Consider the following 130530-nt stretch of genomic DNA (forward strand, 5'->3'; position numbering starts at 1 on the left):
AGAGGTACCTATATATCACCCTATTTATTTTTCTTTTCCAGGGCATGTAAATATTTGGCCTTCTTTTTTTCTATAAAAGGCATCCATCTTTTTTAAAAATCTGACTTATAGCTGGTTTCGGTAGGTAGGTCTTTACACAAAAGAATGGCCGTCTCCGGATATTACAGGGGGATTATCATCTATATAAAACAACTATAATTAAGCTGTTCATTTAAACCCCCAGGGGCCATGGTACCTAACCGTAAAAAATCCATCTTGCTTCTTTCTGCTGTAGGATTTTGTCCATGTTACCCCCTCTAATATTGGTCTTTATACAATCAATTCCCATGAAGGAGATTGCTTTAGGATCTCCTCCATGTACCGAGTTCACATGCTTCGCAATTGGCGTCTTTTTTATTTAATATGTCATTTAAGTGCTCCCCTATACGTCGTCTCATTTCCCGAATAGTTTTTACTACACATTCTTTTTTGCAGATACATGTTGCCTTATATATTACAAATTTAGTTCTGCAATTAATAAAATTTCTAATCTCAAAAGATTCTCCAGTGATGTTACTCACAAAAGCCTTTGTATTTTTCACATTTGGGCATGCTACACAGCCACTACATTTGTAGCAGCCCTTAGGTCTTATTGGTAGCCATGACTTGTCTTTTTTTGGGGGCACACGGAACGTGACCTGTGGTGTAGTGCCCACAGTTCTCTTCAGATCCTCATCCATTGTTAGAATACCCCAATACTGTTCTATAATCTTTCTAGCTTCCAAGGCACCGTTATCAAATGTGGCTATAAATCTTGCGCAATCTATATTTTCTTTCTCCAAGATTTATGGGGTAAGGTCTCTCTCCTTTGTTTCAAAGCAAATTGGTACGCCCTTCTAAGAACCCAGTCAGGATACCCCCTCCTTTTAAATCTTTCTCTCAAATCTTTTGCCTCCTGTATAAATTCCTCATCAGTGGAACAGTTCCTTCTAAGCCTTATATATTGGCTTTCGATAAATGGTGGTATGCACCCCCCCTCTTTTTTGTTGATCCGTACATCTAAAAAGGGCAGGCTCGTCTGGTGTATCTCATGTGTGAATCTCAGTCCTATCTCATTTTTATTCAAAGCTTCCACAAATTTTTCAAAGTCCCTTTTGGGTCCCTTCTAGAATATTAGTATATCATCGATATACCTTGTCCACAATTCGATACACTGTGTGAAACGCTGATTTTCCTCTGTAAATAACACGGTTTCCTCCCACCAGCCCAGCCCTTCTATTAAAAGTAGAAAGGGACCTTTATGAAAATGAAAACTATTACCTAAGAAAAACAAGGGGTAATATTCCAATAACAAAAGGTTGTTAATTAGTGATAATGATAAGACAAACCAAGCCCCACCCCGGAAGTGACATGGGAAGCCCAAAAATGGAGGGAAAAGGAGTATATTTAAATAGAGAAGACAGATGTGGAGACTCTCCTTTTCTCTTTGCAAATCTGCATTTTTGAAGGTGGTAACAGTACTCTGTACCACAAAAAAATGGACACTCACATAGCACTTTATAGCACTTAGTCACTTTTTTGTAGCGCTCCCCAAGATACGAGTTACACTCCCCTGATGAATCCTTTTTGAGGAGGAAGAAACACGTCGGGAGGTATTTTGTGGGGTAATAGATACACTTGGGTACTGCCCTTGTCACGGCGGGAGCATTCACCAGGGGCACGATAGGGTAGATTTATCCTTAATATTTGGAGATTAATGAACTGGAAGAAAAAAAACCCAGGAGGATGCCCATGGACAAGAGAATGGGTGAGAACATTTTGACACGTAGGAGTTTGGTGACCTTAAGAGATGGACACAATAGGAGGGAAAGGATCACATGGGCATTTTTTAAGCGATGAATGGGAAGCCACCGCGATATTAAAAGTAGAAAGGGACCTTTATGAAAATGAAAACTATTACCTAAGAAAAACAAGGGGTAATATTCTATAACAAAAAGGTTGTTAATTAGTGATGATGATGAAACAAACCAAGCCCCACCCCGGAAGTGACATGGGAAGCCCAAAAATGGAGGGAAAAGGAGTATATTTAAATAGAGAAGACAGGTATTTTGTGGGGTAATAGATACACTTGGGTACTGCCCTTGTCAGGGCGGGAGCAATCACCAGGGGCACGACAGGGTAGATTTATCATTAATATTTGGAGATTACAGAACTGGAAGAAAAAAAATCCTGGAGGATGCCCATGGACAAGAGAATGGGTGAGATCTACACATATTATTTATAGTTTTTTATCACTATGTCTAAGTTTTATATGGACCAGATGGGATTGACATTATATATTTCTGGTTCCTTCCAATGGGATGTATAAGAGGGTTGCACAGTGTCTTGTTTTAGTGTACTGTGTCCTTAATAAGGTTAGAAGTATTTTGTGCTGACTCCCTCTAGTGTATAGGGACCTTGCCTATGATGCAATAGGGGTTTATGAGCCGTTTAAATTGGACATTGGAGGTACAAAAAATGAATTATTTTAAGGATTAATAAAGGTTATATTTTAAAAGTTTTTCCTCTTGGCTGATATATATCCAGAGGTCTGCAGCAGAACTGGTTCTCATAACCATGAACCACAGGTGGCCTCACGAGACAAAACTGTTATTCATCCCTTCAAAGGTTCAAAGGGTACGGGCCCGGGAGCCGATCGCCGTGATATCCACAGAAGGTAAAGGCCCGGGTACCGAGTCCCCCCCCTATTCCACCTGGGCGAGTCAATAGCCTGACGCTGCAAGATCCTCCTCCACGCTTCACGGTGGGAACCAGGCATGTAGAGTCCATCCGTTCACCTTTTCTGCGTCGCATAAAGACACGGTGGTTGGAACCAAAGATCTCAAATTTGGACTAATCAGACCACAAGTGATTTCCACTGGTCTAATGTCCATTCCTTGTGTTCTTTAGCCCAAACAAGTCTCTTCTGCTTGTTGCCTGTCCTTAGCAGTGGTTTCCTAGCAGCTATTTTACCATGAAGGCCTGCTGCACAAAGTCTCCTCTTAACAGTTGTTGTAGAGATGTGTCTGCTGCTAGAACTCTGTGTGGCATTGACCTGGTCTCTAATCTGAGCTGCTGTTAACCTGCGATTTCTGAGGCTGGTGACTCGGATAAACTTATCCTAAGAAGCAGTGGTGACTCTTGGTCTTCCTTTCCTGGGGTGGTCCTCATGTGAGCCAGTTTCTTTGTAGAGCTTGATGGTTTTTGCAACTGCACTTGGGGACACTTTCAAAGTTTTCCCAATTTTTCGCACTGACTGACCTTCATTTCTTAAAGTAATGATGGCCACTCGTTTTTCTTTACTTAGAATTTGTATTATGGCAAGAAAAAAACAGCTAACAGTCAGTTCAGTAGGACTATCAGCTGTGTATCCACCAGACTTCTGCACAACACAACTGATGGTCCCAACCCCATTTATAAGGTAAGAAATCCCACTTATTAAACCTGACAGGGCACACCTGTGAAGTGAAAACCATTTCCGGTGACTACCTCTTGAAGCACACACGGCTCCACTCCGTACACCTCGTACACACGCACCACCGCTCCGCACGCCTCGTACACGCGCGGCTCCGCTCCGTACGCCTCCTACACGCGCGGCTCCGCTCCGTACGCCTCGTACACGCGCGGCTCCGCTCCGTACGCCTCGTACACACGCGGCTCCGCTCCGCACACCTCGTACACACGCGGCTCCGCTCTGCACACCTCGTACACGCGTGGCTCCACTCCGTACACCTCGTACACACGCGGCTCCGCTCCGTACACCTCGTACACACGCGGCTCCGCTCCGTACACCTCGTACACACGCGGCTCCGCTCCGTACACCTCGTACACACGCGGCTCTGCTCCGTACACCTCGTACACGCGTGGCTCCGCTAAGTACACCTCGTACACACACGGCTCCGCTCCGTACACCTCATACACACGCGCGGCTCTGCTCCGTACACCTCGTACACACGCGGCTCCGCTCCGTACACCTCATACACACGCGCGGCTCCGCTCCGTACACCCCGTACACGCGCGGCTCCGCTCCGTACACCTCGTACACACGCGGCTCTGCTCCGTACACCTCGTACACGCGCGGCTCTGCTCCGTACACCTCGTACACGCGGCTCTGCTACATCCACACTGTAAACCCCTCCTGACCCCACACATAACCTTCACCTCATCCAGCACCATGACAACCAGCACAGCAGAGTCCTGCATCCACTGAGGCCCCTGATCATGTGACCCCTGACTCCTCCCCTCCTGTGACCTCATCACAGGTCCTGTGCGCACAGAACAGCCATATATGTGGTGGCGGCTCTGCAGGTGGAGGTATGTGGAGTCCCCCATTACTGGGCGCGGGGGGCATTAACCCCTTCAGTTCTAAGACTGTTTTGATGCTTTTCTGCTGTTGCTTTCTAAGAATTCCATATTATTTGTTCTTTCTCCTCTGATAGATACATACCACCCAACTATGGAAAACAGGAAACACATTTTCCTCACACAGTATAATGTTCCCACAGTACCGCCATCCCCCCACACAGTATAATGTTCCCACAGTACCGCCATCCCCCCACACACAGTATAATGTTCCCACAGTACCGCCATCCCCCACACACAGTATAATGTTCCCACAGTACCGCCATCCCCCCACACACAGTATAATGTTCCCACAGTACCGCCATCCCCCACACAGTATAATGTTCCCACAGTACCGCCATCCCTACACACAGTATAATGTTCCCACAGTACTGCCATCCCTACACACAGTATAATATTCCCACAGTACAGCCATCCCTACACACAGTATAATATTCCCACAGTACAGCCATCCCTACACACAGTATAATGTTCCCACAGTACCGCCATCCCCCTACACACAGTATAATGTTCCCACAGTACCGCCATCCCTACACACAGTATAATATTCCCACAGTACCGCCATCTCCCCACACAGTATAATGTTCTCACAGTACCGCCATCCCCCCACACACAGTATAATGTTCCCACAGTACCGCCATCCCCCCACACACAGTATAATGTTCCCACACTACCGCCATCCTCCCACACACAGTATAATGTTCCCACAGTACCGCCATCCCCCCACACAGTATAATGTTCCCACAGTCCCGCCATCTCCCCACACACAGTATAATGTTCCCTCAGTACTGCCATCTCCCCACACACAGTATAATGTTCCCTCAGTACCGCCATCCCCCACACACAGTATAATGTTCCCTCAGTACCGCCATCCTCCCACACACAGTATAATGTTCCCACAGTACCGCCATCCCCCCACACAGTATAATGTTCCCACAGTACCGCCATCCCCCCACACACAGTATAATGTTCCCACAGTACCGCCATCCCCCACACACAGTATAATGTTCCCACAGTACCGCCATCCCCCCACACACAGTATAATGTTCCCACAGTACCGCCATCCCCCACACAGTATAATGTTCCCACAGTACAGCCATCCCTACACACAGTATAATGTTCCCACAGTACTGCCATCCCTACACACAGTATAATGTTCCCACAGTACTGCCATCCCTACACACAGTATAATATTCCCACAGTACAGCCATCCCTACACACAGTATAATGTTCCCACAGTACCGCCATCCCCCTACACACAGTATAATGTTCCCACAGTACCGCCATCCCTACACACAGTATAATATTCCCACAGTACCGCCATCTCCCCACACAGTATAATGTTCTCACAGTACCGCCATCCCCCCACACACAGTATAATGTTCCCACAGTACCGCCATCCCCCCACACACAGTATAATGTTCCCACACTACCGCCATCCTCCCACACACAGTATAATGTTCCCACAGTACCGCCATCCCCCCACACAGTATAATGTTCCCACAGTCCCGCCATCTCCCCACACACAGTATAATGTTCCCTCAGTACTGCCATCTCCCCACACACAGTATAATGTTCCCTCAGTACCGCCATCCCCCACACACAGTATAATGTTCCCTCAGTACCGCCATCCTCCCACACACAGTATAATGTTCCCACAGTACCGCCATCCCCCCACACAGTATAATGTTCCCACAGTCCTGCCATCTCCCCACACACAGTATAATGTTCCCTCAGTACTGCCATCTCCCCACACACAGTATAATGTTCCCTCAGTACCGCCATCCCCCCACACACAGTATAATGTTCCCTCAGTACCGCCATCCCCCCCCCACACAGTATAATGTTCCCACAGTACTGCCATCCCCCCACACAGTATAATGTTCCCACAGTACCGCCATCCCCCACATACAGTATAATGTTCCCCCAGTACCGCCATCCCCCCACACAGTATAATGTTCCCACAGTACCGCCATCCCCCACACACCGTATAATGTTCCCACAGTACTGCTACCCCCCACACACAGTATAATGTTCCCACAGTACCGCCACCCCCCCACACACACAGTATAATGTTCCCACAGTACCGCCATCCACCCACACACAGTATAATGTTCCCACAGTACTGCCACCCCCCCCACACAGTATAATGTTCCCACAGTACCGCCACCCCCCCCACACACAGTATAATGTTCCCCCAGTACCGCCATCCACCCCCACACAGTATAATGTTCCCCCAGTACCGCCATCCCCCACACACACAGTATAATGTTCCCACAGTACCGCCATCCCCCACACACACAGTATAATGTTCCCACAGTACCGCCATCCCCCCCACACACAGTATAATGTTCCCCCAGTACCGCCATCCCCCACACACACAGTATAATGTTCCCACAGTACCGCCATCCACTCACACACAGTATAATGTTCCCCCAGTACTGCCACCCCCCCCACACACAGTATATTGTTCCCACAATACCGCCACCCCCCCACACAGTATAATCTTCCCACAGTACCTCCATCCCCCACACAGTATAATCTTTCAACAGTACCTCCATCCCCCACACACAGTATAATGTTCCCACAGTACCGCCACCCCCCCCACACAGTATAATGTTCCCACAGTACCGCCATCCCCCCACACAGTATAATGTCCCTACAGTACCGCCATCCCCCCACACACAGTATAATGTTCCCACAGTACCGCCATCCCCCCACACATTATAATGTTCCCACAGTACCGCCATCCCCCCACACAGTATAATGTTCCCACAGTACCGCCATCCCCCCACACAGTATAATGTTCCCACAGTACCGCCATCCCCCCACACACAGTATAATGTTCTCACAGTACCGCCATCCCCCACACAGTATAATGTTCCCACAGTACAGCCATCCCCCCACACACAGTATAATGTTCCCACAGTACCGCCATCCCCCACACAGTATAATGTTACCACAGTACCGCCATCCCCCCCACACAGTATAATGCTACTCCAGTACCGCCATCCCCCTCACACACAGTATAATGTTCCCACAGTACTACCATCCTCCCACACACAGTATAATGTTCCCACAGTACTACCATCCTCCCACACATAGTATAATGTTCCCACAGTACCGCCATCCCCTACACACAGTATAATGTTCCTACAGTACCGCCATCCCCCACACACAGTATAATGTTCCCACAGTACCGCCATCCCTCCACACACAGTATAATGTTCCCACAGTACCACCATCCCCCACACACAGTATAATGTTCCCACAGTGCCACCATCCCTCCACACACAGTATGATACTACATGGTGCACCCCACAGTCTGGTACCACCCACCCCACTGACTAATAAATACTCACTTAGCCCCATTCTTAATGTCTGTACAGTTGAACCCGGGACAAATGAGATAATCACCACCTGATAGTTATAGGATAATAGAGTATAATAAAGTCGTTGTGGACGTGATTTCACCAACATTGTGCAGGGAGATTGTTTTCTCCATAGTGATGTATATTTCTTATTGATAAAACTGTGGTATTTGTGTTTTTATTTACTTAAAACCTATTTGTAAGCTTTTCTCCACAGCTGTCATTCAGTACTACGGAGTTGGTATAAAATGGACCAACTCCAACTCCTTAAATACAGGGTGGTCCAAAAGTAGGTGGACAGAAAATAATAACATGTATTTTGATTTATTTATAGTATTATATTTACTAACACAAGCATAACATTGACAATTACATTTTATTCTGAACAATATTACTAAAGCCCTTAAATTTTATCAACGCAGGTGCTCAAACTGTTTTCCATTACAATTTGCACAGCTTTGAAGTCTGCCTCTTACACTTCAACAAACTTTTTTGCACAAGTCTCTTTGGGTATTAATTTCTTGAAATGCATCTCTTATGTAATTTTTCAAATCACTGACACTTTTTGGTTTTCGACTATAAACTTTGTCCTTGAGTACTCCCTAAAAGAAAAAATCCATTTGGGTCAAGTCTGGTGAACGTGCCGGCCTATCAAGTGGGCCTCTTCGGCCAATCCATTTATTAGGAAATGTTTCATCATGATACTCTCGGACTACTCTTGAATTATATGGAGGGGCCCCATCTTGTTGGAAATAAAGGTCATTTGAATTAGGCTGTTGCTCTAACTGGGGAACAACTTGATTCATTAGAATTTCAAGATACTTATCTCCTGTGACTGTTCCATCAATAAATATTGGTCCTAAAACACCAAAACTTGTAATACCACCCCAAACATTGACACCAGGCTCATTTAGTTGTTGCTCTAATGTTAAATGCATGTTCTCATTATACCACTAAATACAATTATGTCTGTTAATATGACCGGATAATTTGAAAGAAGCTTCATCACTCCACATAATGTGATCTAAAATTACTGGATTTTCTTCAATTTCGTTAAGCATAATCTCACTAAATTGCAGCCGCCTGTCTGGATCATCCTCCAATGAACCATGAATTAGACGTGGACGATAAGCTTTCCACCCAATAGATTTCAGGATTCGCATGATAGAAGCTCGTAAAATTCCCAATTCCAAAGAGGCTCTTTCTGGTGACTTTTTTGGACTCTGAACAAATGTTTCAGCAACAAGTTGTTTATTATCTTCTGTACAGACAGTTTTGGGTCGACCCGTTTTTGGAGCATTAAGGTTTGAGCCAATGAATTTGTCACGAATGCGGTAAATGGTTTGTCTACTAAATGTTTCAACCCAATTTGCTCTAACGATTTCAGCATTTTGAGATTTCCAATACTCTGTTAAAATCCATTTTCTTTGATCTGTATTTAAATTATTTGCCATTATGTGTTATCTGAAAAGAAAACAGATTTGGGGGAGATCTATCTGTGAAAACTAGATCTGTGAAACTGGCTCAGTTGCCCCTAGCAACCAATCAGATTCCACCTTTCATTTTCCAAAGAATCTGTGAGGAATGAAAAGTGGAATCTGATTGGTTGCTAAGGACAACTGAGCCAGTTTCACTTTACACCATGTTTGATAAATCTCCTCCTTCATAACCTTATTACACTTTCTGTCCACCTACTTTTGGACCACCCTGTATATAATAAATTGTGTACAGTAGTTGAATGCAGTTTGTGGGGAATATTTTTTCAGAAGAATTTGGGAAAGTTATGAAATATCCTATAAATGTCTGTCCTATTCCTGATCTAAGAGTCTAGACTTTTAGCTGAGATGAATCTGTGCTACAGTAAATTTATCACTTAAACATGAGCCATGTATGAGGAAGTCGGAGTCGTGGAGTCGGTGTCATGGAAATTGAGGAGTCTGAGTTGGAGGTTTGGATTACCGACTCCATAGCCCTGCTCTCATTAGTCTGATCTTGATCATACAACATACAAGCCTCTGATTGCTGCGGTGATGCACTGTACTACTGTAGTGCGGTGTATTATCCCTCCTGTCAGTGTAACCTGAACCTTCCTGTGGTCTGTATGAGAGAGCTGCTGGCTATTCCTGTGGCAGAGGATGATCTCCAGAGAGAAGGTCGGCCTCTGTAATAAAGCATAACTGATTCTTCACTCCACTATCATCTGTCAGGAGGCCTATTAGGCAGCCGATCCTGCTCAAATCAGCGGTTTTACCTGAATTTAGTCTAATGAGTATGGGGCCTAAGAGGTATCTTATTACACTCTGCCTCTGGCAGGGCCTTATAGACTTTCATATGTTTCAGGCCCAGAGGCTATTTTTAAGTCTCCTGGTATCTTGGTAACCCCGCAGCACTCCACGATCAAGCAGTGACGAGAGCATTGGGCCAGACGAGGGAATGACGTAACTCTGACAACCTTCTTAAATGCTATGGTTGTTTTTGTCTGAAGCAAATAATTAAACCTCAGAAATTATTGTTGCAGCCACTGTGACAAACATGAACATTGTGGTGCCAAAACGAGTTAATTTATTTTAATCTAAATGTTTAACCCTTTCATGATGGGCCAATTTCTGTTTTTGCGTTTTTGTTTATTCCTCTCGTTCTTCCCAGAGCAATAACTCTATTTTTCTGACCACATAGACATATGAGGGCTTATTTTTTTTTGAGGGACAAGGTGTGCTTTTGAATGACACCATTAATATTACCACATAATGTACTGGAAAATGGAAAAAAAAAATCCAAGTGCGGTGAAATTGTGAAAAAAAACAAACAAATTGACAATTTTTTGGAAATTGTTTGTACGGTGTACATTTTGTCATAGAAATGACCATGCAATATGATTCTCCTCAACAATATGATTACAGCGATACCTAACATGTCCAGATTTTTTATTATTTTAGAAGTGAAAAAAAATCACAAGTTTGCAAAACAAAAAATTGGGGGGTTTTGTCGTTATTTTACAAGACTCGTAACCTTTTATTTCTCTAGTCACCCTCCACGACAGCACCATAGGAGGATACTCCCCATGCCTTAATAAGGACAGGAAACACATGAAGAGGTTAAATAGGCCCATCCACTTCCTGTCTCCAGTGTTTTTTTCCTGTCCCTACAGGGCATGAGGAGGTCCTCTTGCGGTGCTCTGTGGCCGGTGACAGACACTGCTCTTCACCCACCCATGGGCAGTTGAGGACGATTGCTGCAGCTTTCCCCTCCTTGATGCTCCTCCTGTCTCCCATGGATTCAGTACGGTCTGCCCTTCCTGCACCTCCGGGCAAAGCAAGGCGGCATGGGCCAGGGGCCTCCCGCAGCTCCTCGGCGTCTTCCTTCCCTCTCCTCCACGCGCTGGGCCAGGGGCGGTAACCGAAAGTGACGTTTGACGCGAGGCGCAAAGTTAGGATGTTACTTCCGGTTGCGTTCCACAGAGGAACGCACCACCGGAGCCTGCTGTAAAAGAAGATTCTCCTTGCTCTTGCGAGCTCTTCATGCGCATTGCCGAGGCTCAGTTTCCGGTGGCGCTTAGGGAATCAGCGCATCGGTAATCAACAGCACCTGAGGACGCCGTCTAGGAGGCAGTCCTGAGACAAGGAGGGGGAACAGCATCCTATCAGGATGCAGCGCTGGGATCTTGCTTCCTATATAGGAGCCAGATGGAAGACATCACAAGGTAGGACATTGCCATAATGGAGGGTGATCGTAATTTGTGCTCTGCTACTGCAGATACCGGCACTGTCCCTGACGCAGTAAGTATCTGGCTTTGGGGGTCTCTTTATCTTTGGAGCAAGGTTTCCTATTGAATCCATATTTATTAGCCTTCTCTCCAATTATTTTAGGGAGACAAGGAACCTGCTAGAAAAACTAAAGACAAAGGGTCCTATAAATGTGCCATTTGTCTTAAGAAATTGTCTTCTTCATATAAAAAACACCTATGCCAAAAATGCACGGATAAAGTTGTCAGACAAGAACAGTCCTCCCTGATAGAAGAGTTGATGAGATTAGTCCGGCAGGAGGTCCAATCTTCTATGGCCGCTTTCTCCCAATCTCTTGCTACAACTTCTTCGGGAGCAAAAAAGAGGAAGTTGCAGTTGGAGGAAAAGTCTGACTTGGACTGCCAGGAGGATCGGGAATCCTTACCCAATGAGTGGGGAGAAGAAGGCAGATCAGTCTTGGAGGCTGACCAGTCCCAAGGCAGTAAAAAATATCTGTTCTCATCAGAAAACATGGAAGAGCTTCTTGCAGTGGTTAGAACCACCATGGATGTTGAACAGTGGACTGAGCAGTCTCCTCATCTTCGAGATGAACTTTTTGATGGTCTTAGATCACAAAGGAAATTATTTTTTTCCGGTCCATGTAAACATACATAAACTAGTAATCGACGAGTGGGAGCTTCAGGAAAAACGCCTGTCAACACTGGCGGAGTTGAAGGATAGATTCCCTCTGGAGGAGAAAATATCCAAATGTTGGACGGAGGTGCCCAAAGTGGATATCCAGGTAGCAAAGGTAGCTAAAAAGACTACCCTACTTTTCGAGGACTCTTCCCAGTTATGAGATCCCACGGATCGCAAAACAGAGCGTCTGCTGAAAAAATCCTGAGAAACCTCAGCGGCATTATTAAATGCAAATGTGGTGTCTACCTGTCTAGCAAGATCAATGTTCAAGTGGCTTCAACAGCTGGAGGAACATATTAGCGCAGGTACATCAAGAGAACGGATCCTGGAATCCATACCTCTTTTTACAAAGTGGCCTTTCCTAGCCGATTCTTCCGCGGAATTGGTGAGAATGGCAGCCAGATCTTCCGTACTGTTGAACTCTGCAAGGCATGCACTATGGCTGAAGTTGTGGAGTGGAGATATTGCTTCCAAGATCAAGCTCTGCTCTATCCCCTTCAAAGGGGAATATATGTTCGGACCAGCTCTGGTCGAGTTGTTAGAAAAGGCAACAGACAAGAAAAAATCATTGCCCGAACCAAAGACAACCAAAAAGCGGTCCTTTCGTCCCCCACAAGATCAAGCCCCTTCATATGGGGGAAGAGGGAAAACTGGACCCTGTAGTTACCCTAAAGGAGGCATCTTCCTCTCCCATTGGCAACACCAAGGAAAACAATGACAATGTCAGGTCAGTAGTAGGTCGAATTTCCAGATTTCTCTCCGAGTGGCAGAATATTACAGAAAATCAATGGGTGCTGCTATCTGTCCAGAATGAGGTGAAGATAGAGTTCTCCTCCAGACCTCCACATATCCTGAGGGTTACTACTCTGCCATCTCAAGAGTTAAGAGACATCTTATCATCAAATCTCCACAACCTTCTCACTGCAGGGGTAGTGTCCGCAGTTCCAAAAACATAGCGGGAAACGGGACACACCGGACGATGATAAATCTAAAACCCCTCAATATGCACATAAAATACAAAAGATTCAAAATGGATTCAATAAAGATGACCATTCCATTGAGTAAGGCGGCGGTGTTCACACCATGCAGTAACTGAGGTAGTGACCCAAGCAAGTCCAACATAAGCAGCTTTTATTCAGTAACTCACGGGTAAAACAGAAAGTCCTCCGGTTCGCAGCCGGGTTAACATAAATCCATAAACAACGGTTGCTGTGGGTAACGGCTGCGCCGGCCCGCTCAGAGCCTGATGGGTGCAGAGCCTTCTCAGGCTTGGGTTCAGCTACACACAGGCCCCCCGATCTTTCCTGCTATGCTCCTAGCAGGTCCCAACACTGAACAACACTAACCCTTAATGAAGGGTCTTTAAAGGACCTGTGGCAAGAGCCACTGGAAAACCCAGGTTGGAGGGAGGAGGCCACCCCACTGCCTTCCTGTAGTCTCCTCCAAGAAATGAAGGCCCTGCCGGGTTTTACTTAATCTGCCTTAGTCAGATAGCCTGACCAGGTTATTGCTCACCTTTATTCCTGCATTGCAGCCGCAGCTGTGTCTGCGACTGCAATGCACTCCAACGGGTTTAATAGGTCTCTGAACACATTCTGGGGGATATATAACGTCCCTCGTATACGATCCCAGTCACTGCCTCACATATCTCCCCCCTCTGTTCAAACTTGTGGGGTTGAACATTTGTCACCATACAGGGTGCCTGAGACAGGGCATCCGCGTTTGCCTGCGACTTCCCAGTGCGATGTTCTACAGAGAAACTGAAATTTTGCAGTGACTGAAACCACCTGGTGACCCGCGGATTCCTCTCCTTGGCGTTCCTCATCCATACCAAGGGTGAGTGGTCCGTCACCAAGCAGAACTGACGCCCGAGGCATTTGTCTGTACAATGAAGGTTTCCTTGAAGTTGGGGCTGATGAGGACCGGCTGTCCACACAGGGCCAACTTCATGGACTGAAACGCTTCTTCTGCCTGAGGGTTCCACCGAACCATTACTGTTTTTTTTTCCCCTTCAAGAGATCGGTCAGGGTCGCCATTCTCCCAGCAAAATTAGGTATCAACCGGCGGTAATACCCGAGGATGCCAAGGAACGCCCTCATCTGTTTTGTACTTGACGGTTTAGGCCAGTTTTTAATGGCCTCAACTTTATTGATTTGGGGCTTGATAACTCCTTGGCCAATGACATACCCCAAATATTGGGCTTCCTCTATCCCTATCGCACATTTTTGGGGGTTTTCCGTTAACCCGGTGGCTCTGAGAGAATCCAGCACAGCTTGTACCTGAGATAGGGGCCGCGGACGCGTACTCCTGATGGGGCTTGAGCACTATGTCTATCAGCCTCTGGAATGTTACCGGGTCCCCATGTAACTCAAAAGGTAAGACCACATAGTGATATAGACCCTCCGGAGTTATGAAGGCGGTCTTTTCCTTCTCCGATTTCGTGAGAGGTACCTGCCAGTAGCCCTTGGTGAGATCGAGCGTAGTAAAGTACTGGGCCTACCCCAGTCTCTCAATCAGCTCATCCACCCTGGGCATTGGATAAAGGTCCAACTTCGACAATTCATTTCATTTCCGGAAATCCTTACAGAAGCATAACGATCCGTCTGGTTTCGAGTGTTAGAACGCTCCTGTTTGTTGATTCCATCTTGTGTTTTGCGGTCACGTGACCATCAGCCTTTATATTCCAGCACCGACTTTTTGGCTGTGCTGGACTTCAGTGTTTTTTGACTGTTTTGCTAGCCAGGTGCTTTTGTGCCTATCTCTTTCAATTTGCTTTGGTCCTTCTGGGACTTCTAGTACTTTATGTCAGTTTCTCTTTTTGTGTTCTGCAACAACCTTTTCTGTTCAGGAGGTCTCCCATTTTTTGTCCCAGTCCTTAGATCTATTAGGAAAAGAACAAATAAAGTAGCACACTGTAACACTGAGTATATAGATATGAAATATGAATAGCATAACTGCTGTAGAAAATAGAAATAAATGAAAAAAAATTTTTGAAAAAATTTTGTAGCGCATGTAAATATGAAGTATGGAAAATGAATAGCAATAATGCATCAGGATCTGTCTTTCCCACACATAAGCAGACGGAGGTCTCTTAGAGAGGTATTCACATTGATAGGTCCTGACATCGAGAAACGCCTTATCGCGGCTGTCAGGTACACATGAATTGGCCAATTTATGCGCTAAGATTTCTCATTTATTTACAGCAGTAATGCTATTCATTTTCCATACTTCATATTTACATGCGCTAAAAAATTTTTTTTACATTTTTTTTCATTTATTTCTATTTTCTACAGCAGTTATGCTATTCATATTTCATATCTATATACTCAGTGTTACAGTGTGCTACTTTATTTGTTCATTATATATGTAGGTAGCTGCTCTTAGTAAGCACCTGTTCACACCTAGTTTTTGTAGTGGAAGTGCCGTCTTAGATCTATTAGGGACTCCTTCCCTTTATTCTATAGGTCTTCGTTGAGACTAGCCAAGGACAAAAGTGGGTCCATTCGCAAGGAACAGGCAGCCCGCTACATCGTAGGGACTCAGCTTAGTTTAGTTTTAGGGAAAGCTTTCCCCTTTCTTTCCTTAGTACTTGTTGGAGATCATAACAGTAAGTCCAGCCCTAAAAAAAAATGGGGGACAGTGATTGTGTTAGTGGGAAAAAAAAATTTTTTTCTCTATTTTCCTCATCAAGTTTATCAGTATGGCTTCTGTCCTGGATTTGGCTCAACGCTTACAGGGGTTGACTCTGGAGGTGGCCGAGCTCCAGCAACATGTGAGTAGCTGTTTTGGAGCGCATTTTGTGGAACCCAAGGTTAGACTGCCTGATGTTTTTTATGGTAAACAGCAAGATTTTGTTTTCCTTTAAGAATGCTTGTTTGCTATATTTTTGATTGAGACCAACGTCCTCTGGGAATGAATCACAGCGCATTGGTTTTATTATGTCACTTTTGCGCAATGAACCACAAGGGAGGCCCTTTTTTCTTCAACCTAATAATCCGTGTTTAATGTCGGTAGAAGAGTTTTTTCTGCTATGGGTCTATTATATGACGATCCTGTTCGAATCTCATCTGCTGAGGCAGTTGAATCAGGGGTCAGATGATGCTGAGAATTATCGCACACAATTTAGACAGTGGGCTTCTGAAGTCAGATGGAATGATCCTGCTCTGAAATGTCTATTTCTTGCTGGTCTGAGTGAAAGGATTAAGGATTTGCTAATTGCATTCCCCGCACCTGAGACTCTGCAGGATGCCATGCAATTATCTGTTCGTGTGGATAGGAGGCTGAGATCTAGGCAGAATGAGGTAAAGACTCCTGTAATGCCAGGTCCAAGTCCACAGAAAATCTGCTCAGACGGCGGAGAACCGATGGAGGTTGGGGCGATGTCGCTCCGCTCTCAGGAGAGAGACCGGAGGCTCGTCGAGGGATTGTGTCTTTATTGTGGTCATAAAGCTGACCATTTGATTAAGTATTGTAAGCTTCGTTTAAGTAAAGAAAAAAAAAGGTCAGGTACGCCCGTATAGCTTGTTTACGCTCTGCAGGAGTATTTCTTTCAGGGAGTACTACTTTGCAGGAAAATTTGATTGAATTTCAGGTATTTGTGGATTGAACACTTAATGTGATTGATAAAGGGTTTTTGGAAAAACTTAAATTGAAATCCGAACCTTTGTCATCTCCTATTTCTGTGATTGCAATTGATAACACTCCTTTGAAATGTATTACTCACAAGGTTGCTGCATTTCCCCTCACTATCAATGGACTTCACCAAGAAGTTTTGGACTTGGTTGTATTAAATAATTTACCCTCTGGGGAGCGTGGCCTGACTGTCTTCCTGAGCCGACGAGCTCCACAGATGCTCCTCAGACTTTAATCCTTTCAGAGGCCCACGCATTCTTAAAAAGAAGAATCTTGGCTCTATCGAGCCCTCACAGACCCGGTGAACCCCCGGTGCCCTCCTATCATTCAGCTCGGCACCCTTGGTGAGAACGGGGAGTAGAGACGGCTGGGAACCCAGGAGAGAAGGCGCCATCTTGAGACGCAACCTCCTTCATCAGCTTACCACCGGAGATCTCCGTGAGCTGTGTCTTGCAGCGGCCTGGCTGCTGTGATCGAATGGAAGTCGGTGGATGGGAGATGATCCGGGGCCCGGTCAGCGGAGGGATCTGGAGCTAGATGCCACGGCCATTTTATTCTGAGGTGCCTCAACACGAGGAAAGCACAGTGAGTGATCTTCCCTGAGACACAAGCAGTGTCCCCCTATACATCACTCCCCATAATCCCACACCTTTTTCCCACGTCCAAAGCACCCTGCCCTTCTGGAACTTTCTGGGCCATTAACTAGGGTACTTTGGGACTATTTTTTTTGGTGACAGTACAATGTAGTCCCCACGCTGCTGCTTTGAGAATCTTTCCCTGTGTTTTCTAATGCAAGTCTGCCATCTACTGGAACTTTTGGGAAACACAGTAAACACCAAATCATTCCCCAATGTATAGTGACATAATTTTGTCCTGTGCCTAATCCCATTATGTTGACCCCAAGATGAGGTGACTCCTACTGTGCAGACCTCTATAAAAGCAGCACGAAGCATTTTTATTCACAGAGAGCAGTGAAGCTAACATTCCAAGATAGAGAACACGCTTAATACTTTTATATCTTGATCCCATTAATAAAAATAAAAATGACCAGGGGCAGACCTTGTAAAACAGCGTCACCTACTAAACTGACAGAATTTTTCTCACGGGGAGCAGTACAATCTACATCCAATCAGAAAGAGACACAACGAGACTCCTCGCCACCCTCTGGTCGCTCCTCCCGTGAAAGTTCAACTATGGGAGAAGACACAGGGACTGCAGATGCTCCGTTAACCAAAAACATGATGCAAGAGTTACTGAGTTCTCTGCGTAAATCTTTAAAGGATGATATGAAACAAATGGTGAGTGCCCTGAAAAAAGATGTGAGAAACCTGGAGGAGCGTACCTCACGGTTAGAGGACAAAATGGTAGAATTTGCGGATTCTCACAATTCTCTGGTTGATGCATACTACGAATTAAAAGATACCTCAGAATATCTCAGAAACAAAATAGGAGACTAAGAGGACAGATCTCGTAGGAATAACGTGAGACTACGTGGGATTCCTGAAAGCGTCAAAAACTCTGATCTACCCCAATTTTTTCACAATCTGCTGCAGTCCATACTTCCAGACGCATCTAACTCTGAGTTGGTAGTGGATAGAATTCACAGGGTTCCTAAACCTAAACATGGAAATCCCTCGCTACCTAGAGATACTCTGGCAAGGATTCACTTTTTCACCATCAAAGAAAAATTTCTACGCTGCATCAGAGATAATCCAGATCTACCTGCTCTGTTTCAAGGGATCACCATTTTTCAAGATCTGTCAGCCGCCACTTTAGCAAAACGCAAGGAGTTTGCTCCTCACACAGCAATTTTGAGAAATTTCGGCTTTTCCTATCGCTGGGGATACCTGGTCAAATTACTAATCATTAAAGACGATGACGTGGTGGTCTGCCTGTCACCGCGGCATGCAGAAAAACAACTCAGCAAACGGAAGCTTCTTCCGGAAGGGTTTGTCTCATCTCTTCCTCCAGAACAACTGTATAAAAAAATTCCAACTGATTGGATCACTGTAAATCGCTGAGGTCTGCAGTCTTTTCTTTCTGGGAGTCCACCTCTATTCTCCAATTTTGTATTTGTTGTTTTCTTTTGTTGCCTTTTGGCACGGGAGTACGGACCTGACGACTTCGGTTGTTCTTTTTGTTGTGTCTGTATTCTTTGAATACCCCCACTCGATAGCGTATATCCAGATGGTTCGCTATCATTTGAATACTCGTTCCATATATGTATTTTTTGTTGTTCGGTTTTTTTTCTTCCCTAGACATGTTTATGTTTGGTAAATTAACCCTCACCCACTGGGTCCCTATTCTCCAAATGCTCGAAATGGTATTGTTTTATCTCTCTCCATGTCAGGAATATGTATTGATGTACAAATGTTTTCCCCTTTGATCGTACTTGAGAACTTTGACCATTGCCATGAGTATTAAGATCTTATCTCTTAATGTGAGGGGTTTAAATTCCCCTTTCAAAAGGTCTCTCCTCTGGAAAGAGATAGGATCATCTAAATGCGAAGTTATTTGTTTGCAGGAGACTCATCTGCTCTCCCAAGACGCACCTAGATTATCCAATACTCATTTCCGTACAATAATTCAGGCCAATGCCCCAAATAAAAAAGCAAGTGTTGCGATACTCATAAAAAATACCATATCATATTCCATGTTGTCCCTCTATATTGACCCCAGAGGGAGATACATAGTTCTATCTTGTTTACTAAATAATTCCCAATACACGATTGTGACTTTATATAGCCCTAATAACGAACCCAAAATCTTCTTCTCTAAAGTTCTTAAAAAAAGTTTGCTCCGTTTCTCAAGGACCCATTGATAATTTGCGGAGATTTCCACGCCCCTGTATCTAGAGATTTAGACACGGACTCGGATCGAACCACGGGTCGGGAGGAGTTAAAAGCAATTATATCAAAAGAAGCTCTCCACGATGTTTGGAAATATCACCATGCCAACGAAAGGGACTATACGTATTTTTCCCCTAGATTTTCATCACTTTCTCGAATAGACTATTTCTTAGTAAATAGAACAGCCTTATCACTATGTAAATCCTCATATATAGGTTCGATAACCTGGTCCGATCATGCCCCAATTATACTGGAATTCGATGACGGCGGCCCTCCACCCTCTGCGTTTACTTGGCGTTTGAACACTTTTCTTTTAAAATCTGCTCATAATAGGTAATATCTCTCTAATGAACTGAAACATTTTCTCGAAATTAATGATAATAGAGAAGTTTCCGATGAGACTTTATGGCTATCACAAAAAGCCTTTATGAGAGGTTTATGTATAAAATTGGCTTCACGAGAAAAAAGACGCAGAGAGTGCGAAGTGCAATCAGTCATAAATAAAATTAAAATCTTGGAAAACAACCAGAAACAAAACAAGACCCCAGCAGTTAATAGTGCTTTGCTGGAGAGTAGAAATGATCTTCGGAAACTCTTATTATTCAATTATGAATATAATTTAAAACGAGTTAAAGCAAAATACTATGCCTTGGGGGATAGATCAAGTGCTGTACTGGCCCGTAGAGTGAAAAAACTGACTGCTAAGGGGAGGATTGACCATTTGCTTCAGACGAATGGGGACAAAATTTTTGACCCAATAGAGATTGCCAACGCATTTGCGGACTATTATTCTCATTTGTACAATCTGAATATGGATCATACCATCCGACATCCCTCGACTCTTCATATAGAACAATTTTTAAAACCCATTGACTTACCGAAAATCTCACAATCCCAACTTGAATCTTTGAACTCTCCTATATAGGTTGGTCAAATAAAAAGTGCAATTAAAGCCTCTAAATTACACTCCACACCAGGGCCAGATGGCTTTGCCAATGAATTTTATAAACTGCTTTCGGAGCAGTTATCCCCGTACTTGCAGCGACTATTTTTGGACTGGAGAATCAAGGGTAAAATCAATCCATTATTCTTGGAAGCGACTATAGTTACCCTCCCAAAACCAGGCAAACCCCCAAATAAACCTGAAAATTTCCGACCTATTTCACTATTGAATTGTGACCTTAAATTGTACTCTAAAATTCTAGCCCAAAGAATTAATACGGTCCTTCCTCAGCTGGTAGCCCCAGATCAAATGGGTTTTGTGCCGGGGAGACAAACCAGAGACGCCACTCGACGTGTTCTAAACTTAATCCACAGAGCAGAAAAATCTGGGGTCCCCAGTCTGCTAGTTTCATTGGATGCAGAAAAAGCGTTTGATCGAGTACACTGGGGATACCTTCAAGCAGTCTTGACTAAATTCGGATTCATGGGACACATACAGAAGGATATAATAGCGTTATATTCCTCCCCAAGTGCGAAGGTATTAGCAGCAGGCTTTAGCTCGGAACGGTTTCATATCTCGAATGGAACTCGCCAGGGGTGTCCGTTGTCGCCTGCAATTTTTGCTTTGGTAATGGAACCCTTGGTGCAGGAGATTCGTACTTGTAAAGATATCTTTGGAATAAAAATGGGATCCGTGGCCCACCCAGTTGGTCTGTATGCGGATGACGTAATTATCTCTGCAACACACCCCGAAACTTCTCTCTGAGCACTGTTGTCTATTCTCTCTCGGTTCTTAGAAATATCTCTCTACAAATTGAACTCTGCGAAATCAGTGGTCCTTCCGATTGGCTGTCCCCCTAATTTAAAAAAGTCTCTGCCATTTATATGGGCTAAGAACTCCATTCTCTATTTGGGAATTCACCTAGTCTCCCCCTCTAAAAACGTAGTCTCTAAAAATATTTCAGAATTACTAAATTCTATCAAGCCAGAGCTCAAAAGACTGAGCACCTTAGAACTCTCTTGGATGGCCCATATACAAACGTGTAAAATGACATTTTTACCTAAAATTCTATATCTTTTAAGATGCATACCACTTCCCATACAAAAAAAAACTACTAGACGAAATCCAAGCTCTACTACTTCGCTTTATTTGGGGTGGCAAAAAATCCAGATTCCAGAGCTCTTTGCTGTTTTATAGAATGGGAGAGGGAGGTTTGGGACTACCGAATATCCACCTCTACTATAAGGCATGCTCGATTGATGCTCTTAGAGAATGGTGGGACCCTACGTCCAATCTCTCGTGGGTTCAAATGGAAAAATTAGATACCAAACTTCATTCTACTAGACTCATGTTGGAAGCGGAATTCCTGCTCCCGAGGTCTCAATCTTGCTCATTCCCTACAATGACACATGCCCTTAAAATGTGGAGAGAGCTGACTTTTAAAAAAATTATACACATTCCGTTGAAATATATCTCGCTTAGGAGCGTTGATCTGGTGGTCCCGTTCTCCCAATTCCACCGTTGGGAAGATTACGGCATTCCTAATTTGCAGTCTATGTTCTCAGCTAGTTCTATCAAAACGTTTGATGAACTATCCTCCATATATCAACTCCCCGGTAATCTTCACTTTTCTTATGTTCAACTAAAGAGTTTCCTATCCTCTTCTCCAGCAATTGTGTCACGGCTGGATCCATCCACAATACAACACTTTTTTCTGGGCAATAAGGGATTCTCCAGGGGTGTCTCAGTAGCATATAATTTTCTCAATTCTCCCCCTGATAACACTAAGCTCCCGTACATGACTAAATGGGAATCAGATTTGGGCACTTCATTTACTCATGACCAATGGCAATTGGCCTTATCTTGGCCCCTTAAAAGTTCGTCATGCATAAATCACCTAGAAATTGCAAAAAAAATTCAACTCCGTTGGTATTTACCCCCAAACCGTATAGCTCATCTATCCCAGGGAACATCTCCTCTATGTTGGAAAAAATGTGGAGAAATAGGTACACTCTTGCATTCTTGGTGGTCATGTTCTAAATTAAATAGCTTTTGGAGGGAAATATTTGGGATGTCTGCCTGTGCTGGAAGTGACGTCCCAATGAATCCTGCATTAGCTTTACTGAACATAGGCATTACTGACCTCCCGTACAAGAACAGATGGCTCTGTTCTTTTGTATTAACTGCAACCAGACAAGCTCTTGCCTCCAAATGGAAATCCCACTCTGCTCCATCAATGGATGACATCTGGTGGAGAGTCGACTCATATAATTCTTATGAAAAAATTCTGTCATGGGACGCTTCAAAAAAAGATAGGACCCAACAACGGTGGTGCGCATGGCCAGAAGTTAAAGCACTTTTTCGTGGCCAAAAATCTTAAGTATAATATGCTAATTGTTACCGTTATACCATATGTTGTTTTTCTGTGGAAACTAGATTTAGTTCTCTTTCTGCGTACGATCCTTGACGGTATCTACTTTGGAGAATATACCCCTCCCGGTTGGTCCCCCCCCCCCTTCCCTACTGAGAGGTTGGCTTATATCCTGCTGCTCTTCCTCTTCTACTCCCCAGGTTCATGACACTAGAAGTTTCTTGCTATTTGCTCTCAATGCTGTATTGTACACTAAATATCTTATGTGCTCTACCTGATGTCCTTTTTCTTTGTTATGTTGAAAAACTTTAATAAAAATTTATTGTTAAAAAAATAAAATAAATAATTTACCCTATACGGTCATTCTAGGATTGCCTTGGTTAAAACTGCACAATCCTTTACTGGACTGGTCTACTAATGTGATTAAGTCTTGGAGTCCTAAGTGCTATGATAAATGTTGTAATGGTCGCATTGCGGCTGTGGGAAAAGGGGAATTACCTGTACCTATTCAAGATTTTTGGAGGGTTTTTTCGGAGGAGGAGTCGCAAGTTTTACCTCCTCATAGGGACTATGATTGCGCCATTGAGTTTGTTCCGGGAGCTACTCTTCCCAAGAGTCGCTTGTTTAATTTGACTATCCCTGAAAGAAAGGCCTTGGAGGAGTACATACAGACTAGCCTGGCTGCGGGTCACATTAGACCTTCTAAGTCGCCTGTGGCAGATGGATTTTTCTTTGTTAAAAAAAAAGACGGAGGTTTGCGTCCATGTCTGGATTTTCTTGAAATTAATAAGATTACCGTATGCAATTCTTACCCATTGCCGTTAATTCCTGACTTGTTTAACCAGTTAGTTGGGGCCAAGTGGTTTTCTAAAATTGATCTCCGGGGGGCATACAATTTATTACGAGTGAAGGAGGGTGATGAATGGAAAACTGCTTTTAACACTCCGGTAGGTCATTTTGAGAATCTAGTGATACCTTTTGGTCTTACCAATGCACCTGCTTTTTTTCAGAACCTTATTAATTACATTCTGAGACCTTTGATTGGTAAGAATGTGGTTGTGTATTTGGATGACATTCTGATTGATTCGCCAGTTCTGGAGTCTCATTGGCAGAGTGTACGTGAAGTTTTGCAGTTATTGAGCGATAACTCACTCTTTGCTAAGCTGGAGAAATGTGAGTTCGCTGTGCAGAAAATTAGTTTTTTTGGCTACATTGTCTCCAGCGAGAGCTTTGAGATGGACCCGGTGAAGGTTCAGGCTGTGCAGGAATGGCCTAGGCCTGTTGGTTTGAAATCTATACAGAGATTTTTGGGTTTTGCCAATTATTACATGAAATTCATTAAGAATTTTTCCATAATTGTTAAACCTTTAACCGATCTAACCAGGAAAGGTGAGAATACGGTCCAATGGACTACTGGGGCCATTGAAGCTTTTGAGTATCTGAAAGAGAGGTTCAGTTCTGCCCTTATCCTTATGCAGCCTGATGAGACCAAGCCTTTTTTGGTTGAGGTTGATGCTTCGTCGGTGGGGGTCGGAGCAGTTTTGTCTCAGGAGAACAAGGATGGAGCACAACCTTGTGCCTTCTTTTCGAAAAAAAATTCGGAAACCAAACTGAATTATGATGTTGGAAATCGGGAGTTGTTGGCTATTAAACTCGCGTTTGAACATTGGTGTAATTTTTTGGAAGGCGCTAGACATCCTATTCAGGTTTTCACTGATCATAAGAATTTGATCTATCTGGATGCTGCCAAGCGCTTGAATGCCCGTCAAGCTAGATGGCCACTTTTTTTTTCTTGGTTTCATTTTTCTGTTAATTATATCCCTGGTACTAAGAATGTTAAAGCCGATGCTTTATCTCCCAGTTTCTCTCCTGCGGTCGGTGCCGAGGAGGAAGAGAGCATTTTACAGAAATGAGTAGTGGTGGCGGCATTGGACTCTGTTTTGGAGAATGGTATTCTAAAAGCTCAAGATGATGCTCCAACTAACACTCCCCATGGGAGGTTGTTTGTGCCTAGAACCTTTAGGAGAGACTTGTTTGTGGAGTGTCATGAGTCTCGGTTGGCAGGTCATCCAGGAATTTCTGAAACTAAGAGACTTATCAGTTGCAGTTTTTGGTGGCCTGAAGGGCAGAAAGAAGTCATCAAGTGGGTGCGTCAATGTACGGTGTGTGCTAGGTCAAAGGCTTCACATGCTCCTGCTGTGGGGTTGCTTTGCCCTCTGGTGGTTCCTAGTTCGCCTTGGATGCATCTCACAATGGATTTTATTACTGATCTGCCCGTGTCTGAGGGTTTTACTGTCATCTGGGTGGTCGTGGACCGTATTAGTAAGATGTGTCATTTGGTTCCATTCATTAAGTTTCCCTGCGCCAAGACACTCGCTAAGGCTTTTGTTAAGGAAATTGTCAAGCTTCATGGTGTTTCCGCGGATATTGTTTCTGATAGGGGACCTCAGTTTGTGGCTCGCTTTTGGCGTGCTTTTTGTGACAGGTTGGGAGTCTATTTGTCCTTTTCGTCTGGGTATCATCCTGAGTCTAATGGACAGACTGAGAGAAAGAACCAGGATGTAGAACAGTTTTTGCGATGTTTTGTGGTGGACAATCAAGAGGTGTGGTCTGAGTTTCTGCCCCTTGCAGAATTTGCTCTTAACAATCATAAATCCTCCTCAGCTGGGTGTTCTCCTTTTTTTTGTTGTACTGGGATACATCCGTCTTTTGGTTCGTTCTCCAAATTGGGGTTGGCGGTGCCGGAGGAGGAGAATTTTTCCGGTGATTTGGAGAGTTTGGACTAATGTACGTCGCAACCTTCAAGGGGCTAACAAGAAGTCCAAGAAGTATTTTGACAGGAAACGTAAGGAGGTTTTGTTTGCTGTAGGTGACATGGTTTGGTTGTCCTCAAGGAATCTGCGGTTGAGGATTCCCTCTAAAAAACTGGGTCCTAAGTTTGTGGGTCCATTTAAAGTGCTTCAGGTTGTTAACCTGTCTGCGGTTAGGTTGGATGTCCCTACTTCCTGGAAGATTAACCCTGTGTTTCATGTTTCCTTGTTGAAAAAGGCGGATGTGTCAGATAGGGATGCTACTGTCACAGTTCCTCCTGTGGTGGAGGACGGCGAATATGAAAGTTCGCATATCTTGAATTCAAGATGGCATAGAGGGAGATTACAGTATCTCGTCTCCTGGAAGGGTTTCGGTCCCGAAGATAACTCCTGGGTAAGGATGGATGATGTCTCTGCTCCTAGGCTTCTTAGAGCTTTCCACAGGAGGTTTCCGGATAAGCCTGGGCCTGGAGGATCCGGAAGATCGTCATAAAAGAGGGGGTACTGTTAGAACTCTCCTGTTTGTTGATTCCATCTTGTGGTTTGCGGTCACGTGACCATCAGCCTTTATATTCCACCTCCGTCTTTTTGGCTGTGCTGGACTTCAGTGTTTTTTGACTGTTTTGCTAGCCAGGTGCTTTTGTGCCTATCTCTTTCAATTTGCTTTGGTCCTTCTGGGACTTCTAGTACTTTATGTCAGTTTCTCTTTTTGTGTTCTGCAACAACCTTTTCTGTTCAGGAGGTCTCCCATTTTTTGTCCCAGTCCTTAGATCTATTAGGGACTTCTTCCCTTTATTCTATAGGTCTTCGTTCAGACTAGCCGAGGATGAAGGTGGGTCCATTCGCAAGGAACAGGTAGCCCGCTGCATTTTAGGGACTCAGCTTAGTTTAGTTTTAGGGAAAGCTTTCCCCTTTCTTTCCTTAGTACTTGTTGCAGATCATAACATCTGGATCAGTACGATGGGGCTAGCCCATTCACTCTGTGATTCCTCGATTACGCCTAACTGGAGCATTTGTTTTACCTCAGCTGTGATGGCTTGCCTCCGGGCTTCGGGTACCCGGTACGGTCTCATTCGTACCCTTACCCCAGGTTCGGTGACAATGTCATGCTGGAGAACCGTAGTCCTACCTGGTAGCTCTGAGAACACATCGGTATTCTGCTGCACCAGCGAGCGAGCCTCCCATCGCTGCTGTTTAGTGAGAGCATCACTTATCCTGACCTCTTCCCTGGACGCATCCTTGGCTGAAGGTAGAGAACTCTCTGGCGGCATGCCCGGAGTGACGTCTGTGTAATGCACACGCCCGGGCTGAGCGGCGTGTGCGTGTGATTCCACTGGACCGTGCCGGAGAGTGAATGCCTGGAGGGGCGTAACTAGGTATTCACCCGATCCGACCAGGGTCGCACGACGGCATACGACGCCAGTGCACCAAGGAGGAACCGAGCAGAGGGACCAGGTGCTACTCCAGGACAGACCCCGGACACGGCTGTTGACCCACACAGGGGAATACAGGAACAGACTGGTTAGGCTGGCGCACAGACTGGTGGGTATAGGCAGGCACGACTGGTATGCAGGCAGGCGGGTATGCAGGCAGGGGGGTACAGGCAAGCACAGCTAGAGTGCAGACAGGGAGGCACTAGCAGGTAGGAACACAGGCGGGATAGGACCCAGTACACACTGGGACTCAGGAACAATACAGGCAGAGGGGTACAGGCAAGCACAGCTAGAGTGCAGACAGGGAGGCACTAGCAGGTAGGAACACAGGCGGGATAGGACCCAGTACACACTGGGACTCAGGAACAGAACCACAGATGTGGCGGACAAACACAGCAGAGTGAGGCCGCCCAGAGAGGTGAGCGAGAACAGGGCAGGACAAGACCGCCTGGAACGGTGAGCAAGAGTAGAGCAGGACGAGGCCGCCAGGAGCGGTGAGCAAAGGGTCAGAGCTGAGCGAGACTGCCAGAGCAGCGAGCAAGAGTAAAGCAGGACGAGACCGCCTGGAGCGGTGAGCGAGAGTGGAGCAAGACTGCCGGAGCAGTGAGCAAAAGAGTCAGAGCAGGCTAGAACCGCCAGAGCGGTGAGCAAAGGAGTCAGAGCAGGCTAGAACTGCCGGAGCGGAGAGCAAAGGTGTCAGAGCAGGCTAGAACCGCCGGAGCGGTGAGCAAAGGAGTCAGAGCAGGCTAGAACCGCCGGAGCGGTGAGCAAAGGAGTCAGAGCAGGCTAGAACCGCCGGAGCGGTGAGCAAAGGAGTCAGAGCAGGCTAGAACCGCCGGAGCGGTGAGCAAGGCAGAGCAGGGGGGACAGGGCTCTGTTCACACGGAACAGACAGGAAGGGAAAGGCAGAGCCAGATGCCCACAGGGTACTTGCAGTGAAGTAGCGAGTGGACCACAAACTCACAAACGGGAGTACAGAGACAACAAGCAGGAGTTAGGTACGAGTTCAGACTCTGCAGAAAAAGGAAAGGAACGGACATAGAGGCAAAACAGGTAAAGGATAGGAGAGAGTTCAGACTGGAACTGAGTGTACGGAGGAGACCGACACTGCAGCGGGATACAGGAGCGGGTCTGGGAATACGGCCCCCAGAGAGGCGGGACGAACAGGCAAGGAGCGTGTTCAGACAGGACAGACAAGATACAGGAGCGGGTCTAGGTAATCGGCCCCTAGAAGGCGGGAGGAACAGGCTAGGAGCGTGTTCAGACAGGACAGACAAGATACAGGAGCGGGTCTAGGTAATCGGCCCCTAGAAGGCGGGAGGAACAGGCTAGGAGCGTGTTCAGACAGGACAGACAAGATACAGGAGCGGGTCTAGGTAATCGGCCCCTAGAAGGCGGGAGGAACAGGCTAGGAGCGTGTTCAGACAGGCCTGGAAATACAGCCTCCAGGATAGGCAGACAAGAGAACACAGAACGTGACCTGGCACCTTCAGAGTGCAAGCACACACTGAATGAAACACAATGCTCAGGCGGGGATTGATTGCCGCAGCTGGGTTATATACCAGGTGACAGACAGCAATAGGCTGAGGACGCACAAGGGGTGTGACCCACAGCAGGTACAAAAAGCAGGAAGTGATCGGGCGCTGCCCTTAAGCAGCAGAAACAGACACAAACAGACAGCATGGAGGGAAGCCAGAGAGACATTCTGGACAGGAGATCAAGTGCGCGCTCTTGCACAGTGGGAGATGGACCACTATGCAAGGACGCCGCCAGGTATGTTACAGTCTGTAACTAAACACTCTCGATCTTTCCAAGGTTTTAGCAGGTTTACATGATAAAGCTGCTCAGGTTTCCTCCTTCCGAGCTGATACACCCGGTAATTTACCTCCCCCACCTTTTCTCGAACTTCATATGGCCCTTGCCACTTGGCCATGAGCTTACTCTCGGCTGTGGGTACCAGTACTAACACCCGATCGCCCTTGTTAAAAGACCTGACCGTGGCTCTTTTATTATATGTACGCCTCTGTGCTGCCTGGGCATCTAACAGATGTTCTTTCACGATGGGCATGACCGCAACGATCCGGTCCTGCATACTAGCCACGTGTTCAATTATACTCCTATGTGGAGTCGGCTCTTGTTCTAACGTCTCTTTGGCTACGTCCAACAGACTCCTAGGGTGTCTGCTGTACAATAACTAAAAGGGAGAGAACCCTGTGGAATCCTGGGGTATCTCACGGACGGCGAACATCAAATAGGGTAGCAACATGTCCCAATCACTTCCATCCTTAGAAACCACCTTTTTTAACATGGACTTGAGGGTTTTATTGAACCGTTCTACTAGCCCGTCGGTTTGAGGGTGGTATACCGAGTTGCGCAATTGTTTTATTTTTAGCAGTTTGCACATTCACCTTGGACATAAAAGGGGTCCCTTGATCCGTCAGGATCTCCTTAGGTAGCCCAAGGCGACAGAACATGGCAAACAGCTCCCGTGCAATCAGTTTCGCCGAGGTATGGCATAGCAGAATAGCCTCCGGATACTGGGTGGCATAGTCGACGACCACCAGTATATGTTGGTGGCCATGAGCGGATTTTACAATGGGCCCTACCAAGTCCATTGCAATCCGTTCAAAAGGTACCTCTATCTGTTCCACGATCTTGTCCCTGATTTTGTCTACGCTATAGAGCAACTCACCGTTGACCACCATGTGTGGAAACACAGTATCTGCACCGGGCTGTTGAGCTACACCATTTACCTCCAACACCCTTTCCCGTGCCCAAGTCAGGGTGGGATCCTATAGCTGAGCTTTCACAAACGTGCCCCGGGACACTTCCAGCTGAGGGATCGATGGGGTCTCCTTGACCTCTCCTGCCAGCACCTCTAGGGGAAACCTATCGGGGTCACACTCTGTCCCTAGGTTGGACACCCCTATGGCAGGCACCCCTGAGTCTGGTTCTTCGGGTACAGCGCCCGTAATAAATTTTAACGTGGGAGAGTGGTTTTTGTTTTTCCACAGAGTCCAGAACAGGGGCAAGTCTCTTCCCAACACAGTCCCATAGGGAAGAGTTTTTACCACCCCCACCACATTTCGTGTCTCCACATGGCGTGGACAAAACTACCGGTTGGGTGTTCTCGGAGGTCCTCATGGATACACACAACCCTGACTGTCCGTCCACTGGGGTTGTCTTCTCCCACCAGCGACTCATGTACCAAAGTCACTAGGCTCCCCGAGTCTAAGATGGCCTCCATTGGGTACCCATTAACCAGTACCTGGCACAGTTGGGGTTCACTGTCCGGGGGGTCGGCACTCGTAGTGCAGACGGTGTGGGTGTACAGTTAGACCCGGCAGTTATACCTGCAGTCCATGATGCTGTGTAGTCAGGGGGCAGTTAGCAACCACATGTCCCGGCCCCTGACACCGCCAGCACCTAATGGTGGAGGTACTGTTAGTTCTTGTGACCGTTTGGGAGGGAACCGGTGCTGACCGTCCTCAGCAGAGGGACGCAACCCCTTTCCCTTTTCCTGGGTTGGCAGGGTCCGGCGTGACAGCCACGAGGGGGCAGAGTCCCATATAAAGTCCTGAGTGGCCGAGTACTGCTCGACCAGGCTGACCACCTGGTCGAGGGTGCCAGGGTCCCCTTGCCCCACCCAACATTGGATAGCGGCCGGCAGAGTCCTCACCAGCCGGTCGACCACCACCCTCTCCACCATCTGGGCTGGAGTCAAAGACTCAGGCTGGAGCCACCTCTTTACCAGCTTCAGAAGGTCATAAGTCTGAGACCGGGTGGGTCGGGTCTCCACAAAGGCCCATGAAAATACGCGTTGAGCCCTCACGTATGTATTGACCCCCAGTCGGCTCACCTTTGAGCCTCTGGTAGTCCTGGGCGTCCTCCCGACTGCGGTCGAAGTAGGCCTTCTTGACATCGCCGACCAAAAATGGAGCCACCACTTCCGCTCACTGGCCGGCTGGTAGGTTTTCCCGCTCTGCTGTGCGTTCATAGATGGTAAGGAAGGCTTCCGCATCGTCCTCCGGTCCCATCTTCCTCAACGCTGAGCATACCTTGTCCCGGGCCTCTCAACGTCTCCCGCAGAGCTGTGAGCTGCTGCATAATCAGCTCCTGCTGCTGCCGCTGCGTTAGGATCAATTGCCTTAACAGCGCCTCCATTTTGTCCACAGGTTTGGGCTGAAAGGTGGCAGGTCTTATTGTGGTCATGCAGCTGCCAGTGGGGTATGCCTCAGTCACAATGCCCGCATTCTCCACCAAGCTGTAAGGCGGCGGTGTTCACACCGTGCAGTAACTGAGGCAGTGACCCAAGCAAGTCCAACATAAGCAGCTTTTATTCAGCAACTCACGGGTAAAACAGAAAGTCCTCCGGTTTGCAGCCGGGTTAACATAAGTCCATAAACAACGGTTGCCGTGGGCAACAGCTGCGTCGCTCAGAGCCTTCCCAGGCGTGGGTTCAGCTACACACAGACCCGCCAAGCTTTCCTGCTATGCTCCTAGCAGGTCCCAACACTGAACAACACTAACCCTTAATGCAGGGTCTTTAAAGGACCTGTTGCAAGAGCCACTGGAAAACCCGGGTTGGAGGGAGGGGGCCGCCCCACTGCCTTCCTGTAGCCTCCTCCAAGAAATGAAGGCCCTGCCGGGTTTTACTAATATGCCTTAGCCAGATAGTCTGACTATGTCAATGCTTACCCACATTCCTGCATTGCTGCCGCAGCTGTGTCTGTGACTGCAATGCACTCCAACGGGTTTAATAGGTCTCTGTACACATTCTGGGGGATATAGAACGTCCCTCGTATACGATCCCAGTCAATTCCTCACAATTGATAGGCAAGAACTTCATGATGGCATCCATAGACCTTCAGGATGCCTACTATCATATTCCTATCCATGCAACACATCGAAGGTATCTAAGGTTTGCGGTAACTCAGGGAAGTCGAGTTCTGCATTATCAATTCAATGCCCTACCTTTCGGCATCTCTCCCGCTCCTCGAATTTTTACCAAAATAATGGCAGTGGTAATAGCATCCATCAGACACAAAAACATTTGTATAGTGCCTTACCTCGACAACCTGTTACTGATAGGCCATTCAGAGTTAATTCTACAGGAAGTCCTGGATCTTCTTACATTCTTGGGGTGGCTAATAAATTACAAAAAAATCCAATCTGACCACTTCCCCAGAAAGGATCTTCCTGGGAATACTATTGGACTCACAGCAACAAATATCCCTATTGCCAAAAGACAAACAGGAGATCATAAGGTACAAAGTAACAACCCTGCGAGATCAGAGGAAAATATCTTTACGATTTGCCATGTCGGTGTTGGGGTCAATTACGTCTTGTATCCCGGCGGTAGCCTGGGCTCAGGCCCACACAAGGACTCTGCAATCCCACATTCTAAAGTGCTGGGACGGGGCTCCGGGATCCCTAAACAAAACTATTCACTTGCCAGGGCAAGTAAAAGCCTCTCTCTCCTGGTGATTCACCCAAAAAAATCTGCACAGAGGGGTAGCCTGGGATCAGACTCCCCTATCATCAGTCACAACAGACGCCAGCAAAATAGGATGGGGAGCCGTAATCTCCCACACCACGTTTCAGGGTACATGGGCCCAAAACATCGGCGGTCACTCTTCCAACTTCAGAGAGCTAAAGGCGGTGGAAGAGGCCCTGAAAGCAGCAGTAGACCTAATAAAAGGTACCCACCTAAAGGTATACTGGACAACGTAACCACGGTGGCTCATCCACGACACCAAGGGAGCACGAGGTACGAGAGTCTAAAAGCAGTCTAAGCATGATCTTTGCATGGGCGAAACGACATGTTCTTTCCCTGTCAGCATTCCATCTGAAGGGATCTTGCAATGTCCAAGCAGACTTTCTCAGCAGGAAGACGTTACATCCAGGGGAATGGAGCTTGCACAACGAAACGATCCTTCTGCTAACAAAAAGATGGTCTACCTCTCTGGTAGACCTATTCGCCACTCGTCAGAACACGAAAGTGAAAAACTTTTTTTCTTTAAATCTTGTCTTGGCAGTGGATGCATTTTCATGCCGGTGGGACTTCAAATTGGCTTACGCCTTTCCATCGCTTCCTCTCTTACCAAAAACCTTGCAGAAAGTCAGAAGAGACTAAACAAAAACCATACTAGTAGCTCCACACTGGCCCAGAAGGGACTGGTTCAGGACCCTAAACATTCTAAAAGTAGATGGTCCTCTAACTCTTCTATCGACCAACAACCTTCTACATTAAGGGCCAGTTTTTCACCCAGATCCTCAGGCTTTACAACTGGTGGCCTGGCTTCTGAATCCAACATCCTAAAATCAAAAGACCTTTCGGATAAAGTGATAAAAACACTTCAAAGGAGCAGGAAACCAGTGACCTACTCCATCTATAGCAAAATTTGGAAAGTCTTCTTTCCATAGTGTGGCTCTATCCCGCCAGATCTTTGGCATCCAAATATAGCACAAAGTCTCGATTTCTTACAGAGTGGACTAGAGAAAGGCCTGAAAACCAGTACCTTGAAGGTCCAGGTAGCGGCACTTAGTTCATACTTCGATGAAATCCTAGCAGACCACCGCTGGGTGAAAAGGTTTATGGTCGCAGCATCTCTCCTTCAGCCCAGGGTCCTTAACTTTGGTCCCAGCCTGGGATCTCAGTATAGTTCTCAAAGGTCTCACGTTGCCTCCTTTTGAGCCTATAGAAAATATAGACATTGATAAGCTATCCTGGAAAACAGCCTTCCTAGTGGCCACTACAACAGTTAGGAGAGTGAGTGAGCTGCAAGCCCTCTCAATTAGAGAACCCTACCTGAGAACTTTAGATGACAAGCTTGTATTTCACCTTGATCCAACCTTTTTACTCAAACTAACGTCTGAGTTTCACATGTCAGAGGACATAATATTACCTTCTTTCTGTCAAAATCCATCCAACAATAAAGAAAAAGAATTCCATACTCTGGATGTACATAGATCAGTACTTCAGTATCTTCAAAGAACAAGTCCTTGGAGAAGAAACCAGAACTTGTTTATACAATACTATGGTCAGAACAAGGGGAAAAAGGGGGCAAAAAAACACAATTGCAAACTGGATCAAAAAGACGATTGTTGGAACTTATGCAAAAACCAAAATATGGTTCCTCCAGAAAAACTGAAGGCACATTCCACTAGAGCAGTGTTGGTCTCATGGGCGGAAAGGGCCAGCACGTCAATAGAGCAGATCTGCAGAGCTGCCACGTGGTCCTTAGTTCATACGTTTAAAAAAATTGCAGACTTTATTTAATGTCCAATACTGATGTCGTCTTTGGAAAGAAGGTGCTCCAGGCCATTGCCCCCCCTCCAGGAATGGTTCTTTGGCATTCCTCTTATGGTGCTGTCGTGGAGGGTGACTAGAGAGATTAGAATTAGTCTTACCGTTAATTCGGTTTCTAGGAACCCTCTACAACAGCATGGGAAATCCCACCCTTCTTTTTTATTTGTGGAAGTGGGGGGGGGGCTATTTAACCTCTTCATGTGTTTCCTGTCCCTTTTAGGGTATGGGGAGTATCCTCCTATGGTGCTGTTGTGGAGGGTTCCTAGAAACCGAATTAACGGTAAGACATTTCTATTTTTTTCAGCTAGTGGAGCTGTGTGATGGCTTATTTTTTGCAGGGCAAGACAACATTTTTATTAATACCATTTTGGGATAGATGTGACTTTTTGATCACATGTTCCAGCCTTTTATGTGGAATTGTGGCAACCCTAAAAACTTAATTTTTGGCATTATTGAATTTCCTTCATTTACGGATTAATTTTTTTTATATTTTGATAGATCTGACTTTTCTGAATTCGGCGATACCACGTGTATTATTTTTTTTTTATATATATATTTTTATTTTCAATGGGGGAAAAGGGAGGCGATTTAAACATTTATTTTCAGATTTTTTTTTACTTTTCTGTATATAAGAAAATACGCTAATGTGCCGAGGTAAAAATAAACATTGCAATCATACCTGAAGTTGTGAGTCCAAAGGAGTCCCATTCAAATCTGTCAGTGTCATTCCCCTGTGAAGGGAGACGACCTTGAAGTCTGTATCAGTAGGTAGCCATGGAGTTCAGTGCGCTCTACTGGGTAAGTGGATCAGACTGAAGTCCGCGGTCCTTTCAGTACACAGCATTCTAGACGGTCACTCTGGATGAAGCCTCCCACGATACAAAAACTGCCACCAGATGCTATGGTGACGTCACCAGCTACGGACTCCTATGCAGGCAAAAAAGGGGGCATACCTTGTTAATTAGAAACCGCTTTGGGCTGATAGAGGAGTGCACAGTCAGAAATGGAAGCAGTCATAACCTTCAATAAACTGACCAGCACCTCCGCACAGAAGAAAGCAAATGTGAACAGGTGCAAGGTGCCATAACTGAATAATATACACACAAGAGAATAGAGCAGCCTCTGTGAGCGCTGGTCACATAATATCTCTACAGACAATCAGCATATGAAGCAGTGACCAAAGTAGCCAGTGAATGGGGACAAGCTGACTGTCACCAATTCATCTAATGTTCCTGTGTATATGACCTAACAATACAACATCTACACGTTCTATCTCCTCATATGTTCCCTTATCTCCAGTATTTGTGTTATTACACGGTATTCTTTATGATATTACATCTGCTTATCTTCTTCCCATTCAGATCCCTACAATATCAGATCCTCTCAGTGGAGATCTTCTATACAAGAGCATTTTCCTGATTGACCCGTCAAGGATGGATAGGGACAGGGACAAGATGGTCGAGAGGATATTACACCTCACCCTAGAGATCCTCTTCCGCCTTACTGGAGAGGTGAGAGATTCTGATGACGTCACATTACATCATTCTTATCTATGGGAACAACAGATGGACAGAACTGGAGAGGTGAGGACTCTGGAAATGTCTGTAGTGAGATTTATTCATGTGTCTCTCCATAACCAGGTTTACACAATAGTGAAGAAGACCTCTAGTGATCGCTGTCAGGCTCCTGTGTCTGAGGGACGGGGAAGACCCCTGAGCCTAATCATGAGGTCTCCACCTCACCCCCTGATACATGAAGACATCAATGACCAGAAGATCCTAGAACTCGCCTACAGGATGATTGTGTTGCTGACTGGAGAGGTGACACTTCTGGGAATGCTGGGACATTATACAGTAACGCTATGAAGGGATCGGGGGGGTGACTATATTATTGTATGTGTTAGGTTCCTATAAGGTGTCAGGATGTCGCCGTCTATTGCTCCGTAGAGGAGTGGGAGTATTTAGAAGGACACAAAGATCTGTACAAGGACATCATGCTGGAGGTTCCCCAGCCCCCCACATCACCAGGTAATAGACAGGACTATATACACTTGACCTATAAGTATCTGTATGTAAAGAATGAATTCAGTCCCTGTATGTGTTTCCTCCAGTGCTATCCAGTAAGAGGACAACACCAGAGAGATGTCCCCGTCCTCTTCTTCCTCAGGACTGTAAACAAGAAAATCCCAATGTTCCTCAGGTTCAACAGGTAGATGAAGAGAAGGTGTCATGAGATCTCCCGTATGATGTGTAGACGGCTCTGAAGGTCTTGTGTTCAGTCTTATCCACCGGTATTATATGTTTTATACTTGTGTAATGAGAACGGTGGAGATGGCAGGATTAGAGCTCATCATAGATGAGACTTCTCCATCTGTCTATGACTTTTACAATATTTGTTTCAGGATAAAGATCTGACTCATATTAATACTAGAGACATATGTGAGGGGCGATGAGCAGTGTAAAGTGGAAATAAAAAATAAACACTGCAATCATACCTGAAGTTGTGAGTCCAAAGGAGTCCCATTCAAATCTGTGAGTGTCATTCCCCTGTGCAGGGAGACGACCTTGAAGTCTGTATCAGTAGGTAGCCATGGAGTTCAGTGCGCTCTACTGAGTAAGTGGATCAGACTGAAGTCCACGGTCCTTTCAGTACACAGCATTCTAGACGGTCACTCTGGATGAAGCCTCCCACGATACAAAAACTGCCACCAGATGCTATGGTGACGTCACCAGCTACGGACTCCTATGCAGGCAAAAAAGGGGGCATACCTTGTTAATTAGAAACAGCTTTGGGCTGATAGAGGAGTGCACAGTCAGAAATGGAGGCAGTCATAACCTTCAATAGTAAACTACAAAAAACTGACCAGCACCTCCGCACAGAAGAAAGCAAATGTGAACAGGTGCAAGGTGCCATAACTGAATAATATACACACAAGAGAATACGGCAGCCTTTGTGAGCGCTGGTCACATAATATCTCTACAGCCAATCAGCATATGAAGCAGTGACCAAAGTAGCCAGTGAATGGGGACAAGCTGACTGTCACCAATTCATCTAATGTTCCTGTGTATATGACCTAACAATACAACATCTACACGTTCTATCTCCTCATATGTTCCCTTATCTCCAGTAATTGTGTTATTACACGGGATTCTTTATGATATTACATCGGCTCATCTTCTTCCCATTCAGATCCCTACAATATCAGATCCTCTCAGTGGAGATCTTCTATACAAGAGCATTTTCCTGATTGACCTGTCAAGGATGGATAGGGACAGGGACAAGATGGTGGAGAGGATATTACACCTCACCCTAGAGATCCTCTTCCGGCTTACTGGAGAGGTGAGAGATTCTGATGACGTCACATTACATCATTCTTATGTATGGGAATAACAGATGGACAGAACTGGAGAGGTGAGGACTCTGAAAATGTCTGTAGTGAGATTTATTCATGTGTCTCTCCATAACCAGGATTATACACTAGTGAAGAAGACCTCTAGTGAGCGCTGTCAGGCCCCTGTGTCTGAGGGACGGGGAAGACCCCTGAGCCCAATCATGGGGCATCCACCTCACACCCTGATACATGAGGACATCAATGACCAGAAGATCCTAGAACTCGCCTACAGGATGATTGTGCTGCTGACTAGAGAGGTGACACTGCTGGGAATGCTGGGACATTATATAGTAACGCTATGAAGGGATCGGGGGGGTGACTATATTATTGTATGTGTTAGATTCCTATAAGGTGTCAGGATGTCGCCGTCTATTGCTCCGTAGAGGAGTGGGAGTATTTAGAAGGACACAAAGATCTGTACAAGGACATCATGACGGAGGTTCCCCAGCCCCTCACATCACCAGGTAATAGACAGGACTATATACACTTGGCCTATAAGTATCTGTATGTAAAGAATGAATTCAGTCCCTGTATGTTTTCCTCCAGTTCTATCCAGTAAGAGGACAACACCAGAGATATGTCCTCGTCCTCTTATTCCACAGGACTGTAAACAAGAATATCCAGATGTTCTTCAGGTTCAACAGGTAGATGAAGAGAAGGTGTCATGAGATCTCCCGTATGATGTGTAGACGGCTGTGAAGGTCTTGTGTTCAGTCTTATCCACCAGTATTATATGTTTTATACTTGTGTAATGAGAACGGTGGAGATGGCAGGATTAGAGCTCATCATAGATGTGACTTCTCCATTTGTCTGTGACTTTTACAATTTTTGTTTCAGGATAAAGATCTGACTCGTATTAATACTACAGAGACATATGTGAGCGGTGATGAGTGGTGTAAAGAGGAGATTCCTAGATATGAATACCCAGGTGAGTAATAACCACTAAATGCAGAAAAGTCACAGATTCTTCTCAGTCACTGGATGTCACTATCTTATCTTCGGTGTACTCCGGCCATATTACAATCAAGCAGTCATCATTCTCCTGCTAAACCCTAACTGTCCCCATTACTTTGGGCATTGGAAGTCCTTCTGTTGGGGTGAGACCTGTTCGGGCCAGAGCTTACAGCCCGGAGAATGCACCTACTACCTCGAATTAGAAGATGGTGACCCTTACCTTCCCAGATCTCTAAACTGCAAATCCAAGTGACACCGTACGTAGAATGTGCTGACAACATAGAAAATCATGTGAAGAAAAATATATTCCGTATGGTGGGCTTTGTTTTTATGACGAGACACCAGTCCAAGTCCTTTTTATTTATATGTTCAAATATAAACAGTAGACACACAAACATAAGAAATATAATGCAATTATCTTTTTTTTTCTTCTTCCTTTTTCTATTTAAACACTTCCCCGACACCCCCCAATCAGGCATGATAACAGAAGAGAAAACCCGTCAATCAATAATTCTTGCCCATATTTCCTAAACTCTTTGCTTCTACTTTTCCCAGCAATTAATTTATTGTGACGCGTAACTTGGCGCAAGCTGTTGTTAGAAAACTATATTTTTAGAAGTTATCCAGTCCTTAAAAATCATTCCCCTTGCAGATAACAATGGTGAAGTAATTAGATCCTTAGTAGGACAATCCATCTAGACTCCTATAAAAAAATGAAATGCCAAAACTATTTTCAGCTTCTCAGCAACAAATGTGATAACTGGTTCTCAAAATTCCCTAATTTCCTGTCAGTCTCAATACATATGAGATAGATCTGCCGCCTCCGAGTTACATATGAGATATTTAGGATATTTTTTAAAAATCAATGTTTTTTATTAAAAGCTTTTGAATATAAACATTACAATACACAAAAGTACCCTCACAAGTTCCCGATCCCTCCCACCCCAACAAAATACAACAATATATAGTAAAGTATAACATAACCAGTAAAGTGGATTCACGGTTCAGTAAAGGATAGGAAGGATGGAATGGCCAGTAATTTACCATTTGTCAGAATGTATAAGAAATTTCGTCATTTGCTAATATAGTACAAATAACATTGATACACATGTACAGTGCCATGAAAAAGTATTCATACCCCGTGAACTTTTATGTGATATACTAACACAAAGTAGCAAGTATTTGTGAAGTGTAAAGGAAATGATACATGGTTTTCTAACTATTTTAAAAATATAAATCTGAAAATTATAATGTGCGTTTGTATTCAGCCCCCCCTTAATCAATACTTTTTAGGACCACCTTTCCCTGCAATTACTGCTCCAAGTCTTTTGGCATTGGTCTCTACCAGCTTTGCACACTTAGAGGCTGAAATGTTTGCCAATTATTCATTGCCAAGTCGCTCTAGCTCAGTGAAATTGGCTGAAGGCGTCTGTGAGCTGCAATTTTAAATTCTTGCTACAGGTTCTCAATTGGGATCTAGGTCTGGACTGTGACTGGGTCATTCACACACATGAATATCCATTGCAGCTCTGCCAGTATGTTTAGAGTTGTTGTCCTGCTGGAAGGTGAACCTACGTTCAAGTCTTTTGCAGCCTCTAACAGGTATTCCCTCCAGGATTGTCCTGAATTTAGCTCCATTCAGCCTCCCTGTCTCCGCTGAATAAAAGCATCCCCACATCATGATGCTGCTCTCTCCATGTGTGACAGTGGGGATGGTGTTTTCAGGGTGATGTGCAGTGATAGTGTTCCTTCACACATAGTGTTTTGCATTTAACCAAAAAAGTTCTACTTTGGTCTCATTTGACCTAAGTACCTTCTCTCACATGCTCGCTGTGTCCCCTACATGGCTTTTTGCAAACTGGACTTATGGTTTGCTGTCAAGAATAGCTTTCTTCTTGCCTCTCTTCCATAAAGGCCAGATTTGTGGAGTATACGACTAATAATTGTCCTGTGGACATATTCTCCCACCTGAACTGTGGGTCTCTGCAGCTCCTCCAGAGTCACCATGGGCCTCTTGGGTGCTTCTCTCATTAGTGCACTCCTTGCTTGGGATGTGTGTTTAGGTGGATTGCCATGTCTTGCTATGTAGTTGTGCCGTACTCCTTTCCTTTTTGGATGATGAATTGAACAGTGCTCTGTCAGATGTTCAGAGCTTGGGCTATTTTTTTTTTATAACCTAATCCTGCTTTACTCTTCTCCACAACTTTATCCCTGACCTGTCTGGTGTGTTCCCATGTTTTAATGATGCTATTTAATCCCTAATTTTCTCAAACTTCTGAGGCCTTACAGAACACCTGCAGTTATTCTGAGAATAAATTACACCCAGGTGGATTTCATTTACTAATTATATGACTTCTAGAGGTCACTCAGAATTTTCTTTAGGGGTATTAGACTACAGGGGGCTGAATACCAATGCACGTCACAATTTTCAGATTTATATTTTTGTTTAATTAGAAAACTACAAATCATTTTCTTTACACGTCAGAATTGCTTGCTACTTCGTGTTGGTATGTCACATAAAATCCCAATAAGACCTATTTAAGTTTGTGGGGGTAACGTGAAAAAAACTTTGAAAACTTCAAGGGATATGAATACTTTTTCAAGGCACTGTATACCTTCAGGAATTCTATGTTACATGATTTAGAAGCTGAAAATAGATCTAGAGGGTTTCTGTACAGTTCTCGCTATGCACAACCAAATCTATCATTCCAAAGGGCCCATAGTTTTTCAAACTTGGTGATAGCATTTCTCTTTAGATACAGTGGTGGCCAAAAGTATTGGCACCCTCAGCCTAATACTTGGTTGCACAACCTTTAGCCAAAATAACTGTGAACAACCGCTTCCGGTAACCATCAATGAGTTTCTTACAATGCTCTGCTGGAATTGTAGACCATCCTTCTTTGGCAAACTGCTCCAGGTCCCTGATATTTGAAGGGTGCCTTCTCCAAACTGCCATTTTGAGATCTCTCCACAGGTGTTCTATGGGATTCAGGTCTGGACTCATTGCTGGCCACCTTAGAAGTCTCCAGTGCTTTCTCTCAAACCATTTTGTAGTGCTTTTGGAAGTGTGTTTTGGGTCATTGTCCTGCTGGAAGACCCATGACCTCTGAGGGAGACCCAGCTTTCTCACACTGGACCCTACATTATGCTGCAAAATTTGTTGGTAGTCTTCAGACTTCATAATGCCATGCACACGGTCATGCAGTCCAGTGTCAGAGGCAGCAAAGCAACCCCAAAACATCAGGGAACCTCGGCCATGTTTGACTGTAGGGACCGTGTTCTTTTCTTTGAATGCTTCTTTTTTTTTTTCCTGTACACTCTATGTTGATGCTTTTTCCCAAAAAACTCTACTTTTGTCTCATCTGACCAGAGAACATTCTTCCAAAACGTTTTAGGCTTTCTCAGGTAAGTTTTGGCAACCTCCAGTCTGGCTTTTTTATGTCTCAGGGTAAGAAGTGGGGTCATCCTGGGTATCCTACCATACAGTCCCTTTTCATTCAGACGCCGACGGATAGTACGGGTTGACACTGTTGTACCCTCGGCCTGCAGGGCAGCTTGAACTTGTTTGGATGTTAGTCGAGGTTCTTTATCCACCATCCGCACAATCTTGCGTTGAAATCTCTCGTCAATTTTTCTTTTCCGTCCACATCTAGGGAGGTTAGCCACAGTGCCATGGGCTTTAAACTTCTTGATGACACTGCGCACGGAAGACACAGGAACATTCAGGTCTTTGGAGATGGACTTGTAGCCTTGAGATTGCTCTTGCTTCCTCACAATTTGGTTTCTCAAGTCCTCAGACAGTTCTTTGGTCTTCTTTCTTTTCTCCATGCTCAATGTGGTATACACAAGGACACAGGACAGAGGTTGAGTCAACTTTAATCCATGTTAACTGGCTGCAAGTGTGATTTAGTTATTGCCAACACCTGTTAGGTGCCACAGGTAAGTTACAGGTGCTGTTATTTACACGAATTAGAGAAGCATCACATGATTTTTCAAACCGTGCCAATACTTTTTGTCCACCCCCTTTTTTAGGTTTAGTGTGGAATTATATCCAATTTGGCTTTAGGACAATTCTTTTTGTGTTTTTTCATTGAAGACAAATTAAATGAAGATAAGAATACCAAAGAATTTGTGATTGCAATCATTTCCAGGAAGAAACTGAGTATTATCTGACAGAATTGCAGGGGTGCCAATACTTTTGTCCGCCACTGTAGATACCTCTTTCCAAGTTCAGCAGCCAGTTAATCTTGTTTATGAAGTCTGGGATTTGGGGGTCTGGTCGATTATCCAATGTTGAGCTATTATTTTTCTAGCCATGGATAACATTCAAGAAAAAGCAGTTTTATCATACTCGTCAATAGCTAAATCTTCAACATATTCCATATGCATACCAAAGGAGTGGCGTCTAATTGTACTAAGTAAATTCTATGTATACTTTCTACTGCGCCCTTCCAAAAGGATTCCAAGTTAGACCAAAGCATATGCAGCAAATCTGCTGAGTGTCTTACATCTAGCACATGGTGAATGTGGTCTAAGCCCAATATCAAAAAGGAAGTTATATAAACTTAACGTATCACATATAGCTGGGAGAGGCTGTGAGGTTCACTTAAAGGGGTTTTCCCACGAACAAAGCTAATTTTAATCAACATTTTAATCAGTAGATCTTGTAATACTAATAATTTCCACAATTGGATTGTTTAAACAAAAATGTTCCTGTGCTGAGATAATCTTATAAATGTGCCCCTGCTGTGTACTGTGTAATGGCTGTGTGTGACCGTGCAAGAACATGGTCTGATCATACCACAGCTCCGGGGCAGGTGAGCAAGCAAAAGAGAGGATACAGACAGGACAGCATGGGGTCACAGCTGATTCTTTCTGTAAGGTAAAACATTACTTAAAACAGACAGGCAAATGTTTTACCTCACAAAAAGAATCAGCTGTGATCCCGTGCTGTAATGTCTGTATACTCTTTAGCTTCCTCCCCTGTCCAGGAGATGTGGTATGATCAGACCATGTTCCTGCGTTGTCAGACACAGCCATTACACTGTACAGAGCAGGGGCACATTTATAAGATTATCTCAGCATAGGGACATTGCTTTAAAACACATCCAATTGTGGAACTTATTATACCAAAATGTATTAATTAAAATGTAGTTTGTGTATGGGAAAACCCCTTTAAGGATAGTTGGGAAATCCCATCTAGTATGTCCTGCCAATGCTCATCATCAATGATGCCTATTATGCGTTCCCATTTAGCTATAGAGCGTATAGGGTGTTTCACTAGAACAAAATCCAGAAGACCATTCACAATACTGATATAAGACCCCTAAAGCAGTGAAGTGGCTATTCTGTGAATAATCATATTTTTAGGAAGGCCTAACCAAGACACATCCCTTTCTTCCTCGTATGCTTGTCTCAGTTGAAAATATTTATAACATTGAGAATGAGGTAACCCCAACTGTTTGTCATTGGGAAAGTTCCTTAATTAGGTCATCTGTTAACCCCTTTATGACGTCAGGCGTAATAGTAGGCCTCACGTCATAACCCACTATTTCGTGCGGGCTCCGGCGCTGAACCCGCACTTTTCCAGGCACATGTCAGCTGATATATACAGCTGACATGTCCCCGCGTGGAATCGCGATCCTCGCGTGGCTGTTAACAAGTTAAATACTGCTGTCAATCTCTGACAGCGGCATTTAACTCGCGCGCAAACCAGATGCGCGTAATTGGCCCCACCCATCGGCAACCCCATCACGTTATCGCGGGTCACCGATGGGTTGGCATGACAACCTGGGGTCTGCAGGAGACCCCTGTGGTTGTCACTGTCAGATTGCTATGAGCGCCACCTAATGGTTGGCGCTCATAGCAAGTGAGCAAATCTGCTACATACAGGCGATCTGCTCATCACCTGTGTGTAGTGCAGGAGATCTGACAATTGCTGCCTCTAGTCTCCCATGGAGAATATTGAAGCATGCAAAAAGTGTTAAAAAAAAGTTTTTAAAAATATTAAAAAAAATATATAAAAGTTTAAATCAATTCACCCCCCTTTCGCTCCTTTCAAGATAAAATAATAAAAAAACAACACACATACACATATTCGGTATCGCCGAGTTCAGAATCACCCGATCTATCAATATAAAAAAATAATTAATCAAATCGATAAACGGCATAACGAGAAAAAAGTTCTAAACGCCAGAATTACGCTGGAGCCCTCACTGAACCGGGATTGATGGCCTGGGGCATACTAATACGCCCCAGGCTTTAAAGGGGTTAAGAGAAGGGAAAAAAAATTCTGAATATTGCAAAAGAAATGTTTTCCCTTTTGTGTTGACATTTTCCGAGACCCATTTATTGGTTACGTTTTTTTGGTATCATTTTGGCCTACATAACGTTTTTTTGCTGATGTGTTATTCCAGTATTTGGGAGGCAGAACGAACAAACAGGGTCGACCATCATGCTCTACTAGTTCGTGCTCTGAGGTCTAATGTTTGATTGTCAGCTGGTTTTGTACAAATAACTTGCAATTTCTATGTATAGTATAGAAATGTTATACACATATATTTTTTAAGGATATTTTATTTAAAAATAATAATCTTTATTCTTTGCAGATGACTGTACCAGATCCCAGGGACAAGTGACATCTGTAATTTTTAAATCAGATGACTTTGCTATCACACAAGATATAACTGAAGTCAATGCCATTACTCCAGATGTACCATCATCCCTTCACAGCAAAGATCTGTCATCTGATCCTTTTAAACAGGTTCGAAGTTCTGATTCATCACAGACTATTAAGAAAAATAAAAGTCCCCAAAAAGGCATTAAAAACCAAACTGCTCTTAAAGCAAAGAAGCTGTTATCAAGTGCAGAAAATAGAAATATTTTTTCCCTCAAAATGTCTGTTGTTACTCATAAAAAAACTCACACAAAGGAGAAAAGATTTTCTTGTGCAGAGTGTGGGAAATATTTTAAGAAGAAATCAGATTTTGTTAAGCACCAGCGAACTCACACACAGGAGAAGCCATATTCATGTTCAGAATGTGGGAAATGTTTTAGCCAGAAGTCACGGATTGGTAGACACCAGAGAACTCACACAGGGGAGAAGCCATATTCATGTTCAGAATGTGGGAAATGTTTTAGTCAGAAGTCACGTCTTGGTAGACACCAGAGAACTCACACAGGGGAGAAGCCATATTCATGTTCAGAATGTGGGAAATGTTTTAATCAGAAATCAAATTTAGTTGTCCATCAGAGAATTCATATGGGGGAGAAAGCTTTTTCATGTGCAGAATGTGGGAAATGTTTTACAAGGAAATCATGTCTTGTTACACACCAGAGGGCTCATACTGGGGAGAAGCCTTTTTTATGTGCAGAATGCGGGAAATGTTTTATTCAGAAATCTAGTTTAGTTGTCCATCAGAGAACTCACACAGGGCAGAAACCTTTTTCATGTGCAGAATGTGGGAAATATTTTGCATATAAATCACATCTTGTTAGACACCAGGGAACTCACACAGTGAAGAAGCCATATTCATGTGCAGAATGTGGGAAATGTTTTATAGAGAAATCACGTCTTGTTAGACACCAGATGATTCACACAGGGAAGAAGCCATATTCATGTTTCCAATGTGGGAAATGTTTTATAGAGAAATCGCCTCTTGTTAAACACGAGAGAACTCACACTGGGAGAAACCATATATTTTTACAAACTGTAGAAGAAAACAGACTGTCAAAGTAACGACAAATAAATAAATGAGAAAGGAAAAGCAGGTTAGTACTTACATTAGAATTAAAGTATATGCATAACAAAAGGGTAGAACCTCCACTAAATAACCCTCATTAACAGGACCTAAAACTTAGCTTTTATTAAATATATATAACGGAGGGTGTAGAAATAAACCAATTAAAATTGCTTTGCCCCCAGTTTGCTGATTTGACACTTTATTTTGAGCAAAATTTGCTGCTATTCCTAAATCAATGGCATCCCGTTGTGTCCCTTCCCCGATGACGCCATGTAAACGGTGAAACATGTAGGGGGGACTTATTTTAATAGTTTGACCTGTTTTGCTTATAAACTATGACACCCGGTATGCCATTGATTTAGGAATATCAGCAAATTTTGCTCAATATAAAGTGTGGGTCAAATTAACAAACTGGGAACAAAGCAATGTTAATTGGTTTATTTCTACACCCTCCGTTATATATATTTAATTAAAGCTAATTTGTATGTCCTGTTAGTGAGGGTTATTTAGTGGGGATTCTCCCCTTTTGTTATGTATTGTAGAATCCCTCCCAGGACTGTATGTACCCCACTGTTTTTTCTAAAGTATATGCAGCTCGTAATAGACATCTCCCATCTAAAAAGAAACATATCATTAGCATTGAATATTTCATATTCTTATATATTCACTATATGGAGAAGAATATTGCAATCCCCCCCCCCCCCCACTCCCAATGCACCCCACTCAAAAAATACCCAACATTTCTTCCTCTTTTTTCCTATCTCCTCTCTCCCCTTTCCCAGTCCAAAATAATGCGGTAAGATTATCTCTAGAGAGTGAAAAAGAGAGTAATGCTCACCGACACCACAAGCTCCAGATAACAGCTACTTAGTAAGACAGAGAGGGAAACACTCATCCACAGATCTTAAAGAGAAAAGATACAGTATTTTTAATACAAAATTTAATTGACTGCTTTAACAGTTTTTTAGTTATACATTTTTTCTTCAGTCACTGGGGGCTGCCATTTGCATTTTGTTCTGTTAGTGTCTGAGCATGAATACCTCAAATACAACAGCCCATGTACATAGGAGTCTGCAGTCGCTCTCTGACCACATCTCCTGTATTGTGGCTGCCTCGAGCGGTGAGTCGGGCATGACCTCTGGGTTGTTCAGGTCACAGCTCTGGGAGGAGCTCCCAGCTGTGCTGCCAGGGTAGAGGCTAGCATAGAGCTGCTCCTATGAGGGGATGAGGTCACAGGAAGGAGTTCGGGTCTCCTCCATCCCGTGCAGACTCGAAAACAGGAAACAGTGTGTGCTGTGGCTGACAGTGATCAGATGAGGCTTGTGAGTGCAGGAGATCCTGAAAGGGCTGAGGGGCCTGCAAAATGGACCTGTGTGGGGATGGGGATGAGGACATAGGACTAGATTTGAGTGGTCTGATGATGTATTTTGGGGGCAAAAAAACATGCATGATGTTAGATTTGGGGCTGCATGTTGGAGGGTTACACAGGGAAATGGGTGCTGCTACTTGTATGGGACTGCTTATTGGGGAGGTGATATGGGTCTGTGTGGAGAAGGTGATGAGGTTTGTGCGGAGAAGGGGGTGATGATGAGGGGTTGTGCAAGGAAAGGGATGATGATGATGAGTAGCTGTGTGGAGAAGTAGGTGATGATGAGGAGCTGTGCAGAGAAGGGGTGATGATGATGATGATGATAATAATGAGGAGGGGCTGTGGAGAAAGGGGCGAGGATGAGTTATGCTACATCGAGCAGCACCAACTAACAGAATCGGTGCTGCCCGCCGGCCTCGGTGACACTGTCTTCTTGTCAGTATCACTTTGCAGTCACCCACATAATGGCTCCGCATTGTGAGCCTAAACTTTATTTTCTCGTATCCTTTTGTAAACACCCAGAGGGGAGGAGATGTGTGATGTCACACACATGTGAGCAGATACCGCCCACATTTACTTCATTCATAATGTGAACTAGCACTACACTGAGTTTTCATGAGAAATTTTATCAGCTGTTCCGCCTAGTGTTTAATAGTAAAAAATATCAAACCTTTTTAAATTATTTTTCATATAATCCTGGATCCCAGCTTCAAAGGGCTAGCAAATGGTTTGTAAGTGGGCAGAATATTTCCTATTGACTGTATAGAGCATATGTGTCTAACTCCAGCTCGTGGGCCAAATCTGGCCTGCAGTGTGGTTATATTTGGCCCACGACACTACAACCACCACCCTTATGTGGGGCCATTTTTCTGTATGGAGGACTCTGTGGGGCCTATTATTCTGTATGGAGGGCCCATTATACTGTATACTGGTTGGCCCCTTGACTTTGTCCAAGTTTTTCATTTTGGCCCTGTGCGTGTTTAAGTTTGACATCCCTGGTATAGAGAGAAGGGAGGGAAAGACACAGGATATTTGAAATGCCACAATTTAGCCCATCGTCCATTCACAAACAGCAACTTTTAAATGGGTCAATCCGGGTCATCTTGGAAATATAAGCCTACGGTCAGAACACAGGAAACTCGAATACAGCCTTTGTACGGCACAAAGTAAAACATAAAGCAAAAACTCCATACAATAGTGTTGGTTGGCCCGCCTGGCTTAGAGTCTAGCTTCTTAGTCCTTTAGCAAAGGCTCTCCATCCAGGATATCTGCATACCTCCATACACACAGACATGTGTGAGACTAACAGGTCTCATTTTACAAAGTGAACCACACCCAGGTGTAGAGATGTGGTGAGCAACCGTTCAGCTGCTCATAATCAACCTGTCATGGCCGATTAACCCCTTTAAGTCCTATATGTATTAAAGCATTACTCCTGGTTTATCTTCCATCCATTATGTGTCTAACAGCCACTTAGGCCAGTTTCACACGACCGGATATTTCCGGTACTGGAAAAATGAGTACCGGAGTTATCCGTGTCTACCTATGTGGCATACATGTGGCAACTGTGTGCCGCATCAGGATCACACGTACCGGTGTCTGGGAATCAACAGTACAGTTAGCGCTGTTCCTAAGCGACAGTTCCTGAAGGAATCACTCATCATTGTCCCCTGCTTGTGCTGTGATCAGCACCAGCATGGGACAATGTTGAGAGTAGTATTCAGTGCTGTGGAGTCGGTAAGCCAAACTTCCGACTCCTCAATTTCCATGTCACCGACTCCACGACTCCGTCTCCCTCATGCTTGGCTCATGTTTAAGTGATAAATTTAAAAAAGTCTAGACCTTTAGATCAGGAATAGGACAGACATTTACAGAACATTTCATAACTTTTCCAAATTTTTATGAAAAAATATTCCCCACAAACTGCATTGAACTACTATACCCAATTTATTATATATATTAGGAGTTGGAGTCGACTCCACCAAAAAGGACACCGACTCTCCGACTCCACAGCCCTGGTAGTATTCACCTCCCGATGTCTCCAAAACCTATAAAAATAAGAATACATTTTTTAAAAAAAAACATCATACTCACCTGGCTTGAGGCGCCACACATGCCGAGGAGCAGAGCAGAGAATGACTCGCTGCAGCGAGCAGGCACCTGACCGGCACTGTGCTTATGAGCAATTTCCTGCAACTCACTGAGCTCAGTGACCGAGTCATTTTCCTCTGCGTGTGCGGTCGCCTCAAGCCAAGTATGATGATTTTTTTATTTCATTCTTATTTTTACAGGTTTTGGAGACGTCGGGAGGTGAATACTACTCTCAACATTGTCCCCTGCTGGTGCCGATTGCAGCGTAAGCAGGTGATAATGATGAGTGATTCCTTCAGCACCCGGCACTTAGGAACAGCGCTAACTGTACCGCTGATTCCCAGACTCCGGTACTTGTCACACTGATGACACACGGATATGATCCGTGTGTCATCAGTGTGGGACGTTTTGCGGCCCGTGCAGCGAGTAAAAACAGACATCACGGGTCCGTGGAAACAAACTGACATGTGCGCAGACCCACGTGTGCAAACTGTCACCACACGTACTGGAGACACTGACGTGTGAAAGAGGCCTTACAGTGTGTTCACACGAAATAGTACTGGCCGACTGGGTTTCCATCTGCCTGGCTTAGCAATTTCATGCTTCAATAAAAGGTCAGCACTTTATTTGGTATTGAGTGCTGCTATTTTTTCTTAAATGGATTATCTCTACAGCGGCCTTGTACAGGAAATTTTAGGACTACAGCAGCATCACACATTCTATACAGAAGAATAGAGTTCTCTCCATAGTTCTCTGTACAATTACATATAAATCCGACAAGGTCTTCATATTTAGGCAGTTTCTATTTTACTCAAACGGTCTTTGTATGAACAAGATCAGAGTCTCATTATACTGAGTAGACAAGCTTCAGCGACAAAGACCGTCTCGTACTAACACGCTGGGGGCCCAAAGTATCCAGCCACGGAGCCCAGATTCTCGTATTTTTAGCTCCAGCGTTTCTTTAAGAATAAATCCCTTTCTCATACAGTCCTGTAATAATGACTTTGTTAATCACGTTTTGTAGGAGGGTTCGTCTGAATCCATCTAAATGTTATCAATTGATGTGTAAGAAACCATAAATGTCCTACCGCACTTTTACCACGTGTGTCCAGTGTCAGTTCTTCTACATACCCTAATAAAAGAAACCTTGGTGTCTCCGACCAAACCTGCTGATTATGATTATACAATTGTAATAACTTAACTCAAAAAAAGAATTTATAATCCGGCAGTATGTGTATAGCTTTCACGAAGTACTTCGGACCTTTGACCCCTGGACGTACACCAACCATGTGGAGAAACAGATAAGTCATAGTTGTGACAGTCTGCAAAATTCTCTAGGATATAGATCTGACCGCTTCAAGTATACTTGTCCATTGATCATCAGTGACTGGTTCTAATGTCATTTTCCCATTTACTCATAGTGTATGGATGACCCTAAAATACACTCTAACCTTTTCAGGGGAACTTATGTGAACGTCTCCAAACTTTTGAATGCACATGTCCAACTGTTCAATGTTTCAGTACTTTTGCACGACTTGCTGTTCTCTCACAAGGAGCTTAAAGGGGTTGTCCACGACTTTTGATTACCCCCCCCCCCCCAATGCATCCCCCTGGGGCCCCTAAGGATTTTTGTAATAAGCTTATGTTGCATACACTGCCTGTGAGCGGCGCAATCACTGGCCGCGCACAGACATCACGTCACCCCCGGATCTCTGTCTTCCTGGTTCCATGGTGGATGCCAGGCTGTGGGTGGGGTTATCCCCCACGTCACACCCGGCATCCACCACGCACTCTGACTCTCCCCATTCATTAGGAAAACGCGCGGTGGATGCTGGGTGTGACGCGGGGGGTAACCCCACCCACAACCCAGCAGCCACCGCGGGGACCCCAGCGCTGAGTCATGCCTCACCTTTATACCCAGCTAATTGGGGTATAAAGTTCCGCCTGCACACACCGGCCGAGGCTGTGCACCCGCAGGAGGTGTCGTCACCGGCTCTTGGTCATTAGAATATGACGTCTGCATGATACCGGCCGATCGTGCAGGTGACATTATTGGAGCAGTCACCTCTGCAGCCAGAGCGGCGCTATTAACAATCTTCCTTAACAGATAATGAAAACTTTCATAGATGAAGAAGATAAAATAGGAGAAATTCTGGGACCTCAATGTCACCTCAGAAATGAGTCGTCTCCACAAAAGAAAGATCCGTTCTGGGAATTTACTGCTAAACTTATAAGACTATTAATGTCCTAAACATAACAGGACATTCAGCAATGTAATGCCGCCATATAGTAGAGATCCGGTCACTGGGGATAATGACCTCAGTTGTGGGGTCTATTTGTCTCCAGAGAAATCACACGTTACATCCCACACATCAAACTGTAAAGGGGCGTGGGGTAATTGAGCCATAGTGCGGAGCAAATAATGCTGTAACCGTGACTGAGGGTCCGTGTAAGTAAGAGACCAGGAGAGACTTCTACCAAGATGCCCCAAAGGCTCAGGGCAGAGAAAGGGGCTGCAAGGGGGAAACTGGGTGTGCCAAGGAGGAAACCATAATATACATGCGGCTCCGCACACCTCATACACACGCGGCTCCACTTCGCACACCTCGTACACACGTGGCTCCGCTCCACACGCCTCGTACACACGTGGCTCCGCTCCACACGCCTCGTACACACGCGGCTCCGCTCCGTACATCTCGTACGCACGTGGCTCCGCTCCACACACCTCGTACGCACGTGGCTCCGCTCCGTACACCTCGTACGCACGTGGCTCCGCTCCGTACACCTCGTACACGCGCGGCTCCGCTCCGTACACCTCGTACACACGCGGCTCTGCTCCGTACACCTCGTACACACATTACACTATAGCTCCCATAGAAGTGGATGGAGCGGGGTCACACATTACACTATAGATCCCATAGTAGTAGATGGCGCGGGGTCATACATTACACTACTGTTTCCATAGAAGTGGATGGAGCAGGGTCACATGTATATAATTCCATCCTGTGTGATACAATCCGCTGAGCCCTGTATTTAATCCCATCATGTGATACACTTCATGTATCTAATCCCAGCATGTGATACAGTCCGTACGCCTCGTACGCACGTGGCTCCGCACTGTACACCTCGTACGCACGCGGCTCCACTCTGTACACCTTGTACGCATGCGGGTCCGCTACGTACACCTCATACATGCGCGGCTCTGCTCCGTACACAGGCGGCTCCGCTCCGTACACCTCATACACACGCGGCTCCGCTCTGTACACCTCGTATGCACGCGGCTCTGCTCTGTACACATCGTACACACACGGTTCCGCTCCGTACACCTCGTACACACGCGGCTCTGCTCCGTACACTTCGTACCAGCGCGGCTCCGCTCCGTACACCTCGTACACACGCGGCTCCGCTCCGTACACCTCGTACACACGCGGCTCTGCTCCGTACACCTCGTACACACATTACACTATAGCTCCCATAGAAGTGGATGGATTGTGGTCACACATTACACTATAGCTCCCATAGAAGTGGATGGAGCAGGGTCACATGTACAGTACAGACCAAAAGTTTGGACACACCTTCTCATTTAAAGAATTTTCTGCATTTTCATGACTTTGAAAATTGTACATTCACACTGAAGGCATCAAAACTATGAATTAACACATGTGGAATTATATACTTAACAAAAAAGTGTGAAATAACTGAAAATATGTCTTCTATTCTAGGTGCTTCAAAGTCGCCACCTTTTGCTTTGATGACTGCTTTGCACACTCTTGGCATTCTCTTGATGAGCTTCAAGAGGTAGTCACCGAAAATGGTTTCCACTTCACAGGTGTGCCCTGTCAGGTTTAATAAGTGGGATTTCTTGCCTTATAAATGGGGTTGGGACTATCAGTTTTGTTGTGCATAAGTCTGGTGGATACACAGCTGATAGTCCTACTGAATAGACTGTTAGCTGCTTTTTTCTTGCCATAATACCAATTCTAAGTAAAGAAAAACGAGTGGCCATCATTACTTTAAGAAATGAAGGTCAGTCAGTCCGAAAAATTGGGCAAACTTTGAAAGTGTCCCCAAGTACAGTTGCAAAAACCATCAAGCGCTACAAAGAAACTGGCTCACATGGAAAGGAAGACCAAGAGTCACCTCTGCTTCTGAGGATAAGTTTATCCGAGTCACCAGCCTCAGAAATCGCAGGTTAACAGCAGCTCAGATTAGAGACCAGGTCAATGCCACACAGAGTTCTAGCAGCAGACACATCTCTTCAACAACTGTTAAGAGGAGACTTTGTGCAGCAGGCCTTCATGGTAAAATAGCTGCTAGGAAACCACTGCTAAGGACAGGCAACAAGCATAAGAGACTTGTTTGGGCTAAACAACTCAAGGAATGGACATTAGACCAGTGGAAATCTGTGCTTTGGTCTGATGAGTCCAAATTTGAGATCTTTGGTTCCAACCACCGTGTCTTTGTGCGATGCAGAAAAGGTGAACGGATGGACTCTACATGCCTGGTTCCCACCGTGAAGCATGAAGGAGGAGGTGTGATGGTGTGGGGGTGCTTTGCTGGTGACACTGTTGGGGATTTATTCAAAATTGAAGGCATCCTGAACCAGCATGGCTACCACAGCATCTTGCAGCGACATGCTATTCCATCTGGTTTGCGTTTAGTTGGACCATCATTTATTTTTCAACAGGACAATGACCCCAACCACACCACCAGGCTGTGTAAGGGCTATTTGACCAAGAAGAAGAGTGATCGGGGGCTACGCCAGATGACCTGGCCTCCACAGTCACCAGACCTGAACCCAATCGAGATGGTTTGGGGTGAGCTGGACCGCAGAGTGAAGGCAAAAGGGCCAACAAGTGCTAAGCATCTCTGGGAACTCCTTCAAGATTGTTGGAACACCATTTCCGGTGACTACCTCTTGAAGCTCATCAAGAGAATGCCAAGAGTGTGCAAAGCAGTCATCAAAGCAAAAGGTGGCTACTTTGAAGAACCTAGAATATAAGACATATTTTCAGTTGTTTCACACTTTTTTGTTAAGTATATAATTCCACATGTGTTAATTCATAGTTTTGATGCTTTCAGTGTGAATGTACAATTTTCAAAGTCATGAAAATACAGAAAAATCTTTAAATGAGAAGGTGTGTCCAAACTTTTGGTCTGTACTGTATATAATTCCATCCTGTGTGATACAATCTGCTGAGCCCTGTATTTAATCCCATCATGTGATACACTTCATGTATCTAATCCCAGCATGTGATACAGTCCGTACGGCTCGTACGCACGCGGCTCCGCTCTGTACACCTCGTACGCACGCGGCTCCGCTCTGTACACCTCGTACGCACGCGGCTCCGCTATGTACACCTTGTACGCACGCGGGTCCGCTACGTACACCTCATACACACACCGCTTCGTACACCTCATACACGCGCGGCTCTGCACCGTACACAGGCGGCTCCGCTCCGTACACCTCATACACACGCGGCTCCGCTCTGTACACCTCGTACGCACGCGGCTCCGCTCTGTACACGTCGTACACACACGGCTCCGTACACCTCGTACACACACCGCTCCGTACACCTCGTACACACACCGCTCCGTACACCTCGTACACACACCGCTCTGCTCCGTACATCTCGTACCCGCGCGGCTCTACTTCGTACCAGCGCGACTCTGCTCCGTACACCTCGTACACGCGCGGCTCTGCTCCGTACACCTCGTACATGCGCGGCTCCGCTCTGTGCACCTCGTACACGCGCGGCTCCCCTCCGTACACCTCGTACACACGCGGCTCCGCTCCGTACACCTCGTACACACGCATCTCTGCTCCGTACACCTCGTAAACACATTACACTATAGCTCCCATAGAAGTGGATGGATCGTGGTCACACATTACACTATAGCTCCCATAGAAGTGGATGGAGCAGGGTCACATGTATATAATTCCATCCTGTGTGATACAATCCGCTGAGCCCTGTATTTAATCCCATCATGTGATACACTTCATGTATCTAATCCCAGCATGTGATACAGTCCGTACGGCTCGTACGCACGCGGCTCCGCTCTGTACACCTCGTACGCACGCGGCTCCGCTACGTACACCTCATACACACACCGCTTCGCTACGTAAACCTCATACACACACCGCTTCGTACACCTCATACGCGCGCGGCTCTGCACCGTACACAGGCGGCTCCGCTCCGTACACCTCATACACACGCGGCTCCGCTCTGTACACCTCGTACACACACGGCTCCGTACACCTCGTACACACACCGCTCCGTACACCTCGTACACACGCGGCTCTGTTCCGTACACCTCGTACCCGTGCGGCTCTGCTCCGTACACTTCGTACTAGCGCGACTCTGCTCCGTACACCTCGTACACGCGCGGCTCTGCTCCGTATACCTCGAACACGCTCGGCTCTGCTCCGTACACCTCGAACACGCTCGGCTCTGCTCAGTACATCTAGTACACACATTACACTATAGCTCCAATAGAGGTGGATGGTGCAGGGTCACACATTACACCACTGCTCCCATAGAAGTGGATGGAGCAGGGTCACACATTACACTATAGCTCCCATTGAAGTGGATGGTTCGTGGTCACACATTACACTATAGCTCCCATAGAAGTGGATGGAGCGGGGTCACACATTACACTATAGATCCCATAGTAGTAGATGACGCGGGGTCATACATTACACTACTGTTCCCATAGAAGTGGATGGAGCAGGGTCACATGTATATAATTCCATCCTGTGTGATACAATCCGCTAAGCCCTGTATTTAATCCCATCATGTGATACACTTCATGTATCTAATCCCAGCATGTGATACAGTCCGTACACCTCGTACGCACGCGGCTCTGCTCCGTACACCTCATACGCACGCGGCTCCGTTCTGTACACCTCGTACACACACCACTCCGTACACAGGCGGCTCAGCTTCGTACGCCTCGTACACACACGGCTCCAATCCGTACACATGCGGCTCCGTACGCCTCGTACACGCGCGGCTCCGCTCCGTACGCCTCGTACACACGGCTCTGCTCCGTACACCTTGTACACACGCAGCTCCTCTCCGTACACCTCGTACACACGCGGCTCCGCTCCGTACGCCTCGTACACATGGCTCTGCTCCGTACACCTTGTACACACGCGGCTCCTCTCCGTACACCTTGTACACACGCGGCTCCTCTCCGTACACCTCGTACACACGCGGCTCCGCTCCGTATACCTCGTACACACGCGGCTCCGCTCCGTACACCTCGTACACACGCGTCTCTGCTCCGTACACCTCGTAAACACATTACACTATAGCTCCCATAGAAGTGGATGGATCGTGGTCACACATTACACTATAGCTCCCATAGAAGTGGATGGAGCAGGGTCACATGTATATAATTCCATCCTGTGTGATACAATCCGCTGAGCCCTGTATTTAATCCCATCATGTGATACACTTCATGTATCTAATCCCAGCATGTGATACAGTCCGTATGGCTCGTACGCACGCGGCTCCGCTCCGTACACCTCGTACGCACGCGGGTCCGCTACGTACACCTCATACACACACCGCTTCGCTACGTAAACCTCATACACACACCGCTTCGTACACCTCATACGCGCGCGGCTCTGCACACGTGCGGCTCTGCACCGTACACAGGCGGCTCCGCTCCGTACACCTCATACACACGCGGCTCCGCTTTGTACACCTCGTACGCACGCGGCTGCGCTCTGTACACCTCGTACGCACGCGGCTCCGCTCTGTACACGTCGTACACACGCGGCTCCGCTCCGTACGCCTCGTACACACGGCTCTGCTCCGTACACCTTGTACACACGCGGCTCCTCTCCGTACACCTCGTACACACGCGGCTCCGCTCCGTACACCTCGTACACACGCGTCTCTGCTCCGTACACCTCGTAAACACATTACACTGTAGCTCCCATAGAAGTGGATGGATCGTGGTCACACATTACACTATAGCTCCCATAGAAGTGGATGGAGCAGGGTCACATGTATATAATTCCATCCTGTGTGATACAATCCGCTGAGCCCTGTATTTAATCCCATCATGTGATACACTTCATGTATCTAATCCCAGCATGTGATACAGTCCGTACGGCTCGTACGCACGCGGCTCCGCTCCGTACACCTCGTACGCACGCGGCTCCGCTCCGTACACCTCGTACGCACGCGGGTCCGCTACGTACACCTCATACACACACCGCTTCGCTACGTAAACCTCATACACACACCGCTTCGTACACCTCATACGCGCGCGGCTCTGCACACGTGCGGCTCTGCACCGTACACAGGCGGCTCCGCTCCGTACACCTCATACACACGCGGCTCCGCTTTGTACACCTCGTACGCACGCGGCTCCGCTCTGTACACCTCGTACGCACGCGGCTCCGCTCCGCTCTGTACACGTCGTACACACACGGCTCCGTACACCTCGTACCCGTGCGGCTCTGCTCCGTACGCCTCGTACACACGCGGCTCCGCTCCGTACACCTCGTACACACGCGGCTCCGCTCCGTATACCTCGAACACGCTCGGCTCTGCTCCGTACACCTCGTACACACGCGGCTCCGCTCCGTACACCTCGTACACACGCGGCTCCGCTCCGTACACCTCGTACACACGCGGCTCCGCTCCGTACACCTCGTACACACGCGGCTCCGCTCCGTACACCTCGTACACACGCGGCTCCGCTCCGTACACCTCGTACACACGCGGCTCCGCTCCGTACACCTCGTACACACGCGGCTCCGCTCCGTACACCTCGTACACACGCGGCTCTGCTCCGTACACCTCGTACACGCGCGGCTCTGCTACATCCACACTGTAAACCCCTCCTGACCCCACACATAACCTTCACCTCATCCAGCACCATGACAACCAGCACAGCAGAGTCCTGCATCCACTGAGGCCCCTGATCATGTGACCCCTGACTCCTCCCCTCCTGTGACCTCATCACAGGTCCTGTGTGCACAGAACAGCCATATATGTGGTGGCGGCTCTGCAGGTGGAGGTATGTGGAGAGACCCCAGTACTGGGCGCAGGGGGCATTAACCCCTTGAGTGCTGAGACTGTTTTGCTGCTGTTCTGGTGTCTATTCCCCTCACACACACTATCAGGGCCGGACTGTACTTCCTCTCTGGCATTCTGTGACCTCCGGCCCCGCATTGTCCCTTCTGTGACCTCCGGCCCTGCATTGTCCCTTCTGTGACTTCCGGCCCTGCATTGTCCCTTCTGTGACTTCCGGCCCTGCATTGTCCCTTCTGTGACTTCCGGCCCTGCATTGTCCCTTCTGTGACCTCCGGCCCCGCATTGTCCCTTCTGTCATCTCGCTCTCTGTATTCTGACCACAGCTCAGCAGCTGACAGTGATGTGCGGTTTGTACAGACACTGGATTATGGCCGGTAATGGTGACGTGTTAGTAGGAGCCTTCCTGACTATTGGCTCATGTATACAGGTCAGTAATCACCTGATGTCAGAGCCACATGATTATTAGTCACGTGCGATGACTGACATGTATGTAGCTGATCGGGGCTCGTGTACATGTGTAGGACGCTGACTGACATGTATATAGCTGATCGGGGCTCGTGTACATGTGTAGGACGCTGACTGACATGTATATAGCTGATCGGTGCTCGTGTACATGTTTAGGACGCTGACTGACATGTATATAGCTGATCGGTGCTCGTGTACATGTTTAGGACGCTGACTGACATGTATGTAGCTGATCAGTGCTCGTGTACATGTTTAGGACGCTGACTGACATGTATGTAGCTGATCGGGGCTTGTGTACATGCGTAGGACTCTGACTGACATGTATGTAGCTGATCGGGACTCGTGTACACGCGTAGGACGCTAACTGACATGTATATAGCTGATCGGTGCTCGTGTACACGCGTAGGACGCTGACTGACATGTATATAGCTGATCGCTGCTCGTGTACATGTGTAGGACGCTGACTGACATGTATATAGCTGATCGGGGCTCGTGTACATGTGTAGGACGCTGACTGTCATGTATGTAGCTGATCGGTGCTCGTGTACATGCGTAGGACGCTGACTGTCATGTATGTAACTGATCGCTGCTCGTGTGCATGCGTAGGACGCTGACTGACATGTATGTAGCTGATCAGGGCTTGTGTACATGCATAGGACACTGACTGACATGTATGTAGCTGATCGGTGCTCGTGTAGGACGCTGACTGACATGTATATAGCTGATCGGGGCTCGTGTACATGCATAGGATGCTGACTGTCATGTATGTAGCTGATCGCTGCTCGTGTACATGCGTAGGACGCTGACTGACATGTATATAGCTGATCGGGGCTCGTGTACACACGTAGGACGCTGACTGTCATGTATGTAGCTGATCGCTGCTCGTGTACATGCGTAGGACGCTGACTGACATGTATGTAGCTGATCGGGGATCGTGTACACGTGTAGGACGCTGACTGACATGTATATAGCTGATCGCTGCTCGTGTACATGTATAGGACGCTGACTGACATGTATATAGCTGAACGCTGCTCGTGTACATGTATAGGACGCTGACTGACATGTATATAGCTGATCGATGCTCGTGTACATGTATAGGACGCTGACTGACATGTATATAGCTGATCGGGGCTCGTGTACATGCGTAGGACGCTGACTGTCATGTATGTAGCTGATCGGTGCTCGTGTACACGCTTAGGACGCTGACTGACATGTATGTAGCTGATCGGTGCTCGTGTACACGTGTAGGACGCTGACTGACATGTATATAGCTGATCGCTGCTCGTGTACATGTATAGGACGCTGACTGACATGTATATAGCTGATCGCTGCTTGTGTACATGTGTAGGACGCTGACTGACATGTATATAGCTGATCGGGGCTCGTGTACATGTGTAGGACGCTGACTGTCATGTATGTAGCTGATCGGTGCTCGTGTACACGCTTAGGACGCTGACTGACATGTATGTAGCTGATCGGTGCTCGTGTACACGTGTAGGACGCTGACTGACATGTATGTAGCTGATCGCTGCTCGTGTACATGTGTAGGACGCTGACTGACATGTATATAGCTGATCGGGGCTCGTGTACATGTGTAGGACGCTGACTGTCATGTATGTAGCTGATCGGTGCTCGTGTACATGCGTAGGACGCTGACTGTCATGTATGTAGCTGATCGCTGCTCGTGTGCATGCGTAGGACGCTGACTGACATGTATGTAGCTGATCAGGGCTTGTGTACATGCATAGGACACTGACTGACATGTATGTAGCTGATCGGTGCTCGTGTAGGACGCTGACTGACATGTATATAGCTGATCGGGGCTCGTGTACATGCGTAGGACGCTGACTGTCATGTAGCTGATCGCTGCTCGTGTACATGCGTAGGACGCTGACTGACATGTATGTAGCTGATCGGGGCTCGTGTACATGCGTAGGACGCTGACTGACATGTATGTAGCTGATCGGTGCTCGTGTAGGACGCTGACTGACATGTATATAGCTGATCGGGGCTCGTGTACATGCATAGGATGCTGACTGTCATGTATGTAGCTGATCGCTGCTCGTGTACATGCGTAGGACGCTGACTGACATTTATATAGCTGATCGGGGCTCGTGTACACACGTAGGACGCTGACTGTCATGTATGTAGCTGATCGCTGCTCGTGTACATGCGTAGGACGCTGACTGACATGTATATAGCTGATCGGGGCTCGTGTACACGTGTAGGACGCTGACTGACATGTATATAGCTGATCGCTGCTCGTGTACATGTATAGGACGCTGACTGACATGTATATAGCTGAACGCTGCTCGTGTACATGTATAGGACGCTGACTGACATGTATATAGCTGATCGATGCTCGTGTACATGTGTAGGACGCTGACTGACATGTATATAGCTGATCGGGGCTCGTGTACATGCGTAGGACGCTGACTGTCATGTATATAGCTGATCGGGGCTCGTGTACATGCGTAGGACGCTGACTGTCATGTATGTAGCTGATCGGTGCTCGTGTACACGCTTAGGACGCTGACTGACATGTATGTAGCTGATCGGTGCTCGTGTACACGTGTAGGACGCTGACTGACATGTATATAGCTGATCGCTGCTCGTGTACATGTGTAGGACGCTGACTGACATGTATATAGCTGATCGGGGCTCGTGTACATGTGTAGGACGCTGACTGACATGTATATAGCTGATCGGGGCTCGTGTACATGTGTAGGACTCTGACTGACATGTATATAGCTGATCGGGGCTCGTGTACATGTGTAGGACGCTGACTGACATGTATATAGCTGATCGCTGCTCGTGTACATGTGTAGGACGCTGACTGACATGTATATAGCTGATCGGGGCTCGTGTACATGTGTAGGACGCTGACTGACATGTATATAGCTGATCGCTGCTCGTGTACATGTGTAGGACGCTGACTGACATGTATATAGCTGATCGGGGCTCGTGTACATGTGTAGGACGCTGACTGACATGTATAGAGCTGATCGGTGCTCGTGTACATGTGTAGGACTCTGACTGACATGTATATAGCTGATCGGTGCTCGTGTATATGTACAAGATTTTACAAATGGAGACAATACAATACATATGCAGTTACACAAAATAATAAGGATTAAAGAAGAAACTTACTATAAGATCGCAGGGACGATTCAGTATAGCAGGAGGGTGGGCGCCCCACTTTGATCTGAACGTTATCGAACATGATCCTTTGCTTACAGTCTCTCCCTATACCCCCCGGCAATGAATACTGATCCCAAATCAGTGGGGTCTTTTATGCCGAAGGGTGAGGCCGGCCCACACATCCCCTGTGCTGACATCATGTGGGCTGGGCTCCAGCCTTCACATTTTTATTAAAATCGCTAAATTCTGGGATAACTTATCGCTCATTGATCGCTATCTGTTGTGGTTTTCTTTATTTCACTTCTATTATAGTCTATGGTGTTGTTCATATGCCCTTGTTTATTTTTGCAGACTGTGTCTCCCAAAACCAGAAAAAAATTAGAGAGATGTTTGATTTTTCTCAGCATTACCTATACAATCCGCTTGGTCTGTGATTAACATTGTAATATATAGGAGAAGCTTTGTAATTTTTTTTTTTCATCCGTGAAAATCTCTAATGAAATACTTATGGTAAAATCTGAAACACTGATTAATCTCGGACCATTTTTAAGTACATAAAAATCATTGACAGCTGAATGAGGACCAAGACCAGGGATTGAGATGCAATCTTACATCCCCATAAGGGAGAGGAGAAATTAAAAACATGTTTTATTTAGATCTTCAGCCTCTTTATCATGATGTGACCTGTCTAGAATGTAAATATGGTGAAACATCCTCTTTAAAGGGGTTGTCCAGGTTTTTCATGAAAGCCTGCAGTCACTCTTTGGGACTCTGCGTGACTGTAGATTTATAAATCTCACACTGTGCATAGCACACTGTCAGGATTCTCCAGTGCCGATGGCGAGACCGAGCGGTCATGTGACTTCAAGTGTGCAATATGCATACTCCCGGCCACATTCTGACTAGAAATGTGAGACATCACTCAGTACACTTGTATTGAGAGAGATCGCTCATGTCTAGTCGGAATGTGGTTGGAAGTACACATATTGCATACTTGCAGTAAACCCCTCTACCCCTGCTTGCTGTCTACGGAAGCCACCCTTCCCAATCATAAATACCAAAAATCAGCCAAGTTTATGTGCATAAAAAGGGGTGAGGTTTTTTTGTGGTTTCACATGACACCTGATTCACCGCCAAGGATATGGTATGGCTGTGTTCACACTGCTGTCTTTAATTCAATTGTTCTGCTCCTTCGCAGGTCAATTTTTATCCTCCAAACTGCAGTGCTGGACCCCTTACATGTCAAACACCAGTGGTACCTGTTGTACCCTACAGACTGTAGCTGGATCTGTTGGATTTTCATCATTGGACCTTGTGTTTTAGTGGACAAAATAGTGAAGAATGCTGCGTTATTTTGTCCTGCATTTTCGGTCAGGTCTGTGACAAAGCCTCAGTTTGCTTGTGTGACAATATTCCATTGTCCTACACATTTCCACCCTAGCGTAAATTGGTTGTCTACTACTTTCACATTGATGACCTATCCGTAGGTCCGTATGATCGCACGCGGCACCCCCGCCGATCAGCTGTTATCGGTGCCACCGGCAGGAAGTCCTTACCTGCGGTGCTTGGCCGCCTAGTTGTAGTGGCTGGCACTTGTTACTGCACATCTGCCTCCCATTCAATTGAATGGGAGGCATATGTGCAGTACCCCACAGCGGCCACTACAGATGGACGGCCAAGCACCGCAGGTAAGGACTTCCGGCCGGCGGCACCGATAACAGCTGATCGGCGGGGGTGCCGCGTGCGGGGCCCCAGCCGATCATGCATTGATGCCCTATCCTCGGGATAGGGCATCAGTGTGAAAGTAGTGAACAACTTCTTTAAAGGGAACCTAACAACTGATACATTATATGCGGGTATCGAGCGACATATATCAGGCATCGGCTGTAAGATGTCAGCATTGTACTTTTGACTCTATGGCGCTCTAGTGTTTCAGAGAAAAACATACTGTAAAAGCCGACGCAGACTATGCTGCATGGGAGACTAGTTGGTCAGGTGGGGTCTGGCTGGCTTCTCTCCGTCCAGTTCCCTGGAGTGACAGGTCTCTATTTGCATGTATAGGTAGAGAACTGTCAGTCACTGGCTGCAGACGGGGAGAAACAGCAAGGGATCCGCCTGTCTGACATGCCTCCCGTGCGGCTTTCTCTCGGAAACGCCGCAGCATTTCAGAGTCAAACATACTTGGCTGATTTCATACAGCCGGTGCCTGGTACATGCTGCCCACAGAGCGGCACCATGTATCCGCTGTTAGGTTCACTTTAAAAGGAGCAGTGACCTGTGTGATTTGATGAAGACACAGGAATATAGTATATAGTAAGGATGTGTGCATATCGAGTAGCCAGTAGAGAAGAGAAAAAAAAAAAAATATATATATATATATATATATATATATATATATATATATATATATATATATTTATTATTATTTTTTTTTTTTCAATGATACTCTCCACTTCCCCTTTACACAGTCCCACTGCTTGTTATACAGCCAGGCATGCCTTATTGTTGACTCCACATTAATGGCACACAGCTCTGCTATGCACAGATTACACTCACACTTCTGCTTCCTATACACACAGGTTTTTAGTGTACAGATTGTTAACACGGCTCTGCTTAATGTATTCCAAGGTTTGTCAACAAAGGCTTAAAAGAATGTAATAAAAACACAGCAGAGCTGAGATTGCTGCATATCGACAGCAGAATATTGCACACAGCTCTGTGAACTGCCTTGAACACTGGTTGTATTTCTGAAGCAATAAATGCTGCAGCTCTGACTTCTCTCCCCCTCCAGTCATGAGCATTGAGACCAGGGGACTGATGGAGCTGCAGGAACAGCAGCTGGTGTAGATTGTTTTGCTCTTTGAACTTCCTCACTCACTGGCCATTGAAGCAAGGAGGACAGCTACCATGTTTATTCAGGCAGCCCCTTCCTCCTGACTGCCAACTCCTGTCCCACTGCTGGAACCAGACAGGTCTGTGAGGAAAGGAGTTCAGGCCCTGCCTCCTTCTCCTGCTCCTGAGCTGCTCCCATCCTCCTGCAACATCAAAGGGGCTTCAGCAGAGTGAGTGGCACACAGCAGGAAGTAGCCTCTCTGGCAAATACAAGAAATGCCAGATGGCCAGTCCGGCCCTACATATGACCCAACTAAGAAAAACAGGAAACGTTAACACACATTTTCCTCACAGTGCACAGTGCCCTTTTATTGGACCCTTCACAGTATAATGTTCCCACAGTACCTCCATCCCACCCACACACAGTATAATGTTCCCACAGTACCTCCATCCCACCCACACACAGTATAATGTTCCCACAGTACCGCCATCCCCCCACACACAGTATAATGTTTCAACAGTACCATCATCCCCCCACACACAGTATGATGTTCCCACAGTACGGCCATATCCCCACATACAATATAATGTTCCCACAGTACTGCCACCCCCCCCACACACAGTATAATGTTTCCACAGTACTGCCATCCCCCACACACAGTATAATGTCCCCACAGTACCGCCATCCCCGACACACAGTATAATGTTCCCCCAGTACGGCCATATCCCCACATACAATATAATGTTCCCACAGTACCGCCATCCCCCCAAACACAGTATAATGTTTCAACAGTACCATCATCCCCCCACACAGTATAATGTTCCCACAGTACCGCCATCCCCCTACACACAGTATGATGTTCCCACAGTACCGCCATCCCCCCACACACAGTATAATGTTCCCACTGTACCGCCATCCCCCCACACACAGTATAATGTTCCCACAGTACCACCATCCCCCCACACACAGTATAATGTTCCCACAGTACTGCCATCACCCCACACATAGTATGATGTTCCCACAGTACCGCCATCCCCCCACACACAGTATAATGTTCCCACTGTACCGCCATCCCTCCACACACAGTATAATGTTTCCACAGTACCACCATCCCCCCACACACAGTATAATGTTCCCACAGTACCGCCATCCCCCCACACACAGTATAATGTTCCCACCGTACGGCCATATACCCACATACAATATAATGTTCCCACAGTACCGCCATCCCCAAAACTGAATACTGGAAAATAATAAAAATATTACTACTCACATTGATGATCCCGCACAACCCTTGTACTACTACTGCTGGGTCCTCCTATCTCTGTATTCTCTGGTCACATATGATCTCTACAGCCAATTAGTGGCTGAAACAGTGACCAAAATAGCCAGTGAATGGGACAAGCTGACTTTGTCACCAACTCAACTAATGTTGCAGCATATATGATTTATGAATAGAACAGGAAGATGTTGTATCTCATACTTTCCCCTTATTATCTCCAGTAATTGTATTATTATTTGGGATGATTTATGATGTTACATCGGCTCATCTTCCCATTCAGATCTCTACAATATCAGATCCTCTCAGTGGAGATCTTCTATACAAGAGAATTTTCCCGATTGACCCGTCAAGGTTGAATATGGACAGGGAGAAAATGGCGGAGAGGATATTACACCTCACCCTAGAGATCCTCTTCCGAATTACTGGAGAGGTGAGAGATTCTAGTGACGTTACATTACATCATTCTTATCTATGGGAATAACAGATGGACAGAACTGGAGAGGTGAGGACTCTGGAAATGTCTGTAGTGAGATTTATTACTGTGTCTCTCCATAACCAGGATTACACAGTAGTGAAGAAGACCTCTAGTGAGCGCTGTCAGGCCCCTGTGTCTGAGGGATGGGGAAGACCCTTGAGCCCAATCACGGGGCCTCCACCTCACCCCCTGATACATGATGACATCAATGACCAGAAGATCCTAGAACTCACCTACAAGATGATTGAGTTGCTGACTGGAGAGGTGACACTGCTGGGAATGCTAGGACATTATAGAGTAACGCTATGAAGGGATGATGGTATCATTGTATGTGTCAGGTTTCTATAAGGTGTCAAGATGTCAACGTCTATTTCTCCATGGAGGAGTGGGAGTATTTAGAAGCACACAAAGATCTGTACAAGGACGTCCTGATGGAGGTTCCCCAGCCCCTCACATCACCAGGTAATAGACAGGACTAAATAGATACGGCCTATAATTATCTGTATGTAAAGAATTAATTCAGTCCCTGTATGTGTTTCCTCTAGATCTATTCAGTCAGAGGACAACACCAGAGAGATGTCCCCGACCTCTTCTTCCTCAGGACTATAAACAAGAATATCCAGATGTTCCTGAGGATCATCAGGTAGATGGAGAGAAGGTGTCATGAGATCTCCCCTATGATGTGTAGACGGCTGTGAAGGTCTTGTGTTCAGTCTTATTTTATCCACCAGTATTATATGTTTTATACTTATGTAATGAGAACGGTGGAGATGGAAGGATTAGATCTAATCATAGATGTGACTTCTCCATCTGTCTGTGACTTTTACAATATTTGTTTCAGGCTAAAGATCTCACCCATATTAATACTACAGAGACATATGTGAGGGGTGATGAGCGGTGTAAAGAGGAGATTCCTACATATGACTACACAGGTGAGTAGTAACCACTAAATGTAGAGAAGTCACAGATTCTTCTCAGTCACTGCATGTGGTTACTTTATCTTCGGTGTAGTCCAGTCATATTACAATCATGTGGTCACCATTCACCTGCTAAACCCAAACTGTGCCCATTACTCTGGGCATTGGAAGTCCTTCAGTTGAAGTGAGACCTGTTCCGGTCAGAGCTTACAGCCCGGAGAATGCACCCTACTACCTGGAATTAGAAGATGGTGACCCTTACCTTCCCAGATCTCTAAACTGCAAAGCCAAATGACAGCATACGTAGAATGTGCTGACAACATTGAAAATCATGTGAAGAAAAATATAATCTGTATGGTGGGCTTTGCTCTTATGACGAGAAACCAGTCCAAGTCCTTTTTATTTACACTGGACACAAATATAAACACCACACTTTTTTTTGGTTTTGCTCACATTTTTCCTGAGCTGAACTCAAAGATCTAAGACTTTTTCTATGGACACAAAAGGCCTTTTTCTCTCAAATATTGTTCACAAATTTTTTCTATATCTATGTTAGTGACCGCTTCTCCTTTGCTGAAATAATCCATCCGCCTCACAGGTGTGGCATATCAAGATGCTGATTAGACACATGATTATTGCACAGGTGCGCCTTAGGCCACAGCTCCACTATCAGTATTTGGTCAGTATTTTTTTTGAGAAGTGGGAACATACACATAGAGGACAATGCCACTGATGTCGCAAGTTTTGAGGTATCGTGCAGTTGGCATGCTGACTGCAGGAATGTCCACCGGAGCTGTTGCCTGTGAATTGAATGTTCATTTCTCTACCATTAGCCGTCTCTAAAGGGTTTCAGAGAATTTGGCAGACAAATTTGTGAATAATATTTGAGATAAATAGGCCTTTTCTGTACATAGAAAAAGTCCTAGATCAGTGCTGGCGAACCTATGGCACGCGTGCCAGAGGGGGCACGAGCGCCATCGCCGCAGCACTAGCGCTACTGGATCGGGCCCGGTGGGTGCAAACTCTGAGCCCACTGAGTGCCGACACCAGCCCCGCTACTTCAGCTAGATGTGCGTTCTCGGACTCACAGCTAGCTGAAGTGTATTGCAGCGCGCGAACTTGCCAGGCCCGTGGGCCGCAATACAAGCTGCTGGCCAATCAGCGTACAAGCGACTGGGCGCATGGCAGTGACGTCATGCGCCCCCATCGCTAGGATGCTGGAGTCAGCTACCGGCTACAGGAGAGGACGCTGCGCGGGAGAAGAACAAAAGTGAGTAGGAGTGTTTATTATGTTTTTTTTTTTTTTAATATGCGATGAACAGCGACGCCAGCAGGCTGGGGGGGAGCATATATACATGGACTAGGGGGGGAGCATATATACATGGACTGGTGGGGGGACATATGTACATGGACTGGGGGGGGGACATATATACATGGATTGGGGGGAGGGCAGCATATATACAAGGATTGGGGGGAGGGCAGCATATATACTAGGATTGGGGGGAGGGCAGCATATATACTAGGATTGGGGGGAGGGCAGCATATATACAAGGATGGGGGGAGGGCAGCATATATACAAGGATGGGGGGAGGGCAGCATATATACAAGGATGGGGGGAGGGTAGCATATATACAAGTATGGGGGCATATACCAAGATGGGGATGAGCACATTCTTTATTTCTGCGGTCTCATACCCCTGCTCCTTCCTATGGCTGCTCTATGCTACCCTTGTCTGCTCTTTGTATCGGTTGTTTTTTCTAAACTAAAACCTCAATATTTAGGTTAATTTGCCGTGTTGGCACTTGGCGATAAATAGGTGGGTTTTGAATTGCAGTTTGGGCACTCAGTCTCTAAAAGGTTCGCCATCATTGTCCTAGATCTTTGAGTTCAGCTCATGAAAAATGGGAGCAAAAATAAAAAAGTGTGGTGTTTATATTTGAGCATATACTGAATAAAAATATAAACAGACACATAAGCATAAGAAATGTAATACAATTTATCAATATTTTTTCTTTTTTCCTCCTTTTCTTTTTCTACTTAAATGCATCCCCGACTCTCCCCCATTCAGAGGAGAGAGGAAAAAAAAAGAGAAAACCCTTCAATCATATTTTCTAAACTCTTTGCTTCTATTTATCCCAGCAATTAATTTATTTGGACTTGTAACTTGGCCCAAGCTGTTGTTAGAAAAATATATTTTTAGACGTTATCCAGTCCTTAAAAATCATTCCCCTTGCAGATATCAACCATTTAGTAATTAGATCCTTAGCAGGACAATCCATCCAAAAAATGGGGTCACGATGCCCTGTTAAGGGGGAGAGGGTCTGCTGCTGACACTGGTATAGGGGTAATGTCCCCCAATTCTGATAATATCCCCCATCCTGGTATATATGCCCCCCCTTCCTATTATACGTGGCCCCCATCCCCATCCTGATATGCATGGCACCACTCCATCCTGATATGCATGGCACCCCTCCATCCTGGTATGCATGGCACCCCTCATCCCTATCCTGGTATGCATGGCACCCCTCATCCCTATCCTGGTATGCATGGCACCCCTCATCCCTATCCTGGTATGTATGGCCCCCTCATACTTATCCTGGTATGTGTGGTCCCCCTAATCCCTATCACGCTGCGCATAAAAAAAATAAACACTCCTACTCACCTTTTTTCTCTCTTTTCCAGCGCTACGTCCTGTCTGCCCACACTGATTTCGCCATGTGAGACGCGCATGGCGTCACTTCCATTCGCGGCTCACAAGGAGAGATCAGCTGCCGGAAGTCACTGCTCCCCACGCCGGGACTGTGTGCGCGGGGAGCAGTGACTTCATGCTCCTTAATAGCCGGCACACAGCGTAGGCACAGCGCGGCTCCTGCTGCTGCCGGGCGATCGCATGTGCCCGCTATTAAAGATAATGAATATTCACCCACGCCCATGGGCGTGGAGAAGGGGTGAATATTCATGCCCTTTAATAGCGGGCACACGCGATCGCCCGGCAGCAGCAATAGCCATGCTGCGGATACACTGTGTGCCGCTATTAAGGAGCATGAATATTCACTGCTCCCCACGCCCAACAGTGAATATTCATTTTCTTTAGCAACGGGGACAGTGTAGGCTGTGCCCCGCTCCCCCAACTCCCCACACAGTGTGTGTGTGTATATATATGTGTGTGTATATGTGTATATATATATATATATATATATATATATATATATTACTGACCAAAAGTTTGGACACACCTTCTCATTTAAAGATCTTTCTGTATTTTCATGTCTTTGAAAATTGTACATTCACACTGAAGGCATCAAAACTATGAATTAACACATCAAGCTCATCAAGAGAATGCCAAGAGTGTGCAAAGCAGTCATCAAAGCAAAAGGTGTCTACTTTGAAGAACCTAGAATATAAGACATATTTTCAGTTGTTTCACACTTTTTTGTTAAGTATATATATTGGATGTGTGCGTGTGTGTGTGTGTGTGTGACAACCCAAAGAAATAATGTAAGCAATTTAACACATCAAACTACAATTTGTATCACAATAACACTTACCGCTCTGGTTCGGGGCCACTCCATGGACTGCGGCGGAGGAGTGAGACTCCAGGAGTGAGCATGCATCTATGTGTCTGGTCTGGGATGTTTATTTTTATTTTTTTATGTTTTTTTTTTGTTTGTTTGTTTGCTACCCATCACATCAATCCAATGCCTCCCTAAATCAGTTTTTAGATTTCTTGTAGGAACTCCATACAATAGATAATTCTAGATTTTGACAAAGTAGTCATTTTTAAAATTTGAGCAATGACACTATTGGTAAGAAATATATGTCCACCTATATTCTTCAATTAGACTCTAGACTCCACAACAGAGAGAAACAGTAGATTTGAGTTGGGTGTTACCTCTGAGGGTGACCCCACCCACAAGTAAAGATGCTGGGTATAAGAGTTCAGACAAACCTATGGTCTCATACACACCTGATGAAGGCTCTATGAGCAGAAACGCATTGTGTGATCCTTTTTAAAGACCCCCTTCTCCCTTCCCTTTTTTGTACATCCATGTCCCTCATGTGCATTCACGGTTTTATAATTTTTTAATAAACCTACAAATATTAATCCCTTGTGGAATATCCTCCATGTGATTGCACCACATTTGGAAGATTCAACAATTTTTCTCTTTCCCCATGACGGCACCACGGAGAGAGGGGATCTGCCCTTCAAGGACAGGAAACCTACAGATAAAAAGGGCGGCACCTCTCTCCCGCATCAGTTGGTTTCCTGTCCTTGACAGGGACCTACAGATGAGAAGAAAGAAAGTGAAAGAAAAGATGGACTTACCAGGCCCGGCCAGACCGGTTCAGGCAGCGGGGGTTCCTTGCCTCGGCTGGTGCGGTAGCCTGTAGCGCCACCGCTGGGGTCAGTGGGCCTCTAGGGTGGTAGGGAGATGCGACGCAGGGGTTGGACCGCCGCGGTCTCCAGTGGTGTCGGGGCCCAGGTTGGTAAGTATGGCGGGGCTTCCGGGGCTCAGGTTGGTAAGTAGGCCTGAGCTCTGGGGCCCAGGTCGGATGCTTGCCTGGGCTTCCGGGGGAGCGCGCGCGCGGGACGCCGTCCTGGGACGGAGATTCAGCGTGTCTGGGGGAGCGATGACCATGCGCTCCGGAAGTGACGCATGCCTCGGGTCCCTCTGGGAGCGGCGTTTGAATGCGCGCACGGGAAACCGAGGGACGGCGCGCACGAGGGGGGGGGGGGGCGACCCCCCATGCTGGAGGTGCACAGCGGTGGCCTAGCCGGGGGTGGGGGGGGCACTCCTCATGGCTCAGAGGTGGCAGGCCAGAGGGGGGGCGGACCCCTATAGAGATTAAATTGCCAGGGAAGCACAGGGAAAGTGCTTCCTGGCTGACTCTGGCACTCTTCAGCTATGAGCGAGCAGGAGCTACAGGAGGTGCCGCCCCTGCACCCCCACTCACCATCACCTCAGAGACACGGGAAGCATACAAAAGGACCCTCCAGTGACCCTTCACACCAACACAGCCAAGGTGACGGCGGGAGCGGACGGTCTGGCAGGTCTTCACAACGCGGCAAGGACTCCAGCGTGGCGTCAACCTCGAAGAAAGACCCAGCTACTGGGACGGGTTCCTCTTCAAATCCGGTATTCCCTCTTACAACGGGTCAGTAAGTGATCTTCGTGAAAGCTCACTTGGAATTTGGGGCCCCCCTCTCTTTTCTTCTCAGGGAAGGAATAGTATGGGCAAGTCCAAGCACAGGACCTGCGCACTTTGCGCAGAGGATCTGCCCACCACGTGGCAAAAAAGACTATGCAACTCATGCATCGAACAGACTATCTGTGAGGAGACCCCTAAGTTTGCTTCAGAACTCAGATCCCTGATTAAGTCTCAGGTTGAGGATACCTTTAAGTCCCTGCAGAAGGGGGGGAAGAAACAAGGGAAAACCAGACACCTATCCCTGGTGTCAGAATCTAGTAGTTCAGACGAGGAGGGGGTAGTCTCCGATTCATCCTGCTCATCGTCTTCGTCATCTTCGGGGGATGGGGGTCGTAGGTGTTTTCCTATAGATGGAACCGATAGCTTGATTAAAGCAGTTAGGTCCACTATGGGGTTCGTAGATCCTCGCCCTAAAAAATCAGTCCAGGATATAATGTTTAGTGGTCTGGAACAGAAGAAAAGGAGATCCTTCCCTCTTAATGATAAGGTACACTCTCTGATTAAGAGGGAATGGAAAAAAACGGAGAGGAAAGGATTGTTGTCCCCCAAAAGGAAATACCCCTTCGAGGACCCAGTATGCTCCTTCTGGGGGAAGGCGCCTAAAATAGACGTAGCAATAGCCAAGGCCTCTAAAAAATTTTCCCTGCCATTCGAAGACATGGGGGTGCTGAAAGACCCAATGGACAAAAAAGCAGACTCCTTTCTGAAAGGAGTTTGGGAGGCGGCAGGGGGGGGCAGCCACATGCACAGCCAGATCCTTAATGATCTGGCTGAATCTGCTGGAAATGCAATTAAAAATAAAACATCAAGGGATAACATAATAGGCTCCATCCCAGTAATGAAGGGCGCAGCAGCTTTTCTGGCTGATGCCTCAGCCGACTCCGTCAGACTGGCAGCCAGGGCTGGGAGTTTTTCTAACGCAGCTAGACGGGCCCTCTGGCTCAAATGCTGGCCGGGCGACCTCCAAACGAAGTCTAAGCTGTGCTCCATCCCTTGCGAAGGGGAGTTCCTATTCGGATCTACCCTGGACGATATCCTTGACAAAGCCTGGGATAACAAAAAAACGCTTCCTGGTCCTCTCCGGTACTTCATTTAGGAAATCCTTTCGGAGCAGGAAATTCATGCGGAGAAAACCCCCCAAAGACCAGGACAGGTGGGAGGACAGGAGACAAAAAAAGGCCAAGGGGTTTATGTTTAACAAGCCCCCCAGTGACAATAGGAAACCCACCCAATGAAAGGCAGCTCCAGATGGGGGGGAGACTTCTCCATTTCCTCCCGGTCTGGGAAAAAATTTCAAACATTCGTTGGATTTTAGACCTGATAAAATCAGGGCTAAGATTCCAGTTCCTCTCCATTCCTGGTCCAAATTTTATTTGTAACCCCTGTGAGGTCTTCAGGGGTAGAACAACTGGCTCTAGAACAGGAGGTTCTAGGCCTAGTAGGCAAAGCAGTCCTTCAGGAAGTCCCAGCTCAGGAGGAAGGCGAAGGATTCTACTCCCCTGTGTTCCTCAGGAAAAAAACGGACGGAACATTCAGGACTATTGTGAACCTAAAAAAATTGAACAGATTTCTAAAGGTACAATCGTTCAAGATGGAATCAATAAAAACATCAATGAAATTGTTGTTCCCAGACTGTTTTATGGCTGTCCTGGATCTGAAGGACGCCTATTATCATGTCCGCATACACAGAGACTACCGGAAATTCCTGAGAGTAGCGATACCGCTGAAGGGCATAATCAAACACTACCAATATGCGGCTCTTCCCTTCGGGTTAGCGATAGCCCCAAGTGTCTTCACAAAGATAGTGGCAGAGGTTATGGCCCATCTGAGGGAGCAGAACATCCTGATAATCCCGTACCTGGACGATCTGCTTATAATGGGCAACTCGTTCAACCATTGGAAGGACCATCTAGCAAGAGTCATGGGTTCCTTGTCGAATTTAGGCTGGCTTCTGAATCTAAAAAAATCCAGGTTGGAGCCAGATCAAGTGCAAGAGTACTTGGGTATCCTATTAGATTCGAGGAATCAGGAATGCCGTCTCCCGGCGGGGAAAATCCAGAGTATGATGGCCCGAGTATCCCATGTAAAGAGCCATCCCTATATGACTCTGCGGGGAGCAATGTCACTCCTAGGTTCCATGACTGCCTGCATCCCGGGGGTCCACTGGGCTCAGTTGCACACCAGGGACTTACAATGGGAAATCTTGGGAGCGGAAAGGTCACTAAGAGGGCACTTAGGTCGGCTGACTTTATCATCAAAAACCTTGCTTTCCCTGACATGGTGGACAGAGGCGTTCCATGGACAATATCAGTGTCACAGGTCCTAACGACAGATGCAAGCCCCAAGGGGTGGGGGGCTCAGCTAAACGACCAGGTAGCTCAGGGAGTCTGGTCAAAAGATTTGGAAGGGGTATCTTCCAACATGAGGGAACTTCTGGCGGTAAAATATGCCCTCTTAGAATTCTTAAACACTCTACGGGGGCATCATGTAAGAGTTTTTTCGGACAACAAGGTAGTGGTGGCATACTTAAATCGCCAGGGGGGGACTCGGTCCCATTCTCTTCTACAAGTGTCAAGTTCCATCCTCCAGGTAGCAGAGAACAATCTAGAGTCCCTATCGGCACTCCACATAAAAGGGACAGAGAATATCACGGCAGACTTCCTGAGCAGGACCCAGCTGAAACAGGGTGAGTGGGAGCTGAATCAGCTAGTGTTCAACCAAATCACGAGGGCTTGGGGGAACCCCTCCGTAGACCTATTCGCCAACTGGCAAAACAAAAAAGTGGACATGTTCTGTTCAATCGATCCCAAGGGGAACCCAGCAGCACTAGATGCCTTCTCAATCCCATGGAACCACCAGCTAGCGTATGCCTTTCCTCCGATTGCTCTCATCCTGGCGGTTCTGAGGAAAATCAGGGAAGACGAGGCAAACATAATTCTGATCGCCCCCTTCTGGCCAAAGAGGCCTTGGTATTCCTGGCTGAGGATAATGTCCACCACCGACCCCTGGGTCCTTCCGGAAGTTCCGGATCTCCTGTGTCAGGGACCAGTCCTTCACCCTCAGGTAGCAAACCTGCACCTGACAGCCTGGAGTTTGAGAGGGCGCTCTTAAGGGATAGAGGGTTTTCCCCCAATTTAATCTCCACCCTACTGCAGAGTAGGAAACCCGTAACCACCAAACTCTACCGTAAAACCTGAGGAAAATTCCTCTCATTCACGGGTATTAGGGGAGGCCCCCGTTACTGCCATCTTGGAGTTCCTTCAAAAGGGGTTGGAGCGGGGGTTGGCCACAAGCACTCTAAAGGTTCAGGTGGCGGCACTGGGAGCCCTATATAACTGCGACCTGGCCAGGGATAGGTGGATCTCCAGATTCATCAGGGCATCTCATAGGTTCAGGCCCATCCCCTCCCAGAATGCTCCTCCTTGGGACTTAAATTTAGTTCTTTCAGCCCTGACCAAGCGTCCCTTTGAACCTCTAGCGGATGCATCCCTTAAAATCCTATCTCTTAAGACGTCCCTTCTAGTAGCCCTCACATCGGCTCGTAGGGTTAGCGACATACAAGCCTTATGAGCAGGGCCCCCCTTTACGCAAATTCTAGACGACAGGGTGACACTTAGGACTGACCCAGCATACCTTCCTAAGGTGGGTTCACTTTTCCACAGGTCGCAGGAGGTCACCCTCCCTTCCTTTTGCTCAAACCCAAAAAACAAGGGGGAAGAAGCCCTTCACACCTTAGATGTCAGGAGGTGCATCATCCAGTACTTAGAGGCCACACGGGAGTGTAGGAAGGATAGGTCTCTTTTTGTGTGCTTCCAGGGATCTCGGAAGGGACGGAAGGCTTCCAAGAGCACCCTGGCAAGGTGGATAAGGGACACCATCTCCATGGCTTACTCCTCAAGCGGGGAAACCGTGCCAGAGGATTTAAAGACTCACTCGACTAGGGCAGTGGCAGCCTCCTGGGCGGAGAAAGCTGGGGCTTCAATCGAGCAGATATGTAGAGCTGCAACCTGGTCTTCCCCTTCTACATTCTTTAAGCACTATCGGCTGGATCTAACCTCTTCCTCGGACTTTACCTTTGGCAGAAGGGTTCTGGAGGCGATGGTCCCTCCCTAGACAGCACTTCTCTGCAAATCTCTCCGTGGTGCCATCATGGAGAAGGAGAAAGACGTAGTTACTTACCGATAACGGGATTTCTCGGAACCGATAACGGCACCCGTACATTCCCTCCCTTCACACATGGGTGTGCACATTTATTTATTACCTACGTTTAGTCACAGGGTGTGTCTGGCAAGCTCCTTTTAAGGAAAATGTTAACATTTCTGTTACTAACCTGGCGGTCCTCTCTGTGCTCTGTAAACAACTGATGCGGGAGAGAGGTGCGGATCCCCTCTCTCCGTGGTGCCGTCATGGGTTTCGAAAAATCCCGTTACCGGTAAGTAACTACGTCTTTTGGTTACTCTTTCTTCCACGGGAGCGCCTCCAGAATCCATTTGTCTCAATTTGTTCACGTGGTGGCTGTCGTTCGGCTAGGACAAATATACCCCCACCGTCTATGGAAGAGCTGCAAACCGTGGTCTGAAAGCCCTAATAACGGACAAATTCCTCAAATAGAGTTGTGCCTATCAGCACAACTTGCTCAGGTGAGCATAAAAGATTTTATATTCTTTTAAAATTTTTAGTCTCTACTTACTACGCTCAGGTAGCGCTCTCTTTCCCTTTTTCCTCCACATCTTTCTACCCAGGAACAATTACATATATTTTAGGAATGTTATACACATACATTTGTTTAAGGATATTTTATTAAAAAATAATAATTTTTATTCTTGGCAGATTACTGTATCAGGAAATCACAGGGACAAGTGAAATCAGATGACTTCGCTATCACCCAAGGTATAATTGAAGTGAATGCCATTACTCCAGATATTCCATCATCCCTTCACAGCAAAGATCTATCATCTGATTGTTTTAAACAGGTCCTAGCTTCTGATTCATCACAGACTATTAAAAAAAATAAAAGTAAAAAAAGAGACATTAAAAATCAAACTGATCTTACAGCAGAGAAGCCATTATCAAGTGCAGAACATAGAAAATGTTTTCCCCTCAAATCATCTTTTGTTACTCCTAAAAAAATTCCCACAGAGGAGAAAAGATTTTCTTGTTCAGAATGTGGGAAATGTTTTAATCAAAAATCAGAGCTTGTTAGACATGAGAGAGTTCACACAGGGGAAAAGCCATATTCATGTTCAGAATGTGGGAAATGTTATACCCAAACATCAAGTCTTGTTATACATCAGAGATTTCACACAGGGGAGCAACCTTTTTCATGTTCAGAATGTGGGAAATGTTTTGCAAAAAAATCACTTCTTAATAGACACCAGAGAACTCACACAGGGGAGAAACCCTTTTCATGTTCTGAATGTGGGAAATGTTTTGCAGAGAAATGGAGTCTTGTTAAACACCAGGCAACTCACACGGGGAGAAATCTTTTTCATGTTTAGAATATGGGAAATGTTTTGCAGAGAAATCACATCTTATTAGACACCATAGAATTCACACCAGGGAGAAACCATTTATTTTTACAAACTGTACAAGATAACAGAGACAGTCAAAGTAACGACAAATAAGTAAATGAGAAAGGAATTTTACAATTTTAAAGTTAGAACTTACATTACAAATAAAATATGTAGTTGCTGATAGATATTTATTATCTAAAATTCAATATAACATTGGCATTAAATATTTCATATTGATTTATATTTATGTATTCACTATATGGACAAGAGTATTGCAACCCCACCCCGCATCTCCTAAAAAACATCCAACATTTCTTCCTCTTTTTTTCCTATCCCTTAATCTCAGTGATCTGCCATTCATTACAGTTTCTTTAAATCCACAATCGCCATGTCTGAACAAATGTATTTAATTTATGTACATTACAATAACAAACATGTTCTTGTTGCAAGTTACTATTTACATCTACGATTCATTCCTTCTTTGTACAATCACCTGATGGGATCCATATAGTTAAAAGCACTGTCCGTGCTAAGTATACAACCATTCATCCATATATTCAGTTTGGTACATGGTAATACATTCTTTTGTATCATCAGTCTAATAAATATATTTGTCAAGGATACAACTTGTTAATAAATAAATGAAAAAAACTATGTGAGGCCCCCCTTTTTTTTGATAACTAGCTAAGGTAAAGCAGACAGCTGGGGGCTGATATTATCAGGTTGGGAAGGTACCTGGTTGTTGGGCCCCTCCCCAGCCTAAGATTACAGCTCACAGCTTGCTCAGATTTGGCGCATGACATTAGATGCGCCAATTCTGGCACTTTGCCCGACTCTTTCCGATTGCCCTGGTGCGGTGGCAATCGGGGTAATATTTTTTTGGGCTTGATGTCAGCTGTGTAATGTCAGTTGGCATCAAGCCCAGGGGTTAGAATTGGAGAGGCATATATCAATTTATGAAAAAAAATGTTCCCGCGAAGTTCCTCCAATGTAGTCCACGATCCTCGCACATGGTGTCTGTGAATAGCCGTAAAGTACTACCCAGCGCCTGTGAATAGCAGAACTTTACTACTATTCATAGACATCAAAGCTGGATGCGAGGATCATGGACTACATGGAAGGAGCTTTGTGGGAACATTTTTTTTAAATAAATTTGTGAACGAGGGATAGTGTAGGGGAGTCTTTATTCAATTAAAGTGTTTTTCTCTGTTTGTGTGCTTATCGCACCGTGACACACATTGACTTCCGGTCATGTGCTTCCGGCCATCTCAGTTACGTAGTAACCTCTGGCTGCCCCTGGAACACACAATGTGGCATGGTCTGCTTTAGGTGAGACGCACGCCAAGTTCACCGTGGCATATAGAAGACCTCAGTAAAAAGACACTGGGATTGCGGAGGATTCACCTCGGACCACTCTTGAAACGCCCTATTATATGGTCTGGTCCTTATGAAAGTGTATCTGAACAAATAAGCCAGATAAGTAACCTTTGATATACATATAAAGCTTATGCCTGATTAACTACTCCTGATGAACCTTGTAAAAGGAGAAATGCGTCGAGTTTGTGTGGGTTGGTTAGGCTAAATTTTGAATTTAAATACATTGAGTTTATGCTTGGGTTGATTTGACTATATTTGATATGAAATCTACTATTATTATGAAATCTATATACATATGATTATGAACTGCACATAAGACTATTTAAGAAACACTGAGACTCCCAGCATAGATTATTTATTTTTTGATGCTATTTTGTTATATCTGCTGCTAAATTGAACTGATCAGAGCTGCTGATATATTTTTTCCTACCAGATGCTACTGATTTTGACATCTCTACCTCAAATTGTGCACTTTTTTGAACCCTATTTTTGCATTCTGTTTGTCACTATAGGGTGAGGAGGGCGAGTCGTCGGTGAGTGGGGGTGCCATTGCGCAGGTTATAGGGTGCCAACCTCCGCAGCAAGGTAGGATCAGGTAGTGCCGTAATAGGGTAAGGCACTCCCCCTTCCTTTTTTTTTGTGCACTGATAATGTGGTTTGTTGTTTTTATTGTAAAATTGTATTTTATTTTAAGATATACATATATTAATAGTTAATTTTTAAATGGCCTGATAATATCAGCTAACAGCTGTCTGCTTTACCTTTGCTGGTTATCAAAAATAGGGGAGATCCAATGTCTTTTTTTTTTAATTATTTATTTAGTTCCCAGCATTGACCTGGGAGTCACAGATGTGTCCAGGCATCTTCCCCATTCCATTTGAGCACTGTTTCCATCTATTTCAGCAATTTTCCCGCCTCCCCAACCATCCTGTTGGGAACTGCGGGAAAAATGCTTGAGTTTCCCATTGACTTTCATTATACTCGTTACTTCAGTTGAGCCCGTGTAAGCTGCTCGATTCGAGTACCGAACATTCAAGCATTTTAGTGCTCGATGTCACTAGATTTAACGTTTCCTTTTAAGCTGTGGGGGTCTAATCTTTACCGGTCGTAAATCTGCCCTTCTCTGCATTCTTGTGTATTGAAGCTAAGGTTGGCCACACATCTGCTAGCCATTAGACGTTTCCTTACTTACAAAGGAGGGGGTCAGATGTATATGGGGTCATATGAACGTAACATGTTAGATTGCAAGCGCTTTCTCCCTTTTCTGGAGATGTCTGAAAGGATTTCAATTTCTTCTCCATGACAATATTCAATTAATAAAATTTGAGTAATAAAGATGCAAATGGTCTCTTCAGAGCGGAAGAGGACTAGAACTCTAGCGCCACCTACAGTAAGTAGCAATCCTAAAAGTCAACAGTGACCCTTTAATGAGCCTTATCACATGACTTAGGATAAAAGCCAATACGAGAAACTCAATTTGCAGACACTGTGTTTCGGGGTACTGCCCCTCGTCAGTGCAAAGTGTGAGTTCTGGTTTGGCTGGATGAGAGGCGTCAGACCAGTATCTAGGGGCAATATTTCTCCTTGTGGAGAGTGACGTGTTAAGCATGTCATGTGAGACTTTTAAAGCCGCAATGCTCCTCTGGGAAATATGCAAATTGTCTCTTCAGAGTGGAAGAGGACTAGAACTCTAGTGCCACTTACAGGAAGTAGCAATCTTAAAAGTCAATACAGGAGCATTGCGGCTTTAAAAGTCTCCTCACATGACGTGTTAAAGTCACTCGCTGCAAGGAGAAATATTACACCTAGATACCAGTAATAAAGATGGAAACACTTGTTATATTAAAATACACACTGACATCTATGGGTGGAAAAGGTGATTACACCTATAACATAAGAATCTTCCATCTCATGCAGGACATGGTTAATAATGTATTGTATCTGTTATTGTTTTATTATTCTGAACATAAGTCATATTAATTTTATGATGATAAACGATATGGATATTACTGATTGATACCACTTGGATTGATAGCTGGCTCTGCAGAGCCTCAGTACAAAGCTTACTGTCAGTCCCAGTACTGGGCGGTGACTGCGGCTGCACCAGCGCTCCTGTGTCACACAAAGCCAACGGCTCCGGGAGGAAGAAAGTCCATTATCTCATGGGAGTCGTGATATCAGTACGGAGGCCACGCACCGATCAGACTCTACTAACCTGCAGATTATCCTATATGGAGGAACTTCTACCAAGATGCCCCAAATCTGTAACCCAGAGAGCGCCGGACCCCCGGGACTGAGCTCAGGGCAGCGAAAGGGGCTGTAAGGGGAAACTGGGTGTGCCAAGGGGGGGGGGGGGTGACACAATAATATACACGCGGCACCGCACACCTTGTACACACGGCTCCAGTCCATACATATTGTACACACGTGGCGCTGCTCGGCACACTTGATACATACGTGGCTTCACTCCGCACACTTGATACATACGCGGCTCCGCTCCGTACACCTCGCACAAACACGGCTCCGCTCCATACACCTCGTACAAGCGCGGCTCCGCTCCGTACACCTCGTACACACACAGCTCCGCACGCCTCGTACACACACAGCTCCGCACGCCTCGTACACGTGCGGCTCCGTACGCCTCGCACGCGCGCGGCTCCGCTCCGTACGCCTCGCACACGCGCGGCTCCGCTCCGTACGCCTCGCACACGCGCGGCTCCGCTCCGTATGCCTCGCACACGCGCTGCTCTGCCTCGTACACGCGCGGCTCCGCTCCGTACGCCTCGTACACGCGCGGCTCCGCTCCGTACGCCTCGTACACGCGCGGCTCCGCTCCGTACGCCTCGTACACGCGCGGCTCCGCTCCGTACGCCTCGTACACGCGCTGCTCTGCCTCGTACACACGCGGCTCCGCTCCGTACGCCTCGTACACGCGCGGCTCCGCTCCGTACGCCTCGTACACGCGCGGCTCCGCTCCGTACGCCTTGTACACGCGCGGCTCCGCTCCGTACGCCTCGTACACGCGCGGCTCCACTCCGTACGCCTCGCACACGCGCTGCTCTGCCTCGTACACGCGCGGCTCCGCTCCGTACGCCTCGTACACGCGCGGCTCCGCTCCGTACGCCTCGTACACGCGCGGCTCCGCTCCGCACGCCTCGCACACGCGCGGCTCCGCTCAGCACGCCTCGCACACGCGCGGCTCCGCACGCCTCGCACACGCGCGCCTCCGCTCCGCACGCCTCGCACACGCGCGCCTCCGCTCCGTACGCCTCGCACACGCGCGCCTCCTCTCCGTACGCCTCGCACACGCGCGCCTCCGCTCCGTACGCCTCGCACACGCGCGCCTCCGCTCCGTACGCCTCGCACACGCGCGCCTCCGCTCGCCTAGTACACGCGCTGCTCTGCCTCGTACACACGCGGCTCCGCTCCGTACGCCTCGTACACGCGCGGCTCCGCTCCGTACGCCTCGTACACGCGCGGCTCCGCTCCGTACGCCTCGTACACGCGCGGCTCCGCTCCGTACGCCTCGTACACGCGCGGCTCTGCTCCGTATGTAAGGTGCCCCAGCGAGGTAGTCGTGGGCGAGCTGTAGCCCCCTCTCGCTATGGCACCCTACAGACATAACGTGTTCTCCCTCTGAAGTGTGGCTGTGTATGTAGTGCTCTTCACTTACTTCAAGCCATCCGATCGCGGCTGTCTCCAGGCATTTCTCTTCTGGGACCAGGGCAGCAATAAATTCAGAGGACACGAGGTTCTTAACCAGAACTTGGACTTTACTTGGGGAAGAGAAATATGTACAATATTTACAGGCAGATATAATGGATAAGGCCCGACAGGTTATCATCTCTCTCACAGGCGCTGGTAACTCTTTCAGCCCTGGTTCCCTCTTTAAGTGAAGCATCTCTGTGACTCTAATCTCTGGCCCAAGAGACTCTTCTGTAATACTGACAGTGACCTGGATCCGATATCTCTCCCCCACGTCTTAGCCTGGAGTCCTATTTATCTTCCTCTGCTTCCTGCAGACTAGAAGTGCCCCGGATCCTCACTACCTTTGATGAGTTTCTCCGGCCAGCTGACAGGACTCTTGCTCTTGTGTGGGGAGACTTGCACACTGGTGATCCCACTGTCTGAGGGTACGGAGCTCCCGTCTACCCTAGCAGCCACTATAGTCAGGCTGCCTGAACGATTTGCTGTCCAATCTCTTACTGAAGAATCACTTCCTGATTCTGGAAACTAAACAGAGATTTTCCTAATGTGCCAACCCTCAGTGAGCTGTCATCACACAGCATTAACTCGTCCCCGTCTGTCACACTGCTAGCAGACTCAACCTGACATCTGCACCCAGGACAGTGGCATCTTGTGGCTGTTTACAGGTACTGCAGCCCACAATGAATTATGCCAGGAACAAGCTCTATATCAGGGTTCCCCAACTCCAGTCCTCAAGGCCCACCAACAGGTCATGTTTTCAGGATTTCCTTAGTATTGCACAGGTGATGCAATTATCACCTGTGTAATACTAAGGAAATCCTGAAAACATGACCTGTTGGTGGGCCTTGAGGACTGGAGTTGGGGAACCCTGCTCTATATCACTCAAGGCTTGATCCGGGCACTAAGTTCCCCCTCTACTCTACTGACTGGACCACTGAAGCTAACCCCTTAGCTTGGCCTACCACAGTTCAGAGAGGATTAACTAAGGGAACATTTTCCTTAACTACTTCAGTGCCTAGGGAAGGCTACATCCTTCCCCACTATTACACGTACATCTCGTACACACCCGGCTCTGCTACATCCACACTGTAAACCCCTCCTGACCCCACACATAACCTTCCCCTCATCCAGCACCATGACAACCAGCACAGCAGAGTCCTGCATCCACTGAGGCCCCTGATCATGTGACCCCTGACTCCTCCCCTCCTGTGACCTCATCACAGGTCCTGTGCGCACAGAACAGCCATATATGTGGTGGCGGCTCTGCAGGTGGAGGTATGTGGAGATTCCCCATTACTGGGCGCAGGGGGCATTAACCTTCAGCACTAGTCCTGGGGTCCGGCTCTTTTGGACCCCTATGTAATGTGTGCTCTCCCTCAGGTGATGACATGTTTGGTAAAATCCCCATATTCTGCTCCTCCCATTGCTGAGAGTTCTTCTCTTTCTGCTCCATGTGAATGTGGCCATGTTCTCCCCAGTGAGGCCCCAGAGTTACATCAGCTGAGAACAGACAAAGCTCCTCCAGGTTCGGCCGCTCTCCACCAGTCGGACGTTCTCTCTAGATTATTTACGGTTTGGTCCAGGATTATTTGGACAGTGGCCGAAGCCTCGTGATTTCAGCTCTGCAGGCCACGGTTGTGGATGTAAAATGAAGCAGCTGAGATGCAATTGAAGTGGAGATTTTCCGGTTTAATTAAAAGGGTTGAAGGAAAATCTCCTGTGAGACGTTTAGGAATTGCAGCCATTTTCCTACAAAGCCGCTTCATTCAGGGCTCAGAAGTGATTGGACAAAGTAACTTTACCAGAAATAAAATGTCCATGTTTAATCCTCTGTAGAGAATCCTTTCCAGGTAATGACGGCCTGAGGTCTGGAAGCCATGGACGGCACCACACGCCGGATCTCCTCCTCTGTGGACGGCACCACAGGCCGGGTCTCCTCTGTGAAGCCTTTCCAGCCTTCACTGCAGTAACTTCAGTCGTTGCTTGTTTGTGGCTCTTACTGCCTTAGGTTTTGTCTTTAGCCTGTGAAATGCGGCTCAATGAGGCTGAGATGTGGTGATGGCTCAGTCATTGCACAATATTCCACTTTGTAGCTTTAAAAAACAAATGGGTTGCTTTTGCAGTAGGTTTTACATATTACACTACTGCTCCTATAGAAGTGGATGGAGCGGGGTCACACATTACACCACTGCTCCCACTGAAGTGTACGGAGCGGTGTCACACTTCACACCACTGCTCCTATAGACATGGATGGAGCGGGGTCACACATTACACCACTGCTCCTATAGAAGTATACGGAGCGGGGTCACACATTACATTTCTGCTCCCGTGTAAGTGGACGGAGTGGGGTCACACATTACACTACTGCTCCCGAATAAGTTGACTGAGCGGGGGCACACATTACACTACTGCTCCCGTATAAGTGGACGGAGCCGGGGCACACATTACACTACTGCTCCCGTATAAGTGGACGGAGCGGGGGCACACATTACACTACTGCTCCCGTATAAGTGGACAGAGCGGGGGCACACATTACATTACTGCTCCCGTATAAGTGGACGGAGCGGGGGCACACATTACACTACTGCTCCCGTATAAGTGGACGGAGCGGGGGCACACATTACACTACTGCTCCCGTATAAGTGGACGGAGCGGGGTCACACATTACACTACTGCTCCCGTATAAGTGGTCGAAGTGGGGTTACACATTACCCCACTTCTCCTGTATAAGTGGATGGAGCTGGGGCACGCATGTGTATAATCCCATCCTGTGTATAATCCCATCCTGTGTGATAGACTTCGCTCAGCACTGTGACTAATCCCATCATAAGGCAATAACTGCACTGAGCTGCATATCTAACCTCAGCGCGTCATACAGTCCATGTATCAAATCCCAATGCGTAATACAGTCTGCGCATCAAATCCCATCGTGAGATACAGTCCGCTTATCTAATCCCATCCTGTTTGATACCATCCGCTGAGCCCTGTATCTAATCCTATCAGATGTGATGCATTTTACTGAGCCCAGTATTTAATCCCAGTTTGTCATACAGCGAGCAGCACCAACTAACAGAATCGGCGCTGACAGACGTCCTGAGATGCTGTCCACATCTCAGTAGAATTTTACTGTCACCAGTCTCTGCAATGTGATGCTAAATTTCATCCTCCTTTATCTTTTTGCAAACGCCCAGAAGGGAGGAGTGATGTCAGCCACGTGCGGGCAAATCCCGCCCACATTTACAGCAGTCGTAGTGCGAGCTAGCAGTATACTAGGTTTTCATGGGACAATTTCAGCAGCTGCTCCTCCTAGTGTTTAATAGTGGAAAATATCAAAACTTTTAAAATTATTTTTCACATTTTATACATTCAAAAAGATACTATTTTGTTTTTTCATCCCCGAGCCAGTTTTTACCTTCCTGACCAGGCCAAATTTTACAATTCTGACCAGTGTCACTTTATATGGTAATAACTCTGGAACGCTTCAATGTATCCCAGTGATTTTGAGAGTGTTTTTTTCATGACACATTGTACTTTATGTTAGGGGTAAATTTAGGTCCATATTTTGGAGAAACTTTAGCAATTTTCAAACATTTCATTTTTATGCCCTTAAACCAGATAGTTATACCACGCAACATGGATAATAAAAATAATTTCTCACATGTCTACATTACATCAGCATCATTTTTGAAACATAATTTTGTTTCTTAGGAAGTTAAAAGGGTTGAAAGTTGACCAGTGATTTCTCATTTTTCTAACAAAATTTACAAAACCAATTTTTTTAGGGACCACATCACATTTGAAGTGACTTTGAGGGCCCTATATGACAGAAAATAACCAAAAGTGACACAATTTAAAAAAAAAAAAGTACCCCTCAAGGTGCTCAAAACCACATTCAATACGTTTATTAACCCTTCAGAAGAATTTACCTAGGGGTGTAGTGAGCATTTTTAACCTTCAGGCGATTCACAGAATTATATATCATTAGGCTGATCAAATGGAAAATTACCATTTTTTTTTCGACTAAAATGTTGCTTTGGCACAAGTTTTTAATTTTCAAAAGGCATAATAGGAGAAAATGAATGGTGCAATTTGTTCCGCAATTTCTCCTGAGTATGCTAATACCCTATATGTGGTCAAAAACTACTTTTAAGGCACAGTGCATAGCTCAGAAGTGAGGAAGCGCTATATTGGAGTTCAGATTTTGCTGTAATGGTTTGAGGGTGCCATGTCACCTTGGCAGAACCCCTGAGGTGCCAGAACAGCAGAACCCCCCCCCCCCATAAATTATTATTATTTGCTTTTAAAAATATTTTTAATTATTTTTTTTTTACTTTTTTCTTAAAACTTTTTTACTTAGTCCCTCTATGGGACTTTAACTTTATGGCTATGTTCACACATCTTGGTTTTTCACCGGTTTTTGATGCGTTTTTATTTGCAGCTGCGTTTTACAGTACCAGCAAAATCTATAAAATTCCAGAAATCTCATGCACACATCTTGTTTTTTTGTGCTTTTCATGTATTTTTTTGCAAAATAGAGCATGTCACTTCTTTCAGCGTTTTCACCTATTGAAAGCACTGGGTAGTGAAAAAACGCTGAAAAAGCACCTAGTGTGAACATAGCTATCAGGTTTTGCTGCGTTTTAGTGAAAATAAGCAAGTACAGCAGTATGTGAAACATACATTTATTTTTGTGATTTTTACCATCTTGTCTTGGTCACTGAGCTGGTAGTTTGTATTAGGAGAATTTAATTAAATTAGTGATGTGTAAAGTGTATACATTGGCTGAACTACATGTGAGATTGAAAAATTCATGTGGCCCAGGGAGGTGTGGAATTGAACAATGCCTGTGCAACTGAATGGCAGACCATAGTGTGAAAGTAAATAGTGTCATACAAAACTCAATGCACTGCCCATGTCTTAGGTAAACTACTCCTGAACAATTCACCTCCCCCACTGTTATGCTAAAACCAAAATGAGATTTTTTTTTTCACTGAACCTTATGTACATGCATAAAAGAGACAAAAGGACAGTGAAAAAAAACGCTTAAAAAAACGCACCAAAAACAAACTAAAAAAGCAAGAAATATCCTGAACAACCTCCTGGCAAGACATCAGGTTTTGCTGCAGAAAAAAAACGCTGAAAAAACCATGATGTGTGAACATAGCCTATTACTCTGATTCCTGGTATAATGCATTGCACTGCACAAGAGCTACAATGCATTATACCCATCAGTGTGAAACTTGTGTAGGCAACCATAGCACAGCTGGACTAAGGTGCACAAGTAGGGTCCAATACCAGATGAGTAGCGAGAAAAACTTGGCACTCAGATGGAAGTAAATTTTCTGAATTTTAATGGCAGTCCATAAATGATAGTAGTAGACGTTTCGGTCTACACGACCTTCATCAGTGTGCTGACTGCTGGAGATAAAATGAGAGAGAGGAGGAAGAGGACACAGTGTCCACAAAGAGGTAAATCGGTTCACAGGATAAGTGATGTGTAGGGCAGAGAACTGCTTCCACCGCTAATTCCAATTATCCTCCCCCAGGAGGGGACATCACAGGATGAGGATGAGCAGCAGGGACCAGGTCTTACACATATGGTAATGCTGGATGTTTGGCATTTCTTGGGGTCGGTGGAATAGGAGACTTGTCCCAGTCTCTGCTTCCCCCAGATCTGGATATTTCCTTTTATATTAAGAAACGTGTTTGTAACTTTTTCCTGTTTGTCATTTGTGATCTTCGTTACTCTGTAGTAATTAATCCTTGTGACTGTTCATCATCAAACTACATGGAATAAGTTCTGTCTTGTTCTTAATGATCCGTGTGATTGTGTATGGAGAAGTGAGGGCGTCACTGAAGGCTCCTGGAAGAGTGCGAGCTCCTGAGCCAAACCTTAGTGGGGGCCATCTGGGGGTTTGTTCCTGAATGGGAGATGTATTTTGGGGGCTGTAATCATTTTAGATAGACTAAGTGGTTTTATAGTGGCTACCCCCGGTCACACCAGCTCCGGCGAGAGTGGACGTGACACACACGGCGCAGTTCCGTACATCTCCTTTGCACCCAAGGTCTCGATCCGTCCACCTCCTTGGCACACATCGTACACACATGGCTCCGCTCCACATGTATTGTACACACACGGCTTTGCTCCGCACACATCGTACGTGCACGGCTCTGCTCCGCACGCATCATACACTCACAACTCCACACGCATCATACACGCACGACTCTACACGCATCGTACAAGCACGACTCCACATGCATCGCACACGCAGGGCTTAGCGCTGCACACGTCGTACATGCACAGCTCTGCTCCACATGCATCATACATACATGGCTCCACTCCATATTTTCCTCACACAGTACACTGCCCTTTTATTGGACCCTACACAGTATAATGTTCCCACAGTGCCGCCATCCCCCACACACAGTATAATGTTCCCACAGTTCCGCCATCCCCAACACCCGGTATAATGTTCCCTCAGTACCGCCATCCCCCCACACACAGTATAATGTTCCCACAGTTCCGCCATCCCCAACACCCGGTATAATGTTCCCACAGTACCGCCATCCCCACACAGTACTGCTATCACCCACACACAGTATAATGTTCCCACAGTACCACCGTCTTCCACACACAGCATAAGGCTGGAGTCACACGATCGTATAAAAAAATCGCTCAGATTTTCAGCCCCGAGAGTTGTCCAAGTGAAATCCATTTTTTATTGTGTGTGTAGTGTGAGTGCAATCCGAGTATGCGATTTTTTTTTTTTTTTATTCCCCCACCCCTTTCATGCATGGCGTATGCAATGCGTTTTTAACATGATCTTTTACATAATGTAAATACTGTGTATGAAATTAAGCTATTTGGCAAACAAATTATAGCAACCTTATATAAAGATATAGATATAAAGATAGATATAATATAGAATGATTGATAGAATAGATAAATAGATCTTTTACATACTGTAAACACTGTACGTGAAGTTAAGGTATTTAGCAAAAAAATTTAAAACAATCTTATTTAAAGATATCGATTTAAGGATGATAGAATGATTGATAGATATAATATATAGATATCCTGTAGACATATAATTTCACAAGCCCCACACATATAATAATCCTGCACCTTTAGTGCCTTTCAAGTGGCACTAAAGGGTGTTTTTAGCCTTATTGAACCTAGTAAATAAAAAATTGTTAAAAAATGAGGTGGAGTCGACCATATTATTAATAACCAGCCAAGCTAAAGCAGATAGCTGGGGGCTTATATTATGCTGGGAAGGTCCAGTCCAGGGATTCCGACGTAGTCCACAGAATCTGAAATAGTCCACAAAAGGGTACATGAAAGACATAAAAAGAGAGAGGTAGAGAAATAAAAACAAGAAACACTCCCTCATTCATCAGTTTTATTAGTAGAAAATAATCCCCGCATCTCCGGCGTAATCCATGGCGCTCCCACGACCTCCACTGATTCTGTACTGCAGCCTATGGAGCCTCATCCTGAGAACGACGTTTCATAGGTCACTCCCGGTCTTGTCTCACAATCGATGACGTCAGTAATGACATCACTCATGAGACATGAGCAGGAGTAACCTAATGAAGTGTCCTTCTCAGAATGAGGTTCCATAGGTTGCAGTACAGAATCAAAGTTGCCAGTTCCCCTGAGTCCTGGTGCCTGGTGCCGAATCACTCTGCCCTCTATGAGACTCGGCTGTTTATTATATATAGGGGGCTTGTGACATTAAATATCTACAGGACATCTATCCTGTCTATTCTATTCTGATGGTTTGGCCTGTAAATTTACTGTACTTGGCTGATGAAATGTCGGTTTCCTTTTGAGGTGTGTGTGCAAAAATCGAGCCACACGAGCATGGTCTGTGTGCTGTCTGATTTTTTTCTCGCACCCATTGACTTGCATTGGCGATTCTCGCATCCTTTCGCAGCATGCTGTGATTTTTTTTCCTCGGTCCAATTAGTGCTGAGGAATAGATCACAGATTAGCACTGCCTGATTGAATAACATTGGTCAGAGTGCAATGCGATGTTTTCTCGCATTGCACTGGTCCGATCTATACACTTGTGTCAGTGAGCCCTAATGTTCCTAGAGTACTGCTATCCTCCCACACAGTATAATATTTCCACAGTACCGCCATCCCCCCCACACACAGTATAATGTTCCCACAGTACTGCATTCCCCCCACACACAGTATAATGTTCCCACAGTACCGCCATCCCCCCACACAGTATAATGTTCCCACAGAACCGCCATCACCCCCACACAGTATAAGGTTCCCACAATACCGGCATCACCCCACACACAGTATAATATTCCCACAATACCGGCATCCCCCCATACAGCATAATGATCCCACAGTAGCGTCACCCCCCACACAGTATAATGTTTTCACAGTAACGCCAACCCCTCACACAGAGTATAATGTTCCTACGGTACTGCCATTCTACCACGCAATATAATGTTCCCACAGTACCGACATCCCCCCACACAGTGTATAAGGTTCTACAGTACTGACATCCCCCCACACAGTATATTTCCACAGTACTGACATCCTCCACACACAATATAATGTTCCCACAATACTGCGGTTCCCCACACAGTATACTGTTCATACAGTGCTAAAACTTTCCTATAGTACCTCCTCCCACATACATTATAATGTTCCCACAGTTTAGCCATCCCTCACACACCACAATGTTCCCACAAAGTAGGACTTCTTGATGTCACAAGCTTCCCCAGGAAAAGACACTAGGCTTTTGGCTACAGAGACCTTCAACTCTCATGGGAACTCCCACTCCCGCCCCCCGGCTCAACCCAAGTCTCCACCCCTGTTCCTTCCTAGCTAAGAGACTCCAAGAACTAAAGTGGCCCATACCTCCTTAATGGAATGTCCCAGGGAATCGGTTCTGGTGTCAATGGACCCGGCCGGGCCCCTGCTACGTGTGGAAACCAAACACACTAGTTTTAGGAGGTTCCAAAAGGCTGGGACTTGTATCTCCTCGTCCCTACATACTAGATTGGGCTAGGATGCAGTCTGGCATTCGCTATCTCCCCCTGAGCTAGAAAATCCATTTTGTGAAGAGCTGGGACATATAGTTCTCCCACAACTCGGTATTGAAATACAGTACCTTAACAAAACAGCACATGTTAGTGAACAAAAGAAAGGATCACGGCAGGGAGCCTGCCTGTCAGCTCAGCTCACAGCTACAGAGGGACACTCGCACTGAAGCCCCCTCCCTTCTCTCTTAGTTTGCCAAAGAAAACAGCCAATGGAAAGAGACTGATTGGTCTAAGGTGTTGCGGTCTGATGAATCCAAGTTCAATCTGTTTGGTAGTGATGGCAAGCACTATGTATACCGCCCAATTGGAAAATGTAATGATGTAAGGTACCAAACACCTACAGTGAAACATGGTGGCGGCAATGTCATGGTTTGGGGCTGCTTTCTGTATCTGCCATTGGCCCTCTGCATAGAATTGATGTAAATATGAATGCTACCATCTACAAGGATATACTGGAGAATGTAATGCTGCCACATGGTAAAACCAAAGTAGGCAGGGGATGGAAATTCCAGCAAAACAATGATCCTAAGCACACATCCAATTTAGTAAAAAATTGGTTAGCAAAGAAAAATGTTCACCTGTTGCAATGGCCAAGCCAATCACTTGATTTAATCCCTATAGTGCACCTTTGGGATGAGTTGGGGCTCTCGTACCCATAGCAATAAAGATGAAGTGTTTGCAGATTTGCAAATGAAATGGAACAAGATCTCTCATGATGTCTTGAATACGCCAGTGGCTTCAATGCCCCGTTGGTGTGGTGCAGTAATTAAAGCAAGAGGTTATGCTACAAAATGATAAATTATGGCATTGTAAACAACGAATTAATCTCTATGTTGTGATCAACAAATAGTATTTGCAAAACTTTGGTAGTCCTTTTTCTTTAACCCATTAACGACCTTGGGTTTTTCTGTTTTTGCGTTTTCATTTTTTGCTCCCCTTCTTCCCAGAGCACTAGCGTTTTTATTTTTTGGTCAATATGGCCATGTGAGGGCTTATTTTTTGCGGGACGAGCTGTACTTTTGAACGCCATCACTGGTTTTACCATATTGTGTGCTGGAAAACAGGAAAAAAATTCCAAGTGCGGTGAAATTGAAAAAAAAAATGCAATTCCACAGTTGTTTTTTGGGTCCTTTCTTACCCCATTCATTGATTGCTAAAATTGACCTGCCAATCTTATTCTCCAGATCATTACAAGTTCGTAGACACCAAACATGTATAGGTTCTTTTTTATTTAAGTGGTGAAAAAAAAATCCAAAGTTTGCTAAAAATAAAAAAAATGGTGCCATTTTCCGAGACCCGTAGCGTCTCTATTTTTCGGGATCTGGGTCGGGTGAGGGCTTATTTTTTGCGCACCGGGCTGACGTTTTTATTGATCCTATTTTGGGGTAGATCCGATGTTTTGATCGCCCATTAATGCATTTTATTGCAATGTTGCGTCGACCAAAAAAAGTAATTCTGGCGTTTAGAACTTTTTTCTCATTACGCCGTTTACCGATCGATTAATTCTTTTTTTTATATTGATAAATCGGGTGATTCTGAACACGGTGATACCAAATATGGTAGGGGTTGTCTACTTACCTCTCCGACGACCCCTGATACCTTCCAGGACCTGTCGTTGTTATGGCAGCTGGAGGTCACATGACCGCCTCCAGCTCTGCCATATATGATGTCCTGCTAGGCTCAGCCTGCAAGCTGAGTCCAGCAGGAGACACAGTGTGAAACTGTCAGCAGTGGTCTCATACAATGTAATATATGTCTATTACATTGTATGAGATCAGTGATCAGAAGAATAAAAATTAATGTCCCATACAGGGACTAAGTAAAAATGTAAAAAAAATGTTTTCAAACTGTTAAAAAAAAATCACAAAATAAATAAAAATAAATAAATAAAATATTAAACCAATAAATCCGTATATTTATGCAAAAACAAAAAAAGTACACATATTTGGTATCGCCGCGTCCGAAACAACCCGAGCTATAAAACTGTCACACTAATTATCTCCTTCTGTGCACACTGTAATAAAAATAAATTAAAAACGGAGCAAAAAACTATGCTTTTTCATCATATCGCCAAACAAAAAGTGGAAAAAAATGCGATCAGAAAGCAAAATGGAAATAAAAATTGTACCGCTGAAAATGTCATCTTTTTCCGCAAAACAAAAGCTGCCATACAGCTCCATCAGCCGAAAAATAAAAAAGTTATAGCTCTCAGAATAAAGAGATGCAAAAAAAATATTTTTTCTATAAAATTGTTTTATTGTGTAAAAGCGCCAAAACATAAAAAAATATACAGTAAGTGTAGTATCGCTGTAAACGTACTGACCTGAAGAATAAATCTGCCTTATCACTTTTACCACACGCAGAACGGCATAAAAAAAACTCAAAAAACAATTCCTGAATTGTTGGTTTTTGTTAATTTTACCTCCCAAAAAATGGAATAGAAAGCGATCAAAAAATGTCACGTACCCAAAAATGGTACCAATAAAAATGTCAACTCGTCCCGCAAAAAACAAGCCGTCACATGACTCGGCCGAAATATGGAAAAATTATAGCTCTCAAAATATGGCGATGCAAAAACTAGATTTTGCAAAAAAAAAGCGTCTTTTAGTGTGTGACAGCTGTCAGTCATAAAAACCCAATATGATTCTGGTATCTCTGTAATCGAACCGACCCGAAGAATAAAGTAATCTAATCAGTTATATCACACTAGGAACGTCGTAAAAAATAAATAAAACCAATTCTTCACCTGCTACTGATTTGTTTATTATGTCTCCTAATGTGCTCACTACACATCTAGATAAGTTCCCTAAGAGGTCTAGTTTACAAAATGGTGTCACTTGTGGGGGGTTTCCACTGTTTAGGCACATCAGGGGCTCCCCAAATGCAACATGGCGTCCGCTAATTATTCAAGCAAATTTTACATTCAAAAAGTCAAATGACGCTCCTTCCTTTCCAAACCCTATCGTGCGCCCAAACAGTGGTTTTCCCCCACATATGGGGTATCGGCGTGTTCAGGAGAAATTGCACAACAAATTTCATAGTGCAATTTTTCCTATTACCCTTATGATAATGCAAAATTAAGGGATGAAAAACATTTTTGTGGGAAAAATGTGAAAATTTTATTTTTACATCTCAATATTATAAACTTCTGTGAAGCACCTTGGGGTTCAAGGTGCTCACCACACATCTAGATAAGTTCCCTAAGGGGTCTAGTTTCTAAAATGGTGTCACTTGTGGGGGGGTTTCCACTGTTTAGGCACATCAGGGGCTCTCCAAACGCAACATGGCATCTGCTAATTATTCAAACAAATTTTACATTCAAAAAGTCTAATGGCGCTCCTTCCCTTCAGAACCCTACAGTGCGCCCAAACAGTGGTTTTCCCTCACATATGGGATATTATCGCGCTCATGAGAAATTGCACAAAAAATTTTGGGGTCCATTTTTTCCTGTTACCCCTGCGAAAATAAAAAAAATTGGGTCTAAAGTAACATTTTTGTGAAAAAAGTTAAATGTTAATTTTTTTCTTCCACATTCCAAAAATTCCTGTGAAGCACCTGAAGGGTTAATAAAGTTCTTGAATGTGGTTTTGAGCACCTTGAGGGGTGCAGTTTTTAGAATGGTGTCACTTTTGGGTATTTTCTGTCATAAAGACCCCTCAAAGTGACTTCAAATATGATGTGGTCCCTAAAAAAATGTTTTTGTAAATTTTATTGGAAAAATGAGAAATCGCTGGTCAACTTTTAACCCTTATAGCTTCCTAATAAAAAAAAATGTTGGTTCCAAAATTGTGCTGATGTAAAGTAGACATGTGGGAAATGTTGTTTATTAACTCTTTTGTGTGACATATCTCTCTGATTTAAGGGCATGAAAATTCAAAGTTTGAAAATTGCAAAATTTTCAACATTTTCACCAAATTTCCGATTTTTTCACAAATAAACGCAAGTGATATCGAAGAAATTTTACCACTATCATGAAGTACAATACGTCACGAAAAAACAATCTCAGAGTCAGGGGAATCCGTTGAAGGGTTCTAGAGTAACTACTTCATAAAGTGACAGTGGTCAGAATTGAAAAAATTGGCCCGGTCACGGAGGCAAAAACAGGCTCTGGCGCGAAGTGGTTAAACGAGACGGTAATGTCGCCCGCTTTTTTCGTACAGTTTAATGACTTAAATATGAAGGGGTAGTCTTTGTGGTCTATCTTGGGTGTCTTTCTCTAGCTAATTAGGTTTCCTGAAGGCATATTATATACTCCTTACTATTCTTTATTTCTCTCCATGTAATCTCTTTTAAGGACTATTTAGTCCTTTCACGTTTAATGAAAAAATTTTGGTATCCATGAGGTACCAGTAATTAAATCATCAACCACTTATATATGTATATTGAATATTAATTAAACACCCTATTAAATTAACACACTATAAAAATTTTAGAACAGTGTAATACTCTTGTTATTCTGAAAGAAAAAGATTGGTTAGAATAAGAAATCTAATACACTACAATATTGGAAGAATGCAGCATCTTTGGTGGGTGTTCTTCCTCACGGTAAAAAAGTTTGTGAACTGACTTCGAAAGCCCATCTACAAATTCTTAGAAGGTTCCTAATTATATGTGTAAGCATATTACCTTAGTTCAGGTAACATCTTATGTCCAAAAGAAATTGTATATGCCAAATACGGCATAATGTTCCTGAACAAAGAAGTATAGTGTTCCAATGAAATGTTCAGTCCTTTGGTCTTGACTCGAGTATCCCGGTGGTTCTTCCCTTTTATGTAGATGTGAGAGAAAGTCCATTCCTTCTCGTGGCGATAGAATTGATATGGGTCTTCCTCCATAGCTGACTAGGATCTTTGTGGGGAATCCCCATCTGTATAATATTCCTTTTTTACGGAGTAAGGATGTGAATTCATTAAAAGTCTTCCTCATTTGAATAGTTTCTTTGGATAAATCGGCGTAGATTTTAAGGTGGTCGTGTGGTTCGGGAAATTAGTTTTTTCTCTTTCATATACTCCAATAATTCGTCTTAAGTAGAGTAAAAATGGAATTGGAGAATTGTATATCTGGGTATTTCAGTGGGGATTGAGTTGGGACGTGGTAAACGGTCTATTCTGTCTATCATTAGTTCTAACTCTGGAACCAATGGGAATACTTTTTGCAGGATGTTTTTAACGTAATTTGGGAGCTTATTTAGAGAAATTTTCTCTGGTATACCCCTTATTTTGATATTATTATGTCGGTTTCGATCTTCGAGATCTGCTAATTTAGTCTGTAAGTATTGGACTTCTTTTTGGGTATCCTGTTATTGTTTATTTAAACCTTCGCTATTTTTTTCCAAAACATCTATTCTTTTGTCACTTTTGTCAAGTTTATGATTGATTAGTTCTAAGTTAGCTTGTAAGAGTTTAGCTTGTCTTTCAAAGGCTAATTCAAAGTTGTCATTCAGCGCATGTACTATATCTTTCACGTACTGTTCAGAGGCATTCTTCTCTGTAGGTTGGATGTTATCGATTTTTGTATAGGTTTTTTGTTTAACAACAGGGAGATCTTTAATTGTGGTATCTTTGTCTAGTCTGTGCCCATATTTTTCAGGGCTTTGCGTTGGAGAAATGTCGTAGAATTCATCTTCAGATTCGGATATTATGTTTTTATGTTGTTGTTTTTTCTCTATTTCCTCATCCTTCTTTTTAGTTTTTTTTAATTAACGTATTTATTTGTGGTAATAGATACCTCCATTTTAGATGATTGGCTATTAATTATTTTATCCAATTGTTTAATCATTTTAGTGGTAGTTTCCTCGTAGTAGTAGTAGTAGTATACACTGTGTGCAGAATTATTAGGCAAATGAGTATTTTGATCACATGATACTTTTTATACATGTTGTCCTACTCCAAGCTGCATAGGCTTGAGAGCCAACTACCAATTAAGTAAATCTGGTGATGTGCATCTCTGTAATGAGGAGGGGTGTTGACTAATGACATCAACACCCTATATAAGGTGTGCTTAATTATTAGGCAACTTCCTTTCCTTTGGCAAAATGGGTCAGAAGAGAGATTTGACAGGCTCTGAAAAGACCAAAATTGTAAGATGTCTTGCAAAGGGATGCAGCAGTCTTGAAATTTCCAAACTTTTGAAGCGTGATCACCGAACAATCAAGCGTTTCATGGCAAATAGCCAACAGGGTCACAAGAAGCGTGTTGGCTAAAAAAGGCGCAAAATAACTGCCCATGAATTGAGGAAAATCAAGCGTGAAGCTGCCAAGATGCCCTTTGCCACCAGTTTTGCCATATTTCAGAGCTGCAAGGTTACTGGAGTATCAAAACGCACAAGGTGTGTGATACTCAGGGACATGGTCAAGGTAAGGAAGGCTGAAAAACGACCACTTTTGAACAAGAAACATAAGATAAAACTTCAAGAAGCGGCCAAGAAATATCTTAAGACTGATTTTTCAAAGGTTTTATGGACTGATGAAATGAGAGTGACTCTTGATGGGCCAGATGGATGGGCCAGAGGCTGGACCAGTAAAGGGCAGAGAGCTCCACTCTGACTCAGACTCCAGCAAGGTGGAGGTGGGGTACTTGTATTGACTGGTATCATCAAAGATAAACTTGTGGGACCTTTTTGGGTTGAGGATGGAGTGAAGCTCAACTCCCAGACCTACTGAAAGTTTCTGGAAGACAACTTCTTCAAGCAGTGGTACAGGAAGAAGTCAGTATCGTTCAAGAAAAACATGATTTTCATGCAGGACAATGCTCCATCACATGCATCCAACTACTCCACAGCGTAGCTGGCCAGTAGAGGTCTAAAAGAAGAAAAAATAATGACATGGCCCCCTTGTTCACCTGATCTGAACCCCATAGAGAACCTGTGGTCCATCATAAAATGTGAGATCTACAGGGAGGGAAAACAGTACACCTCTTGAAACAGTGTCTGGGAGGCTGTGGTGGCTGCTGCATGTAATGTTGATTGAAAACAGATCAAGCAACTGACAGAATCTATGGATGGAAGGCTGTTGAGTGTCACCATAAAGAAAGGTGGCTATACTGATCACTAATTTTGGGGGTTTTTGTTTTTGCATTTCAGAAATGTTTATTTCTAAATTTTGTGCACTGATATTGGTTTACCTGGTGAAAATAAACAAGTGAGATGGGATTATATTTGGTTTTTATTAAGTTGCCTAATAATTCTGCACAGTAATAGTTACCTGCACAAACAGATATCCTCCTAAGATAGCCAAATCTAAAAAAAAACTACTCCAACTTCCAAAAATATTAAGCTTGGATATTTGAGTCTTTTGGGTTGATTGAGAACATAGTTGGTGATCAATAATAAAAATAATCCTCTAAAATACAACTTGCCTAATAATTCTGCACACAGTGTATATCCATCTGAACTAACAGTCCTTCTGAGGACTAATCCAGCTGCATATATTCAGTGGTGATAGCAGGAGTTAGGCAAGGCAGGCTGGTGTACAGTACAAGATGATCCATTGCACGTTCTGTCTGATCCTACTGTTACAGATATTTGTAGACATAGCTCCAGATAATTGGGGCCAGGGTATTATTTTTTTTATCTGAATCCTCATCATTTGCTTAAAAAACAATCCAGAGTACACAGTTTTACTGATCTATTTGCTTGTTAGCACTGCAGAATACAGTGAGATCTTTTCCAGCTATTCACACGTGGTTGCTATCCAAAATACGAAACTCTAGGGCCACTATTTAATACTGTGGTTGTCCGTCAGACGTATCACATATAACAGCGGTACACATGAAGCCATTTCTGTCTTCCATTGAGAGTTTGTAGCAGTGTGTCAGCGAAGCTATTCACATGTGGTTGGTGTCCAAAATAGGAAACTCCACTGCCGCTATTTAATGCCGTGGTTGTCCGTCAGATGTATCACATATAACAGCGGTACAAATCCAGCCTCTTGTAGTGAATGTAGAAAATATTGTTCTTCATTTACATTTTGTAGCAGTGTGTCAGTGTACACCATTTTACTGCTCCATTTGCTTGTTCGCAGAATACAGCCAGATTTTTTGGATTTTATTCACATTACTGTTTTGTGGACGCAGAGAAACTTTTTGCAATGATCAGACGTGATCCCATATGACTGCCGTAATAATACAGAAATTTTGTGGAGCATGCCAAATATTTCACTCCATTTAAAGTCAGACAGCTGTGTTTTGTTGAACCAGTTGACACTTGGGTCGATGACAAATACCATATTATTAGGCGAATGCCTGAAACCTTGGCCATCAGACGTGATCCCATATGACTGCCGTAATAATCTAGTAATTGTTGTGAGCGTGTCAAATATTACACTCCATTTAAAGTATTGCAGTTGAGGGTTCAAACCTATTCTCAGTTGGTTGCTGACAAATAGCATATCTGTGAACAATGTTGTCAGAGTATTACGCCACTTTTAAGGACTGCAAAAAAAACAACATACAAAAAAAGGTAAAATGGAAAAAATGTTAAGAAACATTCTATCGAGGCTAATGACTTGTCTATAAGGCCAAAGAAATCCTTAAAACAAAAGTTATGCACTGTGGAAGACATTTATGCGACCAGAATGAACATGAACACTGATAGAGAAACCTATATGAAAAGTTTTAGGAGAAACTCAAAACGTTTCACACTTTTGCCAGTTTTGATCAAATCAGGGAATCGATCGATCGGAGACAAGAGATGCACAACCAATTCTGTCTGTGTCCCAGACTTGTCTGAGTCTCATATGCCTGGATACAAGTTTTTATTACAAACCACAAAGAGAAGGAAATTGGGAGTGGCTTACATTTCATTACCTAAAAAGGGAGATAAGTTGGGGAAAAACAAAGTCGTAAATTATGTATTCTGCTGCATTTCTTAGGATCTGGCTATATCTAGTTTACTATACTTTCAGAGCAAAGGAAGGCTTTAATACATCTCTATATCAGAGACAACACCCTGCTTTTATTAATAACGCTTATAAAGCTAATATTGAAATACAAAATTATTAAAGATATATGAATTGTCTAAACAATAAAGCAAAACAAAGTATAAACATTTACCATAACAATTCCTCCCTTTTTATTATTTACAGACAACTTATCCATCAGCTACTTCCCCATGCTATGGCAGCCTGGAGGGGACAAATCCCATTCACTGACAGACATCTTGTTTGTAAATCTCATCATATGTTTACTGGAGGAGCATTGTGATATTTAGCAGATGTGATGTCTGATCTTATGCATTTCTTCACATAGTGTCATCATAACAAATATACCAGTTCTAGCAGTTACATACACTAGTAGTACCAACATTTATGTAATGAAAGGGTAAATGAATATAGTCATAATCCCTATCCCCATTTCCACTATATGAGTTCTACCATTCAGTTGAATTGTCTACAGCTCATGTATATAGGGAATGTTTGGGGACAGCACTCATATTTAGGTCACCATATGGAAGTCTGAAGGTTGCAAGAGTAAGGCGTGCTAAGGTGCAGGTTCCCTCTGCACCCTGGAGAAGCCATTTATAGGCCTGGTGACCACATACTAGATAGAAATACTTAGAAATATGCTGGGCATGATGTCAGTGAGTCTTCCAAGACAACGTATATAAGTCAAAAGTCCTTGCATCGGAGGTTTCCTCCGTCGTAACGGGCAGTGTCAAAAGTCTCTTAGTGGAAACAGCTATAGTTGAAAGCCTCATATGGGGTAGGGGCACTGCAAGATATGGCATAGTATTAGAGGATATTGTGCTGTGGGTGCATATCCAGCAGTTCTTAGGACAGTCTTTAGAAACTATGTCTCGCAGCAGGACTTGGTGATACTTAGTTTGTTGGCCCAGTCTTTTCCTCCTTTAGTGCATCATTGAGAGTTCGGGAAAAGGATGCAATTGCCAACAGAATTGTCCAAAAGGGGCAGGGTCATCATCTTTGCTGCTGCCAAGGATCAGGACCTTTTTCCAGTGGCTGGTATTGATCCAAGTATCTTTGCCTTGGAGGTTGACAGAAATAGCAGTGGTCAGTAGTATTTAAAATGGCTCACTGTATGTGAGTTCAGTGGTCTCCTCATATATCTCTTGACCACGACCCAGTCTCCTGGTACCAATGTGTGTGCCGTTTATACAGTTGGGGTCTGGAGGAAAGAACACGGTTATGAGTAACAGTCAGATATTTGTGCAACTCCAAGACATATTCAGTGAAGGAACAGTAGGAGACCGGCAGCTGCTGCGGGAAATACAACCCTGTCTTAGGGACGCCACCAAACAGTATTTCATCGGGGACAGTTTCTCGCTACACCTTGAGGTGGTCCTCACTGAATATAATGCAATGGGCAAGCAATCTACCCAGGACAAGTGTTTCCTCCATGCACTTCTGGATTTTTATCTTCAGAGTACCATTAAGGCGTTCCATCTTCCCACTTCTTTGTGAGTGATAGGGAAATGGAAAATCTGTTCTATCCCCGGAGTGGCCATGATCTGTTTAATCAGTTCTCCAGTGAAGTGTTTGCCTCTGTCACTCTGTATGGTTTGGTTACCCCATATCTACAAACCATCTCGCTTATCAAAATTTTGTTTTGAACTTTGATCACAGCCCAAACTTCAGGCAACCAAAGGAAAAGATCAGTGCATACCAGGACATATTCATAAGTACCCACCTTAGGTAGCTCTATGTAGTCCTCCTGCAGTCTTTGAATTGGGTAATCTGGTTTTGGCATGCATTTTGTGAGACTCGAATAGGTCTACCGGGGTAATGTTTCGCACAAACTAGACATACTTTGTATCCGCATTCGGGAACCCTGGGACGCACCAGTTTTGTAGCGCCAATGCACACATAACACCCTTTGAGTTGTGCACCGGGGAAATGTGCTAGGGCAGCCATCATTGGGAACACGCAGCGTAGGGGGAAAATCCTATTGTTTACCTGCCATACCCCTGACTCTGACCGTACAGCACCCGCTTTGGCCCATGCGTTCTGTTCGTGTGGGGGAGCCTGGGTCTGGAAGACCTGTAGTAATTCACGATCAACAGCCACTGGGGCCGGTGCAGTGACAGTCTCCTCTGTGAAAAGATAGCTTCCCGCACTCTCGGTCACTGAGTCCCCTAGCGGGGCTGTGTCTGTTATCGCCAGTATTCCAGTCAGAGATAGCCGTGCTGCTTCCTTAGCCGCCTGGTCAGCCAAGGCATTCCCCACAGCAAGTTTGTTCCCGTGTGTGTGCTGATACTTTGACTATGGCTGTCCTTTGGAGAAGGGTGAGTGCTGTGAGTAGCTGCTCTACCACCTCATAGGTTTGCCAGCAGAGGTCAGGAAATTACGGCTCCGCCAAATGGCGCCAAAGTCATGTGCGACCCTTTAAAACGTATCTCAAGTCCGAAAATACATAAATCTCATTACCTTTTCCCAGCGAGCGCCTTCAGCTCAGCCTCTGGCGTAGAGCAGCTGGAGGAGGGTGGTTCATGCATTACTGCCTTACCATTGTGGACTACTGCATACCCGGTGATGAACCGTCCTTGATCGCTGTCCCGAGCTCTGGTACCATCTACAAAATACTCAGCAGAGGGGTTAGTGAGGGTACATCAGTGATATCTAATAAGCCCTATGTGTCTGCCTCCAGCAATGCCTGACAGTCATGTTCATGTGTCAATGTCAAACTGAGCTTCCTCATCTGCTAGTCTGAAAAACAGGGGCAGGTTTTGGCTCGAAGTCCCTCCCTCTTCCCCACCCTGATATTCTCCTCCCGTTTCTAAATTCACTGGTAATTTTGTAGCTGGATTTCGAACATTACAGCGTTTGATAGCTATATAGGGGAATATTAAATGGGGAGATTATAGGACCTCCTCTTTAGTACTCTCGGAGGTTATCATGTATCACCTCATACTCCACTCTACTTATAGGATGCTACTTTATACGGGGGGATGGACACCTGGTTTAAGTTTTACTGTCACCGGGGAATGGGTAGTTTTCCCAAATCAAGTTTGTAACATGCCCACAGCTGGCTGGGTAGGTTCTCGAACTAAGTATGTAGGGAATGGGGTTTAGAGCGAGCGTGTGCTGTACAGGGCTGTAGGAAGTGTCAGGGACAAAAGACTACACAGCATGCCTTTGTCTATGGGGTAGTCATCTTGGGGCCATTTTCATGCTCCAACTTTCTGCAACACGTCTGTCCTTAACAAATTAAAAGATACATCAGGGGAAGATAAAACCTGGATCACAATTGAAACTGAATCATGCAAATTCAGTCAGAGGGGCTGAGACATTTGTAATTTAGTAGCCCGTCCCTCTACCCCTTCACAAGTGACATATTCGGGGGACAGTATGTCTACTGATCTGTGTTATTGCATTAATACTGTACTGGCTGCTCCAGTATCTATCATGAAAGTAACAGTTTGTCCCTCCCCAGAGAAATGGGGACAGTGAGTGTGGGTCCCTGAGGAGTGATGAACGGGGCACAGGGAGACATCTGGATTGCGAATTTCCTATAGGGGGTTCAGGATAGTAGCTGTTGATTTTGAAGGACATTTGGCTGTAAAAAGTCCTTTTTTTTTTTTTTTTTTTTTTTTCTTTCTTTCCCACAACACCAACATGTACTGTGCTGCAGTCTCTATTTCTTCATGATTGCTTCCCATTCTCTTTTGTGCTGCAGGGTCCTAATTAACTCTTTCTTTGACATGCTTTCTACTTCAGCACCCCGGGCTATTTTCTTCAGACCAACCTATTGCGCCAATCCGGATGACTGGTGCGTACTGCGGTGTTGACTATAGCTCTACAGACGTTCATAAAACACTGCAGCAATAATAAGGGATCACTGTAAAATGACTGAGACTAGATCATCCCATGTGGCCCGATATGCCTCCTCAACACCATGGAGAAGCATTATAAATGTTGGATGATCCAGGAGCTGGGTACAAAGAGCGATGAGCTCACTGGGGGACTAGGGCCATTGTTATTCTATTGGCCATACCTATGGTGGATCATGTACCAGCAGGTTATTTTCTATCCTAGGAGGTAGAAAGTGTACATGACACGTGGTCCTCATGGGGTCAGAGGCACCTTGGACATCCATGGACATAGGGACCCACAGGACACAGTGATTAACCCCACGGGGATTCTGTACACAATATCTGCAATTCCTGCATAAGGCAGGGGTGTCACGAAGGATGCAAGTTTTACATCAAGTACAGAGACTTCAGGGAACTCTGTGTTTTCATACTATCATAGATTACATACACAGTTCTATGTCTTTTTTTCCCTCTGATTTATGTTCACTCATTGAGAGACACTTTGAATACTTCTAACCAAATTCTAGCCAGCCCAAGTCTGCTCTTATCTATCTTCCAGTAATTCTTCCCAATTGCAAATACACTTCTCCCATTCCTTCTTAGTCTTTTCACTATATCACATGCATGGACAAAGGTGGTACCTCTCAGACTGCTTATTTCCTTTAAGTTGCCAGTCCCCATGACTGCAACTTTAATGCCCGCAGTTAACCGAAGAACTGAAAGGGCCTATAGAGTCTTAACCGTAGAAGACTAGTGATGAGCGAGCAATAAAATGCTCGGGTACTCGTTCGAGTCGAACAAATTGGAATGCTCGCGTAATGAACCCAATGTAAGTCTATGGGAAACTCGAGCATTTTTCCGGAGGTGGTCTTCAGAGGGTCTAAAAATTGCCCAAATTGATGGGAACAGAGCTCAAATGATATGGGAAGGAACAGCATGGGGAAGACCCCTGGAAGCATTTCTGACTCCCAGGTCACTACTGTCAACAACGTTGTCAGAGGTATTATGCCACTTTTACGGACTCGCAATAAAACATACAAAAACAAAACCAAAATGGATTTTCCTGGGAAATATGTTAAGGAACATCCTTTCCAAGGTAATGACTTGTATATAAGGCAAAATAAATAACCAAAACAAAAATGATCATCCACACCTTGGGCTATCTTCACATGTAGATCCGTTTATGAACTTTTGCATTGCTTTCAATGGTGAAAAATACATTTCCTAGTAAATGTAATTTCAACATTTTACTACCTTATCTGGCCATGTGGTGTGTGAGACATGATCAGACACATCTTGTTTCATTTATGAAGGATGGACTGTGAAAGTCACAAGGCCCATTTTTACAAGGCCATAAGGCGGCCCTTACTATTCTTAAAGGGCCAGCAGTTGTCCTTCACTATTGTTAGAGAGCCATCAGATGGCTATGCTTTGTTGTTCCCATTATTTAGGAGTGGGTCTCCTATACTGTTATTGCGTTTGCAGTGACTGCCAAAATTTGGACGCACTCCAATACCCCTTTGAAGAGACGTAGAGGAGGTCCTCATTAAAAAAATTGTTCCCACTATTAAGGAGTGTGTCACCTATACTGGTAACTTACCCCTGGGGGGGTATACATGAACATACTGTATATTATACAGAATGTTAGAGATAGGCCTCTAAAAATGTTTATTTCCTACGGGCATCATAAACACCCTTAAAAAAAATTATGTGGATGTTGCATAATGATCACCCTGTTGATATGGTGGTGGAGGATGAAGAGAAGGAGGAGGGTGACATAAAGTAGACAATCAAGAAACGTATACCCATGTCTGGGTGCAAAGAGGTACAGGTGAGTAGATCCCCCCCCCCCCCCCCCAAAAAAAAACAAAAAAAACACTGGATTTGACTTTATGTTCCAATGCTGAGAAGTCTGGCCCCATCCAGCCCTTGTTCTTTTTGACAAGAGTCAGCCTGTATGCATTTTCAGTTCACAGGCAGATGTGCCTATCAGTTATAATAACCCCGGCGGCACTAAAAACCCACTCTGACAAAATGCTAGCGGCAGGGCAGGCCAGGACCTCCAGGGCGTAGAGAGCCAGTTCATGCCACGTGTCCAGCATGGATACCCGATAGGGTCCTACAGGGTCCCAGCTTCCACTATATTAACCCAGTGTGCCGTCAGTGAGGTGTACCGTCCCTGGCCACAAGCACTTGTCTACGTGTCTGTGGTTAGGTGGACCTTCCCAGTATCTGCATTATTGAGGGCATGAGTAAGGTTCTGGGACACGTGCTGGTGTAAGGCGGGGATGGCACACCAGGAGAAATAGTGGCGGCTGAGGACCGAGGGATGGTCACCGTCATGAGGTTGCGGAGAGATTCCGTCTCCATGATCCTAAAAGGCAACATTTCAAGTGTAAGCATTCGAGAAAGGTGGCAGTTTAGCGCTGTAGACTGTCGGTGGTTGGCTGCGTATTTGCGCTTGCGTTCAAAGGACTGGTGTAAAGACAACTTAATGCTGTGCTGGGACAAGGACGTGGTTGCTGATGGTGGTGGATGTAAGTGTGCAACTACAGGTGCAGGCCGGGAGGCATATTCGTCTGCGCCATGGACAGGGGATTGGCGTGCACGCACAACAGCGGAGCAGGCAGTGGTGTCACCCACAGACACTGTTTCTGGACTCTGGCGTTCAGCCCAACTAGTTGGGTGCTTTGCTGTCATGTGCCTGAGCATGCTGGTAGTGGTCAGGCTGGTAGTTTTGCTTCCCCTGCTGAACCTGGCATGGCAGATGTTGCAAATGACCTTTTTGGGGTTATCTGGACAGTCTTTAAAATAGATAGTTGAACTGGCAACTTTCCTCGTGTTGGTGTTCCGGGGAACAGTGGCCACCTTGTGTTTGTGGCCACCACACTGCTTATTCCTACCTGTTGTGGTGCTACGCCTCCCTCCCCCTCTGTGCTGCTGTCCTTGCTATGCATATCACCTTGCCAGGTTGGGTCAGTGACTTCATCGTCCACCACCTCGTCTTCCACGTACGCACCCTTGGCCTCCTCCTGACTTACTGGAAATTGTGTCTCATCATCATCATCATCATCCATCTATTGCGACAGTAATTGCACTTTCCCACCATCGCCTTCGTGTGACCATGGGTGCTCAAATATTTAGGCATCACTACATGCGATCTCCTTTTGCCCCGCTTGAAGCAGACCGGGCGTGAGGCCCGAATCTATAAATGGAAAAGTGAACAGCTCTTCAGAGTGTCCAAGTGTGGGATCACTTGTCTTCAGGCACTCGGCATTGTGGGAGGAAGGAGGATCATGGTGAAGAATGTGTTCCGCAGGTGTGTGCCTTTCCAAATCAAATCAGTTTAATTAAACACAGCTGGACTCCAATGAAGGAGTAGAACCATCTCAAGGAGGATCACAAGGAAATGGTCAGCATGTGACTTAAATAGGAGTGTCTGAGCAAAAGGTCTGAATACTTATGACCATGTGATATTTCAGTTTTTCTTTTTTAATAAAGTTGCAAAAATTTCTACGTTTCTGTTTTTTTCCGTCAAGATGGAGTGCAGAGTGTACTTTAATGAGAAAAAAAATGAACTTTTTAGAATTTACCAAATGGCTGCAATGAAACAAAAAGAGTGAAAAATTTAAAGGGGTCTGAATACTTTCCGTACCCACTGTACATGTAACGCGAATAGCTCAAATAGATTGAGTAGTATTTGAGCTATTCGCGTTACATATACAGTATATGCGGACATTTTTACTGGATATTACTCATCTTTACTCATTCTTTTCCTTTTCTTTTCTCTTCTGCCTTCATCCCCACACTCTTTCTCCCCCTCCCTTCCCTTTCTTTTCTCATGTGTACACATAGGGTTATTCATTAAGCACATCTGTGACTTGTCTATTCCATACCTATTTCCTTTGCCATAAATTTTCATAACTCCTGCATGTTAGTTGTCATGATTAAGAGCTAGTGTAGCTCAAAACGCGCCGACCGTTGTAGTACCATGTTTTTTAAATTTTTCTTTTTCATGTTTTAATTTACAAATAAATACGATGTTTTAATGATTTTTGCGGTAGTCAAATAGGGGACCAACACCTCCGCCCACTTCTCGTGAGGCAGCTTCTCCAGCTCTGGCACCCTTTCAAATAGTCAAAAAGGCTTCCACATCATCGCCTAGGGTCATTCTTTGCATCACTTGTCTTACCTCTTTCTGGACGTATGTGTCGTCATCACCTGGACTTGGGGGAGGGGCAGCCGGCCACTGTGAGCAACTCAATCTGTTGCTGCTGATGTCGGTTCTGGTCTTGTACCTGCTGCTGCTGCTTCAGATGCTGCTGCTGTTGTTGGATCTCATCTCCTGATGTGCCAGCTGTTGCTGCTGTTGGGCCATCTGTTGCTGCTGTTGGGCCTTCACAAGGTACTAAAGCAGGTCCTCCATGCTGTCTGACTCCGCCTCCTGACTCACTGCTGCCTTCACCCAGGACATGCAGGTTCTCTTGTAGCAGTCACACATGTTCGCTGGGAATACTGCCCGCACTTCTACCACCACCTGTGGTAGATCTGCCCACTCGGCTGCACGTGGAGGTAGACATGGAAATAAAAATAAACACAGCCCATCTGGCATAATGGCAAAACAAAATAAGAAAGTGTCCAGCAAAGTCCTTGCACCGGCTGGGGTCCGGCCACTCAGGATTAGCAAAAACACACGGTTTAGATTAGCACACAGAACACAAGCTCCTCTCTCTGAAGCTGATCTCCAGGTACTGAACCACATCTGAGTCAAAAGGCTGGCTCTTTATAGCCCAGACCACACCCTGAGGTGGAGATATGGTGGATGGCCTCCCGCCCGCACTTTAGCCATACACCTGTAAAACATGCCCTTTGTAACTGGCTGTTTAACTCTCTCTGCACCTACTATGCAGGAGAAACTTCCATGTTTCACATCACTGAAGCTAACTGCCTCTGTGAAACATATCTCCCCCCCAAGTATTCTGCCAGTGACTTTGTCACCATGACAGCAATCGAGTCCCAAATATGAAATGATCCCGTCCCTTTGCCTGCCTCCTGAATGTTGCGATCGCATTCGATTGCAGCATTTAGGAGATTAACAGCCAAGGGCAGCACTGGCACCTCTTCTGGCTGTTTAGTGCAAGAGCTCTGCTACTGCTGCTCTGCTTCAGCACCTCCTGTGACCGGTCAGTCAGATTGACTGAGCGATCTGGGTGCACGGACAGACGGCATGGGTCCCCGCATCTGCTTCCGTGCTGCTCAGTTGTGAGTGACAACTGTTGGCACTGAACTGTCACTGCTTGTTTACATGCAGTGACTGTTCAAAGTCATGACGAGCATAGCTCATCATGGTGTGAGAACTGGCACCCGCTCATGATGTGCTATGTCCGTAATTGGTCGTAAAAGAGTTAAACATAAGAAAATCATGTTTTTCTCCTTTTTCTATTTAAACACTTCCCCGACACCCCCCATTCAGAGGAGAGAAAAGAAGAGAAAATCCTTCAATCCATAATTCTTGCCCATATTTCCTAAACTCTTTGCTTCTACTTATCCCAGCAATTTCTTGGGACGTGTAACTTGGCCCAAGCTGGTGTTAGAAATGTATATTTTTAAAGTCATTTTGTCCTAAAAAAACACTATCATTGCCGATAACAACCGTGAAGTAATTAGATCCTTAGTAGGACAATCCATCTTGACTCCTATAAAATAATTAAATGACAAAACAATATTCAGCCTCTCAGCAACAAATGTGATAACTGGTTCCCAAAATTCCCTAATTTCCCGGCAGTCCCAATACATATGAGATAGATCTGCCGCCTCCGAGTTACACATGAGACATTAAGAATATTTAACATATCCGATCTTCTGTATAAAAGCCGGGGACAGAGCAACCTGAAAATAACCATAAACTGGAACATTCTCTCATGTGACGTAGAGAAGAACATTAGCAGAATTTACAATTATTTCCCATTGTTAAAGATAAATCCAAGATCTGATTCCCAGAATTTATTCTCCTCTGAAAGTCGATTCATCAAATGTTTTGGTTATAGGAAGTTTCGCCCCCAGCAATTAGCCCCCAGCAGTTCGCCCCCATCTGTTCGCCCCCAGGTACATTTCGCCCCCGCACATTTCGCTCCTATCATTTCGCCTCCAGGAAGATTCGCCCCCGCACGTTTCGCCACCGGACGTTTCGAACTGGGGGCGATATGTGCGGGGGTGAGATGTGCGGGGGCAAAACATCCTGGGGGCCAAATGCTGGGGACGAAATGTGCGGGGGCGAAATGTACCCGGGGGCGAATTGCTGGGGGCGAAACATCCAATTCCCAACAAGTTCCTATTTTGATATCTTTAACAATAATTATTTTCTTTTTTTATCTGTCTGGCACTGTAAGAAATGAGGGAGATTAGTATTATCCCACAGTGGGCACATGGAGGCCGGGCAGCCCACCCACATGAGAGAGTTTAAATACCTTACAAAATTTAGTTAGCAGAACAAAAAAAAGGACAGTAATTGAAGGTAACCTGTCACCAAGTTTTCCCCATAGACAGTACGGCCACCACCATTAAGGCCTCTTACACCATACTAGAATGCTGTAAAAAAAAAAAAGCCTCCTATGCACTCTGCAGATCCTATAAAAGACCTTTTTATTATACTCACAGTCGGAGTGGTCCGGTCCAATGGGCGTTTCTGTGTGGATGACATAGGACGATTCATCCTCACGAAGCGGAGAAGAAGAACAGCAATCGTAAGAAGAGAGGAGGCACTTTTTTATATATGTCCCTCTGGACAGCACACCGGAAGTATTCCATTCTTGTCCTATAGGACAGGATCATTAAAAAGGTTAAAATGCCCCTCCCACCTCCACCCTCCAGTGTCTTTCCTGTCCCTACAAGGAATAGTCATCTGAGAGATCCTCCTAGGGTGATGATATTTTATCTTAAGGAATTTCATTGTACAAACTCATGTGAGATCGAGGGGTAATGGCCTTCCCTTCCCTCTGTCAAGCAGTACGGGGCTGACACCTCTCTGGGCCGAGGTCCCTCAGCTATGAATCGCTGTATCAGTGTACGGACTCAGTTGGGATCGGGGGGTCACTGCCTTCCCTTCTCCCAGTCACGCATTTCGGGCCGACACCTCTCTGGGCAGAGGTCCCTCACCCGTCAGCCAGCCTGTGCTCCATCTACAATAATGCAGCATTCCTGGTTGTGATGTTGCTTCCCTCCATGGTGGGCTTTCAGCATTACCAGCTTCCCCTGTCTCTAATTCGGAGGTGAAAGTTATGAGATTGAAGGAAGGGGTTAAATTATAGGATGGTGTGCATATAACATAGGTAAGTGCACTGAGTAAATGTTGCCTAGATGGGCTACGCATCTGGGCTTATGCTAACCACATGCCTCTATGTTGAAGCTGGGCCTTGGGCTTCAGGTGCTGACATTTTGCTTCAGGTTCGGAAGCTAGGCTCCGGGCCTCTGAGCAAACATTGGGCCACATGGCTGGACTATGTCTCATGGTTTGACTTCAGTTCATGTAATGGTCACCTCCCTTCAGTTGTTTTCAGGGTTTGGCTGCACAGGGCCTCGTGATTTGAGCTTCAGAGTTTTAACTTATGCCGACTTCTCTGCCTCAGGCGCCCTGGGCCTCTCTGCCTCGTGCTCCTCAAGTGTCCAGACTTCGTGCCTTGGGCCTCACGCCTCACATCTTGTGTCTCTATCTTCGACTCCGTTTAGAGGGGCTTTGTGCCTCTGGACCTGGATCCATCTTCATTTGCCTCATTCTGTTGGACTTCGCCCATAATTGCTAAATTCGGAATTCTATTTTATACTGTAGTTTATGGTTTATGGGAAACATTCCTATCGCGTTCATCCTAGAACATGACATAATATTGATCCACAGAGAGGAGTTAAAATCCCATAAGGCAGAAGCTAATTTCCCCATGTTAGGGGAAAAGATCCTTCCTGACTCCACATACAGTAATCAGACTAGATCCGAGATCAGCGTCCCATCACAGAATCTAGTACCTATAACCTGTATCGTATTTATCAAAAAAGATGTCCAGGCCCTCTTACAGTAGGGAATCCATAATCTCACTGCTCTTACATTAAATAATTCATAGTCTTTCTGCTCTGACAGGAAAGAGTCGTCCTCTGTGATTGGGAAGAGACCTTTCCTCTAGATGTAGAGTTTGGCCCCTTGACGCTGTTGCAGACAAAGCATAAAAGATTAACATCAGCATCACAGGAGTGATGTGTGAAGGTGGTGGACAATGACTGTCATGTTCCTACCCCTGAAGACACTACCGCATTTGTGTGAACAATATCCTGCGTCTTTGTATATATATATTTGTTATGTGAAGTATGTTGTAATATATTGCAAGATGGTTATGTATAGTGTACAGTGTAGAACAGGGATGTCAAACTCAAATACACTGGCAGCCAAAATTAAAAACAGTTGATATTTATTATACAAAAAGACTACAATTGAGGAAGTTTTTCTCTACCACTGAGACAGCAGGTTTTGGCTTCAAAAATTTTTTTTTTGCTGCATGTGAACATAGCCTTTAATTTTCATTTAAATGATTTGTGTGCCAGTAATTTGGTCAACATGAATTTCATCTCATGATTAGCCAGACTGGTAAGATGTCACCTGTGTGCTGCAAAATGAACAGATAACGTCACACCAGACCAGCACATCAAATTCTGTGTTGGGGAACCCTGAAGCTTAGGAAATTTGCTCCACTCCTGTCCACGGCCAGAGATCACTGACATGGATCTGCTCATCTCTTAGTAGGGATAAGTTTCTGATTTACTTGCAGCCCTAGCAGTTAAACCACCATTGATTCCAAGCATGGGGCTTGGGATCCAGCAATTGAGCTCTGCAGAACACTGTTTGGAATGTAGCGGGGAGATAAGTCACTGCCAAGGAGTGTGGGCTGAGCCAAGCATTCATTTGTATATGGGAGTCAGGAGAGATGGCTTGCCTTTGCCACTTAATAAGTGTATATGTGTGTGTGTGATGTCAGGGACGTCAGTTACGACACCTTGGAGATCACACAATATCCCACTGCTGCCGTCACTCTGTCACGATTGAGCAGGGATTCGCGCACACACTATCCCGATTACTTACTACGTAGCTATCGGCAAGCGAGCAGAAAGCGTATGGCGAATACACCTCCGGATTTCAATGCATGGAATATGTACGGTTACTGCCAGCTTCAAGATAGCCCACTTATCATTATTCACTGCCACCACCAACTAAATTTGAAATATAATATAGGCCTGGTCGGAGGCCTGCGTTATGGTAGTGTATGGTTTCGGGGGAGGTAACGATTACAGCGCAAAAGAAACAGAACTATTACATTTTATATTTAACCCCTTAACAACATTTGACGTACTAATACGCGTCTGTGCCCTGGGACTTAAGAGCCAGACCCGTATTAGTACGTCATGGCGATCGCGCGCGCACACAGGCTGTGCGGGCGCTATCGCCGCCGGGTGTCAGCTGATTGTCACAGCTGACACCCGGTACTATGTGCAGGGAGCGGTCCTGCACCGCTCCCAGCACATTAACCCCCGCGATGCTGCGGTGGCAAGGGGAGGTGATCGCAGATACTCACCTCCTCTTCCGGCTTCCAGCGCTGACTGCCGTGGCTTCCAGGATGTTGCCATGACGACCCGATGTCGTCATGACAACATCCGGGTCACCAGACAGCAGGAAGATTTTTTGGACATGCGCAGTGCATCTCCAAACAATCTTCTCACTGTGCAGCGCTGACAGCCTGCATGGCACAGGGATGGTTCTCCATCCCTATGCTATGCAGGCGATCAGAGAAAAAAAAGTGAAAGTCCCACAGTGGGACAAAGTAATAAAGTATAAAAACTATCTGAAAGTGAAAAAAAAAATAAAAAAAAAAATTGTAAAAATATTTAAAAAAAAATAATCCACCAAAAATAAAAATATAATGTACCCATCAATAAATATTATTATAAAAAAAAAAACAAACAAACAATAAAAGTACACATATTTGGTATCGCCGCGTCCGGAACAACCTGACCTATAAAACTGTCCCACTAGTTAACCCCTTCAGTGAACACAGTAAAAATAAAAATAAAAAAAAACGAAGCAAAAAACAATGCTTTATCACCATACCGCCAAACAAAAAATGGAATAACACGCGATCAAAAAGACAAATATATAAATGTGGTACCGCTGTAAACGTACTGACCCGAAGAATAAAGCTGCCTTATCAATTTTACCACACGCGGAACAGAATAAAAAAAAAAAAAAAAAAACAATTCCTGAATTGCTGTTTTTTGTTTATTCTGCCTCCCAAAAATCGGAATAGAAAGCGATCAAAAAATGTCACGTGCCTGAAAATGGCACCAATAACAACGTCAACTCATCCCGCAAAAAAAAAGCCGTCAAATGACTGTCTGCCAAAATCTGGAAAAATTATAGCTCTCAAAATATGGCGATGCAAAAACTAGATTTTACAAAAAATACGACTTTTAGTGTGTGACAGCTGTCAATCATAAAAACCCGATATGATTCTGGTATCGCTGTAGTCTCACCAACCCGAAGAATAAGGTCGTCTAATCACTTATACCGCATGAGGAACGGCGTAAAAAATAAACTCTCAGGTTAGGGTTGTGCTACGGTTAGGGTTGTGCTACGGTTAGGGTTGTGCTACGGTTAGGGTTAGGGCTGGGGTTGGGGTTAGGGTTGTGATGGGGTTGGGATTTTTTTCAAAAGTAAGAAAAAAAGATGACGATATGGCTACTAGTCTTGAGCGCAAGTGCTCGCTACTTGAGTTTGCATCGGGTGTTCTGGTATGCATTGAGTATCGTGGGTATTTGAGTGACATGCTTGAGTCTCCGCCCCATATGCTTCACGGCTCAAAAAACTTTGCGGGGATTGCCTGCCATGCACGAGCGATCCCCGCATGTTTTTTTTTGGGTGTCTAATAACCGTGAAACATCCGGGCGGGGACTCGAGCAAGTCACTCGAGCACACGCAGTACATGGTGCATACCTGAGTACCCGATGCAAACTCAAGTAGCAAGCACTTGCGCTCAAGACTAATGACAACTTATTCAATATGATGACCTAATTTTATCAAATTCTGTGTCGTACCTCTGGGTTCAAAATGTTCACTATACACCTTAATAAAATCCTTGAGGGGTATAGTTTCCAAAATGGGGTCACTTGTGGGGGAGCTCCACTGTTTAGGCACATCAGGGGCTCTCCAAACGCGACATGGTGTCCGCTAACAAATGGAAAATCGGCTCAAATTGTTAGCAGACGCCATGTTGCGTTTGGAGAGCCCCTGTGTGCCCAAACATTGGAGTTCCCCCACAAGTGACCCCATTTTGGAAACTAGACCCCCAAGCACCTGTCTAGATGCATAGTGAGCAGTTGGAACCCCCAGGTGCTTCACAAATTGATTCGTAACAATGAAAAAGTGAAAAAAAAAACACTTTTTCATTTTTATGAATCAATTTGTGAAGCACCTGGGGGTTCCAAATGCTCACTATGCATCTAGATAGGTGCCTTGGGGGGTCTAGTTTCCAAAATGGGGTCATTTGTGGGGGAGCTCCAATGTTTGGGCACACAGGGACTCTCCAAATGCAACATGGTGTCCGCTAACAATTTGAGCTGATTTTCCATTCAATTTGTTAGCGGGCACTATGTTGGATTTGGAGAGTCCCTGTGTGCCCAAACATTGGAGCTCCCCCACAAGTGACCCCATTTTGGAAACTAGACCCCCTAAGGCACCTATCTAGATGCATAGTGAGCACTTGGAACCCCTAGGTGCTTCACAAATTGATTCGTAAAAATGAAAAAGTGAAAAAAAAAACACTTTTTCATTTTACGAATCAATTTGTGAAGCACCTGGGGGTTCCAAGTGCTCACTATGCATCTAGATAGGTGCCTTGGGGGGTCTAGTTTCCAAAATGGGGTCACTTGTGGGGGAGCTCAAATGTTTGGGCATACAGGGGCTCTCCAAACGCAACATGGCGTCCGCTAATTATTCAAGCAAATTTTACAATCAAAAAGTCAAATGGCGCTCCTTCCCTTCCGAGCCCTGCCGTGCGCCCAAACAGTGTTTTTTCCCCACATATGGGGTATCTGCGTGCCCAGGGGAAATTGCACAACAAATTTTGGGGTCCATTTTTTCTTGTTACCCCTGTGAAAATAAAAAAAATTGGGTCTAAAGTAACATTTTTGTGAAAAAAGTTAAATGGTAATTTTTTTCTTCCACATTCCAAAAATTCCTGTGAAGCACCTGAAGGGTTAATAAACTTATTGAATGTGGTTTTGAGCACCTTGAGGGGTGCAGTTTTTAGAATGGTGTCACTTTTGGGTATTTTCTGTCATAAAGACCTCTTAAAGTGACTTCAAATGTGATGTGGTCCCTAAAAAAATGGTTTTGTAAATTTTGTTGGAAAAATGAGAAATCAAAAAAAATTTTGGTTCCAAAATTGTGCTGATGTAAAGTACACATGTGGGAAATGTTATTTATTAACTCTTTTGTGTGACATATCTCTCTGATTTAAGGGCATAAAAATTCAAAGTTTGAAAACTGCAAAATTTTCAAAATTTTCGCCCAATTTCCGTTTTTTTTCACAAATAAACGCAAGTGATATCGAAGAAATTTTATCACAATCATGTAGTACAATATGTCACGAAAAAACAATCTCAGAATCAGGGGGATCCGTTGAAGCGTTCCAGAGTAATTACCTCATAAAGTGACAGTGGTCAGAATTGTAAAAATTGGCCTGGTCATTAACGTGCAAACCACCCTCGGGGGTTAAGGGGTTAATCCAAAAGGGAGGCAGTGTTTATGAAAAATTTACAAAAGGAGACATTACAATACAGAATATACAGTTACACGAAATAAAAAGGAATAATACAAGACTTACATGCTAGACAGATCGCAGAGACTATTCCGTTTAGCTGGAGGGGGGCACTCCAATGATTTAACTGTTATCGAGCGTGATCCTTTGTTTATAGAATCTATACCCCCGGCAATGAATACTGGACTCCCCTTCGGCTATATCTTTTATGCCGAAGGGGGAGACCTGCCCACACACACACACCCTCGTGATGACATCACGTGGGCTGGGCTCCAGCCTTCATATTTTTATTAGAATCTCTAACTTCTGGGATAATTTATCGCTGGTTGATCGCAGAAACCCGAAAGTGATACAATTTTTTCCATTGTGAATTTACCTTTCTTTAGAGACCACACATGACATAGCAGCGGTCTGTTATTTTGTACATTTGCATTACAGCTCCCCGGAAGGGCTCACAGCTTTGGAAAAATAAGCATATTGTTCCTTAGCTGACCCTGTGGCTAAAAATATGGGTCCCATTATTATCGGAGGTATAGAACTTCAGATATTCTATATTTTGCATCGGTGCCGGCAAGACTGAAGATTTCTGTTGAATTCTTTTGAAGCCCAGGCTATATCTTTCTCAGCTAGGTGTAAATTGATCGCAGGCCTGTGTCAGTGGAAAATGCACTCACATGTTATTTGGTTAGTCACCTCTCTTTGTGATAACGATTGTCTGCTAGCTACTTCTTCTTGGTGTAAAAATTTGCATAGGGACAGCTTCGTCGATTGTCAGCTCTTCTCCTTTGACAAATGGCATGGAGTAGGGGGAATGAGGGGCTTGGGAAAATCCTTAATATTTTCTTAATATTTTTATATAATATTATAATGTGTGACAATGGAGGGGAGACATGTAGCACTGAGATTGTTAAAGAGGTTGTCCAGTACTATTAACAACGTCCCCATCGATTTAAATTGTGTAAACAAGTGTTTTTGTAATTACCTTGCGTGGTCTTTATTGCTTATGAGCGGCGCTATCACTGACCGCACACAGACATCACGTGAACTCCGGCTGCACCCCGCTCCAACATCTGCTGATGACACGTCTAGTTCCTGCTGCAGCCTTGCAGCCGGGGGTGACCCAGTGATGCACTCCATCTGATTGGCTTTGGGCGGGGTTTCACCGTGCATCACAGCCCAGCTTCCACCGTGCGCTCTCCCTCTCCTCTGCTTTCATTGAGAATGTCAGGGCACAATGGACTCCCAAATGTTTGATCTGCTGCACCTCATCCAAAAGTGGTTACAGCTGGAGTCCTCTACACCAGCGCAGATGGTGGAGCGAGTTGTAAATAGACCAGTTCGTGCACTCCCTTCCGAGCCCAATGCAGACTTGGGTTGCACAGGGAGATCCCCAAAACGCCGATCGAACTGGTCGAAAGGTATCAGGGGGTCGACGGGTCCTTGGGGAGGCAACCCACTCCATACTGGGAGGGGGGGGGGGGCAGAGATTAAAAAGGGGATGGGGCATCCAAAGAACAAGGAGGCGTTGGAGATCATGCCAAGGCCCTCATCGGGGGATGTAATTTGCTGGAGATGTCACGGCCCAAGTCATATAGCAGCCCATTGTCCCCTGACCACTGAGCAAACAGACTGTAGCATGGTATGCCGGTGTTACTTTTACAAATATCCAGCTTGAAGTTTGTCCTGTAAAAGTGAATGACCTGCAAATGACCGGACTACTAGACTTGGAATTTGGTGACGCTCACGAGGGCCACACTCCCTCTCCAGTTGATCCCTGAGAAGAAGGTTGACATCCACTACATTCACGGGGATGCTAAAGACTATCTGGTGACCAGAGTGGTAAATGAAACGGCTCGAGTTACTGAGTCCGATGAGGTTGGTTTGGTCCTGGATTTATTGCACCCAATTATCAAAGGCCCGGACTTTGTTTTGTTTTGGGACTTGTGGGGGAGGGGCAGAGACCTTGATTTCTGAGGTAAAAAATGGGTTGGCCCTAAAAAAGTCTCGTCAACCCCAGAGTCTGACAGGTTTCTCTTATGTGTAATGGGAGAAGAGGAGAAAGTAGTATCCCCTGAGGCATACATTCCTGAGATAGGGGTAACCAGCGAAAAATTTAGCGTTCAAAAAGGTAATAGTCATAAACTGCATAGCATAGAAGTCGGGGGCTGGCACCAGGTTTCCCTATTTCATGTTGAGTGGGGACTTATTATACCGGGTTACGAAGGTGAGGGAGGAGATAGTGGAGCAGTTGTTGGTATCAGGACCCTATGGACAAAGGGTGTTGAACAGGGCCCATTCACATGTTTTGGGTGGCCATCTGGGGGTGGACTAAACTCAAGAACAGGTCATGCAGAGGTCAATTGGCCCAGATGTCATCGTGAAATCCTAAGCTATTGCAAGTCCTGTCCCATTTGCCAGTTAACCACTACCACCTCTCCCTTCCAAAATACTCTTGGGCTGATAACCATCAAGGCAGGACCACAGAGAAACTACATTGAAACTACATTTTGGCTGGACAGACCAGAAGGGGACTCTAAGGGTGTCACCGTGGCAGATACACTGTCACCGGCCCAGAAACAACAGTGCCGAAACTGCTTCAGCGGAATTGAGACCTGTTTTCGGAATTGGCAAGACAAACGCAGGTTGGTGAACATGGAATCCTGACGGAGCCACATGTGCAGGTGAATCAAAAGCTGTATGGAGTTCCCAAAGCCCACCGAAAGGTGATTTTGAAGGAGGGGGCTAAATTGGATGCATATCCGATACCCCGCGATGATGAACTCCTAGAGAAGCTAGGATCATCCTGATACTTCACCTCCCTGGATCTAACGAAAGGTTACTGGCAAATCCTCCTCTCTCAAAGTACCAAGAAGACTGCCTCTTTTACACCTGATGGTTGCTTCCAGTATACCAGAAGCTTATTTGGGCTGCAAAAAGCTACCTTTCAGACGGCCATAAACCGGCTCTTAGCATAAGGTACGCCGCAGCGTACCTCGATGATTTTGTGATATTCAGCCCGTATTGGGGAAGTCATCTGCAGAAGGTAAAGGCTGTGCTGGATGCGCTGAGGAAAGGGGGGTTTACCATAAACCCAAAGAAGTGTGCCATTGGAAAAATACCTGGGCTACATCGTGGGAAGAAGCAAAGTAAAGCTGCAAATGAATAAGGTGGAGGCAGTCCAAAATTTGCTGAAACCGGTCTCCAAGGAACAGGTTTGGGCATTTCTGCGAATGATGAGATACCATCAGCGGTGTATCCTGAATTTCACCATGATAGCTGCACCCCTAACTGACCTTCTTACGGGCACGAAGACGTCAGTGGCCAAATGGCCTCTTGAAGCAGAGATGGCGTTCCAAGAGTTGAAACTCAGGGCTACAGGACTTCAACTTTCATGTGGAACACAGGCCGGGGAAGCTGCACGATAATGCAAATGCCCTGTTTAGACTCCCCTGTTTGGTGACTGAAGGTGTCATAACCTACGGCTTTGGGCAGAGGGGGGGGATATGTGACAAAATCACTGGCAAAGTACTGGAGGGGAGATATGTAGCACTGAGATTGTTAGCTCCAATAATCTAAACATAGAAACAGTGTGTGGCTGCCCTTTGAGCTGAAAGGTTCATTCTGCCTCTCAGGTCCATGCTTCTACTAAGGGTTTAGTCTCTCTGCCCTTATTCATATGTATGTCACTTGACAAATGGTAAGGTTTTAACATTAGAGTTAGGACTGTCCCATAAGGGTTGCCGTGACGTGGCGGGATGGCTTTTACATTATTTTGATCAAACTTTATGTTAACTAAATACCCTTTATTATTTATCATTATTTCTATGCACTGTGCGATATATCCATTTACTTTTAGGTATTAGTGTATTTTGATTTTGTCTTTGGTTTATTCTATATGCTATACAGTATGTTCATGTATACCCCTGCATATGCAATAACACTACAGGTATGTTAGGAGACCCACTCCTTAATGGGAACAACAAAGCATAGCCAGCTAATGGCCCTCTAGCAATGGTGAGGGACTACTGCTGGCCCGCTAACAATAGTAAGGACCGCCTGGTGGCCTTGTAAAAATAGGCTATGTGACTTTCACAGTCACAAAAGGCCTGTTACCTAGGTCATCTCCCCCCAAAGATATATCACACTAAATTGAAGATGGATCCAGTGAAGGCATCTTCAATTCTTGTCACTAAACTGGTTCTCTCTTCTGCTCCTATGCTCTTGAGGCCCAAAGGTCTAGTGGTGAGGAGAGGAGTTGGCCTTGAAGAGAGATCATGGGAGTCCAAGAAGAATGTCTGTCCCCCACATCTTCGGAGAGTTCTTGTGGGCCTGAAAAGAGGGGATGTAGGGGGGGGGGGTACTATAACACTAATGCCAAAGTCCCTGCTTCCTCCTGGCAGGGATGCCGACATATTCACTGCTGTAGTTGCTTGGCGGCGTCTCCCTGTCCTGAACGCAGTCCCTGGCTCCCAAGTCCTGTGTACTGTCCTTGGGCCTTCTGGAGGCATGCTTAGTGCACGCATTCTCCCCTTCTCTTAAAAGGGCAGCGTGCACACTCTTAATATGCCCCCAGCCAACTTGTGTGGCCAGGGTCCGAACCCAAATCTCTTGATTCTTGTGTGGCCCGAGCCTGAAGCTGCACTGGCAGCACCTGAACCATGACACCAATCCCTGCTGTACCTGAGCCTGAAGCTGCACTGGCGGTCCCTGATTCTTGAAGCAGCACTGGCAGTACCTGAGTGTCTGTCCTCGTTAATGTTCTAAAGTTTGTACTGTCAGAGCCTGTTCTAGCATCCAAATCCAGCCCTGCGGGTGACTTTGTGTCAGTATCGGTTCTGCCCGATGAACCAGAACTTGTGTTGTCTGAACAGAGTCCAAATCCAGCTCTGCCTGTGACTCCGTGTCAGTGTCCAATCTGGTCAGTGATTCAGAACCTGTGTTGTCTGAACATCATCCGAATCCTGTCCTGCCAGTGACTCAGAGTCCTTGTCTGCGATCCTGACCCCTGGAGTCAGCAGCTGCAGTCCCGAAACTGTTTAAGGAGTGGTACCTGGCGGCTACCTGTAGCTCAAGTCTAATTCCACCATCATGAGCTCTTGCGAAGACAAGGTAGCCGCTTAGCTATGCCCCTCCTTAGGTAAGCCCAGCCCCATTACACTGTGGGTCCACAATTCATGTGCGCCACGTGCATACATGACAGTAGTAGGTTCCACAGTTCAATAATTGAGACTCCCATTCTAAAACAGTTTTTACTGAATGGTAACTTGGTGAGGGTTATGTACACGGGATAGCGGATACAAAGTCTTGTGGACATTTCTTTTACAGTAAGAAGCATTTTCATTCACACAGTATCCTTCCTCTGTAAGTCTACTCCAGGGCCGGTGAAGCACACTACATCGCTCTACTTGGTCACAACCTAGCTTGCTGCCATAGTCCTGATCAGCAAGTCTCTCTACTCACTCTGTGATTCTGCGTCCTATTTCGTCCAATACTGGCACCCTGGATCTACCGCTTGGGACTCCCACTAGTCCCACAACCTCAGTCCTGTTTAAGTCAGTTATCTTCTGCATTTTTCAAGCTCAGGAATTTCTAATGACGCATCATCCTATCCAAGGACCCTGTTCCAGAAGGCCACTCTGTCTTGTCAGTAACTCAGGATCTTGCTATTCCTCACCTCTGTCTCCTCTTGCTATGGATCACCCCTTGGCAGCACTGCTCGCTTTACACTCTAAACTCCAACTGACTATTTACAGGAAGCAGTCACTTGCCCTAACCCAACTTCCTCCCACTATGGGCTAGTCCCAAACATTTTACCTTACCTTAACGTCACTATCTACCTAAAGTCACTTATCTTATACTACCTGTCCTGAGCCTTAAACTATGTCTTGCCCTATGCTTATCCCGCATCGCACGTCAAGCTCTGGTCCGCGGCCAAAATCTGGCGCCCACAGGCTAATTATATTTGGCCCAAGAATCAGGATTGTTGCTAGGCACTTTGGTAGCTACAACAATGCAGCGTAGCTCAAGGGTCTCAAACATGAGGCCTGAGGGGCACATGCAGCCCCTGAGGCTGCTTCATGTGGCCCGCAAGCACTGTAGACCCCTTCACCATCATGGTTTGGTCTTGGGGTCCGCCAACAGCAGCGCTTTATTTCCTTGAATGCACATTTAATTGAAATGTATTGCTGCACAGCTCTTTCCACAATGATATCAATGCCAGCCTCTGGCGAATCAGAGCCCAGCAGCTGACAACGGCGCGCCAGTGCATGGCAGTGACATCATACACCACTGTGACGGGCACTCTGATGTCAGCTGCTGGCCTCTGATTAGCTGGCGTCTTGGTATTGAAGTTCAGAGAGCTTGTCTCTCTGCGCTGCAATACATTTCAATTGAATGTGTATCCAAGGACGCATATTCAACTGAAATAAAGCGCTGCTGACGGCAGACAGCTGGTCCGGGCCGCGATCGTCAAGGGGTCTACAGTGTCTGCAGGCTGCATGTGCAGAAAAGAGGACGCAGAGGCAGGTGAAAATAATCTTTTTACTTTATGTATTTGTGAAGAACGGCACAATAGGGGACATTACTACAATATGGGGACCTGGATAGGGACTTTATTACAAGATGGGGCATTAGTACAAGAAGGGGAGCAGAATGGGACATTATTACAAGCTGAGGACCAGGATGGGCACATTACTACAAGATGGAGCATTACTACAAAAAAGGGACCAGGATGGGGCATTACTACAAGAAGGGGATCAAGATGGGGACATTACCACAATATGGAGACCTGGATGGGGATATTACTACAAGAAAGGGACAAGAATTGTGCATTACTACAAGATGGGGACCAGGATAGCTGGAATAACAGTTGACAGGTGCCAGAAGTTGGTTGACTCTACACAACATAGATGTGAAGCAGTTCTAAAAAACTGTAGGTATACAATGAAATATTAGGTTAGTGATCCCCAGGAATGCTAAATCGTAAAAAGTACATATTGTGAGTTTGTAAAGACAAATGCAGACACTGCTATTTTTTTAGAACAGCCCAATGTTACATTTTTGCTATTTTCTGTAAATTAGTTAAAATTATATACATTTCTCTTCATGTTTTGAATAGTGATGAGCAAGCACTAAAATGCTCAGGTGCTCGTTGCTCGAATCGAGCAAATCCAAGCTGATTAGTTATGTCCACTCTATGCTGCAATTTGGGTATCCAAAGTGCATCCAACCAAGTATTCACAGACTACACTACTGCCGCAACGGATTCAGGGTTCAGGTACCACTAGTGCGGGTTCAGGTGCAGCTTCAGGCTCTGGCCACACAAGGACCAGGAGATTCGGGTTCAGACCTTAGCCACAAAAGAAGTAGGGGGTTCAGATTCTGGCCCTGGCCACACAAGAACCTGGAAGTTCAGATTCTAACAGCATAAGTTCAGAATCAAGGGACCTGACAACTAGCTGGCAAAGACTACTCAACTAACACAAAGGAGGACATTGTACAGGTGCCTCTCTACAGGGGAGTGTGCCTTAAATACTAGATGCCTCCCAGCTATTGGTCCAGAAGACCCGCGCCAGGACCTGGGAGCCGGGGATGGCAGCAGGACAGCTTGACGCTGCCAAGCAGCTGCGGCAGTGAACATGTTGGCGTCGCTGCCGGATGGAGGAAGGGGGAACACACAAGGACGCCGGCATTAGTGTTACAAAGGTCCTGCCCAGTCAGCACCACCGACTACAGGCAGCCTGCACGAGCGCTAGGCCCCTCACAGTGTTAGAACTCTCCTGTTAGGTTTTTTCTATTTTGCTGGTCACATGACCTTTTTTGCCTATTTAATCCTGCTCCGCCCTTCTGGCCATGCTGGACTTCATTGTAATTTCTACTCTTAAGCTAGCCAGTTGCTTTGTAACCTTTCTCAGTCAGTTTAGCTAGGTCTTTTGACCTCTATGTTCTATGTTGTTTGTTTGTCTTTTTACTGCTACAATTTCTGCTAGGAGGTGTCCATCTTTCTCCCAGTCCCTAGTTCTTGTAGGGATCCCTCCCTCACATCTATAGGTCTTCGTTCAGACTAGCTGAGGACTTTAGCGGGTCTGATCGCAGGATCAGGTTCCCCGTTACATCGTAGGGATCTCTCTTAGTTCTATTGTAGGGACAGATCTCCTGTCTTTCCTTAGTGCTTGTAGCCTATCATAACAGTATGTCCAGCCCAAAAATATCTCTAAGGAAAGACCTCCAGTTTCCATCATGGTGTCGGTTCAGGATTTGGCTCAACGCCTGCAGGGACTCTCTCTGGAGGTGGCCGAGCTCCAACAACACGTGAGTAGCTGTTCTGGATCGCATTTTGTGGAGCCAAAGGTATGATTGCCTGATTTCTTTTTTGGTGAACAACAAGATTTTTTTTCCTTTAAAAATGCTTGTTTATTGTATTTTCGTTTGAGACCCAGATCCTCTGGTGATGAATCACAGCGCATAGGGTTCATAATGTAACTTTTGTGCAAAGAACCTCAGGGATGGGCCTTTTCTCTCCAACCTAGTGATCCGTGCTTTAGATCAGTGGATAGTTTTTTTTTCTGCTTTGGGGTTGTTGTATGATGATCCTGATCGTGTCTCATCAGCTGAGACGGAATTGAGACTTTTGAGGCAGGGATCAGGTAATGTGGAAAATTATTGTACTCACTTCCGTCGGTGGTCTGCTTAGGTGGGGTGGAACGATTCAGCTCTGAAAAGTTTGTTTCTTGCTGGGCTAGGTGAAAGGGTTAAGGATCTGCTTATTGCTTATCCTACACCTGGAAACTTGCAGGAGGCAATGCAATTAGCTATACGGGTGGACAGGAGACTGCGTGCAAGGGTTAATGAGAGTAAATCCTTTGCCATGTCAGCTCCTAGTCTTGAGAGGGTCTGTACTGACATTGGAGAGCCGATGGAGATTGGGGCGATGTCACCCCGCTCTCAGGAAAAAGACCGCAAGTTTTCTGAAGGTTTGTGCTTTTATTGCGGAAAATCTGACCATTTCATTAAGAACTGTGTGCTTCGTATGACCAAAGAAAAAAAAAAAGGTCAGTTACGCCCGTATAGCCTGTTTAAACACTAAGGGGGTATTTCTTTCTGCTACTACTGCAGCTCAGGAAGAATTAATTGAATTTCGGGTATTTGTGGATTGTGGTTCTACTCTGAATGTGATTGATGGGGGATTCTTGGAAAAACTTAAATTAAAACCCAAACCTTTGTCATCCCCTATTGCCGTGGTTTCTGTCGATGGCTCTCCCTTGAAATGTGTTACTCACAAGGTTTATGAATTTCCCCTCACTATTAATGGTATTCACCAAGAAAATTTGGATTTGGTAGTATTAAATAATTTGCCTTCTCCAGTAGTTTTGGGGTTACCCTGGTTAAAAGTGCACAATCCTGTACTGGATTGGTCTACTAATGAAATTAAGTCCTGGAGCCCTAAGTGTTATGACAAGTGTTGTAACGGGCGCATTGCTGCTGTGGATAAAGGGGAATTACCTGTACCTATTCAGGATTTTTGGAAATTTTTTTCTGAGGAGGAGTCGCAAATTTTGCCTCCCCATAGAGACTATGATTGTACCATTGAATTTGTCCCTGGAGCGACTCTTCCTAAAAGTTGTTTATTTAATCTTACTATTCCTGAGAGAAAGGCTTTGGAGGAATAAATACAGACGAGCTTGGCCGCCGGTCATATCAGACCCTCTAAGTCACCTGTGGCTGTTGGATTTTTTTTTGTTAAAAAAAAGGACGACGGTTTACATCCTTGTCTGGACTTTCGCGAGATGAATAAAATTACTGTACGCAATCCCTACCCACTGCCATTGATTCCTGATTTGTTTAACCAGTTAGTGGGGGCCAAGTGGTTCTCTAAAATTGATCTCCGGGGGGCATACAATTTGTTGCGCATGAAGGAGGGTGATGAATGGAAGACTGCTTTTAACACTCCTGTGGGTTATTTTGAGAATCTGGTTATGCCTTTTGGTCTTACCAATGCACCAGCATTTTTTCAGAATCTTATTAATGACATCCTTAGACCTTTGATCGGCAAAAATGTGGTTGTGTATTTGGATGGCATTTTGATTTATTCGCCTGATCTGGAGTCTCATTGGCGGAGCGTACGTGAGGTATTACAGTTATTAATTGACAATTCGCTTTTTGCTAAGCTAGAGAAATGTGAGTTCGCTGTACAGAGAATTAGTTTTTTGGGCTACATTATCTCCAGCGAGGGCTTTGAGATGGACCCTGTGAAGGTTCAGGCAGTTCAGGAATGGCCTAGGTCTATTGGTTTGAAATCGATACAGAGGTTTTTGGGTTTCGCCAATTATTACAGAAAATTCATTAAAAAATTATTTTCTATTATTGTTAAACCACTGACCGATCTCACCAGGAAAGGTGCTAATACGGTTCAGTGGACTACTGAGGCCATTGAAGCTTTTGTGTTTCTAAAGGAGAGGTTCAGCTCTGCCCCCATCCTTATGCAGCCTGATGTGACTAAGCCGTTTTTGGTTGAGGTTGATGCTTCTTCTGTGGGGGTCGGTGCGGTGTTGTCTCAGGAAAACAAGGATGGAGTACATCCCTGTGCCTTTTTTTCAAAAAAAATTTCTCAGACTGAACTTAATTACGATATTGGTAATCGGGAATTGCTGGCTATTAAACTCTCATTTGAACACTGGCGTCATCTCTTGGAAGGTGCTGAATTTCCCATTCAGGTTTTCACTGATCATAAAAATCTGATCTATCTTGATGCTGCCAAGCGCTTGAATGCCCGTCAGGCTAGGTGGGCACTTTTTTTTTCGCGGTTTAATTTTTCCATTACTTACATCCTGGGTACCAAGAATGTTAAAGCTGATGCGTTGTCTCGCAGCTTTTCTCCCATGGTCGGTGCTGAGGAGGAGGAGAGCATTTTACAAGAAGGTGTTGTGATTGCTGCTTTGGACTCCGTTTTGGAAGATGAGATTCTTAAAGCACAGGAGAATGCCCCATCTAACACTCCCCATGGGAAGTTGTTTGTGCCTAGGACCTTTAGGAGAGATTTGTATGTTGAGTGTCATGAGTCTCGGTTGGCAGGTCATCCAGGAATTTCTGAGACCAAGAGACTTGTGGGTCGCAGTTTTTGGTGGCCTGGATGGCAGAAGGAAGTCATTAAGTGGGTGCGTCAGTGTACTGTGTGTGCTAGATCTAAGTCTTCTCATACTCCTGCTGCGGGGTTGCTTTGCCCTCTGGAGGTTCCTAGTGCACCTTGGACACATCTGGCTATGGACTTTATTACTGACCTTCCCTCCTCTGAGGGTTTCACGGTCATCTGGGTGGTCGTGGACCGTTTTAGCAAGATGTGTCACTTGGTTCCCTTCATCAAACTGCCCTGCGCTAATACACTCGCTAAGTCCTTTGTCAAGGAAATTGTCAGACTCCATGGTGTTCCTACTGACATTGTTTCTGATAGGGGACCTCAGTTCGTGGCTCGTTTTTGGCATGCCTTTTGTGACAGGTTGGGAGTTCATTTGTCGTTTTCGTCTGGATATCATCCTGAGTCTAATGGCCAGACAGAAAGGAAGAATCAGGATGTTGAGCAGTTCTTGCGTTGTTTTGTGGCAGACAATCAAGAGGGGTGGTCTGAGTTTCTGCCACTTGCTGAATTTGCTCTTAACAACCATACATCCTCTTCTGCTGGGTGTTCGCCTTTTTTTTGTTGTTCTGGGAGACATCCGTCTTTTGGGTCATTCTCCAAATTGGTATCGGCTGTGCCTGAGGAGGAGAGTTTTTCCAGTGATTTGGAGAGAGTTTGGACGGAT

The 130530-nt window shown here is 45.3% G+C and overlaps 2 protein-coding genes across 3 annotated transcripts; both read left to right on the plus strand.

The window, feature by feature from the left end:
• Nucleotides 1–4279: 4279 nt before the first annotated feature.
• Nucleotides 4280–46712, plus strand: LOC141270626 (uncharacterized). The gene is made up of 12 exons (XM_073680698.1): nucleotides 4280–4332; nucleotides 34743–34802; nucleotides 35884–36033; nucleotides 36163–36342; nucleotides 36426–36549; nucleotides 36633–36730; nucleotides 37712–37861; nucleotides 37991–38170; nucleotides 38254–38377; nucleotides 38460–38557; nucleotides 38751–38841; nucleotides 45476–46712. Exons 2-12 carry the CDS (start codon nucleotides 34746–34748, stop codon nucleotides 46603–46605), a joined length of 2382 nt encoding a protein of 793 aa, XP_073536799.1. The 5' UTR covers nucleotides 4280–4332; nucleotides 34743–34745; the 3' UTR covers nucleotides 46606–46712.
• A 12310-nt stretch (nucleotides 46713–59022) lies between these two features.
• On the plus strand, nucleotides 59023–79530 carry LOC141270678 (uncharacterized). Of its 2 annotated transcripts, XM_073680775.1 has the most exons (8): nucleotides 59035–59108; nucleotides 63930–64106; nucleotides 67127–67276; nucleotides 67406–67585; nucleotides 67660–67783; nucleotides 67867–67964; nucleotides 68163–68253; nucleotides 78280–79529. In XM_073680775.1, the coding sequence occupies exons 3-8, from the start codon at nucleotides 67205–67207 to the stop codon at nucleotides 78945–78947; spliced, it is 1233 nt and encodes a 410-aa protein (XP_073536876.1). In that variant the 5' UTR covers nucleotides 59035–59108; nucleotides 63930–64106; nucleotides 67127–67204; the 3' UTR covers nucleotides 78948–79529. The 2 variants fall into 2 exon arrangements, with proteins under 2 accessions (XP_073536877.1, XP_073536876.1); XM_073680776.1 differs by lacking the exon at nucleotides 63930–64106 and having other exon boundaries at nucleotides 59023–59108; nucleotides 78280–79530.
• Nucleotides 79531–130530: the final 51000 nt, after the last annotated feature.

Source organism: Phyllobates terribilis, unplaced genomic scaffold (assembly GCF_046119375.1).
Source record: "Phyllobates terribilis strain yellow unplaced genomic scaffold, ASM4611937v1 Scaffold_5__5_contigs__length_657084704, whole genome shotgun sequence".
NCBI classification, from domain to species: Eukaryota; Metazoa; Chordata; class Amphibia; order Anura; family Dendrobatidae; genus Phyllobates; species Phyllobates terribilis.

Bases quoted from the DNA above. Each gene is read 5' to 3' on its own strand.
- LOC141270626 (XM_073680698.1), top strand. From the start codon at position 34,746: ATGGGGAGTATCCTCCTATGGTGCTGTTGTGGAGGGTTCCTAGAAACC. The intron at 36,731-37,711 runs GTAGATGAAGAG...CTTCCCATTCAG, and splicing joins ATGTTCCTCAGGTTCAACAG to ATCCCTACAATATCAGATCC. The intron at 37,862-37,990 runs GTGAGAGATTCT...CTCCATAACCAG, and splicing joins TCTTCCGGCTTACTGGAGAG to GATTATACACTAGTGAAGAA.
- LOC141270678 (XM_073680776.1), top strand. From the start codon at position 67,205: ATGGACAGGGAGAAAATGGCGGAGAGGATATTACACCTCACCCTAGAG. The intron at 67,784-67,866 runs GTAATAGACAGG...TGTTTCCTCTAG, and splicing joins CCAGCCCCTCACATCACCAG to ATCTATTCAGTCAGAGGACA. The intron at 68,254-78,279 runs GTGAGTAGTAAC...TATTCTTGGCAG, and splicing joins TCCTACATATGACTACACAG to ATTACTGTATCAGGAAATCA.